Genomic DNA, 121,896 nt, shown 5'->3' on the forward strand with positions numbered 1-121,896 from the left:
AAAAGGGGTATGAATACTTTCACAAGACACTCTGTATATATGTATAATACATGTATAATTACAATGTAGTACTGCTGTTGAATAACCCATAATACAGAACAAATGAGCAAGAGCTCTAATCCTTGGTCCAGCAGATGACTGCAGACTTAAGCATTTGAATACTAATGTTCCCTTGGTACACTACAACTTTCTCTCAGTCACGGCTCAGTTCCGCTGCTCTCTCTGGATGGAGTTTTCCCTCACCAGCTCTGTTTGCTCTGGTTTGTCAGATCTCCTTAAGTCCTCTGGCCCTAGTTCTTATACCATAACACAGCACAAAGTCTTCTGGTCATAGGTTGTCAAGGAGAATAACAACATCAGCCCTGCTTTTGGTATCTGCAGTAAATGCTGTTTTCTCATGAGTTAAAACACAGAGCACAGACTGTAAATAGTTCACAGAGGTGTGCATCAATATCCACGGTGGCTGATATTGATTTAACATTTCTGGTGTAAATGTGAGGGAAAGGCTTTGACACTTCAACACCCCGGTCTCCATCTCAAGCACAGATGGCATCTCCATCTCCAACAGCTGTTTGCTAACCTCACATGTCACACTCTTTATGTGATTTTGTCTGGAGATTTTGCTGGTTCTCATTCGCACTGCTGCATTAAGTATTAAGTATGTCTCTGGAAAGCACGGCTGCCCATGGAGCTGCAGTTTAGGGGAGAAGGTTTGACTAATGCACCCATCTCGTGCTCTCATGCGCTCATTAAATGGTTGACAAGATGAATCACATCATTCTCAGTGCAGCACTCTAAATGAAAAGCAGGTTTAATTTCATGAAGCCAGAGGAGAATGGCTCTAAAAGTGACTCTTACTGCATAAGATATGAAACATGATGCTTAATTTTAAACGGTTAGAATGTCTTCCTGGGAAACAGCTTAAGCTCATGTTCTTCTGTTCTGCTCTTTGTATAAGGTTTGCAGTAGGAATATTCCAGGTCAAATCAACTAATGCTCTGGCAAAAACATGGTGGGATTGCACTTTTTTATCTACTTTTATTCTGTTTTAACACAAAATGTGCATTTGATTTTTGTTTTATATGCATATAAAATCAATTTGACTAATAATTTGGTTTGAAAAAAAGTTTACAAGTAGATACTGTATGTCAAGCATTTACCTTTCATTTGAAGTGGTGTTTTTTTTTAGATGTATAACCCTAGTTTGTTCATTTTAAAGCTGTATGTACAGATAGTCACATCATGTCTCTTCCTGGTATCCATGTACAAACATGCAAAAGATAGACTTTGTATTATCAACATAAAATCTGTACATTTTGCATCTTAAAAGGTGGAATATACTATACCACCTTCAAAATCTGAACACTACACAAAAAAAAAAAAAAACTAAAAGAAAAAAGAAAAATATAATAACCCTAATGTTCCTTTTAACCCCGATCTCTGTGAAGCTCATGATCATACTGTCCAAAGCTGAAACTAAGTTTTTTTAAGCTTGCTTATATGTTTTAAATACTTTGCGCACGATTCATGAAACCTTACTGTGACATTTCTCCCCTACCAGAGGTGTCCTCAGCTTAGACGCACATGCAGCCTCTGAAATCACACTTAAGACTTTCTGAGTCTTCAATCTCCAGTAGCAAAGCCACAAGATTCAATCCGAGAGATGCATGAGAAGCCATGTGACGTCAGCCAGTCATGTTAGAACAGTGGGAGTGTGAAATTGTGTGAAGGTCACCTGTTTAGACACCTATTTTCAATATTCCATTTCTATTCATGGCTACCAACTGCTATGCAAGGATATGGTCACTAAGAAGAACTCTCATAGAAATAACACTTCTATGAAACAGAGTTTCTTCAAGAGCATGTGAGCTTTAAAAAAGTATTGAATGCAGCAAATTGGAACTGATTGGAACTTTCACGGCTGGGATATAGAGCAAACAACCTTTAAAATGACTGTAGATAACCTTTAAAAGTGTGAAACATACAAACACCACCCACAAACACATTGCTGCCTGCAAGTCATCTAGGGACCACAAGAAGTCCTTGCTTTCTGACTCTCCCCCCACCCCTTCTCCCCACAGCCTTGCATTTATTTGGAAACAATTAATCATTCCTGGCTTCTCAAGTCACTGGTTAAACAGCAAACATAACCTTATTACTACTTAGTGGAGCAGAGGCACCACCAAGTGGGTAAATATGTTATGTACATCACAGACTCACAGGACATTTTAAAACATGACTTTCTATTGATATATAAAGAAATGATAATAGTTAGAGCTGTAGGACCATGTATATAAGCTTTGAAGTCATTTGTATGCTAGTCTTCTGCAACAGACAGAGCCAAGACATTACATTCCAGCTTGTGACATTACATGTGTTAGCTGTTGTGAAATGAGATATATCCCATTCAAACTTTCTGTTTAATAAGACATGTCAGCATTCAGTAGGTAAGAAAATGTTTATCAACCCATTCCTGTGGGGTCTTTAAAAATATATGTGTTAGCTCTGAAAAATGAAGGCTGTAGCTATATTAAACACTGTTGCTGCTTTTTACTTCTACACTCTCAGGATTTTGGATTTTGTGGCCTGCAGCTCACTGTCAGGAAGCTCAGAGTGCAGTATTGCCTCTGTTCAGCCATCAAATGCCCCCTGGTGAAGGACAGTTGGTTAGATTCCACATTGGGCAAAGCAGCAAATAAGACATGTGATTGACAAAAATCACAAGAAGTCCACACATTGTCGTTATGTTTTCTGCACAGTTTAAAAGAGCCATGAGAATATTAACATTTTAACAATTTCAAGTGATGATCTACACTGAAGAAAAAGCAGGTTACCTACAACTGGTAACAACTAAATTAACAGGTTTTATTCAAGTCAATAAGAAAAGGTGTAACACTCACTCTTGAAGAAAATTGTTTAACCAATAAAGTTGCATTTCTTCATGTATGAGTGTTGTACCTTTTCTAATTGACATGGCTGAGTCCATGGTTGCACCTCCTCTTTTTTTCTTGTCTTTATACAGCAATTTATGCCAATAAAAGATGTATGGGTTAAAGTAAAATAGCTAAAGTTGCGCTATTTATTTATTTATTCAATGAAAGTGACCTGACATTCAGCCAAGTATGGTGACCCATACTCAGAATTCATGCTCTGCATTTAACCCATACACACACAGCAGTGAACACACACCCGAAGCAGTGGGCAGCTATTTATGCCATTTATATTGAGGGTGGAGAGAGCGCTGTACATTCACTCCCCACATCTACAATCACCTGCCAGCCCAAGACTCAAACTCGCAACCTCTGGATGCCGGTGCACATCAATGATGCACATCAGGTGGTGGGCAGCTCCCCGTCATCATGCAGCGAGCTGTCCTGGACATGCCACGAGGCAATCCAACCCCTCTTTCACTACAAGGATGCGTGACGCAATCGTCCAGAAGTGTCAGAATGGGAGCTGAACACAGTCTCGAGAGGGTATACGCATCAGTTTGCACGCAGACCACCCCGTTTCAGCGGCATGATGATGATAGATGTGCAAGCCTGAGATGCACCGGTTTTGCAAGCAGTGATTTATTCTCTCCTGGCAAAACAGGCAATAGAAGCAGTTTCCTAATCAATAATACCTTTATGAACAGTCATCTCAATGGCAAAAAGTGACCCGAGAGACCTGAATTTACCCTATTCACACATCTTTACTAATCATTTATTATTAATTGTTGTTGCAGTAGCCAAATTAAAGTTGAAACTATTCATCATTTATAAATGATTACTAATAATTTAGGATCTTTATGGTCATTGGACTTTTAGCTCATGTAACAAGATTTGAGTAAAGGGTGACTGCTTAAGTTTAGCTAAATGCTTGCTAAAGATATAACAGATTGCAATTTTGATGATTTTTTTTATATATATGCCTCAACACTCACATTAGTCTATTACTCTTCAGTATATAATTGAACAGGATATTCCTTGAATCATAAAAAAAAAAAAAAAAAAAAAAAAAAAAAAAAAAAAACAGGAGAAAACATATCTTCTTATTAAAAAAAAAGAAAATACTTTTTCATTTATCAAAACAAAATAATATAAACAAATTAAACTTTTCCCTTATAATCAAATTGACCCCTGTAAACTGTTGAACCCTTAACCAACATTTTAATCATTTTATAGGTGCTTGATCATATATTGAAAGTTTATTGACATTTGTAAGCATTTTAACTTGCATGAAATGATTTGTTTGAACATTATGTTTAATAATTTTATTAGCAAAGTTTAACAAGCACATTATTTCATGTTTCTAACTCTTTGAATTTATATTAACTAATGATCCATTAAGCATTATTTAATGTTTGTTAATTATTTATTAATGAAAGTTATTGTAAAGTGTTACTGGTTCATCTCAGTGGACTTAAGAGACGCCTATTTTCATATCCAAATAGCCCCTCGTCACAGGTGCTTTCTGAGTTTTACATTCGCACTTATCAGTCCAAAGTTCTTCCGTTCGGGTTGGCATTGGCTCCAAGAACTTTTACAAATTGTATAAATGCAGCGCTTTCCCCTCTCAGGCAAAGTGGAATTCACATTCTGAATAATCTGGCTCATTATAGCCCAGTCACGGGATACACTGGAAAACCACAGATGCCAGCTTTTAGGATATCTGAAGCATCTAGGACTGACGATCAATGTGCAGAAAAGCAAACTTTGCCCCCACGGCGAAGCTTGCTCTTCTGCACATTGATCATCAGTCCTAGATGCTTCAGATATTGCTTGGGAATGGATTTGGACTCACGATCAATAAGAGCATGTCTCTCTCAAGAGCGAATACAGTCTTTGGTCAGTGCTCTCACCTCGTTCAAACCAGGGATAGTGATGATTCTGAAATGCTTTCAGAGACTGTTAGAGCAGTCAAGTCAGTAAAACTACATGATTTCTCTGCCTGTGGGATTGCATAGTCAAATGTAGTTTATAATTATAAATGAATGAGGCATTTATATAGTGCTTTATTATGTACTGTACACCCAAAGCACTTTACAATCATGTCAGGGGTATCTCCTCACCAACCACCAGTGTGCAGCAACTGGATGAGTAAAATCAAACAACATAAATCAGCCAAATTAAATGTCTTAAAGGGACCCTGAGGAATTCAGTGAAGTGTTTGTATATTAATATGTGCTTATGAGACTATTCTGAAGCCCTGACAGATGCAAGTAGCCTGCCTCAGTTAGAGTTCAATTGCTTGGTCATATAATGCGGACTCTCTGTGTATGACTGTGACTGGTCTTTGCTCATGGAGATGAAGGAATGGAGAAGTGAGGAAATTGGATGGCTAGTTAGAGCTTTATTGTGGCTTTTGGGAAATGAGAAACCCATTGTTTGTGGCTCACTGTGTTGGTCATAAGATGCCCCTCAGTGATAGTTATTCGAAAAACATTTAATTAAATCTTCCTGATATGTTGTTGTTATACTGCTGTCAGCTCAGCTTATTCAATTTTTGGACAGAAAGGAATTCTGTTAGTCAGAAAGGATGCATTACACTACATTACAAGGGACACTAAATACTTTCAGATTGCAACAAAAAAATATATTTCAAATAAATACTGTTCTTTTGAACTTTCTACATTCATCAAAGAAACCTGAAAAACAGTGACACTGAAGAGTACTTGCCTTGGAATACATTTCATTTTAAAATATTTCACAACTTTAAGGTTTTTATATTTTTATAAAGTAAATGCAGTTTTGTTGAGCATATGAGACTTCTTTTTGAAACAAACAAATAAATAATCTTACTAACTTTTGAACAGATGTGTATATCTTGAAAGGGTGCTACAGTTGCCTGATTTTGAGTGGTTGTAAGACGTTTGTGAGAGTATGAGTGGCCTGATCAACCTGATTAACATCCAGTTGATTTGGATGTGCCCCTCCCTCTGCACCAATCAGACAGATGCAGTAATCACGGCCTTTACCTGTTGGTGTGGAGGAAGATAAAAGCAATAGCACAGCAGAGAGAATGTTACTGAAGTATCTGCTGACAGACTGCTTCACACAGCTCTTCTCATCTCTTCTTGAATTATCTCTTATATGCTGGCTTTTTATTTATTTTATTTTCTAGTTTTAGTGTTATTTGACTCCTTAAAGATGCTAATGGTGTATGAAACGTACCCTCTCTGAAAAAAGGTCTTATACACCTTCCAAATAATGTCGTTGTTTTTATTTTTATTTGTATTATTTTTAACTGGAGAACAAAACAGACCGTGATTACAAAAAGTATATTTTCTATGTATTATAAAACACTGTGAAATAAACTTATGACAAAAGCTAATACTGACTATTTGGTTGTCCTGTAGCCTACATTCTGTGATTTTGTTTCCTACTTGCTGATTTTTTTTTTTTTTTTATTTCAAATAATAAACAGTTGACCTGGTCATAGTGCTCAAGGTCAAAGGCTCTTTCAACAACTGAAAATTAATAAAACAGAATTGTTAATCATTTTTTTTCAGGTTCTGTTGGCTAGGGGTGTGCGATATCACACTTTTTGACCACACATTAACATCAAAATGTTGACTCAGTGGTAGAGTTACACTCATGGGACACTGCTCTTAATCGCAATCACAAAAGTACATTATAACATTTAATTTGTGTGCTTTTCTGACGGTAAGTGGGATTTCACCAAGTACAACATGTTCAACATCCTTGTTGATCCTGGAACAATATTCCAATCAACCAATCAGAACTGAGATATAACTTTTCAGGAAATATCTGTATTAGGCTTAAAATCAGGGTTAGGTGCCTCTACACCCTTGTTAATCAGCTATCATCTCCCACTAAATTTTAGGTATAAATTATGGGTAGGGTTAGGATTGGGGTAGGAATTGGGTTAAAGTTAGTCTCACCTAGCCAGACCTTCAGGCTGAAGGTCTGGAATTCATGGCAGCTTTCATTGGCCAAGGCCAGCTCATGAGGCCGTTTGACTGACATGTCCAACAACCAATCACAGTTTGTTTTGTTCATCATCATGTTTCAAGGCTTGGAAATGTCTCCACAATAACAGACCAGGGACGGTGTAAAACTCTCGGACACATTTTAAAGATTCTATGCCACAAACTTTAAATATTTCTCATACTTCTGAAAATTCAGCATTTAGCTTATCCTGATAAGCGCTGTTCATCATAGATGTAACTGTAAACACAACAGCTTTCTACTTTCGTGAGGGGGTTTGGCGCCACAATATCTTTGTATCCAATTGGAACATTACAGAACGCAATACACACGTCTCACGGAAATCCTGTAGAATTCAACCAATCTGATAACGACTTCGACACTCCTGAACTGTTTCCACTTTTGTGTCCCATATGCATCAGACAATTAGATAACGGTCCGTGGGCGTGACGTCTGAGGCTGAGACTAGGTTAAAGTAAGCCTAACAATTACAGGTTAGGTTACTACTTTTCAAAGTGTACAATTTTACATTTAAATAGGTATTTGCTTTTGTGTACTTATATTGGACTTGTTTCTGATTCCCTGTGGGTTTAATTATTAACTATCAAGGTTCATGTATTTAATAAAGCAGGTAACATGTCATGTGTTTACAAATGAGAGCTGCAGACACAGGGTGATTAATGAGATAGTGTGCTGCTAATTAGGACAGTGATTTAGTAATTAATGAGTGAGTTTTACAGCTGGAGGGAGCAGGAGGACAGTGGCTAGCTTACAGTGTCACCTCTGTGTGGGGAGCAGGAGAGCAGCAGTAGCAGCTGGACCATCATAAAAGGTCACTTGACTCAGAGAAGCATACTGTACTGCCACACAAACAAACACATCAATGTAGACAAATACTTGCTACCATATTAGTAGTAAATAGTATTAGTTAAATCCATATAATATTGTTAGTTAAATCCAAAGGAAAGACTTTAGGGTCAGGGTTAGGGTTAGGAAAAAATTCATCCATGCGCATTTAACACATTTTGTTAATGTTCAACAATGTCAAAAGTTCTAATTCTGAATTAATCTTCAAGCAGATTTGAAATAATGTTTGAATACATATATATTTCCACTGAACTTAGCATCAGTGAATTTATTTATTTTTATTTTTTGCACTGTATTCAAAATGTTTGAAATTAAATGAGCATGACACTTCTAATTTAACATTGGCATGTAGGGGAAGAGATCAGCCAGAAATGGCACACATAAATGATACTTTGGGTGAAAATATGTTTTAAATATACAAGGAATTATACAGGCATTAACATCATGATTATATTTATAAAGATAAATAAGGAATGTCTAGTCTGTGACATAAACACTAGAAGTGAGGGGAGTGAATACAGTTTCTTTATTAACTGTCCAGAACTGAAAACATGAAATGAAATTCACATCTTTCAAATGATTTACCTCCAAAGTTCATCGCAATGCAGTACTCAACCTGCTCTTGGTTGTTGGGTTCTCCAGGGCTCCAAGTTTGAAATTAATTTTGGACACATCACTCCAGAACCACGTTCCCTCCTGTGAACAGAAGAGCACTAAGATCACTGTGTTTAGGACCACATGGCATTATGTGCATGTGTAAAATAAAGACTCTGAGGATCTGATGCTACTTGCTAATTTTTTACATTCACTGTTTTCAGTTTAAGCAGTGTTGATTTAATGTTAGACAGTAAAGTCTTACATATTTATATTGGACAACAGCACAAAGAACAAAATTAGTTTTTAAATCATCAACATAATAATCTACTGAAACCGCATCATAGCGTCCTATCCAATATGATCTTGGACTTAAGATCATGAGCTTTATCATGAGTGTACACTTGTAACAGAGACAAGGTCCCCACTATGGTTCAAGCAAATCAACTGAGGGCAAAATGACATGAGGAGACACAGCTATTTAGATAATTTAGTAAAACAACACTGTTTTTCAGCCAATGGAAATGATTAAAAAAGAAGCAGTTATTAAGCTCTGAGAACAACTAAACTGAGTGACATGGGCATTTATAGCTGTGGTTCTTATGTTAAAGATCAGATAATAAATCACTTGTTGAAGGTCAGTGAAAATGCAGTGTGGTGGTATTTAGGGATGTTCGGTAATGTTCATTATTATCATAATGTATCTGACCTGAAGCATTCAGAGTAAAGAGCAAACAGAGAGACACACAGACTGTCCAGAATCCCATTGCTTCTCACTGAAATCAGCCAGGAATACTGCACATCTGAAACAACAAAGAAACACATTAAACATATCTACACACACACACACGCACGCACGCACACACACATATATATATATATATATATATATATATATATATTTAGGTTGATGATATTGTAAATGTTTTAATTGATGTATTATTTTGGTAAAACTAACAAAGAGTGTGTTGTATTTGTCTGTTTCTCACTGCAGATTTTATATTGCAGAGGAATTAATGTCTACTTAAAAAAATAAATAAAAGTGCTATCAATATGATTATGAACAGTAATTTCCATGAAATATTATTGTACAACAGTTCAACCAATTTGTCAAAAAAAAATATTAATGTTTAATATGATATTAAAGACCCACACAGTAATCCTCAAAAGGTTCGGAACTAAAGCTACTTTCTCTGATGAGACTGGACAACAGACACAGGAAAAGGTTGAACTCAAGAATACTAACAAATGAGGTGAATTAAAGATGCAAAACTAAATAACTAACGAAAGAGGAACAGGAAAAGAACCAATGGATTCCTTCCATACTCTCTTCCTCCACTAAAACTCCCCTGGGCATGTGAGATGTTTCTTGCTCACACACCTTCTCAGACGTATCATTAGACTCAGGCTCCGGGGCGATGGCAGGCTCAGTCCTATCCTCCTGCGCTGGCTCTTCTATTGCAGTGGGCTCAGGCTATTGCTCTGTGCAGCGAGGAGATGGCTGGCTGTGATCTGGACCGGGGATAGATGCTCTCCAGACACCTGATGATGGCCTCCCTCCAGTCAAGTGGTGTCTGGGAGGTCAACGGGATGGTGATAGATCAGTCCGATGCAGGACAAAGATTTCAGGGTCTCGTTGTCATAAGGGCAGTTGACAGTGAAACGGTAAAGTTCTCCATATATGAAATAAGGTTGTGGCTAATCAGAGCCACTGTAGTCCATTTTTGGTCTGGTCTTCTGGAATATGTACAAATTAATATTATAATTATTTCTACTGCAGTTAGTACCAGTTCAATTTTAACCTTTAACCTTGTTTATGTTCTAAAGAGCATCTTTTACTTCAGTGACAGCAAGATAATCTGATCGTCTAAATAAAAGAGTTTGCATGAATAATGTAAATAATAATAATATAAAAACTAATTTGATTATTGACTAGAAATAAATCTCAAATGTCTCTCTTTTAAAACTGTATTTCCACATGCAACAGTGTAATGCAAATGAAAGGTATGTAATTACATTAAAAAGGTCATTCACAATATATACTGTAAATAAATACATTCATTAAACAAAACATTCATTTAACAGCTTGTTGAATGTAGATGATTCAGTTTTTTTAACAATGCTCAAATTTGGATTGAAGCTGTGTTATGACAAAAACATTTTATGTGACCAAAAAAAAAAAAAAAAAAAAAAAATCAATAGATAAATAAAATAAGGTAAATACAACTTAAGCTTTGTCTAAACATCTCCACCCTTTACAGAAAATCTCTTTGGACTTTTGATGAGAACTGGCCCTACCGAACAGAGAACATGCCATACTCGAGTGTTTGTATTGTGAAGTTCGGTATAAAGTGGGATACAGCAGGTATAATCATTTTAATTGAGATAATTAAACTAAATTAAGCCAAACATGCTATGGTCTTAACCATACAACAAACCGTACTGTATATCAGCAGATTAGCTGATCATATTTCATCATATTTCCAGAGAAGCTAGAATTTGGACATTAAAACTCTTTTGAAGGAGCAGTAGGTGAAAGAGAATTTACTTGCCCGGCCAGACAGGTAGCCTGATTAAAACATCATCAGTAACAAAATACAACTAGTGAAGCACCGAAACTTAGGGCGGAATGATTCTGATATTATTAAATTATGTGTAAACGGTGCCTGATAACGGATTGACAGTATGGTCAAGCTGAGGCTGATTGCCCCACAGTTTTATCTTGTCTTATTCACACTTAGGCTAAAGCAATAATGGAAAGGGGTTTTGACTGTAATTATTCATTGGCCTCCAACGAAATCAGGAGAGGTGAAGAACGCATGTGCAAAGGAAACACATATTCACGTTGAGGTGCCCTTGAGCTCATCAAACTATTAGTAAATTGCTCAAATTTTCACTTCTGTTAAATAGAATGTCAAGCAATGTGACAGGACATGATAACAGACTCCACTGGAGCACCTAAGAGGGGTATATTAGAAAAGACATTATATTTCCTTTATTATTATATCTTGTCACTATACCCTTTATAATATTATAAAGCATCAAATGGAATAGAAGTGGAGCTCAGGCATTCATTCTTTCACCCATTTTCAGGAAAAGGTGATTCATCGTCAACACGACAAAGCCAGCATCACGTCTTGGATTAATTCATGTGCACGGCTGAATGTTATTTCAAAGGCAAAGGAAACCTGTTGCAGAATTTAAATTACAATTGAACCTAATAATACCTAAAACCTTCAGGATTTTCATTCAATTCAAATTTACAGCAGATGTGGCATGAAACAAAATTTTATGGACTTTGCTTCATATCCACTTAGGTGCAATCTGTACATGCAATAGCAAATCAGATATGAAAAGTAATGGAAAGATGGAAGAGATCCAATATTTAATGCGAGACATAAGGGTTGCCATATTTCTTGACACACACAAAATACAAGTTTTATCTACAAAACTATCCTCTATAGCCATGATATAAAAAATAAAAAAGGTAATTGCGATCCTGAAATTCTGAGCTTTCATCCCACAATTCAGACAATGTTTTTCTCATAATTGAGACATTTTTTTCCTCTGAATTGCGAGATTCAGACTATGCCAGAATTGTGAGACATAAACTTCCAACTTTAAGAACTAAAAAGTCAATTTTTTTTTTGTCCAAGGCAGAATAACTGGACAACATACATACTGATATAAAATAGTGATTGAGAAAAACGTAAACCTTAACTATACAATAAAATGTACACGTATACATTTCAAGATTCATAACTGCATATTTATGCATTATTGCTTGCTCTTTGCCCATACCTCACCCCAAACCAGTTGTGAAGATCTGAACTCACCTGGACTAACCAAAGAATGGCTTTGACTTCTTGGGAGGAAGGTCCGATTTTCGCCTTGAGCCAGAACATCTAAAATGTGATTCTGTGATTAGGTTTTGCAGTGCATCATGGTCAGTAAATGTGGAATCACTGCGCACATGACCTAGTTTATCCTCTTTAGCTCATCAAAGCCTCTGAAGAAACACTGAAAAAGCAAACAGTGTTGAACAGCACATAGATACAGATCTCTTTTATTAACCCCAACATACACTTGTCAGTTAGAAAAGTATGAGATACACATTTCAAGTTACTTTCATGTCTTATCTTGTGCAAACACTAGATGGTGCCAGAGGGCATTAAAAACAATGTTTGAAAAAAAAAATAAAACAAAACAAAAAGCAATAATAATAATAATAATAATGTGCATTTAAAAACTATAAGTTGATTCTTTTTTCTTTTCTCGAATTTATTGATTCCCAGCTTCATATAAACTGGATGTTGAGGCATAAACATCATACATTTCTACAATTCAACAAAAATATAACCAATATTTACAATTATTGTATTAAAAATACAAAACAAAAATAAAGAAAAATAATAAGAACAAATACATACTCCACCAATTGTCTTTGTAAAAGACGTACAGGTAAAAGTAGTCGAAAAAAGAGAGAATCTTCACCAGCTAAATGTACACGTCTCACTTGACATCACATATCGAACAGAGTAGCAGAACAGCTACCTACTACTATTTACCTTGTTGTATTTATGCTTGTACAGTTTGTGCAACTTATTTTGCAAAACAAGCGACTCATCCTGGCTTGCCAAAATGTGAATATTTACTAAAAAAAAAAAAAAAAAAAAAAATGGGTAGAAGCAGATGGGCGATATAGTTATTGTAACAAATGTGTTATTAACAACTGTATCCGCAACCATTACAAAAAAACTGTGGGAGCCAAAAACAAACAAACATACAAGCAACTAGAGAAAAAAACTGAACAAAACATTGAAGTAGTGATGTTACAGAGCACAGTGGAAAACACTGCAAACTTATTTTTTCTTCTTTAGTCTGTTTCTAACTACTGATCAATGTGATCAGTTTAACTCAGTGTTTAAAATGAAAGAACAAGAGTGACGTGCTCCCATCGGTTCAGTTCTGCTCTGACTGACGGACTTCGGGTGGGTTTGTGTGTTCCCGGCCCACCGGAGTCTCAAAAGCAGGTTTCAGTTGAGTTCCTGTGAGTGATTGTGGAAGCTGTTTTGCAGCAGTGGTAGTTAGGTCAAGACCCACCCCCGGGAGAAACATGCATGACTTGAGCCCTCGTAAAGAAAAACTAAACATAAAAGCAACAATTTTTTTTTTTTTTACACACCTTCTTAATGGTTTCACTTAATGAGAGGAAGGAAGTAGCACCCTACAAGACGGCCTCGTTTGCCTGAGTAGCCTGCAGTTCTCACCTTAACCAACAGGGGGCAGATGATGTTGAGCAACAGCCACAGCAAACGCTTCATTAGCTTTCTGAAGCTGTAGAGGTACTGAACTGATAAAACCCACCTGCGTCATATCGAAGATGAGTGATTTTTGCTTGTTATAGCTGAGCTGATTCACTTTCAATGGACTTTGGCTCCTCGATTACCAAAACATTTTTTTTTTCAGGCTTTTGTTTTTGTATTGTTTGTTATGGGCATTTGCCCAAACCAGTCATACTTTCTTATAGCTCACAAACCCACTAAAAAGCCAAAAACCAATAAAATCAATCACTAAGGCTTCACTTAGCATCATTTCCTCTCATAAAACACCTTCCTTATTAAATCGGTGTGCTACGCAAGTCAGGAATCAATGAACTCCATTTGTAGTCATCCAGTAGAAGAGATGTCCTTCAAGTCGTGCTCCTGCAAATATAATACTGTTATATTGAACCACACAGATATGAGAGTTGTCGTCAGGACTGATGTCCAAAAGAAGGGTGGTAAATTGTACTCGAGCCTTCTTCGCCATCCAAACTGCATGTCCAGAATCGTGTGACTGAAATGTAGATTGTGTGCATCAGTTTACACCTTAAAAACAGTTAAAAAGTGCTGAAGGGAACTATTAAACGCGTCCATGTGACCTTTAAGTAGAAGGTAAGAGGGAATTGTCTGAAGATAACTGTTAACAGTAGTTTGTTTTTTGTGTGTGAATGTCAAAGCGTTGTGTTTTCAGTTCAGTTCAGTTCATTTTTTCCATTCTCCAAAGTGCCAAATAAATTATTTTTTTGCTCGCCTCCTTTCTTCACAGTATTTTTAGCATGCAGGGCATTAAACCCCCCATGATGCATTAAGGCAGGACAGGGAGATGAATCCATCGAGGAGGGAGAGAGGCAGTGCCGGTAAGATGTAGACTGGATGGTCTGTCTGTCTGTCTGACCTGTGAATGCCCGATATGGGCCATCAGTCAATGCAGCAGTGCAGCCCGAGTCGCCCCCTTTCAAACAGCGGACACCTGTTCATCCTCTGGAGGAAGAAGAGAGAATCACTGTGAGCATCATGGACACAATCACTTAAACACAAGCTCTGTTCCAAACCCGAGCGACATGTGAAAGTGAACTGTTATTGATGGCACATAATGTCATTTCTAATTACTGATTGTGTCAGCAAAAACTGTCTTTGGCGTCACAAACTCCACATGTCTTACACTGCATTTGCAGTAAACAGATGCAAGTGCAGTTTTGTGCATATTACATTTTTGGTAGTAATAGCACAAGCACCAAAACTGGAATAAAACTTGTATTGTCTTCTCCTGAACTGCTACCTAGCAAACAGTTGCCACTTGTATTGTAATCACACGAATACTCATGTTGATAGTGCAAGCACACCGCTGATTGGAACCAAATAGCGCAATGCAACAAAAAATAAATTACAGGTAGACTGGAACTGGTGTTCAAATTACACTAACCAACACAGTGTGAAAACAGCACCTGGACTGAAATAGTTGCTGACCTGAAAAGCCTCACAGGCAGCAACATGTTTACGTCATGAGACTCTACTAACCATAACTGTTAAACTAACAATTTGGCACTAAGCATGAAAAAAAAAAATACATGGCATAAAAAAGAAAATTTTTAATACGATGGAAATAGTTTTCAGTAGTGAATAAAATAAATAACTACCGTATTTTCCGGACTATAAGTCACACTTTTTTTCATAGTTTGGCTGGTACTGCGACTTATAGTCAGGTGCGACTTATTTATCAAAATTAATTTGACATGAACCAAGAGAAATGAACTAAGAGACATGAACCAAGAGAAAACATTACCGTCTACAGACGCCAGAGGGCGCTCAATGCTGCTCAGTGCTCCTGTAGTCTACACTACACACATAGAGCGCCCTCTCTCGGCTGTAGGCGGTAATGTTTTCTCTTGGTTCTTGGTTCTAAATAAATGCGACTTATAGTCCAGTGCGACTTATATATGTTTTTTCCTCATCATGACCTATTTTTGGACTGATGCGACTTTTACTCAGGTGCGACTTATAGGCCGAAAAATACGGTATATAAAATGTTATATGACATACATAGTTTAACAAAATAATTATATACAGGTGCTGGTCATAATTAAAAGAAATAAACATTTGAAATATATCAGTCTGTGTGTAATGAATTTCACTTTTTGAATGGAATTAGTGAAATAAATCAACTTTTTGATGATATTCTAATTATATGACCAGCACCTGTATATATATATCTGGGATTAACATGCCTAAAAAAGATTACATGTAAATGTTTGGTAGCATAGCTGTGCAATTTTGGATGTATAAAAAATGTCGTCAAGGGTAGGAAATGCACAGGGATTTGGAACAAAGTCATAGACATACCACTTAATATAAGGAAATAAAATATGCTCTGGCCGTACCTTACCAAAGACAAACATAAGACATGAAAGGCCACTACTGTGAAAATTAATAAAATGACAATTCCCCAATTCAGGATCTTTGTGCTGATAAGTACTAATGCTATTTCATGTGCTGCCCTGACAACACAAACATGACTTCAGGCTCTATCATGTGTTCAAGCATTTATGATGGCAGATCTAGTGATTTTCCTGTGAGCACTGATGGGTGAGAGCCAATACACACGGCAGAGCAGGGAGCAATGACTGGGATGTTACCAGGCGGGGGGCAGGCTGTCTCTGTGGCGACACATGCACTGTGTGAGATGCGTTGGTGGTTGGTGATGGTGGGCAGGTGAAGGAGCTGTCCTCCTGGCATGCAGAGCCGTGACTGGTGTATGGGAGTGTGAGCGTGTGAGTGTGGAAGTAACTGGAGTTTGGGATGTTTTACCTTCCCGTCGGGGTGGTGTATGTAACTCATGGCCTGGGGGGAACTGCTGTGTGTGGACCTCTCCTCCTTTGATCTCTGAGTTTGGGAGACAAGCACTCACCCTCCACTTCCACCCTCTCTGTCTCCTCGTCTTCTCGGCCCCGGGGATCCGGCGAGTGGATAGGTTTTCCCGCAGCTGGGGGCTGCTGGGAGTCGGGGGATTGTGAGACAAGACGGGAGCGCTGCAAGGCGGTGGTGTAGTCCGGCGGTCTCCTGCCCGCGTGAGCTGTGCCCTCGGTTACGTCCGTGATGGTCAGTGCGGTGTAGCCCGGCGGAGTAGGTGGAGGGTCCCGGTAACGGCCGTCCTTCCGTGCTGAGGGAGGAGACGGACACCACAGTTCCGTTTAATATCCGTAATGCTTCTCACACACGTGGACGGACACATGCAGACATGCACTAGATCAGGAAGGACCACTTTTGAAGGTAGTTTGTTGTCCTGTTCCACCTTGTAGTGTTCAACATGACCATTAAGTGATTTAAATGAGGGTGTCTCTATCCTTAAGGTTCATGTATTTGTCAAGCTGGAGCAGGGTTTCATTTTCAGATGTTAGTTTAATCACTGGGAATGTTTTTTTGCATGCAAAAATCATGACTTCAGCAGTTGAAAAATGTAAACACTCAACAAACAGGTTAGGACACATAATTTGATGTAGTTACTCTTAAAATAGTTACCCAAAAATGAAAATCTTTCCCCAACCAGATCTTTCAAGTAAAATAAAACTCAACCACGAATACTCACCAAGTTTGGCATCAAAGTATGATGTGCAAACTTCCATGAGGCATCATATACTTAATTTTCTGTGAATAACAGCTTTTTGCTTCCTGAAAGGACTTCATAAAGCTTAGCTCACAGGCTTTTTGGACTAATTTTATGATAAGTAACCATGGTTGCTATTAAATGTTAATGAATGGGGAAAGAAAGCTGTGTGATGCTTCTCATTGTAGTGTTAAATTAAAGTAAAAACATAATGCTCTGGATCAACATGAAGGTAAATAGTAAATATCAATAGAATATTCATTTTTGGGTGAACTATCTCTTTAAACCCGGGTCATGTGGCGACTCTTACTGATCACAGCTTTGGTGTTGCCTGCAGTGATGGGTGAGGGCCGTCGACTGTGCTGTCTGGACTCTTCTGAACCAGTGGAGGTGATGCTGCTGGTCTCTGGGTCTGTGGTCACATCCCTCCCTCCTCTTCGCTTGATAGTGCCCGTATCGCCCTCAGAGTCCTCGCCCCAACATGCTGCAGAGGATGAAGAGGAGCAGGCAGACGCCCAGCTTCCTCTGCTTCCCCAAAGCCCCGCACCCTCTGCAAGTGCTTCCCAGCTACGCCCCTGCTGCATGGTCTGAATGTTGTCATGAGAGCCACTGGAACATGAAGTCCAGCTGCCACGACCAGAATCAGCAGCATCGAGAGACACCCGGTCGCCCTGGTCCTGGGTAAGCTCCTCTGAGCTGGGGGAAGACAGCACAGTGGCACCCGCATACAGACCCCGACAGTCCTGCATTGATGAGCAAGACCTGAATAAAGAGAGGGTAGAAAGGTCCAGAAGGATTTAATTGTAACACTACATTGCCAGGACTAGGCCATGAAGGTCAACCAGTTGTCAAATAAAATACTTTTCCATTAGGGAGTTTGACAACTTAATATAGAATTGCTCTGAATTGTTCTGGTATTTCCAGTTTTGCTACATTTAACACTGTGCATGATTCAAAATAAATAGTTTCATATTTCTCAAGAATCCTGAATTCATTTTAATGTGCTCCGTGTATCTGCTTTTAAACACAAGAACATGTCTTATTTAAATACTGCTTGAGAAACATCCAAACGGGATCAGGTTAGCTCAAAATCAGCCAAATTAACCCAGACTGATTAATTGACTAGTTATTCAGGCAACATTCCAACTAGTTGAAAGAGTAATGGTAAGTGCTTACCCCAAGCTGTACTGGTCAGGATCAGCAGTAGCCCTGCGTTCTAGACGGTGGACACTGCCATGGCTTTCCCCAGCTACTCCTCCATATCGATGTCTGCGTTCATCTTGCCCCATGTCCAGGGAGGAGGTGCTCACCAGACTGGAGCGTGAGGAGATCTCACTGTGGCCAGAGTCTGACAGGTAGTCACCTGCTCTTCCATACCCTGGCAAACGAGTACACAGAACAACATGATCAGAAAACAGTTTGGCCTTAATATAGAGCCCTGTGGTACCCCATTCTATAACAGTCTCTTTTCACATAATTAGGTTTTGTTCCAGAACATAGTAAGCTAAATTCCTGCCATCCAAATATTTTAGAGTTACTTTTGAAAGGTATATTGGTGTGTGTCTTAAAATGCAGTATACAAGATTATGGAACAGAGCTATTGAATATTTGTCACTTATTGTATCAGTTCAAATTGCATTGCTGCATTTTGTAGTTGGAAACAATTGCACAATAGTTATTCATTTAACCAACTCATGGAAAATAAGCCTTCCTGTTTACATCATGATTAAATTAATGATACAATGATAGTGCAAGAAAGAAGAGTGTCAGAGAAGGTTAAACTCCTAAAAACTATGTTAATGGAAGAGCAAAGCATTACTTTAGAATCAAAACCCGCTTTCATAGATTAAATCATCAAAACTAGGCAGTTACTTCAGTAGCAAAGCCCTATAGTAAACACAGACATGTCTGGTTCACTATCCTTGTGGGGACTTTTATAATGTACAAACAATATTTTCTATCGACCTACAACTGCAAATCTGTATGATTTATAAGCTTCACACACACACACACACAGCTAGAGCAGTAGCCTGCCTCTGCCAGCTACAACAGGAGCAAATACACTGTCTTGACTTGGTGAGGGAGTTCACTTAAATGTCAGCGATTATGATATTTCTAAATGTATAAAACTATCAGTGGAACCTCCAGCTGACACTCTACTGTACAACACAATATACAAATAATGATATTTGATTACTAAAAAAAGTCTACAACACAAATGTCACTGATTATGTAAATTATCTAACCGAAAAAACAAAACATCTCATTGGCTGTGTCTCAAATTCAAGGAAAAAAAAACAACATCCCAAAAGGTCAAAGGTTTGGGTTCAGTAAATTTTTCTTTTCTTTTTTGTAACACGTTAAAATGTATTAAATATTAAAATATTCAAAAAGAAAACAGTAATAATGTTTCACAATATTTTCAGTGTATTTTTAATCAGATAAATGTAGCCTTGTTGAACATAAGAGACTTTTCAAACAGCTTTTTAAAAATCTTTTTGAGCCCAAGCTTTCAAATGGTATGATCATCAATTCTAATGAATGATGTTTTAGTAGGCAGTCCACAACATTTTGAGACACAGCAATAATGATGCTTGTGTGAACTCTCTCAGGTTAAATCTACATCCAGGACCTGTTACCTTTAGGTGACTTTCTACAGAAGGAGGAAAACCCCTTCATACTGTGGCTTCTTATAGATGCAATGGCTGAATACAGGGTAAAACAGGTAAACATTGAGAGACAGAAATGTTATGTGATGCAAATTCGAAAGGAGAGATGGAAAGTGGTTCATTTGTAACTTAACAGTAATGAAATCGGAGACAAGCAGCTTTCCAAGATGTTTTGTAAAAAAACTTAATCCTTGGCAGGATATGTCATATTCTATGTGTTATCTTTTTACCACTAGATGGCAGTCTCAAGATATTAAATCAGCCATGAAAACATGTTGGCACTGGGGGCGCCAGCGGGGCACATGCTGTCTGGCAATACATCTCACTGCATGCCCACCATAAGGCTCTGATTCCACAGTTCCTCAAGTCAATGGAGGAAAGTAAGTCAAGTGTGCGAAGACAAATTAACATAAAATTTGCAAAAAAAGCCATTGTGTGCCTGTCTGTATACTTACCTTTCTTAGGTGAGCTGTGAGGGGATGTGGGAGGAGAGGACATCTGTGAAGAGTTGTTGGAAACACTGTCCTCTGTCAGTTTCCTGTGTCTCTCTCCTGCCTCTTCTGAAAGGGACAGTATCTTTTTCAGAGACTGTGGTGAGCTTGTGCCTGTGCAAACACAATAAGATTCTTATGAGCACCAGTAATACACAATGTAGAAGCTGATCATGTTTAAGCTACATAAATGCGGAGTCTCACCAAATGGCGGCAAGTCTTTGACTGGCACTTTCTTGCGTGATGGGTAGAGGGCTACGGCAGGCACTTGAAGCGCCTGGGTGGCTTTCTGAAGCTGCTGGCGCTGGTGAATGGCGGCCCGTGCAACTATAGGAGAAGTGTCCGGTCTCTTCCTGTCCCCGGAACTCTTCGGCACTGTAATGATATTGTGAGGTAATTGCGTGCGTCGTTTTTCATCACATGCCACTGTTGTTTCCTGTGGATTCACCTATTTGTAATAGTGTGTGTGGTTGCACCCTACTCACATGTGTTGACTGAAGGCTCACACTGAATTGAGAGTGTCTGCAGGCTCTCCTCATTCGTCTCCAGGATGAGGTTGGACAGGTATTGTTTGACTTTGCGTGCCATCTGTGCGTCCTCGTACAGCTTCTTGGCATTGAGGAAGGAACTCCGTCTGACCCGCTTCTTGTGTCCGCCTGTCTGGGTTACATCCAGGACTGCCGCATTGGCACTGCCCTGGCTGAGTGACCTAAATGCACACACATATTACAGTTAAAGATGCAGGCTGACTTTAACAGTGGTAGTATGCTGATGAAGATGCAGTCTCTCTTTGACATGCGGTAAGTTGCATTCCTTGAAGCTTCAATCCAAACATTCCATGCATTTCACATTTCAGCCAATCAGGCAGTTAAAAAGTACAATAACTGATCATTAAAAAAGAAAAAAAAAGGATTGCATACATATATATATATATATATATATATATATATATATATATATATATATATATATATATATATATATATATATATATATATTTTTTTTTTTTTTTTTTTTTTTTTTTACATTTCTGGGCAAAAACCTTGGACAATTTTTTGTCAACCATTTAATTTGTTTAAAGGTGAAGTGTTTAGATTCTGCATCATTAGCATCATTAAAGTTTTGTATGTTAGGCTGGAATAGAACACAATTTTCAACTTAAAAAAGATCTTATAAATGGCTGTTTGAATTCACACACATATCACTTATCACATTTCATAAAATAATAAAGTTAAAACTATAGAAAATAATCAAAAAGACAAAAAAAAAAAAAAAAAAAACACTGCAAAAACTTTGTTGAAGACGTGCGGCTATGGTAAGTAGTTTAGCATGGAAGTGGCACATTAAATCACTTTTGCTAAAAATGGATCATGGGATATCAAATTAATAAATGTGCAGGAACCAAACAACTGTAAATAAATTCATGCATACTAGTGGAGTCACATTTGTGAAACATTCAAGATCTATGGTAATTATACAACAGAAATATTAAAATGTATTTAGAATGAGGTGAGTTTCTATAATGACCCTGAGTAGCAAAAGTGATGGTGGTCAAATGCTTGGATGGGATCCATCATAGCAGAAGCATTCTCAAATGAACCAGAAAAAGAAAAAAATTGAATGGTGAGGAGTCAGCCCAAAATAAAGGAGGGGCACACATGAGGTTAAAGGTGAGAGTTCACCTTACTCACCCTAAACTTCTCCATTTCTTCTTCCTGTAAGGGAGAGGCATGAATAGTGAAGTGTGGGGCAGAGAGGGTGGACAAAGAGAGAAATGTGGGAGAGAGAAAGCCCATGAGAGAAAAAGAGGGAGACACACTTAGATGAGGAGAAACAGACCAAGGGTACCAAGGTGAGGTGCACCAAAGACCAAAAGAGAGACACTAACTTCTCTGACAATAATGCAGACAGAATAACATAAAGAGTGGTTTAACTCATACGTAAATATCACTTTAACATGTCGAAAAAGCCTGTGTGTGAAAGCGTGAGGTGAGAGCTGTACACATCGCAGCGAGTGGGCACTAAAAGCAACTCAGTGATGTGAAGAGTACAGCCTGAAAGAAGGACAAAGAAGTCATTGTAGCACTCAAAACTGAAAGGCACTCACCTGGTTCTGAACATCAGAGCAGGGTCCATGTTTACCGCTGCCATTCTGCCTACGTGTCTGATCTCTTTAGCAATCATCCGCAGCTTCTCAAAGTTCACCAAACCATCTACCTTCGAGTCATTTCCTAGAGTGGACAATAAAGAAAAGGCTCATATCGTGCATTTTTATAGTTATTTTTTTCCCTTTAGGGTCAACTTAAAATGGTGAAGTTTGTGTTAAAGAAGTCATATTTTCATAATTGACTCTCAAAATGTAAAGTTTTTACAACTGTGCCTTTAAGACACAAACCTTTGAGAAAGGTATCAAGCCATTCTATCCAAAAGATATCGAGGAAAATGTACTTCAATAAAAAAGAAACATGTATTATATACTGTATGTCATCACCTACTCCGGCGAGGACTATCTTACCTTCATGCAGGAAGGTGAGATCCTTCTTGATTACAGGGAAAAGAGGGATGATGGGTGGCTGCAGATTCTGGCTGTTTAGAAGATTTCGGTACTTTGCCATATTCCTGGAGGGATCAAATAAATCTTGAAGATCACTAAACAGCTTCTCATATTTACTAGGCAACTTCTCCCATGTGCCTCTGAGTCTGGACACTGGTGCCAAGTTCAGACCGCTGGAAAAGACACAAAATGTCATTGTTACTTGGGAAAATATACATCATAAGTCTTCAGTTTAATACTTAATTTAAAAAAGTCTCTTAAAATAAAGACCACTTCTACCTGATGATGGCAAACATGGAGTTGAAGTTCTTGCACTCGCGGCAATGCAGTGCGATCTTAATGAAGTGCTTGATGATCTTCATGCGTTTGAGCTGGTTGGTCTCACGCACCACCTCCGTGGCCACCCAGAAGGTCTCCCGATTGATGGCCTCCTCAAAGAGCTTGAGGCTGGGGGGCCCGGTTAGACGAGTTTTCAGCTTAAAGAGGTCATCGATGTACTCGGTGGGCTCGATGGCACAGAACAGCTCAAAGGCACGCATGGACAGCTGGGTCGCCACTTCCACCGTGCTAAGCTGCAACAGGCTGATCTGACTCTCTCTTAGTAGTTCCTGGGCATCTTCATCCGAGCACAATGTCTCTGTCTCCATGTTGCTTTTCAGGTAGTACCTAAAGGTTTATCGGAGAATAAGCCAATGAGAGGAGAGGTCACCAGATGTTCTAAGTGGTTGGACACCAAAATACTTCAGAAAATTGATCAAAATGGCAAAAAGGGCTCAAAGGCAACACCTTCCACTGAGCTGGATCCTGTCGGCCAGTTTGGAGAGTTGTTCAGGGAGTCGCCGCTGCTTGATGACACCCTCAGGAGTGACTGACACCTCACACAATGAATATGCTTCAGGGGCAGCAGTCAAGGCAAACTCTCGGATGGCCTGAGCTACGACCTCTTTTGCTGTGGTGTCCTTCCCAATCATGAGGTATCGACTTTGCTGGTCTGCCTTGAACACTCTCAGTACCTGGTCTGACATGTCTGAAGAACAGAGGAATGGCTTAAGCCCACACACTTAACCCATTCATTGACCAACATCAAGGTGGAAAACCACTTATAATGTGTTACCCATGATAATTTTGAACTTGTGTCACTTTCACACTTTGGTATGTTTGAATAAGTCAGAATCTAAACTGGAGTTTCGGACAGTCAAGAAGTGATCACATCTTGAATCTAAAAACCAATAATCAGTAACTTTTTTTTTAATTATTATTATTATTAAGTTATACAATTTTAAACAAGCAAGCAAATCAACTTACAAACTTACAATCAATCTCACACCGAAACAAAACCTCTATTGTGAAAGTGACGTGAATCAGTGAACAACAACCAATCAATTTAACTAAAGAACTTTGATGAAGCCCACCAAATGCACAGTTTACAGATTGAGACCTGATTGACTACCACCAAAATTTGTTGTAGATAGATCAAAGTCAAGACGAAGCAAAGAAGTGCCCTGAAGAACATTTTGATTAAGGAAATGAAAGTAGTTGAGAAACTTCTAAGAAAACAAAATCAAATACTTACTTATAGGAACTGCTTCTGAAAGAGGACATTCAGGACAGCATGAGCATCTTATTAAATATGCATGCACTGAGATTAAACTTGGGTGAAAGGTTCTGCCATAAAGGTAAGTGCACAGAAAGACATTGCAAGAATATGTTTAAACTATCCTTGCAAAGATCTCTACTATCTTTATTTACTGACACTTAGTCTGTTCTCTCTTAAGAAGAATGTCAAACCTAGTAGAACAAATTCCTGAATATAATGATTACTGGCTAAACCCTATCCCTAAGGTAATGGTGGAGTTGATAAGAACGCTGTTCACCCCTTAAGACCAAGTCTCAACCTAACCCTAACACGAGAGTGGTTGACTAGATTGTTGTTCCAGAACCAACATGGATGCAGATGCAGTAAAATGTCTTTCTTTGCTAAACCACATTAAGTGTCTTACCAGGCTGGTTGTTGAAGTCAAGTATGCGATGGTGTGATTGCAATAGGTCAGGGTTGCTCGATGAAAGGTTTCCACTGACAGGAAGAGCAGGAGGGATCTGCTTTGACTGCTTTAGCCCAACAATACTGTCATCCTGGGACTGTCCCACACCAACCTCACTGTGAACAAACCTGAAGAGTTATACACTGCAGTGGACCAAATCACCAAGATAGCTTTCATGTATGAACCACAGCTTACTTGTAAGGTTTGGGTGGAAGAATACTGGTTAGTGTCTTGTCGAAGATCTTCTTCAGCTTGTTTCTGCCACCCACGGTGTTGGCCTTGGCTTTCTTACTAGCTTTCTCAAGACCCATGACCTGCTCCACATCCACAGCCAGGTCAGGGATGGAGTAGCGGCTGGCTTTCTTAATGTCCCCGATTTTGGGGATGTGAGGTGCCCCGTTTTTCCTGTCTGGCTCCTCCTCCAGTTCTTGCTCCTGGTCCTGGTCAGGCCTGGCCAGTAGCTCCTTAAACACTAAAAGCAGGGAACACAGCACAGAGAAGATGAGTATTAATAATCCCATCTGACATTATCAAGGAACAAACAGCCTTCCAAAATCAACTACAGCTACATTTACCCCTACTGCAAGACGGAAAGAGAGCTGACTGGCAATTTTCAAATGAAGCATTGGATCTAAATAACAGTCTGTGCAGCTGTAGTAATTTCAGCCAGTGTAGCTTACCTAAGAGATTGGTTTTCACAGTAATGGACAGGTGTGTGTTGTTTTTGAGAATCTCGTTGGCTTTGGATAACGGCACATTTTCAAAGTTTTGCCCATTGACCTCTAGTATCTGGGGAAAAAAAAAGATGAAAATACAAAATCTCCCTCAATATTGCAGCTGAGCCAGTTGATAAATATACATGAAGCACAATGTTTTATTTCAGTATTATATACTTTCAGCACACAGTGAGCAGTTCGTGGTATTACATGTCAAATTCTCTTAGTGAGGTGAGGTATGAGGAGTCAGTATGAGTGTGAGGCTCATTTTCAGCGTGAAAGGACTTTTCCCTTACTGCAACATGAACTCCTTTGGCGTTCATTCATTCATTGACAAAATCACACCAGTGACACAAACAAATACAGATCCATGTTCACATTAGCACCCAAGCAATATGGTTTTTATTGGCTAATATGCTATTAGTTTCAACTATTAGTTTATTGTTAATTCATAGTATATAAAGTCTAGTTAACACATTTATATACTCTATACAAATAGAGAGTTCTTCATTTATTGTTTAATTAGTTCATAGGTAAAGACTTATATAATGCTTTCTTAACAACTTTTTAACCGGAAATAATTCTCACTTTAGATTAGGTCACAGAAAACTGGAAAATGTCATAAATTAATGCTTTAAACCAACCTTTACTTTACATTTTTACAAGCTTTACATTAATTGCATTAGTATTTAAGGGACAGTTCACCTCCAGTTGCTGTTCCCCACTGCCTTGCATAGTGTTTTTTCCCCCATACTATGGAAGTCAATGGGGACCAGCAACTGAAGGTGAACTACTATATTTAAATGGTTCCTAAAATTCCACAAACTGTATATTCTATCCCCATCATAGAAAACTATATAATTTTTGTGATGGGTAGGTTTAAGGGTGGGGTTAGTTTAAGGGGACAGAATATACAGTTTGTACAGTATAAAACCATTACACTTATTGAGAATCCCCATAAATGAGTGTATTTTATGTATTTGTAAAAATTTTACAAACAGCAAATAGTGGATTCAAAAAATTGCTATAAATTAAAAATTATTATTATTATTTTTTAATGATGATTTGGTGAGTTCCCTTGCTACCGATAACAGAAAATAAATAAATAAATGGAAACTTCTTCACAATATTTACTCTATTAAACTTAACAACAAATAGCTTATCCATTGTCAAAGCTGTTGACTGATACAAAGGAGAACTACCACATCTGTTAATCGGCTAAGCAGACACGGTTATTGTCAATAATCTCAAAATGGCCAAAAAAGTATCAGCTGATTAGCATTCTGAACAATCCCAATCCTCTTGTGGTTCAGAGGGCAAACAGATAGCAACTCATTAAACAGCTTTATGAGCCAAATACCGCAGTGAGTGAAGGGCTAAAGGAAACAGTGTGACACTATTCATCCACAATCACATTTTCCGCTTGTGTGAAGGAGGGAAGCCGTGTGGCAGACATATTTAGACTACAGAACGAGTTAACAGGCTGAGATGTGTGTGCTTTTACGTTTGAACGATAGAAGGAATGAAAACAAAAGATGAGGTTTTTGCTCTTTTTCTTTATGATTTAGGGCAGTATGCTGTCAGTGCTGTGTCTAACCGCTTTCATCGCTTGACAAAAGTAATTGAAAACGCTATCACACAATGTTTCCCACTTCCAGTCACATAACTACTAATACAGCTGCTAATGCCACAACAATGCAAGTTGCGTCAATTTAACAAGTACAACTATTTCTGTAGCCTGCTTCAGATCCTGCGTGCTGCTGGTGTGACATTACCTGGTCTCCTCGTTTAAGGCCGGCCTCTGCAGCTTTGCTGTCTTGCTCCACGCTGTCAATGAAAATGCGAAAGCCCTTCTCTGAACCCCCCAGCAGGGTGAAAGACAGGTGTGCTTCCCTCGAGGGTTTGGTCAGGGTCACCACCCGTAGCTTAGCTTTGGCAGCACATGCTATGTTTAACAGTCTTAGGTGCCCACACATTTTCTGGTTTAAAGAGAGGCAACTGCATGAGAATTTTGCAGTCGACTTAGCCACAAAGCTGAAGAACACTAAGAAATCTTAGTTTTTTTTGCACACAACTGACCTCTCTCTCCAGATTGTACTCGAACTCCTCAAGAAAATGTGTCATTGCAGAGTCACCCTCAAAGTCGTTGAAATGATTGTTTACCCACAGCAAGACTACCCGTGTAACCTGATGAAATATGTAATAAATAATCATTTATCTCATCAACCACCAACTGATTTACGTGATTGCATAAGCGTGTCTATGTACCTTGTCCCTGAGGCTGGAGTCATGAAACCACTCCAGCAGTTTCTTGCCTACCACCATGGGGCTTGGCAGGAAGGTGCGGTAGGTAAGCAGGAAGTCCTCGATGTAGGTGGGGTCCACCACCGAGTGCTCTTCTACAAGGTGCATGGTAAGACGCTCTGGTGTGCCCTATAAAAAACAAAAAGTGCTCTTTAAAGGATGCATATTAAATCCAACTTTGGCTTGTGACTCTGATTTGGGGTCAGCCAGAAGAACTGGTGGTCAGTTTCATTGTTGTTGGTCATATTTCCCTCCGCTCTAACTGTCAAGACACTGGACTCATAAGATGTATTTGATATTCAGTCCATATATGGCTCCACTGTGCTAAGCATATTTCCTCATTTAGGAATCAATAAATGGCTATGTTCAATGCATCTGTTTAAATCAGAGCAAATGCCATGTCAATCAAGCGTGTGAGTCAATGTATCCTAACAGTTTTTGCAGTGTGGCACATCTCATCGGATTCAGTTCAGACTGCAAACTCACAACTCAAATAAAATATTACTTATTTTGGCTGAAGTGCCATAAAATAGAGGTGTAGGAAACACTAGTTTAAGTATTAAATCCTTATGTGAGCTTTCATTGACCCCCATGACAGGTAACGTTTGTTTGGAAAGTTTTCTTTTTGTCACTTTATTGTAGCTACATTTCGGAACATTTCTTTAACTCTGGTTGTGACAAACAAACTCGTTTATAGATGGGTTCTCACCTTGATGACAATGTGTCCTTTTCTGGTGCCTGTGCGGTCAAGCTCTCGGTGTTCCTTCACCATCACAATCTCACCCTCCTCTTCCACCTTCTGCATGTTTTTCTCCACTTGGTTAAGGATGCAGCAGTATTCTTGCTGTGCTATGCAAACAAACTGACAGAGAGAGAAAACGAGAGCAAAAGTGAGCTAGCAGACACAAGCCGAGAGGCAAAAGTAGAATCACTTTTTAGATGAAGCAGGTTTTCAAATGATTTCCCAATGATAATTACAGCAGTGCACTGAAACAGAGACAAGATTTCATTATTGCTAAATTTTCACTAATCACCCGATCATTCTCATGCTTAATGAATGGGCAGGACCATTTCACTTCTGCATTAAATGAGTCTTTACAAACAGCTAAAATAGATTTGACAGGGATTATTATTATTATTTTGTTTTTAATCAATAAAGTTCTTCCTTAAAACCTGCTGGATATCCAAAAATCTAAATGATGTAAATAAAGAGAATAAAGCCTTACATAATGTGCATTGTGATATTATTTGTATTACAATTAAATAAATACCTTTAATGCAAAAATATTTATATTGCTATTAAAAAAGTGATTTACAACTTGCATAAAATTTATTGCATCAGTACATTTAATGTTCTGTAGAAAAGCCATGGCTTCCTGTTTATATTAACAGAAATAAAAAATAGGAGGGGAAACAACGGCCAAATTCCAAATTAGTCACCATTCACAATGAGAAAAACCAAAGAAATTTGTGATGTTCAGCAAAAGATAGAAAGTGGCTTTAAGAAAAAAGCAGTTAAAATTCCCATTTCCACCATCAGGGCAAGTTCTTAAGTTCTTATCAACAGAAAATGTTTTGAATCTGCCTGGAAGAGGACATGTGTCTATGTGTACAATAAAATACACTGCCACAATGCAAAAATAGGCTTCATTGTCTTCACACAATGAAACCATGCAATGAAATGCAATGTTTTTTGGCAAAAAAAAAAAAAAAGAACTGGATTACTGAATGGATTGTTGACTCACCTGGCAGTCATCCACCTTGGTCTTCATCACCCCTTTCATGTATTCTTTCTCCATGGTGGGGGACACACCAAAGCTGTTGCCCATGCACAGGATTTCCGTCCGGCCATCTGGGTGCGTCACCTCCACTGAGCCATTCAGAATCACAGACCATGAGTCCAGCTACAACAAAGTTACAATGAAGAGATAACAGTAAGACAGAGGACATATGGTTTATTTTCACTGTTTGAAAATCACAGCCTTTTTTATCACATGTCATCACACTAAACTGTACAAGCCTCAAGCCCTGTCCTGCTTTCAATTATATGGATGCATTAAGGGGGAAAAATGGCTCTTTTTGGCATGGCAATACTGAGATAAGGAGATAAGTGATTCCCGCTGAACCGCGGGCATCTTGTAATCTCAAGATGCTGAAAGCTGGCATCCATTCAGGTTTAACAGTGCAGAAGCTGAATGGCTGATTGGCTGTGACGAAAGGCAGGAGAAGGATGGATGTATGAGTAAGCAAAGCCACAGAATCAAGATCAACATGAGACTGAAGTGAGAGCTGGTGAAAGGCTGAAGGTGAATGACTTAACTTCAAAAAAGAGAGATGATTGGGGTTAAAGAGAACTAAAATGGGATTAGTGTAAAAAGCTAGGCTAATAGCTATTGATATAGAAAAAGTGCAGTATGTGTACTATATACAGTATACTAGGTATACTACACATATAGATTAAATGTGAAACTGAGACTTCAATAAGGCTACTGGTACTGGTTTATGTCACGGTAAGTCTGACCGACCTCTTCGCCATCATTAAGGACGACTGTGCCGGCCCGTTCCACCACAGCGAACACCATGACAGCACAAAGCTCCCTCCTGACAGACATGGTCATATTGGCAAAGGCCGGTAGCTGGTGCATGAACTCCAACAGTTGCTCTGAAGAAACAGGGAGAGAAACAAGAAGTGAAAGTCACATTTAAAACTAAGTGAGATAACACAAGAGTCTTTGAAAGTCTTTCATTGGTATTTTTGTTCTCTCTATCAGATGCAGTTTGTTCTTCCCACATGGAGAGCGGAAAAACATTCTTTCCATGGCTTATAAAAATAACAGCAACCAAGCATCGAATGCATTATTAATACGAAGCTATTTCTGAGAACCGGCTAATCCTGCTATGCAATATACAGGACATATTATACATGACAAAATCCATTTCCACAGTAACAAAGACCTAAACAGAAAGTAGTTTCTTCAATTATGGACAACCGCCAGTGGGTTTTATTAAAATAAACAGATTTTGATGCTTTTTGTTATGTGGAAGTAAGAAAAAAAAAAAAAAAACTGTCCTATTTATTTACTTTCCTATCCATTTATCATTTGTTTTTGCTACCTTCCAAATGTACATGTTTTATGCATAGTGTCACGGGAGGAGCACAAGACAGACACAGTGGGCGTGGCGTCAGGCCTCAGAGAGGCTTTTATTAACAGAAATCATAAAACAAAGGGAATAAAAGTGGCCAAAGGGGGAAAGTGTCCAAAATAACAGGGAATCTGGTGTCCTCGTCGTGCTGCGGGATTTGTGTAGGTCGGGCAGTGTTCATCGAGGAAGGGTCCAGGTAAGGGGCGGAGTCCGGCGGCCGCACGCGCTCCCCTCCTTGGTCCGGGGCGCGAGGGGCGGCGGCTTCATCTAGCGGCCACATCTCTCTCGTCGGCCGCGGCGCTGGTAGGGGATGGACGGCCCGGCATCCTGGCCCGTCGGCCGTGTAAACGGGTGCGGTTCTCCTCCGGATCGCGGGTCCGGCAGCTCACGTCTTGGTGGCGCGGGAGTCCCTCAACGCACCCTTCCTGGACCCACGAGGACACCAGCGTGCATGCACGGGGAAGAGACCGGTCTCCTGAGGAGAGGCGCGTTGGGCTTTTAAACAGCGGCGGTAATGAGGCTCCACTTCCTTCAGGTGTGCCCCATCACACGCCGCCAGCCCTGACTCGTCCAGCGCCCCTCCTCTCACACACCCACTCCAGTCGGGAGCCTGGTGAAGGGCGGCGATTTAGGACGGGGTGCCGGTGACAATCAGGGAGGAGGCAGCTGACTCGTCACATTCCCCCTCCCAAGCGACATCCCCGTCCCCAGGGCGCCACCCACACGGGAGTGCTACCATCCTCAACCAGGCTCCAAACGGTCGGAGTGGGCGGGGCTTCCTCTCCGGGCGGTCCTCCCTCTCGCAGCGCACCAGAACAGGGACAGAGAAACCGGGTTTTAGTGACAGCCTCAACCAACCACAGGGTAAAATGACAATGGAAAAGTCACTTACCCCTTGTGTGGTTGGGAGGCTGTCCCCAGTTTTCCTCCGTCCCAGTCTGGGTTCTCACGAACGTTTGCAAGCGAGAGGGAGTGACGTCACCAGACGTTTCCCAACTGCGCTGTCTAGGCTCCGCCTTGCCCGCATTCTCCACCAGTGTCACGGGAGGAGCACAAGACAGACACAGTGGGCGTGGCGTCAGGCCTCGGAGAGGCTTTTATTAACAGAAATCATAAAACAAAGGGAATAAAAGTGGCCAAAGGGGGAAAGTGTCCAAAATAACAGGGAATCTGGTGTCCTCGTCGTGCTGCGGGATTTGTGTAGGTCGGGCAGTGTTCATCGAGGAAGGGTCCAGGTAAGGGGCGGAGTCCGGCGGCCGCACGCGCTCCCCTCCTTGGTCCGGGGCGCGAGGGGCGGCGGCTTCATCTAGCGGCCACATCTCTCTCGTCGGCCGCGGCGCTGGTAGGGGATGGACGGCCCGGCATCCTGGCCCGTCGGCCGTGTAAACGGGTGCGGTTCTCCTCCGGATCGCGGGTCCGGCAGCTCACGTCTTGGTGGCGCGGGAGTCCCTCAACGCACCCTTCCTGGACCCACGAGGACACCAGCGTGCATGCACGGGGAAGAGACCGGTCTCCTGAGGAGAGGCGCGTTGGGCTTTTAAACAGCGGCGGTAATGAGGCTCCACTTCCTTCAGGTGTGCCCCATCACACGCCGCCAGCCCTGACTCGTCCAGCGCCCCTCCTCTCACACACCCACTCCAGTCGGGAGCCTGGTGAAGGGCGGCGATTTAGGACGGGGTGCCGGTGACAATCAGGGAGGAGGCAGCTGACTCGTCACAATAGATTTTATTTTTTTACTATGCCAGATGTTCAATTTAAAACTTGTGGTTTCAAAATGTTTTGCCTTTTCTCACTTTAGCTCTTTTTTGACAATTACAGCTGTCCCTTGGTTGTTGTCCTTTAGATAAAATTCAAAACATGTAATGTGGAAAGAAAACTTTAAAATAATAATAAAGTATTTAGAATGCTGTGATATTAACCTTTCAAAGCCATTTTCACCACAGGATGTTATTTAATACAACACATCATTTGGGATGACACTGCGACAGAAATACTGACAGAAAAATTGACAATTCTACTGTGCTATATATGATTCTGGACCACAAAACCAGTCTTAAGTCGCTGGGGTATATTTTTTTCAATAGCCAAAAAAACATTGTATGGGTCAAAATTATCTATTTTTCGTTTATGCCAAAAATCATTAGGAAATTAAGTAATGATCATGTTCCATGAAAATATTTTGTATATTTCCTACTGTAAATACATCAAAACTTAATTTTTGATCAGTAATATGCTTTGCTAAGAATTCATCTGGACAACTTTAAATCTTAGTGTTTAGATTTTTTTTACACCCTCAAATTCCAGAGTTTAAAATAGTTTTATCTCAGCCAAATATTGTCCTATCCTAACAAACGTACATCAATGGAAAGCTTTTTTATTCAGATTTCAGATGTTGTATAAACTCAATTTCGATGTTTTGTGGTCCAGGGTCACATATGTATATATACTGTTGGACAACGGCAGCAGAAAGTGTTTTCACACCATTTTTATTCAAACCCACAGGACCAAAAGAGCTCATATAGAAACACTCATTTCCATATTTGCCTCTTTTTGACTGCTTAGCCTACAAGTGTGCATGCCATTCCGTTGCATAGAACATGGTACATTTAACATCTTGTGTCCATTTATTGCGATATAATCATTATTTTACAATCAATTTGAATTACTAGAACTGGCCATCAAGATAAAAGTTTTTCTATAGCAAGTTAATAGTTTTTTCTTCCCATATCAGTCAGGCCAACCAAATCAAGTATTTGGCTTTAGCTAGTGTGACAGGGCAGCCAGGGCTGCCCAAAGGCTGGAGTGGTTCGGTTGACATTGAGGAGAGTGAAGAAAACAGATTCTGGATTTTGTTCCCTGCCCATGGCCTGTCTGGGTACTCGATGACCTGTGCTTGCCATGGCACCACTGAAGCATATCTGTGGATGTGGCTAAGCCAATCAAATTTTAATGTGCTCCGAGAGGCTCGGCTGAGAGGGTGACCTAGAAAAAAACAACACGTCTCCCCACCTCACTCTCTCCTTTTGGAGTCTCCCCGACCTTTTGTTGCCTTCTTTTCCTGGCAAATTATTTCATTGCTTTCTAGAATCCCCTCTTTCTTCCTCAAGCAAATTCTGGGGTTTGAATCCTTGAATTCTAGCATGATGGTTTAAGCGAATCACTCACCTATGTCATCATCCGTTCGGTCCATGGGGTCTTTCTCCAGGCAGTCTCGGACGATGTCTCGACTCATGAGGGGATCAGAGGCACGTTCGATGTCTTCCTCATCGTCATCCTCCTCGGAGTCAACGGCCGTCTCGGGCAGGCCACTGAGGTCCATGTCGCCAGGCTCACTCTCTGTGGCCTGTGTTTCAGAAACCTTTCTTCAGTCAATCATAGTAAGATATTTTGGACATTTTTTGCTTAAATTTTACATCACTGTTGGGTTTCTTCTAAATTAATATCATGAATCCTGGAGCTGATCACAGACCTAACATCTAACATATTTCAGAAGCAAAGTTTAAGCACAGACTCAAAAAAAGACAAATTGATCAAGACTAGGATTCAAAGCTAAAAAAACAACAATATATTCAGAATTAAAAAGAAAAAGGAAGCAGAGCACATGACTGCATCTAATCCTATATCACAACAATTCAAAGCAAGCAACAAACAAACCAAACAAACAAGCACAGGCAACAACAAAAACATATTCCGGGTAAAAAGTTAGATGGGAAAACACAACCCAGGACCCACCCAGCACTGCGGCATGGTCCAACCTGACTAAAATAAACAAAAGACAGACCCATCAGTTTGTGAACACTACAATCTCCTGTCGCAACCAACCCTGATTCGCTCTCACCTGGCTGAAGAGACCCATCGATACTCTATTCCTCCCTGAAACTGCCCACAGAGTCGCCTTGACCAAATGCTTGCAGAAGCCGGGTCCCAGCATCATCTTTAGAGCTCTGGCTTCCAGCCACTTTTAATTTTTTAAAGCCCCTCGATCTGGGCTCACACAAACGCATGTCATTTTGACTTAAATGACCAGTATTACTCATCAAATATTCTGACGGTGCTGAAAGCAGCCACTCAGAGGGCGCACTGGGTGGAGAGATGTGAGGCTGGGCTCTTTTCTTTAGGGTGGGGACAGGGGAGTGGGGGAGGATGGTGGTGGCAGCTGGCAAAATGCACTAATATAAAAACAAGAGAGCCATCTTTCACATAAGCATCCCTCTTAAAGAGGTCTAAACTACTTGTGGGAATAGATCACCTAAAACAGACTCACCCTCGTCATTCTAAACCAGTCTGACTTTCTTTTTCTCTCAGAACACAAATGGAGAAATTATGGAGAGTATATTCGTTGCAATGACAGTGAATGGGGGTTGAAGCTTTTTGGATTTTTAATCAAAAACAGCATAGAAATATCATAATAGTTTCAAAATGTCCCCACTTTTTGGTCTGCTATCATATGATCTAAGTGTATATTTTCATTGAAACTCTTGGCATCTTTTCATAAAAGAAGTCACAAAGTCTAATTATTTACAAACTATTTTGTCTTAAACATCTCTTTATGATTCGACTGACAAAACTAGTTTAAATAATTAAATACTGAACTGGTTCAACAGGTTGAATTCAATGACACAATGATCTGGTCAACGGTTAACCGCTCTCTAAAGGTGATTATCAACTTAAACTCAAGAAAATAACCAGCACAGCGATTTCCTTTTCTTTTCAATTTAAGAAAAGTCATAAAGGTTTGGAACGACCAGTAAATGAAGACAGATTCTATTGTGGATGAACTTTTCCTTTAAGGTCCTCAATCCTGCTGAAACCTCCATGAGCTCTCAGATGCTCGATAACCCTGTGACACACATTTGTCCCAGAGATCAGACTGGAGTTAAAACACGAACACAGATCTATGAGCAACATTTACCAACTACAAGGACAGACAGTCTCAAATGCTGCATGCATCAAATTGCAGGAAACACCAGTTTTCCCAGCTTTCAACTATGAATTAAATATGCATTCCCAAAGCAGTAAGTCACTGGTCCATGACGACGAAATCTATGTGCTTAAATAACAGCAATCTTGTTGAGGAAAGGTATCAATGAATGTTGATTAATGCGGTTTTAAGATCTTAAAATCAATACACTAAGCAGTCACCCATTAGCTGAACCTTTAGGGATTTACAATAAATCACGTTTTCGTCCAGACACCATTATGTTGATGACTCATTATGTTGATGGCTTCAGATCATTACGTCTCTTGCAGATTTAGGCTTGAAGAAACCAAACATATCACACTCAAGTCACATCTTGATAAACCACCTACACCACATTGGAATTGTTCAAAAAGTTTCATTGCTGTACTTCAACAAGAATCAAACAGCACCAACGATGCAGGCGTCAGGCTGGCTTCCCTTATGAAATCCATTTAAGAGCTAATCACTGTAGACAAACATAGTTACATTAATGTAACATTAATACACTGTAGCTGATGAAGGGACTGATTTATCTTTCAAACAGCCATGTCTGATGTAATCTATAGCACTGTTTGGGCAGCTAAGATGAGCGTGAAGGGAACATAATTTTTTTAGCAGGACTATTCTTGGATCAATGCTTTCAAGCCTCCCCGAAGAACCTGCATCATTATTTATTCAAATGTAAAAAAAAAAAAAAAGTATATATATGTGATATGACTTTAAATACAGTTTATTGATGACAAATATGAGGCAGGGCAACAACTCACTGTGTGATGGAGCCTATGAAACATAGTTAGAATGTCAGCAGCATTTAATTTCTTAATGCACATTTGGAATGAATTGGGTGGACCATTTGGCATAGAGCTGAAGATCTTTGCCCGGTTCGGGCTTAATTTCTATCATCTTACGTGGGCTCGGGCTTGCTCTCCAGTTTGCCAGGTAAACGAGCGTTCATGTGATGTGTTTCGATTAGCACGAGAAAGATGCGAAAATTAATGCTGAGCAGGTGTAACAGAGGCTTGCCTCTGGTGATTACGTTTTGGTTGCACCAGCAACTAAAGCAAACTCTGAGGTGTGGAAAAGTTTTGACCTTGTTTATAATGAGAATAATGAATGAATAAAGACGCACCATCAGTGAGCGCAGGAACGCGCAGAAGTGTCATCATTTTCCTCCACAAAAACATGTAGACCTAGCCTAATCTCTGTGAGTAAAGGTTTTTCAAATGATAACTAAATATTCATTGAGTCTTAAATGCATAATGTTGACAGAGTATTTACGCTAATGTTGGCATTATTCTTTTATTAAATAAAGCAAATCCGGCGGAGCCTTTATCTTAATTTCGTTATTGCCAAATACCCATCTTAATTTAAAATGTATCTTAATTTATTTATTTTTAAATGACTCGTTTTTATTGGTGTGTTGGTCTATTTATAGGTTAAATGAGCCTATGTCTAGAATGCTGAGATGTTACGATGTCACAGAGGACTTATTTTATTTCTTAATTCCAACTTCCAAGTGGTCTAGTCTACGTTAGTTATGAGTAAATTATGTTAAAACATGAATAAATGACTCATTGTTGACAAAAGGCAAAAGAGCTGTGTGCGTGCGCACATTTGAATAATTTCGGGCTGTAAATGGGTTCTGGCTTTAAAAAAGCTGTCAATCAAAATGTACTTCTCGGGCTCGGGTCCTGTCGGGCATAACTTTTAAGGCCCGAATACCGCTATAATTCGGCATGCTGAACCACTGGCCATAGGCATGTTGGATTTGAAGGGGCGCTATGTGTATGACATCAAAGTACCATGAGATCGATTCAAAAGCATGCAGAGGCGCCTCTAATCACTCATGCGGTACTTTGATGTCAAACAAACCAATCAATCTGATGGTGACGATCCACTTCAAGTCGAACAAGTCTAATGATTCAATGGACCATTCACAAAGAAACATTTATTTCACTCCTGAATGAATCGGCATTATAGGTTTACTATACTATACTATACGATACTATAAAAGATACTAATGTTCAATCAATTATAAACTGTGTTAACAACAGTAATTAGAATGAACAATTCTTACATTAAGTAAGATAATTACATACAGCAGTTAATTAGCTTAACTGTAGGCAGACACATGAATAAAATATTGTGCAGCTTCAACAGCTTCGAACACATGCAATCAGAATTTAGATTTTAAACTATCCATTTCATATGAACAACATTCCCCTCAGCCTGCTGTTGTTTTTATGTTTTACGACACATGGATGGCGAGGATAGGTGAGGAGAATTGTAGTAAAGTGAGGTGTAAAGCAGGGAGATCACAAACTCTTTTCACAAAGACACCTTCCAGCTGTTAATGAGCCTTTAACAGACGGTCATCAGCCCAGGATCACGGACACTGCATGAACTGAATTATGTCCCATACACCTTTGCACACGGCCTGCTGCAAAACGTCTTTAAATCCACAAACATGTCACACAAGGAAAACAGCCAGGCAAATACCAAGTCAAACAGTATTAATATGATTTATAGAGGCAAACATACACATTTTGTAGACGGGCACAGATTTATAAAGTACATGGGGTCCCTTCTGCTTTAATCTATTAAGGCTCATTGGCTCAGGTTTAGTTATAGTGGCAAATCTTTAGTGATAGAAGCTTGTACACTGATGAAATATGTACCTTCAATGCATTGTACGAAGATTTGGATAAAAACATCTCCAAAATGAATACAATGTAAATGAAAGAAATGAATAAATATGGTTGAAATTTGCATGCACATTAAAAATGGCTCTCCCAAAAATCTAAATTAGATGTTGTTCCATATATATATATTTGTTCAAAATAAATACATACTTTTATTCAACAAGGGCACATTAATCAAAAGTGACAGTAAAGACATGTATAATATTTATTTTATTTCAAATAAATGCTTCTGAACTTTCTATTCAAAGAATCCTGGAAAGCTGATTTTAGAACAGCTAATAATAAGAAATGTTTCTTGAGCACCAAAACCAGCCAATCAGAATGATTTCTGAAGTATCACGTGACACTGAAGACTTGAGTAATGGTGCTGAAAATTCAGCTTTGCCATCATTGGAAAAAATTACATTTTACCATATGAGAACATATTAATAGCAATTATTTTAAATTTCTATTAAATGTTAAATTTTTACTATGATTTTTTTGTCAGTTCAGATCATAAAGTATATGTCACATTGTGATGGCACTGCCACAAAGCTGCTACTCCTACGTTACCCAAAGGCTAGGTGTTGTTACCTGGTAAATGTCCGACAGGCTGCTGCTCCCAGAATCACTGGTGATGCTACATCCTGAGTGGCTGGAGGAAACGTGTGTCACCTGGGGGTGAATCCCGTCTGCCAGGTGTAATCTGCTGAAGTCTGCCGGCAGCTGCATATGGAGACAAACAAACATTTGACCATAACGATCTGCAATGCAGCAAATAACAGTGACAGCCAACCAGTAGCATATCTTTTAATTATTAAAAATTTTAATCACATGTACGGCCTCAAATCCAACAAATATAGACTAAAAGTAAAGAAGCTCTGATTTGGAAACCATTGAACTTCTAAATGTCACAGATTGCAGTTTAAGTTCGTCTTTTCTGCGGTCCACTACGCTATCATTTATTCATCACACCTGATGTTTCTGATACTCTCAAGGATTTTCTGGCAAAAACAAGCCTCATAGATGTTCGGTGTTTTATTAGAGCTAAAACAGGACCATACAATATCTTAAACAGGGGCAATTTTCCTCTCCACGCCATTCACAGTTGACAAAATGTCAGTCAGGTCAGTCACATTTAATGCAGGGTTTCCCTATTTTCATTCAACAGAATAGCACAGCTCATTTGCTAATGCTAATGGGTGTCGACAAGCTGTTTCTCACACAAGCCATTATATAACCTCAAAAGACTTGGAATATATAAGCCATACAAACAAATAAAGACTCAAATCTTCTCTATATATATTTTTTTTCACAAGCCTGCTATTAAGCCTGCTTTTACATTGATTCCCAGAAGCTAAATCTGGACTTAAGCTATTGAGAAATTTAATTTCTAATTATATTTCTAATGCAAGAGAGCCTTGGCACTGTAGTACTATCTTGGCTTACAGCAAGAACAAGGCTGGTTTATATCTACACACACAAAAAAGAATCATTAGGAAAACAAATAGCTCATAATTAATGAAAGAAAGACACTGTATAATCGAAGGCTACACAATATTGCATGTGGCATGTTTATTTCCTCTGGTTCAGTGTGAGCAAGCAGCTCTTTAATGACGACGCTCTGTACATATTTGAAGGGGTGCGGCTGCAAGAGCAAAGCGTGTGTGTGTGAGGGGCTTGTGCAAGAGGAAAGGCACTGACAACAGCACAGAGATAAGGAGCTAAGAACCAATTTCAGCTAATATTAGAGTGCACACAGCCCACACGCACACACACATGGCCACATTGCGATAAAGCTCATTCAATCGGCTTCCAATTGTGTCTGCGTGTGTGCTCGTGGCTGTATGTGTGTTCACGGGTGAAATTGCTTTTTTTGGGGGGCTATTGGATGTCTTCAGCCAGCTGTGGCTGAGTATAGCTTTCATACAAAAATGCATCTGACCTAATTTCCACTCCCATAATCATAAACATGCCGGAAATACAGCCAATTCTCTCAGGAGAAGGAGAGCTTGAACAGAGAGAAAACAACCTTATAGATGGAATAGGAGCAGATAAGGAAAACTATATGTTTGCAAGACACTATCTGCCCCAATACTGGTGCAGTAACAGGGATGCCTGCTGTTTGGTGTGCTGTGAGGCTAAAGGTGTGTTAACACACTAATGTGTTGATGAATATTCCTCCTCACATACACAAATTCATTACATTAATCTATCGCCATGGCAGCTCATCCATATTAATTAGGGCTTTTTACACCTGAAAGCAGAGAGAAAACATAAGAGGAAGGAAGAATAGAATAGAATAGAATAGAATAGAATAGAATAGAACAGAATGTAGTAGTAAAAAGAATATGGGACAAATGTAAAAAGAACTAAAAAAAGACAGAACGAAAGGAGAAAACAAATGAACAAATAACAGAGTGAAAGACTTAAAGCCAGAATAAATGAAAATAAAAATTAGACAAGTAAATACAGAACTGCATGACAGACCGAGAGATAGAATGAATAACAGAACAAACAAACAACAGAAATGACACTAAACACTAAAACTAAAAACACTTAACACTAAAAAAGACCATGTAAAAAAGAAAGTACAGAATGATTAAAATAAAGAGAACAGAGCAAGAAAAGATGAATAATGGAACAAACTAACAAAAGTGAAAAAAAGAATGAAGAAAAACAAAAGAACAAACAAAGAGATCAAATAAATGAATGAAAAACAAAAACAAATGCAATAGTACAAAAAACTAATTAAAGAGAATCCAAGAAAATGCAAACAAAACAAAAAGGAAAGACAGAACAAAAGGGAGAACAAATGAAAGACAGAACCGAAGTTAGAAAAAAAGAAAATCCTACTTAATTGTGGTTCTGGAAGCACCAGAACAGACTCAGAGTGATGTGGTTCAGTATACACTATCAGGTCAGCAGGTGCATTCAGCACTGGGATAGCAGCAAAGCGCCTCACTCATCCCTTCGCTTGTGTTCCTCAAGGCTATTCCCTGGAAAGTCCTGGATGGCCACAGAACTGTCAGCTATGATACACACATCAGCTCTCCTCTCGCTTCCACTGCAGGAAAGGAGCCATCAAAACCTCCACCACGCCAGTAAATTCACTTCTCACAAGTGTAGATGTGCTTTCCTTCCTGCTGTCATAGAAACAAGCAGTGGGGATGTTCATTTGATGTTCATTTGAACTGGTTGACTGCTAACTGACGATTAAGAAATTTGGCCGATTAATACAATCAGTTAAATGGTTTAAAAAGTCATTTATTTTCAGTAATTTATCAAAATATTTAAAAAGGTTTGCTGCATTGTTAAAATAGGCTATAAAGAGAGAGAAAAAAACATATGTTTGAATGACTGTATTTTATTATGATAATGAACAGGATGCATTGTCAATGTAGCAAAGCTTAACTTTGTGCGCGTATGTGGCGCCAGCATAATCACTTGAGTTGTTTTTCTTCTAACAGTGGAAGCAACTACACCTTTTAGTCAAAGATAATTGAAATTGTAAATGGTTTGCCTTTATTTGTGTACATTCACAATAAAAACAAATCTTTGTGCGTAAAATAAGCCTAAAGAAAAATAGGATTCTGCATTCTACCATCTGTTTCCTTTCGCGTAGCAAAAAAAAAAATTTCATTATTTATTATTCAAGTAAAAAAAAAAAATTATTGTATAGGCCTATTTATTCGCTATATATAGCCTAGCTTGATTATGTTTTTCTCCACTCGCAGATGCGCTGCAGGTGCATGTTGTGATATGAAGATCATGTGAATCCTTATGTTCTGTTGTTTGTTGCATTTTGTGCATGTAAAATTAATCCCCGGGAAACAAATATTAGTATTGTTAATGTCACAAACCACTTTTCTTTTTTAATTTAATTCAATTCTAATTTAAAATAATCTTGTCGGTTAACGGTAAATAATCTGGTAACAAGCGTCGGTTGTCAGTTAGGAAAAATAACCGAAATAAACATCCCTGACGAGGGAACAATGAAGCAGTTACCAGCTTACACTGAGGGGAGAAGCAACTGAGCGATGCCATCTTCAAGGGGTCTTTTTGTTTGTAAATGAGGGTGATTTGCACGTGATGCTTCTTACAGGAGTTTCAACTGCATAGTGTATTTTAACATCATCTTCATTACGATGACAAGACCTTTCTACAGAAATACATGTACATTGTTTAAGAACAGACAAATGTATTTTTGTTTGAAGTGGAAAGTCACTGATATTTTTAAATGGTCTTTAGGTGCTTTGAAGGAGAAGGATGGTGATAAGACTTAAGGCTGGTTCACACGGCAGGATAATTGGGCCGATTTTAGCCCCGATTCAGCCCTTCCGACAATCTTAGGATGCTCCGATTATCGTAAAATAATCTGATCAAATATTCCTGCCATGTGTGGTGTGTTAAGACTAATCTCCTCTGCTCGGAAGAATGTCGGGACCGCTCCGATCTCAAATCGGGGATATCCAACATGTTGGATTTATTTTGCCCGATTTCTTCTCGTGTGTGGTGTCCCCCGAGGACAAACAATCACGCAGCCTGTGGACTGTGGCGTGTAGCCAATCAGAACGCGAGGTGACGAGGCAGTGATAGTACCGGGAAACAAAATCAAAACAGCCGGCGTATATAATATAACAAATACAAATAAAGTCGATGGGCATAACTACATCCACAACTGCAGTCCACCAGAGTACATGGAAACTAATATATGAACGTTTATTTCAACGGTTATTAATCTGTGTAGTACGTAACAACATTTCTATGAGATAAAACAACAACTTATCTCCATATCATGATATAGCAAGATGCATGATATAGTCCATGCTCGCGTCGTCTCCACCTCTTTGACCATCGCCTTTTCTTATTTTTCTTATGTTTTTTTTCCCGTTAAAAACAAAGCACAAACTATGGCCACTGCATCCTCTTCGTCCGCCATGATTGTTTACTCTAAAGTCACGTTTGATCTCGAGGGATTTTGCGAGATTTCCCGTCTGACCTGGGAATGCTCGGGAGTCAAATCGGTTCGTGTGTGATGTGTTGATATTGCCGTGTGGCTGCACACCACACACGGAGCGACCAAAACTGTTAGACCCGTGATTTTTTATCGCCGTGTGTGGGGTCTCTCAGGTTTGGAAAATCTGCCGACAATTTTAAAATCGTCCCGTGTGAACCAGGCCTTAACCTAACTCTCTATGCTGCAAAAAAATCTGTGGAATGAACTTAAACATGGAAAAATGTTAAACTGCGCTAAGAGTATAATTAAATTAGCCAAAACAGTTAGCAGGGGAAAAGAGGAACTTTGTGCAACAACAACAGCTGTTCCAATTCTGCAGAAATCTCCTGATTTGGCCCTGTGGGTCGGCTTATGACTGAAGAAGAGAATACAAGATTACAAAGTGTTTCAAGTCCTAAATATTACACAAATTGTCCATGATGTTTAATTTATCTTCCTAACACTTTGTATGATCTTCTTATAAAATACTTCAGTTTCATAAATCTCATGGCCACAGGCAACACACAAATATTATCTCCTTCCAAAGATTCAACCCGCTAATATACACAGTTCATTTTATGAGGCGCTTCACTGGCAAGAAACGGAACTGAAGACTAATGAAGTTTATTCTCTAAGGTGGGGTGGTTAAAGCAGTATTAAAAAAATTATATTTGACCCATATATTTATAAATATGAGTTTGCGGGCTGAATGGAATGTAATGAGGCTGTGTACTGCAAAATAATGGCAAGACAACACATCTTTTCATTCAGTTATCCTCACATCAAATGAACCGGTTCATCTAATGAATCATTCAAAATGACTCACAAACTCGGAAGGTACTGGTTTTGCTGATGAATCTTATGAATCCTTCACTGCACAAACTTATGACTCAACATCACTTACTGAACTGTAGGTTATCAGTACTTTAAGTTTCATTAATATCCATGACTGTCAAAAAAAAGTGATTGACATATTTTTAAAGTAGTTTTTTATTATTTATATATCACGCCGCCCCATTCAAAAACAACAAAATCACCATGCATTAATTTGGAGGGCTGATTCTACATAAACAGGGATATAAAAAAAAATATATAAAAAATAGTCCAGCCAAGGATTAATGATAGCATAAGCTCCTCAGGGCAAAATTAAATTAAAACTCAAATGTAAATAAATTACCAAAACTGATCCATTTATCAGCAACAGCCCAGCCCGTTTTGACTCTACATACATCTTTGGTATGCAAAGACATCATTTGGACAAAATGTTGGTAGCGTCAGCAGTCGATATACATGTGTCAATAGCAATATCCTGCCTGCCTCCCATGCCCACCCAGGGGTCCGCTTCTGTCCTTTAAGTGCCCTTTTCATGTCACTGCTGCACATAATAAAGACTAAACTCTCCTACCACACAATTTAGGTTAGGCCTCTGTCAATTAAACCCAAGAGGCTTTTAGTCAAACAGCGCACAGGTCACAGAGAGCACGCTAAACTCGCAGGGGTCCCAAATATCACTCTTGTGATGCCTCTGGGGGAGTTTGTGAATAAATGAATGGGTTTAAGGCAACATTGACCTTTCACACTTATCTGTACGAATGCAAGTCCAAAAAAAGATACCGCAGTCTTAATGACCTACATAACCAGACAAGAGTGCAACAAAAATAGCTTTTTGAAAGTAGGAAATCTTATTTTTTCTCACAATTGCACGCATACTTGTTTCTAACAAAACCCTACCTGCTGTAAAGCATTTAAAGTATGGATGTGTGAACCTGTAGCTTATATTCGTGTGATGAGCTCATGTCTGTCAAAGCAAAAGGTGTGACATTATAAAAAAAAAAAAAAAAAAAAAAGAGCTGATGCTGGAGGACTCAAGCTGCAAACCTATCCCATAATCCTCAGCATCGCTCTAGAGTCCTCTCACTTTCCTGAGCTGAGAGGATCAAAAGATTAAAGCGCTTCGGCTGGGCGTCAGATTAAACAGAACCAATATTCTCACAAATACACGCCAATATATTTACTACGCTAATGTAGGGAATAAAGCTACGGAAAACGACAACTTCCTGATATTCAATGAAGTGTGTCTGCAATTAAACTCTCCAAATTCTGATCTCTTTAAAGATGCAAATAAATTATGATAAAAACATAAAAAAACATTAAGACCTTTACAAAAAGAGGAACAAAGGCTAAATTATATATGAAGGACTTTTGTACTTCAGTTGCAGCACAAACTATATGACTTTGAATAATTATTGCAGCTCAACAGGTAGAGTATGATACGAGCAATACAACTTACCATCCCAAAAATAAATTCCATTTTACTATATACTCAAATGGAATTTTATATATATATTTATTTATTTTTACTGTTCTACAATATTACAGTTTTGCTGTATATATTCATCACATAAATGCAGCCTTGGTGAGCATAAATGACTTAATCATTAAAAAATTCTTACTGACCTCAAACTTTTATTGTTTTTACTTAGGAACCAAAAAAGTTTTTTGACTTCATTTGAAGCTACTATTCTAAACAGCAGCCACACCTATACAACTATATGAAACAAAGAGGTATAAAGCATAATATGAAGAATGCATGAAAATAACAAAAATCTTGCACTGGACTGAATTAAAGAAAGTATGAAGAGGAGGAGATAATGAAATCAAAATGTTGGAATACCTGCATTACATTTAAAAAAACAAAAATTCTAGATAGAAAATAGCTGCCCAGTGGAGTTACCAAGATGGCCACTGAGTGAACTAGCATGCATTAAGGGGAAAATAATATTATAAAAAACATAAATTCGGTTCTGACATCTGATCAATACATTTTTCTAGTTATGCTAATACTTTCACACTGACACCTGTTCACAGTATCACTGCAAATTGCACAGTGAATTGTTGAATTTGTTGCATAGCAACACACAGTTATGTCAGGGTCTATGAAGATGTTCGTAGACCAGCACATGTTTTCAGGGCTTGCACAAGGCCAGATGAACACTAGCACATTATGGTTGACAGAAGATCAATTCATTTACAGCTAAAAGTGCTCATCATTCCACTCAGCAGTCCAGTGCTGATCGCTTTCCGATGCCACCCATGTGCAAACACCACCGAACGTGATCACTCACTCGCGCACACACACACACACACACACACACACATGTATGTGAACAAGCATTGAGGCATTCAACGATGTATTCAGCCACAAACGGCTTCATGAAACGCAACATATTGAGCTGACAGCATCGCTCAGCGTTGTCATAACTCCTCCCACACTCAAACACTCACACACAGTCATCATAAAGCCATTTAAATCTAAAACTGATTGCAAAAAGCTGTGACAAGTACGGCACGATCTTGGCCATTTCATCATTTGGTACACACACGTCTGAGCGTGTGCGGGGTGACGGGGGGGCGGTGTGCACATGGACGCCTTCACACACTGACACACATTACACTAGCAGCGGATGAATGAGGTCGTGGCACTTGACAGCCTCTCATAAAACAATATTCCAAGTGATACAATATAAATATACATAAAACAACATAGTCGAGCGATACAACACAGCGCTACACTAGACTTGCATGAAATGTCAATTAAAACATATCTGCATACATGCAATTAACCCTTTAAAATAACAATGAATTCCAAGAAACGCTGTTCGAGACACAGAAATATGCCTTTTGAAACCGTATAGAACTCATTTATCTTTCTGCAATGAATATAACATTAGCCATTCAATGCATCTAACGCTGTTCCCATCCATCCTAGATCATGTTCGGCACATCAGGCTAATCTGATGAGCGAATGCTGGTAGTATTTTGAGGAGAGAGAGCTAGCAATGTAAGGTCGATACTTACGGGGCTTTTATCAGCCTGGCTGGAGACTCCATGGCCGCCACTACTAACTAATGGCTTCATAATGGAGGTGCAGAGCCAGGGCGAAATTTAAGCATCCTGCTAGTTCCCACTAATCTTTCCCTCTCTCCCCCCTCCAGTGAGTCTTCCCCTGTCTCTCCTGCAGGGGAGAAGAGGAGAATCTTTCCCGGGGAAGGAGGGGGAGAGAGTATGTTCACCAGAGATGATGCACTTAATTTGAACAACACTGTTCCCAGTACAAAAAAAAAAAAAAAATATATATATATATATATATATATATATATATATATATATATATATATATATATATATATATATATATCTCAACGGTTTTCCTTGTCAAGAACACAGCATCTGTCCATCCACTGGGTCCGCAAAAAGGGGATGAATTAAAATAAAAGGAAAAAGCGCAGTGCAAAAGGAAGAGAAATCCCAGCAGCAATGAGCAAAAACCCAATCTTCCGTCTCAGGTAATTAGGAAAGACTCTCCCACCAGTGATGACCAATGCCGATCAACGCCGTTAGAAAAAATGAGGGGAAAAAAGGCAAAAATGGCTGACAGCACTTTCACTCCCTCCCCATCCTCTTCCTCTGTCTCTTTCGTCTCCACGCAAACGGTTTTATGCACCATTAGCTGAGGCTGTGACCAGAGAACCAACCTCACGCATCCTGACTGTCTTTGTTAAACACTCCCGGTTCATTTGTGTCCAAAGCAGGGGGTGTGTGAGTGTGTAAGAGAGAGCGAGATTGTGTGTGTGTGTGTGTGTGTGTGGTGAAGGAGTGGATGCCGAGTTGCCATATCCTTCATACCAGAGATGGGACCAAGTCCCCATGTCTGCTTCATACTGATATTATATTATATTATTACATGATTTCTTGTTTGACAATTAATCAAGTTATAGCAAGAGTGAAATGTGTAACCTTATGTGTGCTGTATTTCTTTTCCTCAAGATTAATGTCCACATATTATGTGTGTGTATCCAACCGTAATGATAAGACACTTGCCAGTGCTAGAAAGCCTTGAATTTTAGATAAGTTCTCAGTGTATGTGTGTTAGTATCTGTCTGTACAGGGAGAAGCTCAGACAGTCCCAGGACAAACAATCAACTGCCAGTGTCCAGCGTATCAGATCTACGTCTTTGGAGAGTTTTATCTAGGTTTTGGAACCAATCAGAATTTTGTTGACTCATGTATTGACGCAATTAGTATCCTCTGTCAGGGTATAACTGTGCTTGATTTTGTATTGTACTGGGGGCGGCCTGCGAACTCCTTCGAGAGTGTTGAAGCTGACTTCTGCTGATGAAATTGCAAACTATTTTCTTCAAGTAAAATTATTATTATTAATTGAACTCATCTCTGAGTCCTGGTCTTCATTGCGACATATCTGGTCCTTGGGTTTTAACTGTAAATTCCCCAACAGTTAATGGTGGAGAATGCGGGCAATAGTTCTTTGGTGACATCCCTGATCAATCATCAAACCAAGGTAGGAAAGATTTTAGATTTAATATTATTGGTTAGGGACTGTCTGTAAGTGGAGGGGGTCGAGAGAAGGAGGAACGATAGACTCACTCAGACGTGAGGGGGTAGACACCAGCTCCAGGGTGGAGTAAGGTAAATTGGTGTCACAATATACCTGTAAATAAGTAACCTTGTGAGTATAAGGGGTACAAGTACACATCGGTAGGTCTTGATATAAGATATTTAGAGATGTGTACAGTTACAGAGGGAACAGGTGCACACCTATAGGTCTTAGAGAGAGACGTAAAAATTTTCTAGGTGTGCACAGTCCAGGGGGGGACAAAAACGCATTCTTAACAGGCATGTGAACCCGTAAAGGGCAGTGCTGGGTCAAGCACCGAGGGACAAGGGACACATAGAGCCGTAAATAGGCAGTGCTGGGTCAAGCACAGAAAGCCGAAAAGCACGAGAGGCCATAAAGGGCAGTGCATTTACGGCCAGGGAAGCCAAAGTAGGGGTATGGGAAATCCCGAGAAGAATGTAAGACGCTAGACGGGGGTTCTAGTCGTATCTCGCTCTTCCAACTCTCGATCACCCACCATTACAGACGGGGGCGCCCCGAGCTTAGAAATAGGCCAGGTCAGTGGTTAGGGAACAGAGTATCCAAAATTAGTGTTTAAAAATAAATAGTGATAATTCATATGTGCACCTATAAAAAATATAGGGATATATGCAAAGGGAAAGTATTGATTGATCTGGGATGCCTCAGGAACAACCCCAAAAGAACTAAAATGTAGTTTTCATGACCCTGATTGGATTGGACCAGTATATGGAAATTCTGGAATATACTTTGCAGTTTCATCACGCAGAAGTCAAGTGCTGTTGGTAAGATCGCCGCCTCAATATGTTTTTGGTTTATGATAGAAATATGACTGACAAATTAGGTAACCTGGTAAGCCCTGATAGAAATAATGAAACAGAAGAGAGCAAATGCTGTAAACAGTTTGGCTCTGAAGCTCTGACTTTAAAAATATTCTCTGAATTCATTGAAAGAATGGTCAGTCTGAGCTTTGATTCTGATTGGAAAGTTAAAACTAAAAAATGTATTGGCTTTAAACAAAGACAGAACCAGAGAAATAAACATTTATAAATGTATGTGCCGATTTGTTAAAAATAATCCCCGAAATAACTGAGTGCTATATAATTGTTGAAAGTCCTGACAAGGAATACTGAACAGAATTCTGGGTTAGTGAAAAAAAAAAACAACTGAAGGCACACAAATTGGCAGTGGCATTTTGGAAAAACTTAGAAGCTTATGTTTTGCTTTAAAAAAGATAAAATTACTTTGACTACAATGAAGCCGTTGTTTTATCTCATGCTGGCCCCCACCATGACTCTGGCTTAAGCTTTAAAAGTACCAGAGACATGTTCTGAGTAAAAAAAAAAAAAAATGTAATTCCTATATTTACTAATGTTTGGCCAAAAGAGTAATTTTATTGTTGGATTGCAAAATTGTAGTCACGCAGCATCATAAAAAAAAGAAAAAAAGAAGAGAAAAGAAAATTATTTTTTGTTTATGAGATGATAAAGTTGTAAACAAGTAACATAAACGGGGGTTTCAAAGTAACTTTGAAGACAGCATGCTAGCAAGACCCAAAGTAATATACCTGGGTCAGATAACCTCCGACAGATTTAAAACCAATGTTGAAATTCAGAAGCCATGGCCAGAATTAAGTGAATGGATAAATACAAGTTGATGTAAAAGTAATGACAATGACTGCAAAGAACTTTGAGAAACATTTGAGTTGCGAAAATAAAGTAAAAATACAAATATAAAGATGTTTATTTTTAAAATGCATATAATTTCTGACAAGTTTTAAACTGGGCTAGAGTAAAATGATAGTACGATGAAATTATGTTAAAAATGAATGAAAATGCATTGTTACGAGTCCTGAATCCCTCAGAGTTCTCTCTCTCTCATTCAAAGTAAGCTAAAATGCCGTTATCTGAGCTTGTGTTTAAGTGATAAGATATTTATAGTACAGCACAGTGTTTCAGTCAAATCATAGGCACTGAGATGCTAAAGGACATGATAAAAAGAGTTCAGATTTAATGCATTAAGAGGGCAATTGGTAGTTAAATGTTCAACTGCCCAATGCATGTAAGAAATAAGAGATTATAAAAATAATGAATAACAATTTAGGAGCAATTGTTGAAGAGACATGAGGTCTTTAAAATCATAATACAGACCCTGAGCTATAGATGTAATAATTTTGAATAGTTAAACAGTTGTATTGCTATTTGTTCTATGACCAGTAACTTATCTGTCTTATTTTTAGTCTCCACCACCATACAGGGCCTGATGGCTGCAGCTACAGAAGCAACAGAAAATTACAATGAATGGACGGGTGTGAAAAATAAATTGACTGAGTGATCTCAGCATGATAGTTTGGAGGTATCCAATTGATTTTAGGGATTAAATATTAGTCTGATTAATTCTTTTCCAATGTTTTAACACTAGTAGGTGCTGTCAATGGCTCTCATGGTTCTTGAGTGCACCTTTCCTAAGCTGCAGGAAATACTGGATTCTGGAAGAAGACTGTCGAGGATGTTGCAACGGGAAAGAGCGGTTACCAGTGTGCATGAGGTGATTTCTCAATGACGGGTAAGATCCTCTTCTGGCCAATAGGGGACAACCTAAGGCAGGGGGTCACCGCCACTGGGCACCTGCCCTGAAGGGAGGTGTTATATGTGAGATGGTAGTGGAGTTGAGCAGATGCTTGATAGGCCTAGAGCATCATTAAGAGGGGAACTGTATGAAGTACAGCAATCTGCCTCAAAATGTGAGCTCCTCCAGACCTGATCACCAGCAACCGCATTCCTTGACTGATTGTTGTGACAAGCGTCCACAACTTGATGCAACTATGCCAGTGGATCACACCCTGAGGACAAGGAGCTTATTTATAAAAAGTTAATGGCAATGGGCTTTCAAGAACCATCTGAGACCATGTGATGACAGCCATTATTTTGAGACAAAAATTTCTTATGAGGCTAAAATGATATTGAACTAATATGTCTATATCATAGTCTTTACTCATGCAGGTCATTAGGCTTGGCATAAGATGATAACAAGATATGGTGGTGGCTAAAAATGAAGACTGCTTCTGCTTAATCAAGAGATGGTTTAGATAACAAAGGTTAAGGGAATTAAGCATGTAAGGTAAAAATAATTTTAAAGAAATGTTCCTAGCATTATGTATTTTAAACAGTTTAAACTGAGATTTTAGATCTAGAAACTTTGACATTTTTAACTTATTTGAATAATTTAGGGTTATATGTTGTAATGAATTTTATATTATAGTCTAAGTTAAAGTTTGGCAAAAATTGTCAAAATAAATAAATAAATAATATTTTGCACAGTAAGAGAGAGAGAGAGAGAGTGCTTGAGTGGAGGCAGGGATAGTGCTCTTCTTCTATTATTGGCCTGCTTAGAAAGAGTAACCAAAACAGAGCAATAATTTTAAGACCAAAACAACCCAGCTGATTTTTCTCAAAATAAAAATCATTAATGAACAGGCAAACTTTGAGATTAGATAAGAGATTAGGTACAAACTTGGTAAAATGCACAGACAATGTTTGAGTTTAAATCCTTCCGATTTAATACCAAAAGGAAAACCTTAAATATGAGCTGTTAAAATATAAATGTGTTAAGTATGTGCATGCATGAGGATGGCTATATATATATTATTGGGGGACAATTCTGTTCCTGTTTTGTTTCAATTGAGTCACTAACCTCTGGAATGAGTGTTTTATCATTACAGATGTGTTAAGTGAAATTACTTTACAGAAGTCGATAATTCTGAGTGAAACTAATGAAAAGACAATGCCGAACATGGGACAAGCTTTAAGAGGATTGGTTATCCAGCTCTGTCTGCTACTGGTAATAATGACTTATTTGGTCTTTTATAATACTGATTTAAATCACTCTCTGGATTAATATGTTAAAGAGTGTTTATATGATTGGATTTGTGAAATTTAAGTTTGCCGTCCAAAATGGGTTTAAAATCCATGCCTAAATTTAAATGAGGGTCTAAATTTTAACAAGTTAACACTTTGTTGTTTGAATGGTGAAGGTAAATATTTTAGACTTGACGGCAGAAAAACAGTGACAGATTGGCCAAGTCACTAACCAAATTATCCAGAGAGCACCCTCACATAAAGAAGCCTGGTGGGAAAACAAAGGAGTGAATCCTGCTTGTGTAATATAGTGCAAAAGCTTTATGTAGTGGTTTATGTAGAACAGAGATAAGTTGAACAAAAACGTGTGGATAGCCCCTTAATGGAGCAAATCCATAACAAGAGGTTTGAATTAATTGAAATAGCACAGCAAAAAAAAAAAAAAATTATAATAATAAATTTTGTTTAAACAACACAATTGTAATAGGCTCTATGGAGCTGCTTATGAACACTTGTCAAGTCAAATTAATATTGTGAACACTGACAGGTCTTTTTGATAATGTATACTGTTTCAATACAGATTTACAGAAACTGAGGATGTCTCTTTAATAAATATTTGGCTGTTTAGAACTAAGTAATAGTATTGTTCATTTAGTAATAATATTGGGAAATCTGTCTGCTCTTTTTCAGTTTATAATAATTTTGAGTAAATTAATATCACTGCCAAATGACAAACATGAACGAGGGTTTTTTAAGACATTGATCAAGTAGCTGATGTGTAAGCATTTCTAACTGACAAAACAGTGAGAACTAAATTGACTTAATACGAGGTATTGAGGATTTGCTTCTGAATGTGTCATTAATATAGTCTGAGTACAGTAATATGGTATGATAATTGACAAGACTTACATTTAAAAAAAAAAAAAAAGGGTAATAATAAGGCAATGAGTATGGTTAACAGTAATGTCCTGGTATAAAATACATGCATGACAATAAGTGGATAGGTTAGTTGTATTTTTGAAGTTAGACACTTCGATACTTAAAATGTAATTTTGATCAAATGTTGTTAACAATGACAAGTTTGAATTAATGGTTAATGTATGTTTAAACAGCATGTGAACTATGATGACTGCAAATGGATTCGTGGTGAAAGTAAAACTTAATAAAAGGGCTATTAAGTAATAAACTAGGAACTGCTCTAGGTTTTCGAGGAAATAATGATTATGATTATTTTTATTTTTAAAGATGGCTCAATATTGATCTTACTTATTTTTGGTTTGTTTATTTTTGTGTTTTTAACACCAAGTTTGGAATGAAAGGGTAAAATGGATATTCAATCTCTATAATTGTACCATTGATCGGGAAAATGATAGATTTTCATAAAATAAGGGTATCTTTACTGGGATTTAGGTTATAAGCAATGTCTGTATTTGGTATCTGTGAGGTGACTGAGGGTCTGACATATGTCAGGAATGCAATAACAGTGGTTATTCATTTAGCCCGGCTTGTAATGAGTTTATTTTACTATATGACCAAATTAACTAAAATTCATCATAGTTGTATAAGACATGTTAAAAGAAAACAAATAAGACAAATATCCTTCTTAAGGGTTAAATTTTTTTTTTTGAATTGGTTATAGTGTATGCGTTTTTCTTTAATGATTTGTTAAATCTGGTTAATGAATATGCAAATTTAGTCTTAAGGCTGTTGGATAAATGTTTGGTTTTAGAGGGTAAGTGTGAAGTAGCTGTAGTAGGAAGAGAGGTATTTACAAAGATATGTTGATGAAAGTGAGGACACTTTTCCAGGTAGAGGGACACACAGAATGATTCACTGGAAAAGACATTATGTGAAGAAAGACTAGTGCAAGTGCCGATATTGTGGGATTAAGTAAGTAGATTAATGTATATGGGAAATAAGAATGTATATGGGAAGTATTTTGTACAAAATAATGTGTTTATTACTAGAAATGTCAGCCAGTACCAGAGATTTTAAGTATGCACATGTTTAAGTTGACCAACAGCCTGCATTCTTAGCATGCATCACAACGACACCTGACCTCATTTATTAGACCAGATGTGGGGTATTAGACCCCACATTGATCTAAAACGGGGGACTGAAGGAGTGGATGCCGAGTTGCCATATCCTTCATACCAGAGATGGGACCAAGTCCCCATGTCTGCTTCATACTGATATTATATTATATTATTACATGATTTCTTGTTTGACAATTAATCAAGTTATAGCAAGAGTGAAATGTGTAACCTTATGTGTGCTGTATTTCTTTTCCTCAAGATTAATGTCCACATATTATGTGTGTGTATCCAACCGTAATGATAAGACACTTGCCAGTGCTAGAAAGCCTTGAATTTTAGATAAGTTCTCAGTGTATGTGTGTTAGTATCTGTCTGTACAGGGAGAAGCTCAGACAGTCCCAGGACAAACAATCAACTGCCAGTGTCCAGCGTATCAGATCTACGTCTTTGGAGAGTTTTATCTAGGTTTTGGAACCAATCAGAATTTTGTTGACTCATGTATTGACGCAATTAGTATCCTCTGTCAGGGTATAACTGTGCTTGATTTTGTATTGTACTGGGGGCGGCCTGCGAACTCCTTCGAGAGTGTTGAAGCTGACTTCTGCTGATGAAATTGCAAACTATTTTCTTCAAGTAAAATTATTATTATTAATTGAACTCATCTCTGAGTCCTGGTCTTCATTGCGACATATCTGGTCCTTGGGTTTTAACTGTAAATTCCCCAACAGTGGAGGGGGGGGAAGAGAGGGGGCTTTGAATAGGAACCTCCTCCCTCCTTCAGTGATGTTGAAAGAGCGCCGCTGGTGCCTGCTATACTACATACATACACACCACCACACATACGGGTAGTAGACACACAACAACATCTTCTCCAGGGTTAACATTAATATGGATAAGAAAAATATAGGTTCTGTAACTGCTTACCATTTCAAAAATAAAATCGTGGCTTTTAGACTGTCTATGATGCCAACAATTATACTTTAATTCTAAAAGCTGGCAAAAATATCTTTCAGCCGACTTTTTTCTTTAGCCCTTTCACACTGCACGTTGAACCTGGAAAATTGCCGGAATATTGTCGGAATCACCTTCTGTGCGAGAGCAAACATGTCCCGGGATTGATCATTTTGAAGGCAGATCAACGTTCGCGACAAAAATATGTGCAAACTGTAATGAAGCAGAGATCAGTTAGCTCCTAACTATCTGCGCTGAAGCTGAGATTGTTTGCCAGTTTAAAGGAACTTTAACGTGTCTAGCGTTTTCGACTCGTACATTATAAGTCACGTCCTGATGTCACATGTCATTACGGGACCTTACGGGTTGTGTGCAAATGCACGCACATATTTAAGGAAATCACTGGCAGTGTGAAATAGGGCTGTCACTTTTGAGAAAAATCTAATTTGAACGGATATCGGATATCATGCTACGTATTTTTATATGTCATGTTCGAATGCATATTCGAATATTGAATAAAAATTCACTGCCCTAGTGCGAAAGGGGCAAAATCTAGCGACCCAGGAACAATTGCCGGGACACATTACCCGTGTATTTTCCGGAATCGCAGTGTGAAAGGGGCTTTAGTGGAACAAACCAAATGTAGTGATGATATCATCTTGAACTACATTTTTTATTTTTTTTTGTTCAATCGCATACTCTCTTTGGTACTAAAAAAATTACAGTCCTTTTGACATGTCTGGCCCGAACCTCTGTTTTGACTAGGGAATATGTATATATTTAATGTTTTTTTGTTTTGTTTTGTTTTTAATGTTCCTACTGTATGAGAACATTCTGTGTGGTTTCTCAGAGAGCGGCTCGGATGAGAGAGGCGGGTTCTACAGAGCTCATTTGCATTTAATGGAAAATGCAACAGAATGGCTTGCTCTGAAAAGAGCAGTTTTTGACAGGGTAAAAAGGGTTCTGTTTTAAACTACCATTAAGAAATTATATATATATATAAAAAAAAAACTATGTTACAGACTTTTCATCAAGACCAACTTTTGGAAAATGGTCATCCGATGACCCCTTTATTTGTGGCCAGTGGGATGAAGGTCCAAACTGCAGTTTCAATGCAGCTTCAAAGGGCTCTACGCAATCCCAGCCAAGTAATAATTAATAAACACAGTAATCCAACTTCAAAATCATCTGACATCGCTGTTTTACCTTTGTTTGTAAATGTCATTTGACCTTCTTTGCATGTTCGCATTGTAAACACTGGGTTGGTACTTCCGCCTATGTCACACGTGACCTTACCAACATGACTATGTAATGTGTGAAGTCAAGCTAGTGGAAGACTGGCATTTGTGGTTAAAATGAAAATGACAGATCATTTCTCTAGGTTTACGAATTACGACTGAAGAAAGAAAAACATGAACATCTTGGACAGCATGGGGGTGAGTAAATTATAAGGATATTTTTTTTATTCTGAAAGTGAACTAATCCTTTAATACAAGCATCTCTGTAATCTTTTCATATGATTATAACATAGTTATAAAATTTTGTTTGTGTGTGTGTGTGTATTTGCAAGTTACACTTTATATTTATGTATTAAATTGATTTATTGATATTGATTTCCCTTGGAATATGACTTCGGTGTTGCTAGTACCATGCAAAGACATACCTTTAAAATTAGCTTAAGATGGAACGTAGCATGTTGAGCAGGGCATGTCAACTTATCAAAAGTATTTAGTGTGAATAACCTATCTACATACATGCACATACTCACACAGACTCTGCAAGTGTCCAAGACAGTGCTAATGAGAAAATGAGAATAAAAGAGTATGCAACGGGTGAGGTGCAGGGATGGAAATAAGAGAGAATGAGAGAGAGAGTTGAATGGTGGTGGGGGTTCAGAGAGGAAGAGAGGGATGGAAAGACAAGAGAAATGAAGGATGAGCACAGTTAGCCCAGCGAGATTTATGTCATTATCACGCTCCCCTCCGCTCACCACCAGGGCTGCAGGCAGTTGGCATGGCAACTGTGAAGAAGAGCCATTTCCTGGTCGGTTTGGGTGGGAGAGTGTGAGAGAAGGCTGGAGAGGAAGAGAAATAGACAGAGAGGCAGAGATATGGAAGACGGGAGCAGACGACAGAAGCGTAGAGCACATGGCTCTCTGACATCCTCTGTATTATTATGACAATGGTGCCAATTCACTCCCCACCCCCACCAAACACACACACACACTCCGGTTACCCCCTCTGGGCGACTGACAGCCCCGCCCACACACAACCCCTTAGCTTTGTGATGACTGAAGTGAGCTCACCCTCCACACACACAAACACACACACACACACACTTCCCTAAAGGTCCATCTCTCTCTCTGTCAGTCAAAATAAAGACGTACAGTAAATGTTATAATTCAACCAATCAATCATCTGTCCATCCAGTATAAAGTGCTCATTGTTTCACGGATAGGTGAACCATGATATCTAGCTGTGCCCTGGCCTGAAACTATATGATAATGAGAATTTGAATAACAAAGAAAAATGTGAACATTGCTTCAAGGACAATTGGCCAACAGACAGCCAATCAGATGACTTATGCATATGCAAATATTCATATATTATGCTAAAGACATACATACATATATACATACATATATACACACAATAGTTAAAAGAATATTAACAATAACCTTAATAGTAAAAATAAAGGTAAAAAAAAACTTAAACATTGAAAGGAATAGTTGAAGGAATAATTGCTCAAGAAAATATATTTTCATTAAAATGCGTGTTGTAAATGGTTGCATTAAAGGCTTTATACCAATTTAATACAATGAAATGTTAATTATTCTTAAACATAAGCATTTCACAACCATATCAAATAGAAACGACCAGCTTGCATGTTTGTGCTCACAGAAGTGATGTGGGTGTGAAGATACAGATAGGCATTTGCGAGTGAAATTTTGGACGGCTTCCAGCTATGCAAAGGGACCAAAACAACCCCCTGATGACATCATCCCCGGTGATGTAATGCCTGACAAAAACAAGCTCACGTGCTCCACGCCCCGTCGTTAGAGTAACCACCAATCATCATAGGGAAACTGAGCGTCATTACGTCACTGTGGTAACAGGGTCACATCAAGGGACACCTCAACATCACCCAGAGTGTATTTCAGGAACAAAAGATACTCATTATGAAAAGGCTGAGACTGGGTCAAGCAGCCTCCGCTTCATGTGAAACAACAAAGAGCATCCATGTCCATGAAGACAGAATACATTTGTTTGAAGTGAGCAAATAGGTTTTAGATTAAGGTACACAGTAACCTGTTTAGATCAATGGATATGGGTTTTAAAACAGGCAAATTCATATAAATAACTAGATAACTACAGCAATATTTCAATGATACTATGATGTATGCTTTTATGAGAAATAAGAAAAAAATCGATGCAAATTTGTTTCAAAAATATAATAATAATAAATAAAAAAACAATAAACATATCCACTAAGAACATTAAGAAAGCAGTCAGTAATCTTTGGAGATAACACAATAAAGCTGATTCTGATCATTTTAAAATGACCAATTATCTGTGGATTAACAGACTTTCACTAGTCATGTCATCCAAGTTCCATCAAATGACAGCTGTTATGGTTTCTATTCGATGCACAAATCGAAAGTGCAATACATTAAAACATGCAATAACATGATACACCATACGGTGTATGGTGTATTAAACTTTATGGATCGAAGTTTTGATCAATGAATCAATCTATCAAAAAAAAAAAAAAAAAAAGGAAAACCCAGGGGTTTTGAGAACTGATGATGTTGGCAAAATATGCCAAGCTTCCTACAAGACTCTGAGAGGCTTTTCAGAATACAAATTGAGATATTAGTTCCTTTTGAAAAGCTATCCCTCTACTGCTGAAAACAGCACAACTGTCAAAGATCCCTCCTCAACCTATACACACAAGGGAGTCGGGATGCAGAGGAAATGAGAGGAAGTGGGAGCGAGCGGGGGCAGACAGATAGGATTAACATTGACTGAAGCTCTTCTGGATCATTCTTTTCACGCCAAACCTTTTCAAAATTTAAATACAGCAGGGCTAGACTTGACTCATTCTTCAGAAAGATAGACTACAGCTACAGTCTGACAATGAAGTAAGCTCCTTGCAACTCTGGCAAGCAAATGCAAACACTCATTTTTGTTGAGACCGCTAATATAATATAAAGGTATAATATATGTTAATAAATAATGCTGGGTGGTCTATACCAGGTAAAAAGGATCATTCATAATGTGGTATATAAAGTATATTTATTTGGGTAAAGTGGACTGGACTTCTTTAGATTATTTATATCCGAGCATGCTGAAGAAACATAAATAATAATTTCTATTTTGTAAATTATTTCAATTTACTCTATCATCCAATATAAATCACAAAAATATAAACCATTTCATGGACAAAATAATTATATACATCTATCCATTTATTCTCCAAATCACTTATCTTCTGTAGGGTCACGAGCAAATAATTACATTGATATAAATTTTATTTTCATGTTATATAATTATTTATACTGTGATATAAGGCCCAGTCCAACTTACAACTCAATTAACCCATTTCATTACATTACATGTCTATAATGATGCTTAGTGCATGGAGTAATCTTCTAAATGACTTGCACATTAATTAACATGCAGTGTTAGGGCTTCTTAAGATTGTAGACCGTGAACACCACATGCATAACAATAAGGACCACTGCCTTGATACTACAAGAAGGAGGGCAACTTCAAACGACCTGTATGTTTAATGTTATTAAAGAGAAAAAAAATGTTGCATTAACAATGGGTTAAAGGGTGACACTGGGCAGGACGAAGTATTGTAGTTTCAAACAGCAATATGACAAAATGCACATAATTTTAAATAGATGAATTAATGTTCATTTTCACAATTAACAATGTTTCAATTCAGCATTTAAACAATAGCTGTTAAATATATATATATATATATATATATATATATATATATATATATATATATATAATATATAATTTTTATTCTAAAGATATGAGCAGCGTTTTAAACTGTGGTAAAATGCAGAAAGTTGCTAGTTTGGCCGTCATAAACAGCTAACAGTTATTCAAATTAACTATTATTTGGCAAAATATTAGTTTCCAGCAGTTAACATGTTTTTTTGAAGTCATTGCATCTCAATTATGGTTGTGTAGCTTATTGAACAATGGCAAAAGTGTGTTCTTTTTTCTTACCATGTGGCTAAACAGAGCTGATATGTCTTGGATGGATATGTTTAGCACAGGACTAATTAAAGATCAGTGCTATAGACAACATAGGTGTTCAATCCTGTGGAGGAAAACGGAAGTGCCTTGGCTTGCCCATAAGTGTTCTTTAATTCTCATACCGCCTATCAGGGTTCAAAGTGTACATGTTTCACCAGTGCACGTCCAATCCTGCATGCTTCCTGTCAAAACACAGATGCAGGAAAGGGATTTCCTACTAGAACAAGAGAGCTGGAGTGACTTTCTAAAGGAAATAAAGGCAGGAGGAAGAGTTGCTGCTCTAAAAACAATGGTAGAGTGAGACGTGGCATTCTGGAAATTGCGGAGGGCATAGGGGGTCAACGTAACAGTACCCAAAGAAGGAAGTGTGTTTTTCTCTTCTTCCAGACGTAGAGCAGCTGCATTCTGTAATATGTGATTACTACAACATTCACATACCAAAACTATGGCTAAGAAATTAATTATTCATATTTTCTGCATATGTAATGATTTTAAATAAAATGCTGAGAGGGAGAAATCTCATCTAAATAATTAGTTACTTTCTGCAAACATGCATCATCATTAAAAAACATGTGACCATTTTTTGTCAGTAAGGTATGGGAATCAAAAAATAATGAAGGATTCTGGTTCAGATTCGACTATGAATGACTCTGTTAGTCAGGTAGAGAAAGTATTCTACATAAGTAAGAAAAAGTAAACAAAAAGTGATTAAAGACATGATGTGCAGCTCAGTTATTGGGTGAAAAACCACTTTAACTGATTCAGTGAGTCTGGTTTGAGTTTGAGACTGATTAATGAGGAAGCAATTCACGTGTTGATAAATCAGAGCATACTGGTTGTGTTGCATGTTTGGTATTGTTGCATGCAATAAGCGAGGCATAATGCCATAGAAAAACATAAAAAAGAGTTAAGACCTCATTACCCGATTATTAACAGTTAACTGACAAGATTGTTTTAAATTAGAATTGAATTAAATTAGAAAGCATAAGTGTCTGTGACCCATTAAAAATACTCACATTTGTTTTCCTGGGATTAATCTTACACTTGCAAAAAGCAGCAACAAAACAGAACATGAGGATTTACCTGCTTCACATCATGCACCTATATATATATATATATATATATATATATATATATATATATATATATATATATATATATATATAGCCTAGCTGATTTGCTATTGTGAATGTACACAAATAAAGGCAAACAGTTTACAATTCCGATTATCTTTATGACTAAAAGGTGAAGTTGCTTCCACTGTTAGAAGGAAAAAAACTCAAGTGATTGCGCCGCCACTTTATGCGTGCACACAGTTAAGCTTTGCAACATTGACAATGCATCCTGTAATAAAATACAGTCAGTCACGATGTGAGGTAGGCTACATAATAAATAATTTGGCATTCAAAAACATCACAAATATGGAAACATTTGATTATGTGTTGAGTGAGAGACCCAATGTTGGTTTCAGTTTTGTTTTATCCTAAATTAATACGTTTTGGCTTGTCGTTTATATTGCTATAGCTTCGTAAAGGCATATTTTAATTCTTGTTCTAATTCTTGTTCTAAATACTGTTAATTGAAAGGATTTGATGTGGAGTGCGGGGAACTAAAATAGACTAGCTATGTTTACAGTTTTTATTATTCTGTTCGTAAACATTTCGTTTTGGAATGAAGGCCTATTTCTGAATTAAATAATAAAATAAAATGCAACTAATGTTTTTTTCTTTTTTTTATGCCATTTTTTTAATACGTATGTATCATATTTTAACCATGTAGCAAGCCTTTTAAAATATTTTAATAAATTACTGAACATAAATAAATTACTTTTTAACTGATTGTATTAGGGGCCGTTCACATATCGTGCCTAAAAATGCGTGGAAAACGCTAGGCGCCGGTTTCTCCTTCTTTCCAAAGTGCTCGGGCAGTTGCGCCCCTGAGGCGTCTGCCTTTGCTAAGGCAGCTTCCGTCACTTCCATTATGAGCGTGCCTACCGCGTGTCTACATTGGAAATAACGAATTTGAGCGTGCAAAAGACGCGATATGTGAACAGCCCCTTAATCGGTCAAAATTCTTAACGGTCGGTTAATGGTTAACCAGTTAAAATGAACATCTATAACAATATAATTTGTTTGTCCCATACATGAATAAGAATATGAATCAGTTCTTGAGCCATAACAGAGCAAAGCTGAAGCCATTTGCTTTCGAGAAAGAATATTCCAGGTATAAAAGTTAAAGCATAAACCTAAAAGGTCACCGGATGGGACTTTACAGCACACTGGTTTACTTGTCAACCTCTATTGCCATGTACACATGCTAATCTACAACAAAACTGCTGAAAACTGAATATGAGCACAAGAGAGGAAAGAGGGATGAAAAGACATCAAGATCAAAGGACGAAGAGGGCTGCAAGGTTTCTGCAAGGTACACTGCTCCTGGCTGACAGCCGTCCATCTGGACCCGATGCCCCACCGTTATCATATGAAACGTCCGTGTGGCTTCAACCATCAGCTCTATCATAATTCTCATAACAACTATGACGGATTGGGTATCATAACTGTCATTTATGCTAATGGACAGTTTAGCAGGACAGAAATCCATCTAAGAAATCATTTTCATTCTACAGTGCTATGCTGTAAATATGAAGAAGACAGAGAATGTTTAGTGATATTTCTTCACAATACATTTGTGACAGTATAAAACCCCAAGGGCCCTACAAGCCTGTATACTATATTCCAAGTCTTCTGAAGCCCTACGATAGCTTTGCATGTCTGGGTGTGTTTATAGTGGTATAAATCTTTTTAAGTGCCGGCCTTTTGTGTCTCAGTGTTGCCGTATACTGCAGAAGCAGCCATCACTGAGGACAGCTCTAAAAATAGAGCCGACTCTTCACAAGAACACCTGACAAGACTCCCTCTCTCACTCTTTTCCTATCTCTAACACACGATCACACTTTCCGTCTCTCAATCGCTTTGCTTCACTCCTCACTGAATCTAATTACGGCAAAACAAGTATCAGCTCAGCCGCAGCAAAGTCTACCCATCAGCAGTCCTCATCAGGCCTAGGGCGTCAAATAAAACGCTCAAACAGACACATATAAAAACATTAGCACACAAATATCTTACATGCACCCTTGTTTGTGTGAAATGGGCTGAGCCTTTGTAGTGCAGCACAATTCAGCATAGATACAAAATCATAAATTGCTTTTTGTTGTTCTCAGCTAGTGCAACTCTGACAGGGTCATAGGGAAAATAAATTGAACAAACAAGACAAATAAAAAAATACGACTGACTGAACTATTGAATTGTGCACAGTAAAGTAAATAGGAGAAAATGCTCTGAATCAAATGGTTCAAACTAATCTTGGGTTACTGATGTCATTCAAATGCGTTTAAATCAACTTTTTGGTTTTTCTGTGAAAATACGACTGTCGTATGGCTAATTAACTAAAATGGTAAAATATAAAATCATTTGAATTGGTCCAGTAGCATCCACCTAGCAACAACCCTGAACACCCTAGCAAATGCATAGCAACCCACTAAAAACAATTAATAGCATTGCAAAAAAAAGTAATTCTCCACCAACAAGAGCCACTCACACATTCTTTTTCAAATCTAGTTTGTCCGACTAGTTATGAGTTAATAATCTCAGTGTGTAACCTGAAGGCTTGGAGTACAGCATCAACCACTTTACTGCACTGTTGGACCAAACATTCATTTGGAAACGTAAATGCACACACAACACACATCCACACAAATAAGCCATATTGCTGTGGTCACAGGGTCATAAACTCTTATCACACACACATATATATAGCCTACACGCATACATAATGTAATCGCAGCTAAGCAGGAAATGACATACACAAAAAAATCAGAAACAGTGAATAAGTACGATACCTGAGCCTTAACGCATTCCTGTGGAGGAGCCAGAATGAGGAGAGAAGGAGAGAAGAGGAGAGTTATTATCAGTCTGGGTAACTGAAGAGCAGAGCAGGCTCAGAGAAACCCTGTTAAGCACTTTGCAAGTCATACTACGGGAAGAAGAGAGGGACACATCCTTTATAAAAGCTCAAATTCTATCAAAAAACAAAGGAGGGTAGTGCACACACACACATAGGCACAGACACACAGTTGAGAAACATGAGGTGGATGCTGAAATAAAAAAAAATCACAAAGCTGAGATAAGGGAACTTGGACACTTCAGGTGAACAGAAAAGTGGCCAGTTACGCAACCAAAGGGAGGTCATTTAGTTATTAAAATGAAACGCAGTAATCATTAAACGAAGAGATGCAAAGGAAGGAAAACGCTGGCATTCATTGACTTGACGAGGGTCCCATGATAATTAAAGACCAGCTGCACCACAATACCGGAGAGGAAGGGAAAAAGACAGATTTATAGAGGCAAAATGGTACCCAGTGTAACCCAATAAGAAGGAAGTCACTGTTCACTGGTCTTAAAGTCACTATTGACAGAAAAATGTATATATAACTATATATATAATTTAAAGATTAAAGAGCAGTTCTCTTTCCTATTGAAAGAGGAAATTTGGGCAGGACATACTGAAAGGCTTTTTAATCTTTAGTTTTAGTACTCAACGTTTAGTACTTGCTACACTAGATGAGAACAGAAAAAGACTATCGATTCTAAATGATTAACATACAGATGATCTCAACGCAATGAACTAAATCTACAATTTTGACTTCATGGGGTGTTTTACAGGACAATTGTAAGTGTGATATGAGTGGAAATTCAACAAATCCCCTCAGTGTTTTTGATAACTTGTGATTTTCAGCCAAAAATATACATAATGGCCTCATTACTGATGGGTTTTCCCTGCAAAACAGAGCAAAATATGCCACAAATAGTACTAACAATTCAGCAAAAATTTAAGGCCAAAAATGAAAATTACCCAACCCCATTGCCTCTTTTGCATCCAATCATTGTCTATTATCATCTCACCAAATAATATAAAAAAGGTAAATTCAAAAATAAAATAAAATAACAATTTAATTATTTCATGCAGCAATAATAAAAAAAAAAAAAAAAAAAAAATCAAAATCCATGTAAGGACTATATAACTGTGAAAAACATTCTGTTTCAGTGTGGGACAGACTGCAATATCCAAAAATTGTATCCAAATATTTAAACTGTGTAATAATGCTTTCACACTTGGTTCGATTGCCTGGTCTGAACGCGTGACGTCAGTTGGACACGGGTTCACACCAAATTTTCTAGTTTGAAAGCACCCTAAATGAGTGCAGGAGGAGGGTTGCGTGTCCACTAACATCACTGAGATGAATGAACTGTACCTCATTATTAGTCTCCAATAGTTAGTTTTCAATCATCGTACATCTACATTGTGCCTCCAAATACAGTATGACAAATCTGAATCACATCTAAAACAGAGATGCTTACAGACTCAGTCGAGTTTAGTTGTGTGAGGCAGGCTGTGCAGAGGAGTACAATTATTTCACTCTGGTCCCAGAAATTGAATCAAATTAATGCCAGTCAGCAAGTCTCTATAAGGTTATGTGAGATACTCAGGCTGATTCATGATGTAATGTCCGTGAAGTGAATTTTCACCTTTGGCTATGTCTGAGTATGGAAATCCCACCGTGGAAGCGCTCTCAAAAACTCACGGATTAGCTGGAATGCCCGTCAGCTTAACATCCAATGCGCTGCGGTCCCTCTTGGACACGCTACTGTGAGCAAAAAAACGGTCCAAATCGCTTCCCTCAGACCATAACAACAAGAAAGGAGCTGTTTGGGAAAACTGTGCAGCTGAGAAGATACAATAGTGGGAATGATTTTGGTGTCCCGTTCTAATGTATCTCGAGGGAAAAAACCATTTAGCTCAATGATGCTTGACGTATGTCGTTACACTAAACAAAACAAGAATCTCTAAACAAGCTGAGGGAACACTGGCTTCTCTCCCGGGGGAATCAGAGGAATGCTGGGAATGAACTGCTGTAGTTATAGGGAAGAAAAATCAGGAATGTGTCTACGTGAGGGTCCAGCTTTGAACTTCCATGAAACATCGGTGTCAAAAATTCACAAGATTAACACCCAAGACATTATGAAAGCAGAGTCTCGCTGTCAAATCTGCTGGAGATTTAGTGGAATAAAATACACTGTAAATAACCCTGTTTTTCGTTCTCTCATGGGGTAGAAAGCCACCCTTTGAATTACCACAAAATCAAAACGATTGGCAAATATAAAAATAAAAATATAATATTAAATAAAATGCATGTGTTAGTAATGTCATCAAAAATAATAAAATAAAATAAAACAAAATAAAGCCATTTTCAAAATGTGGTTAATACTTAATTTAATGCTGGTTAATGTAATAACGTATAAGCAAAAATTAAAAAAATATAAAATAAATGTAGGCATTAGTAATATTATCAAAATAAGATTAAATAATAAAATGACAAAATAAATAAAAAATCTAATTCCTTCTTTAAATTTGGGTTAATGTAATAACATAACAGCATATTGATGACAGATTTGAAAAATAAGCATTACTATTGGGATTTAAGAGTTTAAATCTGACTTTTGACCTACAGCCAAGGATGTGACCAAACATCCAAGATTATGGGGAACAAATGTAATAATTTTACAAATTATAGAGTGAAAAGCCAATTATGGTTGATAACTAAATGTAAATATTAGGTATCTGAATCTTTTATCTAATCTGACTAAATGTAAATATACAAATGCATAAATTCTTTCTCTACTCAGCTGGGGCTCAGTGAGGCTGTATATCACACATACAGATGGTAGCAGTGCTGTGGATTCTCACTTCAGCCTGGCCAGAGCACAGTGGGTAATGAGTGCATAAAACACCAGCACATCTTAAGCCAAAACGACATACTGACAGCAAACACATAGGCAGAACACCAGCTAACACCTACAGAGAGACCATAACAGCCAACACAGCACAACAAGGAAAATGAGCAACTATGATGGAAACAAGTAAAGCTTCTTTCACATACAGCCACAAAAATAGCATTTAAGAGACTGAACGAACCGTTCAGAAGTAAGGGATGAGAATGTGGTTCATTTGATGCCAAACTTGGCTTTTTGTGTCCATTAGTGTAAAAGCAGCAGTAATGAGCTGAAGAGAGCTTCTGAAAATTGCACTGACTATTTTTACATTTTATAATGAGCCTGCACCCATTTTAAACCTAAACTTGGTTTATTCAATCACAGACTAACTTTTTAGGTAATGTATTAAGTTTGCTTTTGTTCTAAGCAGCAGTTTTTCTTTTTTGTCTTTTTCATTTTGTCCAACCGGCCTTACATACAGAGAAAAATATAAGTAAGCAACAGTCTGATGCTGTCGATAGAGCTCAAGTTGTTTTTAATCCAGAATACTCCTTTAAGGCAGAAGATAAAAACAAATAATTGAACACAACCCCATGAGGATGGGACTGCACTAAATGAACAGATTCGGTAGCACTTTATTTTACAGTCCTGTTCCTCATGTACATACTATATACTTATTATAGTAATTACAATAACTATGTAATAACTAGATACTAACCCTGAACCTACCCCTAAACCTAACCCTACCCCATGTAGTTACCTTGTGTTACCAGAACTTTCTTAGATAAATACACTGTAAATACACTATAAGTACATGTTAGTGCACGTACTGTAAAATAAAGTGCAACCATAGATTCTTACAGTAACCGTGGAACAAATGCAAATACAGTAGCAGAGCAAAGTTCATAGGAAGGAAGGAAGGATACAGAAATCTTGTTCCTTCCACATTGGTAATACGATGAAAGAGAAGTGGTTAATGTTACCAGATGACAGTATATACCATGCAATGCTAGAAATGCATCAAGTGGTACAGATTTTCATCATTATAATTTAATGTTACTTACACATGAAAGTGACAAAAAAAAGAGATGAACTTACACATATTTGCTATTTTACAGCTTTAAACTTGACTCATTCAGTCAGAAATAAGACTCTAACTAGTATGTACAACAACATTAAATAATGTGAAGCTTATTTTTATTTATTTTTTGGTTTGCATATAAAAAAATAAAAATGTTATCCCAATAAAGCTTTAATAAATGTAATTCATTGGATTGTCCACGTAAAAAAAGCAGAACTGTATGATTATTATTATTAAATATCTATTGCAAAGCTGAATTATCAGTGTCACATGATCCTTTAGAAATTATTGGTGCTCGAGACACATTTTTTTGTTATCAATGTTGAAAACAGTAATACGGTTTAAGATTTGTTGTGAAAAATATGTTTTTTTATTTATTTTATTTTTAGGATTCTTTGATAAATAGAAAGTTTAAAACAACAGCATTTATCTTTTGTAAAATATTTTGTAAAATTATAAATGTTATGCATCCTTGCTGAATAAAATAGTTTAATTCATTGGATTATCCAACAGATAAGCATAACTGTATTATTATTTAATATATAAACCATTCTTTCCAGTACAAATAACTATACTATGATACAACAATCTAAATTCAGTGATACTGTAATGTCAGATTTTGATAATAAAATCAATCCCTATGCATAAAAAATTAAAATAAAAATTACAAAAGGAGCATTTGCAATGACACCTTTACCAGCCTTTAAACAAACAGGAAAGCAAAGCCGAACAGGTGAGGAACAGGACGGCAGACAGTCATACAGGAGGAGGGGCAAAAGACAAGCAGTGCAGGTAAAGTTTAAGTTAAAGCATATGACTGACCGTATGGTATCCCCGCGCAACGGGCGGCTTGCCGGCAGGATAGGGGTCTACGGTGTCGATGATGGTCTGCCGCTCGCCCTTCTGGTTGATCTTGCGAAACCTTCGGCGGGACTGTCGGTGTGATGCCTGCCGCTGGAAATACTCCTCATTCTCATCCATATAGTCCACCTGCAAACGGAGGAGCGATTTGAGTGAGACTCTCTCTCTCTCTCTCCTCACCCCCCACCCCCTCCCACCAATCTTTACTGGTGCTGTGTAAAAATAGAAGTGGGTGTGTGAGCCTGTCTGTGTGTGTGGGCTGAGCCTCAAACGCCTACGTCAAAGAGAGGCACACAGCAGACAGAAAGGAAAGATAGAAAAGGGGAGATGTAGTTTCAGAGGAGCTGCTTGCAAGGGTTCTTCCGCGCTCAATTTTGCACCTTATGTGGATTCTACATAGAAATTAAAAAGTTCAAAGGGCAGACAAGAGCAAAAACCAAACCATCCATATTCCGGATCAATGTTTATTCTCCATCTTTGCTGGATATCCTGTCAGTGTGGCACCATAAAATGTCATTAAAGTGGTGCAAGCGGTCCATGACGGGTCTTTGAATGGCTGTGAAGGAGGGTGGCATCATCATACACAAGACGTGTATAAGTTGCATATAAAAAGGGCCGGCGACTGTGACATTACGCCATAAAGAGTGACATGATTATCCCTCTGCCTTATTTTTGCTGCAGCCTCACATTTCACACCCACTCTGCCTTTGGGATTACACATCAAATCTCTCGCTACCGTACCAACCGCTGCTATGGCAACTGCCGGCGAGCGAGAAGCAGTGGGAATATATTGGGCGGTGTGAGCGAGTGAGAGTGCAGTATCTATATCCTGCCTCAGCCCGTGATTACATCGGCCAGTAATAACAGATGAGTTACCCAACAAGAGCACGATCAACTGTCGAGGACAGTTGCCATCGCCCAAGCAAGAGATTACGATTATGCATTTGACAGATGCTTTTAAACAGCTTAGGGGGCATTTAAACTATAGGTTTTATCAGTACATGCATTCCCTGGGACTAGAACGCATGCTTTTGGTGTTGCAGACATCATGCTCTATGCATTGAGCTACATTTATATTATCCATAAAACCATTCTAAAGGTTAGGGTCGGAAAGATTGTGTTTAAAATTTTACAAAGATTCTGGTTTGCCACTCGAGAAACATTTATTATTATTATTTTTGTGGAAACAAACCATGATACCTTTTCCCCTGATTCTTTGATGAGCACAAAGTTTAAAAGAATGGCATTTATTTGAAACAGAAATTAATTTTTGCGGAATACAACAAAAAAAAAGTATTAATTTCCTTTTTTTTCTTTTTTTGATTACGTAGTGTATTCAATATGCATAAACGTATATAGCAGCCCACTGAGTCACATGTACGCACAATTTCAATGCCACCCCAAGAGCTTAGCCAAATCTGAGGCTGCAAATGTAGATAGGGAGGGTCTTTCTGTACTTGTGAACATACATCATAAACTGAATATGGAATATACTAGGACACCCAGTAGTGCTTGGGTTACTGAATATAATCATTTTAGGTTTTTTGGCAAGGCGAGAGCATTGAATTTAGGCCATGTTGAACATTTAGCGCAGTGGGCTGAGACATTTAAGAGGCACAAATCCACAATGAAATTTGCTTTTGGGGAAATGTAAACAAGATGTCCAATTCAAACTGAGAAAGAGAAAGACGTGGAGGAGTGCAGAAACATTTACATGACATTTATCATTAGAGCAGTGGTTCCCAAATGTCTGGCTCACATGATCTTAAACAAAACTAGACAGCACACAACTAAATTGTTCTCTTAAATGTAAACTTCTAAATAAATAATTATAATATAGCCGTTACTAAAACGTCTACAGTAAAAGTTGTAGCTTATATTCAGACTGTCACTTTATTTTCCCCATCAGTCACAAAAAATTTGATGATGAAACCATCACATTTTCTTTGGAAAAGGGTTTTTAGTCTGTGCATTCAGTTTCTGTAAGAGCTGAAATTGTTATCTGCTTATGTAATGCAATGCCTATGTAAATCTGACCTGGTGTGCACCCCTGTGGGTAAAGCGTAGCAAACTGTGGGAACCACTGGGGAAGAGGAATGAAACTACAGCACAAAACAGCAATTATATCGTGTGATTAGTAAGAGGATGAAGTTAAGATGATTATCTGGTTCATGATTACTCACCACAATCATCTCGGATGGCTCCAGAACGATACACTCGCATCCACGACGTAAACTCCCAGCAGACCTCTTCCCAAAACTACAGGAGAAGAACAGGAGTGAAAGAAATGTTACAAACCGCTCAACCAATTCTGGAATCCTGAGTTTCTCAGGGAATGAATGCGTGCTCAGAATCCGAGCCGGAGCAGCACATTTCCACACACTCGTGGTAGTGTTCCTGGCCTAGGCATTAAGACTCCACTGGGAAAGAAACTACATCCAGACTGGAAAAGTCCACCGGATGACATCACGGTCTGATGAAAGAAGTAGAGTGCAAAGTGACGGAGTGTGAAAATTAAAAATATTGAAATAGAAATGGAAATGTAAGGTGGGGCTCCAAGCAAAAGAAGGCAAATACTCACTTTAAGGTAAACAAAACTAAAATAAATAGGAAAACTAAACTAATTTTGTTTGGTACTGTTTGCACACTTTTAATCTGGTCTGTTGAGTCACCATTAATGCTGCTTGTAAGACACTATTTGCAGCTGAATGAGCTGTCAGGTGACAATTTAACTAGGTGAGAGGTTAGAAAAACTGTTATACAAACTTCAGAAAACTGTGACTGACAAAGCAAGGCTGATTTTACTATGTAAATACTCTACTATATGAAACATTATACCTTACAACGACAATTTGCATACTTCTTTAAATTTTCACATTGGTAAAATCACACTTACTGTTATATAGCTGTTTGTACACTGTACAGGTACTGTGCTGTAAAAGCACAGCAGGCAAATATAGCAACTAGCTAATATAGTTGGACTAAAAGGTGCAATTCCCTCCATATACAAAACCTCAAGACTTAGTGCTTTCATTCATTGTTCATGATATAGTTGATGGCACGGTGGGTACAGCCTGAAACCACACTGAAAATCAGGGATTCCAAGTCTAATTTAAACCGCAAAATGCAATAGGAACAGAAAAATGGAATACATTTTCACCACACTTAAGCACAACCAAATGAAAAGAGAGGGGGGAAAAGACTCTCTAGGTTATTAAATCCCAGAGTTTAAACAGAAATTATTATTCTCTGTAGAAGCCAGAAAAAATAAATAAATAAAACAAACTGTAAAAATTATATTAACAATAGACATACATATATAAACGTCAGCCACCTTGCCACATTCCTTGGGAATTAAACTCCCGGTGAGACGTGATGCCCACCCTGTCGGCCCCTACATTCCATATTACACAGAATTCCGGGTGTCTGGAATGTGATTCTGTGACGAACGTGGCAGGCACTCACACACAGCAAAGAACATCGGGGTCTTCAGTAAATAAGCTTATTTTTCATATATTATCTCTATATATTCTCTCTCATCTCTCTATATTAAGCAGAGCAAAGATTAAAGAGCTGTTATGCAAGTGCTGTCGGTGGGAAAGTCAGAGGGAAGAAAGGGGTGCATTTGGAAGGCTTTGGGACATGCTGAAATACAGTAGAATAGATAATGCATTAACAGGATTCTACTGTAGTGCTTCAGTGAGTGTTAAACAGCTCTGCTGCCTCTCAGGTCTGTGCTCACAGACACATGGCAACATAAAGCAGAGTACACAACATTTCAGGGGCACCAAACAACCCTAAACTGTGACTGGATACAATGCACGGATCGGGATGCCTGAGGCTTGTTTAGCAAAGCTTGACACTTCAGCTATGATTCCTTTAATAAGTCTTTCAGCATTAGTAAAAACTAAATAAATTAGAAAAAATACAATAACAACATTAAATAAAATATAAATATTTAAATAGTTATTTGTTGGAAATTGTGTTTATAGGAAATATTTACAGTCATTACTTAAAGTGATCTAATCATTAGTTAAAATACTAAATAATACACAATTAGAAAGAAAAAACAATACTAATACTGTACCCGAGGATGAAAGAGTTGTTATGTTCAATGAAATCCAGACAGAGACAGATACTTGAAAGTCAAGCATTCAGTTCCATACTTCTACTCCAAACGTGTTTTTTATGTCCTTTCCTAATATTCATACACACTCTCTTCTACAACACTATACACAAACATGAATTCAGGAACGCCTCATGATAATCCAACTTCACGTACGCTGCACTGGGAGCTCTCTGTTCTGACAGCTCCGTCTACCGCCTTCATCTTACGAGAGTATGCGTTGGGAATGTGCGTTCTTGAGAGTCAGTGCTGATCAACTGAAGCCAACATTCCTGCCTGCCTCTTACTTCCTGTGAAGCCAAGAATGAGGGGTTGACCCCTTCCCACAAACAACATGACCTCCCAAAAACTAAACTCAAGACCTGTGGCGATCTGACTGAGAAGCACCCAGAAAAACTATAAAGGGCAACTTGAGAAATATTCTTACAGTCAATCAAACTAAAACTAAAACTATACATAATCAAAAACTTAAAAACAATCATAATCATTATTAAAACAAACCAAATGTGAGGAAAATTTAAATTGAGTTTATAAGCATGCTCAGCTTTTCCATGGTTATTTTTATTTTGATAAGAACTATAAATAATACAAAAAGTTAAAAACAATCAACATTAATAATAATAATTGTACTTACAGTAATAATAAAATATAAGTAATATTAAATTAAAATTCACAAATAAGCCACTAACTACAAACAAAATATGGTTTGCAGTTAGCTGATTGACATGCAAAGTTGAGAAATTGTGGCTAAACAGCAAATGAGGCATGTTGATACATGCAGGGAGTGACATGCACAGTCTGAGACTGATCAGATGTTACAGATTACATTCTCATGAAGTAAATTCATATAATTTAAGGGAGGAACAGTAAGGCTTTCAAGGCACTTCCAAAGGAAAACCACCCAGGAGTTTGTTTGCTTGTGGTTAAACGGGAAAATATAATTAAAAAACATAAACAAAACAACCTTACTGCAGCTGAAAGTAAAACATTTTAGTAAATTTTTTATTTTTATTAAATAAAAAGAACTTTTAAAAAGCTGAACATGCTTCTTAATTTAAAGTATCCTCACATTTGGATTGTTTTCATCATGATCGTGATTGTTTTTAACTTTTTGGATTATGAATAGTTATTTTTTGTTTGATTAAATGGAAGATAATGAGTATGAATCAAAGTTTCCTTTCCTATTTCCCAAGTGAAAAAAACCCTAACCTTGGGAAAAACACACAATTTGAAGTGCATGTAGTGAAAAAACCTTGACGCATGAGTTTGGTAATAATTTAATACCATGGAACATATCAAAGTATCATCCAAGTTATTGAAAATATGTTCGAAGAACATTTCAAATGTTTTAAAAACATTTTTGGAACGGTTAATTAGCAAACATTATGGAACTGTTACTTTTATATGTCCTAAGAACATTCTGAAAAATTTACCATTTAAAAAACGCCAAATGGCCAACTAAAACATTTCAGTAAAAAGCCTTCCATGAACAACTTAGAAATAATGTTTTTGTACTAATGTTTTGAGAACATTAAAGACCAGATATATTTAAACAAATGTTCCTATAACATTAGCGGAATAATGTTTGTTCATAATTTTTTGAGAATCTTGCCAGAACATTAGCCAAGGTACTGGGAACATTCCCTTTTAGAACACATAGTATTTATAATGTTGTATTTATACCATGGTAAAAACAACAGACTTCCTGAGTTTGTAACAATAGAAACTACTTTTGGGTGTTAAGCCTGCAAAATCATGTTAAAGAGCTTGCACTTGTTGCATTAGTACTGCTGTGAGTACCAGGTGGTACTGTTGCTGCCATTTTCAAATGCCACCTCAAACTCAATGCTGACTTCTGCCAGCACTTTGCACACCATTATGCTTTTAATGATGGTAAACTCAGTGCAATTAAACACTTGCATGCTGCATTTGCAGTGAGTGAGAGTTTCAGGTGCAATTAAACAGAGGCATTACAGAAATCTGCATTTAAACGAGTGATTTTGTTTTGGAAGAAAATAACACACGTCATGCGGTAAAGGAAGCCGATAAGATGTTATTGCAGATCTGGCCTGTGTCAGACAAGAATCAGTACACAGGGTAGCTGTTATGCCTCTTGGGGGGGGGTGGGGGGGGGGGTGATCATTTGTGAGCACTATCAAGACGTTATTTATGAAGTGCTTCGCTGTCCTGTTGGTTTTCATTCACTGGACCCCTGGAGCATTTACAGGAGCAACACATCACAGCTCTCTCCACGAAGCCAAATGAGAAAGCGAGGGAGGGAGAGACCTGCTTCTTACATTGCCATGGTGATAAAATGACATATTCCCACTGCAATCCAATTCTAGTGCATCCCCGTCAAGTGTTTTTGTACGGCTTGCTATGATTTTAAATTCCACCCAGTCAAAATTCTTGTTTCTGTAAAAAGTTTGCTGCTTCATTTCTGACATACCAGGTTTTATGCTACACTTTGTAGCGTGCCAAGCAAAATATTGGGCTTTGATAATGACATTCTTTCTTTGTATATGTGGCATTGGGAAAGAAGTCAAATTACGATACTTTCAAGTTATGATGTTTGCATTAAGTAACTGATTACATGCTAGGGTCAGAAATTAAAGCTGCAGTAGGTTACTTTTGTAAAAATATATTTTTTACATGTTTGTTAAACCTGTCATTATGTCCTGACAGTAGAATATGAGACTGATAATCTGTGAAAAAATCAAGCTCCTCTGGCTCCTCCCAGTGGTCCTATTGCCATTTGCAGAAAGCCATCCGCTCCCGGTAAGAAATCAACCAATCAGAGCTGCGGTCCGTAACTTTGTTTGTGTTCAAAATGTAGAAAAATTTATATAATAAGCGAGTACACCATGAATCCATTTTCCAAACCGTGTTTTTGGCTTGTCCTGAATCACTAGGGTACATCTATAATAAGTGTTTATACTCCGACTATTTTAGATTGCTTCGGGGGTACCGCAGCGGAGTAACCCAGTACCTTTGTGATTCTTCATAGACATAAACAGAGAGAAGTAGTTCCGGCTACGATGTTCTTCTGCAAGACGCAAGCAGTTCTGTTTATTAACCGCTAGAGCGTCAAAAGATCACCCAACATTTTTTACTTCTGGATTTGTCTCATATTTGGTGAAAAACAATGATAATATTTAATGTTTGGAAATTTTACTTACTAAATTGTTCCCAGTCACATTTTTGAAGTGCAGATCTACACATGGGCCATTTAATTGACAAACTAGGATGAAGAACCTGAAGGAAGCTGGCAATTAACATGCACTGAGACATATTCAGAGATGTGATAATAAGTTGTGAGAACTTTTAGAGTTAGAAGAAAGGTACAAGCTTAATCTACACGACAGGCTAAAGAAAGGTTATTCTTGGTGTGTTTTCTAAAGAAGTGTCAATGTTTGATGCATGACAGCATTCAGGTGAGGGACTTACCTGGAGCGTGGCAGGAACATGGACTCTTTGATGAAGACCGATCCAGAAAGCAGAATATACCAACACGTGCCAATATCATCCGGACTGTGTGAGACAGAAAGAGAGAGAAAGAAAAAGAGTAATGTCACTCAGATTCCAACAGGAAGCAAAACATGCTTATTTCTAACATGTGGTCTGGTTTCCTGTATGGGTTAGAGTAAAAGCAGCTGACACAGACACACATAACATCAATGCTTAATGTAAACACTCTGTCATCATTTTTTGTTCTGTGATACACTTCTTGCACAAACAAAAGACGACAAACAACCAAGCACAAAACACACACCATCTCTCTTCCTCTTATAAGTGATGTGACTGCTTGTTATGTGTGTGTGTGTGTAGGAAATAACACACTGACACACAATCCCCCTTAACACCCCTTTTTTCAGGTCACAGAGCAGTCAGGAACATTAGACATCATCTGAGGCACGCTGGGCCGACGCCAGGGATGTCCTTCCAGCTCCCGGCGAGCCCCTCCATGTCTGCCTCTCCAGTGAGTATTAAAAGTGTAAATGTGAAAAGAGGAGCAATCCAATGAGCAGCGGACATCTTGATCACTGAGTCAGAACAGCCGATATGCACAGTGAGATAACATGCCCAAAGCAGTGCTGATAGACACTCCTAACATGAAGCAAGGAACCTACCTATATCACGGTTGACTGCACACTTCATTATTGCACATTTGAATGTTTTGTCTGCACTGAAATTCCTTGTATATCTTCATCTTATCACAAGATTCACTGGAATTCTCAAATCTGATTGGTCAATCATTTAGAGTGCAACAGTCGGGTTCCTGTCAGAAAAATACTATTTAGTTGAACCAAGTTTTAACGATAACTTATAAACATTTAAAAACTAAAGGTTGTTCATCAATGGTACATGCTTGCTAAAAATCCTAGATCCTAAATATAGATGAATTCCCAAAACTACAAAGTTATTGATTTCCTCCTTTTTTCTTTGATGAACAAACATCGCAGCAGCTATTAGGATATTTTGGCTGCTTTAAGAGCATGAACATGGCACAGATCTTTTCTGACCCACTTCAGATCTCAAAGTCTTTGCTAATGAGCTGACGAGTAGAATCGGGTGTGTTAGATGAGGGAGACAGTGCTAGGCTGCTCCAGGACAGTTTTGAAAACCACTGCATTTTAGAGACATGTTCTGTAACTTCTATATATCAAATACTTACATACTGTACAGTACATGCACGGTTTGATGGCAGCTTTAATCACCTTTATGGTAACTTCATGATCCTTTACCTAATGTGGTGTTCTCAGTCAAAAATTACCAGCCTTTCCTCAAGCTCTTGTTACACTATTTTATCACCAAATGTTGGATTTTGTTTGTTTTTTACAACTAAGGTGCATAAATTCAGATCAATAAGTCTTACAATCACTCAGTTAAAAAAAAAAAAAAAAGGAAAATTACAGTATTAACCTTTTTTTTATTATTATTAATATAGTACAACAGGAAATTTATAAGCAAATTTTGCAGGCCACAAGTTTAACTCTTTTTTTTTTTGGCTCTATGGGATCTTATTTATGACTGAAGGGAGTATCACTGATACCAACTGATGTCTCTAGGAAATTGTTTTCTTTTTCCTAATATTTAAAGAGCCAGTAAGATGAAAATTCTAAGCTTCCTATCACTGTTTATAAGTCCTGTACATTAGGTTTAAATCCATACAAGGTTAAAAAACATTGTCATTTTTTCAAAATATCACTTTAAAATTACCTCAATTCTCAGAGATCCCCAAACGGTTCGCGCGAAGCTGTTCAAAAGATTCAGTTTCCTTAAACCCCACCTTTCGGTAGCATACTGTGTTCTGATTGGTCAACTAACATAGTCAGGTTTGATTGGTTGTTCCGCACACACCTCCACGGTAAACTATGCGTTAGCATCTGTTTGGGGTGAATTATGTCTTATTCCTCTCATCGCGAAACAAACAGTAAAATAAAAAACTTGAACAGTCTCGCTGCTTTTTCTTCTGTGTGTGTGTATTCAAGCCGCGCGCTTCAGTTTGAATCTGAATAGAGCGTTCAGCGCGGGGGCGTGGTCACGAAGGGAGACATGAAAAGCAGACAACGCGTTGTTTTCATATGGATTACTTTATCACAGAATATCTGTTTTCAGCAGCACTTGTTTAGTTTTAAAGTATACATGTCAAACTTTCTATAGATATCTCTCTCATGTCTCTTTGTTGAGTATTCACGGAGTTACACTTCATTTTAATGACGTGTTTGTACATGACGATCAGCGCAGAGAAAGGCTGCAGACAGCACACATACTGATAAGACGCTCGGGAGAAAACAGACACATAACTTCATAATCATACTTCGCGTTGTGATTCGGAGATGCTCGTTGTTCTAAATAAAGTTGGTAATGAACCCTCTTTTATGGCCAAACGCTTTGAAAATCCCGCTGTACTCAACAAGATTAGAAAAGCAGTCATCAGTGAAATGTTGTGGACATAAACAAAAGGGATTTGCTGTACTGCTCCGGTATTGTGGGAAAAATGAATTTTAGCCATTGGTTCTTCTGATCTTCATTCTTTGGCAGTGAAAATAAAACAAACTTGCCTTTACAATTAAAAACACACCGTCTCCTCGACATGATGCTCTCACACCAAACAGAGCGTCTGTGTGGGGGTGGGGCAGGTCAGAGTTCCGTTTCTCTCAAGACGGTAGGCGGAGATTATTATGCAAAGTGTTCTAGTGACGTACATAGAGATGGGCAAAAGATTTGAAATCTATAACGACTCGTTTCAGCGATTCAGAGTCGACTCCTTACTTTAGAAGCCAATAACTTTATAAATCGTGTACTTTTTGGTTTAATTACTTTGCACATTGTTTACACTGATGGACAGCTACATCATGCACTGTAATACAGGTAATTTTTGATTTCCCATCTGTGTGGCTCTTTAACCAATGACTATAGCCATTCAACATTAGAATCAGAGATCTATCAATTTTAACATGTACTAGAGTTTAAAAAAATAATGACTTCTAATTTAAGAGAGCTTAAATGTCTTATTTAGGCAGCCTGTGCCCTTCAGCAAGTAGGAAATATGCAGAAATTGAATAAAGAACACAAAATTTTAAAATTAAATATAGATGAATTCCCAAAACTACAAAGTTATTGATTTCCTCCTTTTTTCTTTGATGAACAAACATCACAGCAGCTATTAGGATATTTTGGCTGCTTTAAGAGCATGAACATGGCACAGATCTTTTCTGACCCACTTCAGATCTCAAAGTCTCTGCTAATGAGCTGACGAGTAGAATCGGGTGTGTTAGATGAGGGAGACAGTGCTAGGCTGCTCCAGGACAGTTTTGAAAACCACTGCATTTTAGAGACATGTTCTGTAACTTCTATATATCAAATACTTACATACTGTACAGTACATGCACGGTTTGATGGCAGCTTTAATCACCTTTATGGTAACTTCATGACTAAACTGACTATATAATTATGACATTACATGCTAGTAGTTTAATATGAAATTATTTGTGCATTTGTGCATCCAATTGAAGAGCATGTGCTACGAGCACAGGCTGACAGGACAGGGAAATTTATTTTTAGGCGAAGTTTGAATGTGTCAAACTTAAAAACAAGTCAAATAAATGCAATTATTATCAAAAATCAAAGAGACAGAAGCAGCCGTTGAGATTTGGGTGGCCAACCCTACTGTAGATCCGCTCCTGCATTAATTGTGTTAATTTTATACGCGTTGAACTGAAAAAAAAATTATTGCAAGCATTAACACACTAATTTTGACAGCACTACAATAAACATAAAATGTTTTGATACTCGCCATCTTTAAATAAACAGATTTAATCACAATGCTTCATAAGATTGTAGTTCTTTTCCACACTCAAAATTTTCAGATTTTCAAATTATTCTTTTTTTTTTCTTTTTAATCAAAGTTTGTATTTTTATGAATCACCTCAGCGCTGGTTGGTTTGGTTCATGGCTTGCAAGTCTTTAATAAAGAAGTTCTGAATATCCTTATAGAATAAAAACTTCCGTAACCAAGGCCACTGTTCCTAATCTTCTCCGTCGTCCACGTAACTCTGTATATTGGAACGCTCAGTAACTGAAACCGGCATCTCCCATATCACACTGCAAAATTTGCCTTAACACAACTACTGGCATCTTGCGTGTCTCTTATCGATTGCAGTAAAAATAACATCCATGAACTTTAGCATTATTACTTCTGTAGTACAGTTTCAGCATTTCTTGCTGCTCCGATATGCATTTGCACACTGTAATGGGTTGTTTATTTTCTTTGCGAAAAATTTACAATAACATACAGACACACCCAGTCTGAACTCAATTCAGAATTTCACATTCACATACTTATTTGTTGAGTAGCCACATACATTATCCCTTTTAATCAATGAACATTATTCCATCCATTTAAAAGTCCATGTTTGTTGACAGATTGATTTCTTTATTAAGTACAAAAACACTTCTCCAAACTTCTGGGTCTTTCCCGTTAAATGAAAATCGCACACACAAATACTCGCTACATCGTCTCTATAGGACTAATGAGGCAGCTGCTGACTGCTCTCAAACACAGCACGAGTGCTGCTTGCTTTTTTCGTTCTCCTTCTGCATCGCTCCCTTCATCATTGCCGCTTCCGCTCCCTCTTTTAATCGTTTTTCCCCGAGCGTGCGCAGACAAAAAAGCGAAACACTCAATTATTAATCAGCAGAATGCAGAGAGAGAAGGAGAGAGCAGGAATGATGGAGGTTGAGAGACGGAGAGCGTGAGGACGTTCTGCACCATCAACAGAGCAGCGCTGACTGAACTGGGTCACTGAAACACTTCCAACGCTCATCAAATGCTCATCAAGCACACAGCAACAGCCTCCAGCCCCTCAGGAACGACTGGGGAGCAGAAACGAGAGCAGGAAGTCAGGCAAGGTTTGGAGTAATATGGACTTCATGCATTCATCCCTGGGAGTTATTTATCTGCTAATCTTCAGTCAACCTAAAAGAAAATTCTTAGACAAATAATAGGAAATATAATGCTATTAATATTTGTCATAAAAAAGGGGCATGCCTTGTATTAAAGTGTTCATCCCTTTACACATGGACACCATTGTAGCCACTAGTGATGCATAAAAATAAGCCAGATAACGATCATTTTGTATGGTGCAGACTGAGAGACGCCTGTAGCCTAGTGCATTTCATTAAAGCTGCTAGTTTCACTTTCACTTTAAAATAAATTGTTGTTTACAGTAAATGGCCCTATAATTTTTAGTTTGTTTTATATTTGCAAGCAATAAATCAAAAAAGATTCTTCTAACGTTATACTGTATTTTATTAAAGGTGCACTGTGTAAATTTTAGCTGCATCTAGAGGTTAGGAATTGCAACCAACGGCTCAGTCCCCCACTCCCCCCTCCCTTTAGAGAAGCTACGGTGACCGACACAGGTAAAGATGACAGCAGAGAGCAATGAGATTCCTTTACAAAGATAAATCAAGGAATTATATTTACTTAATTATTCAATAAATCAATGTTATTGTGAATGTTAATGTTCATTATTGTGTCAGTGTTTTATTTGCGATACTATAAGCAAGGTGATATATTGGGATATTTCTTATTTTAGGAATTGGATATATTTTTAGGAAAGCTGTCATTAAGAACACAATTCAATTCAAGTTTATTTGTATAGTGCTTCTTACAATACAAATTGTTGCAAACCAACTTTACAGAAAATTATGTTTCTACGATATTTAGCAGTCGCTTATCAGTGGTGACTGTCAGTTTATGTGCATATGGCAGAAATGTATGGATAAATCAATTAAAGACATAATCAAACAGACGATGAACACTATTAACAGCATTTATATTGTATGATGCATTCAAACTTGTAGCAAAATTTAGTAGTTCTATATGTTGTAAGAACACACCACCATATGCAAACCTTAGCAGTAAGTAAATAAAAATTATCTAACCAGAACACAGTGGGATCTGCATTTGCAATAATCAGTCCCTGTAACATTGAAAGTTACTGACCCAGTTTTTGTGCAGTATGAGTAAAGGGTGGGGGTGTTGGGAATTAAAGTGCCTGCAGGGTCCTTTAGTTAAATGTATAATACGTCTAAAATTTATTTTATAAAAATACCATGACTAAAAATCTATATTTTTTTATAAAAAAGAGTGCATACAGGATTCCTAAAGAATCAATTGTAAAACAATAAAACAAAACAATTGTAAAACAATAAAATAAATACAGATGTCGAAACTTACCACTTGGATTTCACAGGTTTTTCATTTTGTATTTATGTTCGGCGTGGAATCACCAAACCGCGACGCGAGCATCGCAACAACTGCACAAAACGTCCCCAAAATGAGAGAAAGGTGCAGCTGCGGCCGCGCCGCACAGCGACCCTACTGCCTACCTTACCCCTCCTCACACGAGCAAGCCCCTCTGGCCACGGTCCTGCATTGGACATTACCACACAAGCCCAAATTACGGCACCCTTCATTTCTGTACACCGAACCAGGAACAGGGACAATTATTTTATCCTCCATTACTAGCAGCGATATTAATGCTAACATTAGTGGTGTGTTGTTCAGAGATGAAGAGTGCCATCTAGCGGTCGGGTTGTATCCGATGAATCTTGTTTGATTTTTTTTTTTTTTTTTAAATATCAATATTCCATTTTTGAGAATCGATACAGTATCGCCAAACTAAATATTGCGATACTCATGTGGATCGATATTTTCTTACACCCCTAAAATTTCAGAGTCATTTTGTCAGAAACCATGATTATTGTAAACATTTACAACCAACTTAAATATAAAGAAAAGTACACCACCTTAAATGTTTAAATAATATCTGTTAACAATGACAGCCATAAAATATTACTTGCTAAAACTGAAATAATATAGAAAAATTAAATGAGCTAGTGTATTTGAAATGTTAGTAATATTTAAGTGACATTATGAAAGTTTTATTGTAAAAAGTTAACAAAATTATAAAATAACCATAAATGCACATTTAAATCAAACAAAGACACAACTATGGTTTGATCCGTGCTGATGTGCCTGCATTTTTGGTCTGAACTGTTTTGTGTGCTCAAAAGCATCTTAAGACATCTCTGATGGGAGTAGAGAGAGATGTAGAATACATAGAGGGAAACCTTCTCTATAGCAGCTGGTGGCCATGACTGTAGGAGAGAACCCTTCTGCAGAGCTTTTTCTATGTGTGTGTGTGTGTGTGTGTGTGTGTGTGTGCATCAGACCAGGGTACAGAATGATGGATCACAGAGGCAACTAGCAAGCAGTACTCCTGCGTGCACACACTCACATACAGACACACACACACTTTTATGAGAATGTTTTCTAAGAACTCAAAAGTCAACAGCTATTCTTACACACATACAAGGCATTTATAGTATTTTATTTCTATTGAGGCTGATCAGTGCAAAAGATGGTGGGATGACAGCAGCCTTAGTAGAGTGTGACAACACAGATGAACACAAAGTCATCTTACTATAGAGCTCAGAGACTGTTCAGTTCTTCAATAATAAATATTAGTTAAATTGCATTTATTTTTATTTTGTGTTTATATATACACACCACCGGTCAAAAATCTTTTATGCTCACCAAGGCTGCATTTACTTGATAAATACAGTAAATAACAGTAATATTGGGAAAAGTATCACGATTTAATGTAACTTTTCTATTTGAATATATTTTAAAATATAATATGCTGTTTTGCTACTGAAGAAACGTTTCTTATTATTGTGACATTAAAGCTTTTATTTTGCAAAGTCCCATTAAATTGATCATTTAAGACATTTATGATTTTAAACAAATATGGTTCAGAGTATAGTATGTATACCAGAAGTATAATATGCATTCATATAAATATAAATATTATTATTTAATTTTTTATAAATATGATTCGTTTTTTTATTTTTTATTATCCATTTTAACCTGGAAATAAACAAAGTTTTAGTGTTGAAAGAAATTTAGAAAGCAAAATAATAATAATACAAAGAATATGTTTTTGCACTACTTCTAAGGCACAAACCTGTAACAATGTAGATGTGAACTACTTAGTAAAAAAATAATAATATTAAATTCAAATTTCAATCACAATCCAATGATGTTATTGTGATGTATAACAACATGTTCTGTGATAAGCATTGTATTGTCAGATCGAACCCTAATGCTGACATTAAATCAAAAGATAGGACTTGCAAAAACTATGCATTTCTGAAATTTCTTGATTTTTACACATCTGATAAGTAATGAAAAATCTACTATATTGACCACTGGAATATGAATCACAGAAAAATATGTATCAATCATCCACTAAAACAGAATAATTTTCTCTTAATTTATGACTTGGAGGTCTAATTCTTGTTTAAAAGCATTATTAACATAATTATGCGCAAAGTCCCTGAGGTTTCAACTTAACAAAATTAAAAACTGCTCAAACATTATTTACAGAAAGCAAAAATCAATGTGCCTCAGTAACAACATTAAAACATTTATCAATAATATTTTTAGAAACTCCAGTGGTATTTTTGTCCTTCCAACCTGCTCAAAAATAAAGTATATAAAGTGTGTTGTTATAGCATCTCAGAAAGCATGATGTTCAGAGGCTGGTGCTGTTGCGGTGGGAGTGGTTTGTTCCTGAGGGAAATCAGCAGCACACACAAGTCTGAAGATTATTATTAGTGCCGAGCTTTAAAGCAGCGAGCTGTCTAATAAAAAAAAATAAAAAAAACAGTGGAGTGAGTCGCTGAGGAACGGCGTCAAGGCTGATGTAGCAGACTCAGTGGATTGTTAGTACTTATATAGTCTGCCACTGGGAGTTCTGAGTAGTCTTTGATGACTTGCATTATTGGGGAAACCGCTATATTTCTGCTGTTCCAAAAGCACCACCTACTGGCAGAGAAGTAATTTGCATTTAAATCTGCTGTTTATGCTCAGGCCAATGTAAAGATGGTAAAATATTTTTATTAAGCAAACACACATTGACAAGAAGCTAATGTGCCTTCTACAAATCTAAACAATCAAGACAGTAATATATACGAATATATATGTTTTAAATTAAGATAATTATTTATAGCCTACTTTTGTCTTGTCCCTTTTGTTAAATGGTTTAAAGGCTGATATGTAAAGTTTGTAATTTGATCAAACTTTTTTTTTTTTTTATCTGTATCTGAACTATGCAATGTGTTTTACAGTCATTTCATGGTTTAATATGTTGAAATGATGTGTGTTTTATCTGTGCAGGCCTTAGAAAAATACATTTTCCTGCGGCCCAAACTCATTAATGCTGTTAATCCTGAAAATGCAACTGCAATAATGCATATTTTGGTTCTAAACCTTGAATTAAATTCAGTTTATTTAAATTATTAACAAAAAATTTACTGAAAATGGAATTATTAATTTACATTTTTAACAGAAATCTCAAGAAAAGTTTGCTGCCTGTATACAGGTTTTATGTGGCAAAAATAGTTACAAGTCAAGAGGATACAAGTGAGGACTTTTTACAAACACACATGCCATGCTCTTCAGATGAAGGGCGAATCTAAAGTGGGTCAGTGTGTCTTAGATGTTGGAGATCAATAGCTGTGTGTGTGTATCACCCAGAAACCCTGTATTCCTCATAATGCCATTTTCAGCTACTTGAATACTCATTATAACGCAACAAAAGGCTCATGCAGCGCTGAATATAACACTTTTGCTTCAGAGAGTTCATATCTCACCTTTGTAATTTGATAAGCCTTCTCAAAAGCAGGCTATATTTATCATCACTTCTGGAGAGGCACGATGTTTGAAGATTATTTGTGTTTATGCGTCGCACATCCTACAAAGGCTTACAGAAGCATAATGGAAATAAACAAAAAGAAATTGGATGGAAAGCATGGTTGTTACTCACTAATAGAGCACTTCATTGGCTTCGTGTCTTTCGTAGCGGACGCTTTCACACATTATCCTGAAAAAAGAGGACAGGAGAGAGAGCGAGAGAAAGAGAGAGAGAGAGAGAACCATTAATCAGTGACATATCTAAACGTAATGGTTCCAAAAGAATCAATGAACCTCATATTTTTGTCTGCGATTATTAAAAACCCTGCTGTGAAACCAAAATGGATTTCAGGACCATAAGTCTTGTAGGTATTCAGGTTTTGGTTGGCATTGTGTTGGAAAAGAAAAACAATGGAGACCGCCTGTTGTTAAGAACAGCAAGGACAAAACCAAACTGTTTGTGCATGACATATTTCACTGTTGGTTTACCCCAGAAGTGCTGTTTAAGCAAACTCGGATGTAAACCCCACAGAACAAATCGTTCCAAAGGACAAAAACGTTCTTCAAAAGACATTCCTGAAAGTTCAGCTCAGTTGGAGGGTAAAGAGTCAACCAGGTCCATCTGACACATTCCTGAAGATGTGTGCGGACCACTGAAGGGGTGTTGGAGGGTCAGGTAGGGTTTGGAATGTTCTAGAACTCTGTGGTCGAGTAGCAAAGTAGTTTTCTACCCCCCAAATACACACGTCTAAATGTGTATAAATGTAATGACATGAAAACAAAGAGATTTTAGCTGACGATGCAAATACCTAAAGACTAACATAATTAATGTTATTAATAGCATTAATATTTTAACTTGCAAAATAACTAAAAAATAGGCATATAATTGGTCAAATATTAAAACGAGTGGATAACATAACTAAAAAGAGCGGTCCAAAACTGCTATTTTTAAAAAAAGAACAAAATAATTGCTCACAAATTATAAAAACAACAAATATCTTTACTTGGTTTTGTTATACTTGCAAAACAAACTAAAATAAAAAATAATACCATCCACCACCTGCTCGACCTCAAAAACATCTGTGCATTTTTCCATCCATTTATCAAATCCTTCCTTCAGTTTTACCTCAGCTGGTGTTCCCGAAGGTTGGACAGCGCCTCCATTCCATGCAAGTAGGAATATACAATCTCCAGGTCCTGCAGGTAAGAAGAGGAAGAAAGAGAAAAGATCAAAGTCGATTCATCTGCACTATTCAAAAGCACACGCTCTCCCACAATTCCCAGCGCAGGCTGAGAAGCCTTTTATATTGCATTGAAAAGAGTGGTACAGAAAATGGCACTGCTGAAACACATGGAGAAATGCAGTTACAGAAACAAAAATGGACATTATATATATGTACAATGCAAACTACTGAACAGAGAGAGTCTTGCTTGAGCTGTAAGTGGTTCTTCAGATAAACCGGTCACAGTGTGCATGTATCTGAGGCCGAGCACACAGCGGGCCCTGTCCCCTTCCACGCGCACAAGACCACTGACGCCAGAACTGGGCCGCCTTTGTGCTCACAAAGGCATGCTGGGATAGTGATGAGGACAAAAGAGGTTCTGTGCTCGCACACAGAAGCATTTGATTATGAACTGAGAGACCCTGTGTGACAAGGAACACAAATGCAAACACGCCGCTCGCCAAACATTTGCCTTCTGATATAGCACAAGTAAACCTCTGCTTCCTTGTTTTCCTATTAAGACTAAAGGATTGTTTGATAAATAAGAACCAAAATGAAAGAAAGAAAAAAGACACGGCTGTATGGTTGGGTTAGATTGGGCCAGAACAGAATAGATCATATTTCTGGTCATTTGTTAGTAAATATGCTGAGATGCAGATCCAGACCTGATAGGAGTTAAAGTACTAACTCTAAGGTTAAACAACAAAGCATCTTAAATGTCGTCTTGTGGGCTCTATTCTTTTGTAAGAGGGCGGGTGACCCTAAATTGACCCTTATACAAAGGTTACAGAGGGCAAGGTCACATGGACAAACTGTACTGGAATCTAATGGTGACCTCCATCTTTTGTAGCGTCAAAAGAGGCGGAATAGAAAATTACTTAAAGTTTTGTCACCTCCTGCTGTTAAAAGCAGAACACTGCAAGAGGCATTGAGAGAAATTGTGAAGAAATAATATAATACATTATAATTTGTATTATTTAGTAACACTTAAGTGTTAATTTTTCAAAATTGAGATGTATACATCATCTGAAAGCTGAACAAATAAACTTTCTGATGATGTATGGTTTGTTAGGATATGACAATATTTGGCCGAGATACAACTATTTGAACATCTAGAATCTGTAAGAATTTTTTTTATTTTTTTTTTTGGCTATTGCTACAAATATACCCCAGCGACTTATGACTGGTTTTGTGGTCCAAGGTCACATATATATAACAAAAAAATAAATAATGTGAAAAATGAATAATAGAAAAATATTTGGATAGTGCAAAGAAGAGCTTATCAAATTTTGGGGAGTTAGGGTTGTTCTGCTAAGAAACGTAATAGCACATCTCCCTTCAACAAAGCCAAATCATTTGATGCATCATTTATAACTGTAGCACAAACGGTGTGGCACGTTATGCGTTACATTTAATGCTTAACAGTTTGTCCAAAACCATAATCCTAAAATGAGCATCAGTAATGGTGATGCTTGCTTTAACAGACAAAAAAAGAAAAAGAAAAAAAAAGAACAATAAGACTGTGACAGTGACAAAGGACCTCCTGGCTGGCGTGCACTACACACATCCTCCACTAGATGTCAGGCTGCTGTAAGATTTCATTGATTCGTGTCCAGCTCTTTCGCTCTTCTTGTCGCCTCTACTGGCTGGAATGAAGCTCTATCAGAACACTGTGGCTTTCTTTATCCCCCCTCAAATATTACTAAATTCAACATGGAAAGAATGTGCAGAACCCCATTTCTTCAGTCCCAGTGTCCCCATGAGGGGTTTTCACTCATTTATTCTCTCTCTCTGCCAGGAGTTCATAATGAGACCACTACAACTCTGTTCTAAATGAGTAGGAAGAGTTTTGAACTAACAAACATGAAAAGACGATTTTGAAGTCATGTCATTTATTGCTATTTTTCATCAGTTTAACATGATGAAATCCTAAATAATTCTGAAATTAAAACATACAAAATATTTAGCATTTTTATTGTCAACTAAAACTATTTTAAAAACTTTAAGTGAAATGCATAAAAAATAATAATAAAAGCAAAACAAATATTAGATGCACTCTATAAAAAAATATGTAAAAACTAGGTACAATGTACTTTATTAATATGCAATAATTTTTTACCTGTGTTTTACCTACTTTTGCTAATTTTGTGTTTCACTTAACAGATTATTTCCTGGCAGATTATTAATATTATTATTATTAATTAATTTATTTATTTTTAACAGTACATACAATTTTTTATTTAAATTATATATAACATTTATATTACCTATAAATATAAAAAAAGTAATATAAATTACAAATGCACCTAAAACTACTAAAATGTTGACAAATTTAAATGAAATGGGAAAAAGAAAAAAATTATTAATTACATACTATAATATTAAATAAGTAACACTAAAATAACATTGTATGATGATATTTTTTAGAATTAACTATCCAACAAAATGGGAGTGGCATCATAAATAATAAGAAATAATTTAAAAAAAGCATCATTACTATTGCCATAATAAGCAAAAGGTCTTGAAGTTGGGTCTGAATCATTCACACACAGTGGGCACTGTTTACACACAAAGAAAAAGGCTGAACTGAGAATCTGGATGAATTACCACTACAAAAACCACACATTTTTTGTTTCTTTCGACAAAAGGCTGAGCCTCTGGCACAATTTTCCAACAGATGCCAGGTTCAGAGTTAAACGCCAGGTTTTTTGCAAACACTTTGTCCTCTCTTTCATAGTGACTACTTTCTCCCAGAGTGCTTCGTGACAAAGGTACCATTGTGTTGTGTGATTGGTCAAACACAATATGTGAAGCCCAGGGCACTCAGTTAATTAGGTAACTCTCGTGGGAGTCAGTGGGTGCCGTGGAAACAAGCTGAGCGACAAATACAGCTGAGACCAGGTAGAGTAGGAATGATGAAAGCAAACAACAGTAGCTGTCTAGCAGCAGCGGCTTGACTAAAGCCTTCACGAAACACAATGAACAGAGCCATGAGACTGTACCTGTGAAGCCTATCCTAAGTGTTCTGCACACATCACAAAAGAAGCTCAGATATAATACAGCAAATATGAGCAGAAGTCCTTGGCATGACAACAATGACAACAAAGAGACCCTATCTTTTCCAAATTGTAGACATTCTGTCAGTTTTTACAAAAATAACCAGTTCAAAATAATGCTTGATATAATTCTGTATGATAGTTATTGCATGTCTTCAGACGCACACACACACACACACACACACACACACACACACACACACACACATCTTTTTTTTTTTTTTTACTTCAGTATGGAATGGATAGAACATTTTGAGTTTTTTTGCACTGGAAACATATTAGAAATGTTTATATTAACATTATACTATATGGCTTCAGAAGAATAAAATCTAAATATTTTAAATACGTTGAACATATTTTTTTATTATTGCATTGTATTATTTTATCTTAGTTTGTAGAAATAGTAAAATATAGTATATAGTAAGATATGATACTTTATAGCTTCAGAAGAATATCACATTGAAAAGTCTTTGGTTTTGAGTTCCAAGGAAGAAAGTTTGGAACCACATGAATAAATAACGACATGTTAATGACAATTGGCAGCACTGGCAAATAAATCATTTCCATATTTGAATGAACTACTCCTTTAATGGTCCAAGTGAAAACCATGAGATCACCAAAACCAGCTAAAAGCAGCAAATTTTATGAGCAACTCCCTGTAAAATTAGCATGCTTTTATTTTAACATGGTAGTATTTTGCCATGTGCCACCTGATGCCATTGTGCAGTGCCAGCGCACTTATATTCTGTTATAGCATACATGCTGGCTGTCTAAGACCGTGACTGCAAGAATAAGTAACTAAAGTGTTTTGCTGCTTTTGCTACTTCAAATGCCTCTTCTCCGCTTTGTATCTCAACATCTTGAATGCAGCCCATTACGACACATTCTGAATGGGTCAAGAGGCTCTTCACATTCCACTCAAGGCATCACTGTGACCATGGCAACCGGCAGTCCAAGTATCTACATGATCAGCATCAATAATTTCCCTCTATAGCAATAAACAGCACTGGGATCAGCCGTCTGAGCAGGTGGCATCTAAAACCCATCAGTCCGATGAGGACAATCATCCCAACATGAGGCTCAATAGTGCTGTTGGCAGGGGATTGCTGGGTATCTGCATGGTTTAATCAAAATCCAGACACTACATCCAAAAAGAAAGGAGTGACCTGGGAAGACATAATCAACGTCTAAATGCAATGACCTTAATTTATATTGACCATAAAGAGGACGATTTAAATCAAGTAATATTATATAGTGATACATAACAGTGGCATCGTTGACACAGTGAAGGTATCAAATCATTAAGGCATTGTAATTGATTTTAAAATAGCATCAGCTCACATACATTACTAAACATACATTACCAAATAAAAGTTTGGGGTCAGAAAGACATTTAAAAATGAATTCAACTTTTCTTTTTTTCCTTGAGCAGCAAATCAGCATATCAGCAAATCAGCAAATATCAGCGGAAGGATCTTGAGACACTAGAGTAATGACGGCTGTAAATTGAGTCTTGCCATCACAGGAATAAATTACAATTTAATTCAACATATTTAATATAAAGTAGGGGTGTGACGGTTAGTATATAACCGTGAGACCGGCGGTTATAGTTGAACACCGTCATTAGAACTCTATAACCGCCAAAACAGTGTCATTAAAATATTTTTTACAAACATTTTTTATCAAAAATTATTTTCATTTTTTAGATAGGATCATAAGATGCGCAATATATCGGAAGACATGGTTTTTACCACTTAATGAAGTTTTGTAAATCGTCAGAAATGATATTTACCACTTCATTAAATTTTGCTTTGTAGAAAACCTTTCTTAAAAACAAATTTCGTTTCGAACAAATTTTATCTTAATTTTAATAAATGTTTCATCAACCAATTGCATATATTTTAATAAATAAAAAGCAAATATAGCAGACAATGATAACCGTGACATTGAAGCACCAGCGCGCCGCGTTCACTTGCACTGCACTGTGAACTAGAGCGCATCTCATCGTATATGAAACTCAGCGTAGGCCTATGCCTCATACATTAGCATTAAATATCTTTGCTGCATCCTTTCTAGAACAGACAATGGCTTTTAATTTTTTTTTCGGCTCGCATCAGCAAAGCATTGCATCGCCATAGACCGCAAAACAGTCAGTCAGCTAATCAGCGGATGGCGGGCGGGTGCGGCTTGGAAATTTGCTCAAAATACTTTGGCGCGTATGATGAGTTTTGTGACAGATCTCCTAAACGGAGGTCTGAAATCTCTGCCCCTTTACCGATCAGAGCGCGCTCTGACATGGAGTTAACCCACTATCTCCAAGATCAACCAATTGACTCTACGGCAGATCCACTAGCATGGTGGCGAGACAATATGAAACAAATTGAAACACGCTATACGCTCCTCCAACCTGTAATACATTACTGACCCCGTAACCTATGAACGGTAATATTCATAAAAATGCAGAAAACACTCAAATACTGTTCAATTAGTTATTTTTTAATGACACTGGTTCTATTGTATCATCACTTATCAGTACTGAATGTTTTATATTTGTAATTCCCATTCCGCTCGATTTGTCAGCCAACTTGGATTCTAGTGTTTTCTAGTATTGCCTTCTCTGCCTTAGAATTTGGCCAAAAGAAGCTATCTATGCCGCCTACACTTTGAAACAGCCTGCATGTCAGGAGCACACCTACGAGATCTTAAAATCCTATGTAGGCAGCCCACTACATTTTGGGTCAGAGCCAATGTGTTTGGCTGTTTCCCCCATAAATGTAAAAAAATGCCTCAATGTGTACCTGAAAATTATAAATATATATATATATATATTTTTTTTTTTACATTTATGGAGGAAACAATAAATTTGATCAAAACACAGTAGAAACAGTAATATTTAAGAATATTGCCATATACCATTTTCTTTTCACATTTTCTATTGTCAGAATGTATTACTGTGATGGCAAAGCTAAATTTTCAGCCATACTCCAGACTTCAGGGTCACATCCTTCAGAAATCATGTATTCTTTAAAAAAACGGACGGACCCCAAACTATGGAATGGTACTATAACACACAAATATTTGATCATAGATTTCCAAATCAGATTACATCACATCCTATTAATGTTGTGTGTCCATCACAGCATTTTCCATATAACTAGTATAGTTTCCTCCCCATAATGCAAAGTGACAAAGAGGGTGCTATTTTCCAACAAATTATGTTTTTTTGTCAGGCAAAACAATCAGTTGCTATTTTGTTACTCACTCTGCATCCACCCCTTTAAGGAGATCTGCCCTTTTCATGTGCCATGAGCTGTTTAACAATCACCTTAACAATGCACATATACAGCCAAGGAGGACACACGGTGCCTGTCCTGAAGGTCAGCCTTGACCCAGACTGAGCGCTTCAACTAACCTCTTTCTGTCACAGGGCTAGCAAATGGAGGCAGGGGGCCCAGTGGACACAGATCCCATGACAGAGGAAAGGCTGTGTAGCTTGTGGCTGTGGGGAATGATCGAGATTCCTGGGATGATAAACATATGATGAAGCGATGGCCTGTCTTATAGAAGTGAAACAGATATATGAAGATCTCTCAAGACCATAGACACAAGCAACACATACACAGAGAAACGGTACACTGAAAGAAAAAAAAAAAAACTTGCTGCAAAATCTATTTTCACACTGACAAGCTACGCAATATCGCGTTCATTATCGAAGGTGATTCATCTGCAATAATGAACGCGATACTGAGTAGCTTGTCAGTGTTCTACGGTTCTGTCGCGTGACATCCCCACTTTATTATTACTACTATTATTATTATTATTTGTATTATTGGCTTTAATTTTTTATCATTAATAGAACATGCACTATCCACTACATTGAAAACGTCTGGTATAAAAACATTTTTCACTCAGAAATTGCTCATAAAAATCACAAAATGCCCAAAAATCTGTCTACATAGATAAATAAAAGCTCACACAGGTGTGTGTAAATTAACCAGACCAAGAGCAAAAAAATAATTAGCAAGGGAAGCGAACTTGGACAAGCAAAAAAAAAAAAAAAAAGGTCTGCACATTTTAATTAGCCTAAAGTGATTTGTCAACTAGACAGCCAAAGTGAACCGTGAGGTCATGCGTGGCTCTCTAAAGAGGGTGTTACTGCTATTTGTCTCAAGTCTCAAGAAGTATGGCAACATTCCCTGTACTGCATCCAAAAGAGAAACCACTGGTCTGCATTGCAAAAATATACCGCAAAGAATAAGAACAAAGGGAAATGCGGCACGTCTTTATGATCAGACAGCTATGTTAATGTGAGGTCTCGAGTATGCATTGTTAAGCCGGGTCAGCATTATAATTACCACGGGGGCACATGCCAACCTATAGATCACTCAGTGTAGCATTTAAGAGTGTGTCATTGGGTTCCCCGAGCCAACTGTGCTCACACTGCACTGTCCTTGAGACCCTATTGACAGTGCGGCTCTTAAGGGTATTTTTATCCGTAGAACAGCATATAGCACCAGGTGGAGTCTTTACAAACAAAAACAAGGTCACTAGCATTAGCAACTGAATATACAGTCAGCGACAGCCGGCTTGGTCCCAACAGTTATGGTTACAGCTGTCAAGATAAATTTTCAAAATATATCCAACAATGTAAAGACAGAATGATACACTTCATAATGGTGTCAACAAACCTATTTTTGTATGCTTGAGGCAGGCTACATCTAAACCGTTCATTGATCTGGTGACATTTAATATTTCCTCAATGCTGTCCCCAGTGTGCATATCCGATGCTAAACAACAGATTAAACTGCCAATGTAAAAACCTCGCCATGAACCCATGTAGTCAAATGCAGCTCAGAAAGAGGAAAGCTGGAAGCATGTGAATGGGCTTAGCATCATGTCTTTAACTGGCAGCTCTAATCCTATAAGAACAAAAGCAGAGAGTCGCATCAAGCAAATAAAAAAGACAGAAGCACTCCAGACACCACTGCTGCCTTACAGGCAGACTGTCATGAGTGACTTCAGCTTTAAAGTGGCAAAATTTCTCAGTTTGGAGAGGTCTAACAATAAATGTTCACTGGTGTGGAAAAAAAGCTGCGCTGTGAAGAGCTTAATCACTGAGGGTGTATTTATGCTAACTGCTAATGCTAATCAGATGCAGGCTTCAATGACATCATCTTCCGCGGTGTGTCATTCATGAATATTAACAGCCTGCTAGCCATCACATATCAACCAAATATATGTGGCCAGCTCAACGAACATGGGTTTTTCAAATCTTGATGCTAGTATCTACAGTGGTGTGGCAGTTTGACTGTACTATGCCAGTTCAAATACAAAGCAATCTAATGACAAAGCATGAACTGCAACAATGCCCTTATTTTACACATTTGTTCAGTAATTTGCTTATTATATATAGACAAGATTTTGAAAATGACACTAGGAGGCACTATCACTTTTCTTAATAAGTTAAGAGTACACAGTTATTGGTCATGCTTATAATCTCAAAACAGCTAAATATTAGCTGGTATAGCTGTTTATAACTGACCTTTCTGACTCCAATGCCCTTTGTCTGAAGCAACATTTGAAGGCACTTCTATGTAACCTGATATGTCTACTTTTTTTTCTTTTTCTTTTTTTTTTTTGATAATTTAGATATAACTAAATGTAAATTATTTTAAGACTTTTCGGTGCCCACAATGGAAGTTTGCTGAGGCCCCCTATTGGCCCCCAGACCCCTTGTTGATAACCACTAGTTTATAATTGACATTTTCAGATCATTTGCCAAAATTTGCCGCTTCTAAGTAAAAAATTACAAAAAGAAACATTTTCTCACAAAAAAAAAAAAAAAACCTTGGCACACAGAGTTGAAGTTGAGTGGGAGTCAAAAAGATTTTTTTTTTTTTTTTTTTTTTTTTATCATCTTCACATACACTGCATCCAATTTCATATAGAAATACCCTTAAACACACACTGTCCTCGTCTGTCAAAATGTGTAATTCACGGGAATAAACACACCGGCCTTGTCAGTCTATGTGAAAGTAAATCAGCAGGAGGCGAGCTTTTCTGTGTAGCATGTGTGATTAAACTGCAGCAGTCTACAGACATTTATTCTGACAACCAAGCAGCTGGTACACTGACACATCAGATGCTGAAACTGATCTGGGTTTCATCCAACCCCTTAAATGGGGTGTACATATACCGCTAGGATGCGTTTCTTTTGAAAGCATGCACTAATGATTGAAAGGAAATGGGAAAACTGAAATAAATATCTCGCAATGGCCTATAAGAGAGACAAAAACAGGAAGTGATGACAAGGCAGACGGTGCTAGGTCTCAGTTCTGCTCGAACACCTCCTGCTGTCGAGTCAACACCTTTCGAGCTGTGTTTGTTCCCGCGCCGTTAGTGCAGCGCTAGCGACTGGAGAGCTGGTCCTGCCAGAGGCTGCATTATTCATGCTGTAAATACGTGTGAATAATTAACAGTCTGTCCACTTCACTGTCGAGTCAAGAGTCGTTCTGAGACACAGCTGAAGCAGCTACCATGTCTGGATGCTGTGTCTGCTGAAAACACTTTTCTGAGATCCCTTACTATTGTACGTACAGCTGTGATGAACAGAAATGCATGCTCAGTATTCATGTATTATGCTGACAACCTAGCAATATTCATAAGGATGAAGCTGCAAGCAAAAACATATGAAATAATGGTCTCAAATTTTTAAACCTGCCTCTTTAATATGACACATGAACGACAGACGAATCTGCTTTTTTTTAACCAGTGCATATGTGGCTGTTAGAGGGCAGGACTGATTTACGTAACCCATACATGTGAAAGCAACAAAGAAATATGGATTATACATGGATATTTAAAAAAATAATCCAGTTACACTTATTTTGGTTTAACAAGAAGAGAATTTACGCAAATGATAAATTCACTTTCAAATAAATATTTCCTGATAATTTACTTACCCCCATGTCATCCATGATTACATATTTATTTTTTCAGTCGAAAAGAAATTAAGGTTTTTGATTAAACTAATTAAGGTTATATTTTCATTTAAATAAGTTTGTGTTTTTTATTATTAGTTTTTTATATATTTCTAAATAATTTTATTTTTAGTGTTTGATTTATTTCAGTTAATAATTTTGGTACTTAAAGTTGTTTCAGTTAAAGGCAACATTTCATTAAATATTTACATTTATATTTCAGCTTCATTTGAAACATCCAAAACTTGTTTTAATATTTGGGATGATATGCTGATTCTCAACTATATTTTAAACTGTTCTTTTTATCCACATTTGGAGCCATTTTAGTCCATGACATTTCATTCGTATCTTATCACCAATCATATCTTTTGGTTTGTGGCCATAAAGTTTCAAATAAGATGCAATTAGAAGTACCTTTCACTAAACAAAGCATTATTACAGCAAAATTTACTGGATCATCCAAAAATATGCAGTCACAGATGTTAAAACCATTCGATGTTTAATTGTTAAAAAAAGAAAATATTTCTCTGTCAGTAAACTACCGTAACCACATCAATCTTTGACAGAACAGCAAAGAAAGTGTCTCATTAATGGGCCAGACATCTGTGAGCATCACCATCATCACGCAGCAGAACATACGCGTTAAATAATGCAGAACAAGGAGGCGGAAGCCAGCGAGGACGGCGATGAGAAGATGTGCTGTTAAAACGCCTCCTTCCAAAAACAAGACTTTTTGCTCCCAGCATTCTTTTGAACTAGCGTTACATCAATGACTAGCTGCCTTCATTATTATTTCACTGTTTCCAGGAGCTTTCCTGGATCAGATCAAGTGAGAAAGATGAAGAGAAGAATTCAAATGAGGAGATTTTAATAAATGTCATGCAGTGAGACAAAGAACAGAGTTAGCACACAAACCTGATATAGAAAGTGGAAAGTAAAAAAATAAATAAAAACATCACAGTGCAAATACTTTATTTTAAGAATTATTAATAAACAGCCAATATGTAAATAGTATGCATAATAAGCATATTAATAGAATATTGGCTGTTTATTAATACTTATAAAATACATTTTGATGCCTTATTCTGCATGACCATATTCTAGATCCCTTAACCCAAGCCAATACCTAAACTTAACAACTATCTTACTAGATAATAATAAGCAGCAAATTAGGAGTTTATTCAGGGAAAAGAATAAGTCAATAATGACTATAATGTGTTCCCTATTCTACAGTGTTACTATCACGGTCTGACATGTTAGAGAACTTCAGCCTTATCGTGTGTGTGTGTGTGTGTGTGTGTGCGCGCAATCGCTGACTGACGGTTAATAAAATGTCATGAAAATAAAAATTTCCCGTGGTCACATTTATGTCTAATAAAGTGGACGTTTATTTTTCTGCTGCAAAACAAGAACTGAACTGATGCTGGAAAACTTATGGCCAGATCACATTAGAAAGACATTATCTGTGCCCTTTCATCAGTGATAAGGCACTGTAACACAAAGCGAGATCTGTCCCAGTGGCCCGAAACCACACTGATAGATGGTCCTACATAACGGTTCAAACAACGAGGAGCTCTAAAAACCAACACTCAACCACACCACAGCACTCCTCGACTGGGATTAATGCCAAACATCCAGCAGAAGTGCACATGCTCGCTCAGCGTCAAACAACTCAAAGATTTCTATTCCTACCCGTCATATTACATAACGGTGTTCAAAGATTTATCTTGGCAAGATCCGCTCAAGAAGAGAGGAGAGATAAAAGCACATTTTTGAACTTTTTAAAGGGACAGTTCATCTAAAAAAAGAAAACCATCCTAATGTTGTTCTTGCACCAGGTTATATTTTCTGTCTTAATAGTACGTTTACTCCATCCTAAGCTCCAAAAATAACAATAGAATACTATAAAAGTGCAATAAAAGCCACCTACATGACACATGCCTATATTCCAAGACTTCTAATAGTTTTGTTTGAGGAAAAGACCAAATTTTAAGCTGGTTTTCAATAATAATGTTTTATTATTATAAATAATAATAATTTGTGTAATAATTATCTTTACAAAGCTAGTGTATGACTTCAGAAGATCTAGAATATAATGAGATACATAGACTTATTTCATTAAGGTTTATTTTTTTATTATTTATAATAGATTTTATATTATTTCAGTCACCATCAACTTGGACAACAGAAGTTGTGATGTTATGAAGAAATATATAGTGTTATCTCAGTATGTATTAATATTTTGAATATTTTGCTTTTATTTTTATATTTCAGCTTTTATTTTAATTTTAATTTGATTAATTTTTAGTTTTTTTAGTTTTTGGTTTAATATTTTTATTTATTTTTTATTTTTTTGCAGCTTTATTTTCTGTATTTTTCTTTTTTCTTTTACATTTTGAATCTTATTTTTATATTTTATTCAATTAAAGAAAACCATTTGTAATAATTTTAGCTGTGAGTTAACAACACTGAGGAAAAAATAAAGGTGAGAAACCAAAAAAAAAAACTGACTAAAGAATAAGATTCTGCACAAATTAATACACATCCTAATGTGGAAGGGCTCTGTAAGGTCCTTTGTTTCAGACACATCATCGCTGTGCTCTTCTGACACATAACTTCATCAACATATAGCAGATGGGATAATTGGATAAAACGGACTTGAGATACGGAAGGGCACGCTGTTCTTTCTCTCCCCCGACAATTAAATGAACAATCAGCGATGCTGACACAAGCGGAACAACGTAACTCGGCTGAGTTCTGATGATGTAGCACATCCCGGGCAGCGGAGGGGAGCGAGTCTTAGTTAGGAGCCAAGGGCTTCGTACAGTGTTGCGTCAACAGTGTTGTTTCCGAGCCAGTCTTTTCAGCTGAGCTCCTTTCCCCACACCCTTCAACTCTTCAAGAGAAAAATCTCTACCACTACTGGCCCATGTTTAGGCAATGACAATAGTGGATCAACTGAATTCTTTCTCTCTTCTAGTCCACTCGGTTGCTGGGGAACTCGGAGACAAAGAGCTGCTTTTCTGAGCATTCAAAGTATTTGGCTGCATATTTTAGGTCTGTGGGGTCCACAGTGCTCCTCCTCTGAACACAGTGAGCCACAGAATATAAATTGGAGGAGAAATACTTGTAAAAGAAAACTCTGGACTAACTAAAGCGTTGTGCGGCAATGTATCCTGAAAATGCAGAGCAGCACAGATGTAGACTGGAAACAAATTTGCTTATGAGGTATGGCGGCGTTGTGAAAACCAGCCTGTGGTTGTTGTTTTCAATGCGACATTGTTCAGGAAAGAGAAAGGAATATAAACACACATTTGCATGCTTCCACCTCTATTCAACTATATATGTAAGCGCTTTGAGTGCCTAGAAAAGTGATATAAAAATGTAAAGAATTAAAAGGACTAATGATGTAGGTTTCACAAACAAATCATTCTTTAAAATCTATACAACTTATTTTAATATATAACAGTATTTATTATAAGCAACAGCATCATGAAAGTAACATTAAATAACAAAAGTATGTTTATAAATAAACTCAACTAGTAAAATAGTTTAATCTGTCTTTAAAACAAACCAATTCACAAAAGGCATTCTTTTAAAATTATTCTTTTAATACATAAAAATGGTGAAAGACTCGAGACTCAAATAACCAGGTGAACACAACTCAGTATTGACCAATAATTTTGCACGCACACTGACTGCTTATTTTTATGTACTTCTTTATTTCTTTTTAGTATCAACTTCATTGTCATGAACTGGATTAGGAAATGTTGCAACCTTTATATAATGCATGCACTATATAAAGCTGTTTTCGAAGAACTGAGCAAAACAAAGGAATTGTACTACAGTTGGCTATGAACATATTTTGTTGTTGTTGAGTGGTTTCCCTCATTTCCAATTGTTCCCTTAATTAGTCAACAAAGTGCTCACTTTCCTGTTTACACAGTAATCGTGTAATAGCACCCTGGAAGCCTGCAGCGAAGGTGTCTGAAGAACACATCATGCTATTTCAGACTGCATCCTCGGGATGTTGGCCCACAATTGAATTTAAAAAGGGAAACTGATGTCACTGTTTCCCTGGAGCTTTTTTAAGGACCTGTCTAGCTTATGGGAACTATTTAGAATTTAAAAACAACATTGATACATTCAATAATTTCATTAATCACTCAAATTTAAAGAAACAGTTTGGACTTTAATTTACCATCTCATGTTCTTCCAAACTGTTTGACTTTCTCTTGAGTGGAACACGAAAAGAGAAATTCTGAAGGACATTCACAACACATCACAACCAGAGACTGTCAAGCTAAAAATCTTAAAAAAGGGAAAAAACAACACATATTATAAAAGAAAAATAAATCTAGAAGTAGCTCTTGAATCTCAATTGCACTTTTGAGATTTTTACTTGAGAAAACATGCATTTTCATCTGTTTCTTAGCTTTCAAAAGGCTTCAGAAGACATAGTATATTGAACACAAGTATTAGTTTTATGGTGCATTTTATCATTTTTACAGTGCATTTTGGATTTTGACAGCCTCCAGTCAATAAATGGGAAAAAGAAGTATAAACATGCTGCTAATATTCTCCTTTTGTAACTCACACATATCAAAACCTGCCTTGACTTCATTAATAATGTCTGTCTTGGTTACGTAAATGTCATTTTCGCTAAAATAGCCTTTAAACTTTAATGTTTCCTACTGAACAAGTCCAAGTGGAGTACAGTAAGTAACTCCTCAACATGACAGAATAATTACAATGATGCTGATTATTTGTGACAAGCGCTGGTTGATTTCCCCAGGGGTCCACTGTACTGAAACCGAACTGGTGACACAAAGCTGAGGGGGCCCACACAAGGAGGGGTCCGTCCCAATGAAAAGCTGCCCTATTTCGCTCTTACTACAACCACAAGCGGCTCTCATTAGCATTATGCCAAACGAACACTGATGCAGATTTAAAAAGCTATCCATTAGACATCACTGGTGATTATGCTAAAGAACAATATGCTCTTGACACAAAAGCGCAGTGTGAGGTGGACACGTCTACAATTGCGCTCGGACGCCCATGTATCAGGAAGCAGAGATGGCAGTCATGAGCAAAAGCCGATAATCACAGATGTGTAATACGATAGCGTAAGGTGATATAACAGAGCGTATGAATAAAACAAACAGCTTTAAACAACGAGTGAGCCTTTACTACTTAATCACATGCCATAAACACTCATATCCGGGATTTATCAGCTGCTACTGGAGAGCTTTCAGTTCTGAGATATTAGCGGTGGACCTTGTCACTGTGCGGATGATTATGAGCTGCTATTGTAAAGAAAATCTGGATTACGTACACAGCAGAGGTTTGTGACGGGGCCAACAGGAGGGCTTTTCTGCTCGCCTGTTCCTAACCTAGTTCAAAGCTTTCTACTGATCAAATACAAACAGGCCAGTGAAGATGGGCTTAAGCTAATTGGTTTTATTAGACATAGGGGATTAGGACAAAAATAGGCACACAATAATGCTTAGTGTGACAGGGCAAAGCTTACCAAACAAGATCTTAGACCACTAACTTAGTGTCACATTATCTTTAAGCTAGAAAACAAGCAAAAAAAAGGTGCACAGAAGGAACCATGCAAGCAGGATGCTGCTGATACTTAGCACAAAAAGATCCATCTAGCTGTGTAGGCCACCTTTCTGTCCTCATATAGAGTGATTTGTCAGAACGGTGGGAAAACGGATGCAAAAAAGTCACCCTGATCCAGCTACCTTTCAAAATTCTCATTTTAAGCTTCATCAAATTTCCAGAAAAGACATAGTGCAAGCGGCTTCAATCATATCCAATGCATTAGGCTTCCTATTTGAGTTACCTAATGAGTCATTTTTACCTCGTGTTATATAGATTGTTCAAAAGTTAAGGGTCAGATTTTGTAATGCTTTGAAAAAGAATGTGTCTCACCAAGACAGCATTTATTTGATAAGAAATGCAGTGAAATATAGTTTACCATGTTATCTGTTCCTATGATGCAGCCATTACTCTAGTCTTCAGTGTCACGTGACTCTTCACAAATCAGTCTAATACACTGCTTTTCTGCTCATGAAACATTTCTTATTATCATCAATGCTGAAAACAGACGTGCTCCTTAATACTGTTGTTTAATACAAACCCGATTCCAAAAAAGTTGGGACACTGTACAATTTGTGAGTAAAACAGGAATGGAATAATTTACAAATCTCATAAACTTATATTTTATTCACAATAGAATATAGATAACATTTCAAATGTTGCAAGTGAGTCATTTTGTGCCAAATATTGGCTCATTTTGGATTTCATGAGAGCTACACATTCCAAAAAAGTTGGGACAGGTAGCAACAAGAGGCCAGAAAAGGTAAATGTACATATAAGGAACAGCTGGAGGACCAATTTGCAACTTATTAGGCCAGCTGGCAATATGATTGGGTATAAAAAGAGCCTCTCAGAGTGGCAGTGTCTCTCAGAAGTCAAGATGGGCAGAGGATCACCAATTCCCCCAGTGCTGCAGCGAAAAATAGTGGAGCAATATCCAAAAGAGTTTCTCTGAGAAAATTACAAACATTTTAAAGTTATCATCATCTATAGTGCCTAATATCATCCAAAGATTCAGAGAATCTGGAACAATCTCTGTGCGTAGGGGTCACGGCTGGAAAACCATACTGGATGCTCGTGATCTTCGGGCCCTTAGATGGCACTGCATCACACTGCATCACACGCTACTGTAATGGAAATCACAACATGGGCTCAGGAATACTTCCATAAAACATTGTCGGTGAACACAATCCACCGTGTCATTTGTCATTGCTGGCTAAAACTCTATAGGTCAAAAAATAAGCCATATCTAAACATGATACAGAAGTGCAGGCGTTTTCTCTGGGCCAAAGCTCATTTAAAATGGACTGTGGCAAAGTGGAAAACTGTTCTGTGGTCAGACAAATCAAAATTTGAAGTTCTTTTTGGAAAACTGGGACGCCATGTTATCCAGACTAAAGAGGATAAGGACAACCCAAGTTGTTATCAGCGCTCAGTTCAGAAACCTGTATCTCTGATGGTATGAGGTTGCATGAGTGTGTGTGGCATGGGCAGCTTACACATCTGGAAAGGCACCATCAATGCTAAAAGATATATCCAAGTTCTAGAACAACATATGCTACCATCCAGACTTCGACTCTTTCAGAGAAGACCTTGTATTTTCCAAAATGACAATGCCAGACCACATGCTGCATCAATTACAAAATCATGGCTGCATAGAAGAAGGATCAGTATACTGAAATGGCCAGCCTGCAGTCCAGATCTTTCACCCATAGAAAACATTTGGCACATCATAAAGAGGAAGATTCGACAAAGACAACTGAGCAACTAGAAGGCTGTATTAGACAAGAATGGGACAACATACCTATTCCTAAACTTGACCAAATCATCTCCTCAGTCATCAGACGTTTGCAGACTGTTATTAAAAGAAGAGGGGATGCCACACAGTGGTAAACATGGCCTTGTCACAACTTGAGATGTGCTGATGCCATGAAATTTAAAATCAACTTATTTTTTTATTCTCTGATGAACAGGACGTTCAAAAGAACAGCATTTATTTGTCCCTAAACTTTTGATTTGTAGCATAAATGTGAAATAGCTGTTCTTGCACTCATGCCAGAAAATAAAAACGAAAGCATTTGGATTTTACTAGACATTACTACAAAGTTTTGCTATATCCAGGTATGTATTTTGGACATACTGTTCACCCCTTAACAAGCCCCTATAAGCCCCAGCTAAATGCTGTACTACTGTGTAAATGTACCTCGAACTCATCTGTAACAGTTTCTGCCATCAGTGTCCATGAGGCAAACAAAAGTACACATTATCTCAGCTTACAGAAATGAAGAGCAGAGCTGACGAGAAGCTGCTCTAAACCTGGTGAGCTGAGGTGAGGCATCATTTCACCAATCTAAGGTGCACCTGGGAAAATCAGTCTGTCTAGTCTGGATACTAGAAGACTGACATCACATGAAGAACCCACCCATAGGTTCATCCCAGGTGAACAATCACCCAAGGTACAACACAGCTCTTCCATCCCCATGCAAGAGGGTAGAATAAAAGTCAAACCATCAGAGATTTCAGTAAGAATTTGATTATTCTGGATTAGTTAGCACCAGTGGTGTGTCATTGTTAGTTCTTGGCACTTGTAATGACACTGAAAATGTGACTAACCACATTTCACATATACATACATATATACATACACACACACACACACATATATATATATTAGGGCCGGGACTCGATTAAAAAAAATAATCTAATTAATTAGAGGCTTTGTAATTAATTAATTGAAATTAATCGCATTTTAATCGCATATAAATATTTGACCTGAGAATAGTGAGAAGTAATTTTTTTTCACATGGATTTATAGTATACCATTGAATAATGACTGAATACATAAGCTTAAGCAACAAAATATTGTTTATTTTTGTTCAACCAAGTCTAGCAGACCAGTGCAATTTTTGCCATGAAGTGTAGCAATAGCATATTTAGAAACAATTTAGAAATCGTACATTTCAGAAATTCAGGAAGCTTATAGGTGCTGGAACCTTCTGTAAAGTGTTTTTTAAGTAAAACACAATACTGTCAATTACATTCAGAACATTGTAAACACTGACTATTAGAAAACATCTCTCTGTTGCTTCAGAGGCCATAACATACTAAGTCCAGCTCTCAATAACCTTGGCCAAAACAATAAAGAGTTCAACATAAACTGTTGCACCAACAAAATAATACATAGTTCAACATAAAGTGTAAAGTCCACGCTAGCTGCTATATGTTTTGCGTTGAGGTGATACTTGAGGCTCGATGTGCTTCAGTGATATGCGAACGCTAGTTGGTGCTTCAGTATAATCGGTCCGGCGACACTCATCCAGTGAGAAAGGTTCCGCGGTGCAAAAATAAGTTATTAAAAATGCGGAATTTTTTTTTCTGTAATTAATTAATCTTAGTTAACGCGTTATTTATATATATATACATACACACACACACACACACACACAAAATACAGGACAAATCAGATTGGATATCACGTTTGTGGACACTGGCCTACATACTGAAAGAAGGGAGCTTTTGTAAACAAACCTTAGCACACTGCAGATAATCAGGTAATTAATCAGCTAATGTGTTGGTCTACATTCACCGTTGCTAACATGGTATAGGACAGGCAGGATTACTACAGTTAAAGCTACCTTTAAACACTGATCTCAGACCAGTTGTGTAGTTTCTCCACTAATACACATAGCCAGGATTTAATTTCAGAGGAGCTAGTCCCAGATTAGTTGCCATCAGGCCACTTTTACCCAGAGCAGACTAGCTATTTCAATACACGGTGGCATTGTACCATCAGCACCCTTGAAATCTGTCTGCATGTTTTCCTTCTTTCTTTCTATCAGACAGAATGTCTTTGGTAACTGCTGCTATGTGTTTGAGAGATGCACTAAAATTTCTGCAGCCTTGACATTTCTGTCATGCAACTGAAGGTTTGTCTGGGCTTTTTGTTTGTTAGAGTCCTATGGGAGATATAAGCAATAATAGAATAAAAAAACACAGTACACAACCACCAATGCACTGAGCTGTACTGCCATACCTCATTGAAGGATCCCACAAGCAACAACGAACTAAATTAATCTCAAAAACATTACAATTACCTTACTGTTAATAATTAAAAACAGTGTACAAGCACCTGAGATATGTTCACAGTTCAGGAAAGGGAGGGTTCTAACAGAAATACAAATTCTGTCATCATTCACCCTCAAGTTGTTTCAGTCCCTTATAGGTTTCATTCTTCGGTTGAACACACTTACAAAAAAAAAAAAAAAAAAGAGGTCATCCATACTATCAAGTCATTGGCTACAGTCAACTAGTTGGTTACCGATATTCTTCAATCTTTTTCTTCAACAGAAGACAGAACAACATAAGTGTCTTTACATTTTTGGGTAAACTGACCTTTAAGAGTTTTGGAAAACCCTTAGCTTAGCTTAAATATGAGCAGTAACAATAGCAATACTTATACTAAGTAAAGCATGATGTGCATATCACAATTATCATAATGTGGAAAGCTATATCATGAGATATATTCAGAGATCTCTGTGCATTTTGTCTGCAGCTTCAGAGTGAGAGGTTTCATCCATAGAGGAAGATCACAGAAAGAGATCCTAACAAATGGATCAGAGGAGAGAAGATCAAAGAGATCCGCTGTAAGCGTGGATGAGGATGAGTCTCCTCTGACACAAGAAGCCCAATCCTAGGATCAAAAGAACCACCAGAAGGGACATGGGCCGCCAACCACTACTCATGCCCAAGTAGTGTATTTAAATCTCTCCCTACACCCCAAGACACCCATTCATATTCATGAATGACCCCATTTCACTCTTGTTTCGACTTGAGCTTGTATTAAGGATGTTGGAAACAGAATTGAGAGTCAAGAAATGGTTCTTTTTCATATATTTATTAATAATACTGGAAAGGAATTTTCATGGCGTTCAGTTTTCACTGATTGCATACAACAACAAAAAAAGTCAAAATGATTCACAAGCCATTCGTGTGGCACAAGCCATTTGGGTTTGAATCGGTCTAGTGACTCACTAACACTATCGGGTCAGAGCTGTTCTTACTGTAACTTACATCAAGTCCAGCTGGAAATAAAGCAATACAGTTAATGGAATTGATGAGGAACCAGAATCATTGAGTAGAATCTAGTTGGAAAGCAGAATGATATGATCAGAACAAAAGTCACTAAACAAGCAGGTGTGGTTTTTCATAACTCTTATCAATATTCTACAAGCAGTCTATTTCTCTGCAAAATCTCAGAAGCAAGCAATTGGGCCTCTTACCTTTGAACAGTAGAAGAATTTCCATTAGCAGACAACTAGCGCATAACAGGTAAAACACAAATGTGACGAACTGTAGCTTGTGATGAGCCTTTTTTAAAAGTTTGTTATTAAATTAACCACGTGATAACCACTGGAGCATTCAAATATTGCATTCCATGTCACTGGATGAGCTTATTAGACTCTTCTACCAAAACTAAAAAGGACGCACAGAGTCAAATGCTGTTGGTCCAGTAACTGGAGTGGAAGGCTCTAGTGAAAACAATTATTTTGCCTTCCAAATACTTTAGTGATATTCCCACTTCAGCCATTCCTCATATTTTGCTTTTGAAGAAACAAAAGAACCCAGTGGCTGGCCGATTTTAACATAAGCCAAGCAGGGTCTATCTCAGAAGTCAATGACAGAGGAGAAGCAAGACGTGCCACATGATCTGGTATTAACGCGACAGTTGTCATCATTTGTTTATGTTCTCCAGCCAGTCTGTCTATTCTTCCTCTGTAAACGGAGATATCATTGAAACCATTCTTTGTTTGCATACGTTTATGTATGTACAGTATGTGTCCAAGCACTTCTGTCAAGACAATGACTCCCATTCATCACGTGACTTCACTTGGCAAAGAAGACTAAGACAATGATATGTAATAATCAGAAACAGAGAAAAGCAGACAAAACCATGTTTAGGCAGCGAGGATGGCCAGAAACATTTTATAAGATTTAATGGTTTTGTAAATAAAAATATATCACAACTTTCGCATTGCTGTAATGAGATGTTTATTTTAAGGACCAGTTCTAACTATTAACTAGTAGATTGTTAGCATGCATATTACTAGAATATTGGCTGTTTATTAGCACTTATAAAGTACATAATGATGCCTTATTCTGCATGACCATATATTAGATAATTTAACCCAACCCAATACCTAAACTAACAAACTATTAATAAGCACCAAACTAGGAGTTTGTTGAGGGCAAACTCTTAATTAACGCTGAATATGTGTTCCCTTATCTAAAGTGTTACCAATATTTTTTAACAGGCATAATCTAAGCGATCCTTGACAAAGATTCAACCATATGCCTCTGCTCTTAAAAGAATTCAGAAGACACCAGCAGCTCACTGACTCACATGTATATAAACATAGCTTCATTAGTAAAGATTAAAAAGATTTGTTTTTTTAACAAACAAGAAAAAGGATTTCTTAAGCTCTGTCCAGCTCTTACAACCCTCTGATGCACTTCCTCTCACTGTGAAAGGAAGGAAGGAGTCTGCCTGGAAGGAAACCATCAGTCCAGGATGACCAGTTTGTTGGCATCAGAGAAAAAGAAAACAGCCAAATCTCCTGGATTTGTCAAGGATTATATTTAGCTTGTTCGTTTACCTAATACTCACTATGTGGCTTTTAGGAACAATAAGAGATGTGCCCTCTGCAAAAAGTCTCATCAGGCTGTTTATGGTCTCCTTGACCCCTGCATATCATCTGCTTTTGAAAATACCATCCCAAAGGCTGTAGAAGCCAGTATTCCCCCACATCGCCTATACCAACTGGGGAATTGTCCCATTAAGATCTACACCAACCATCAGCAAGTTAATGCAAAGCACTGAGGTTTTTGCCATTAAGCCATAATGAGCTTCAAGCTCCATTAGAATAGCCAGTGACATTCCCTAAAAAAAATCTTTACACTTAAAGGATGTCTTATAGCCCACTTCATAGAACAGCTTCTTTCAGTCAGCATGAACTGACTGAGATTACATCATGCTATATTCTGTGAACATGCAAGTAACTGTTTCAATTGTGAACTTAAGGTGTGGTGCATTTTGGTTTCAGGGGTTTCACATACATGCATGCTGGACGCTCAGGCCGAAGTATTGGGATAGCTGAATAAAGGCCAACTCTGAAGTGACCCGAGATGGTTTAAAGGCTTCATCAATCAATGGGAGCAGACATGGAATATCACGTAATCTCTAGGATATGCAGCTGCACAGAGTTGCATTCACTAATGAATACCATACTGACCCTCAAGTGCCTCGATTGTCTGTAATGCTTAAATCCAGGTACAAGCAACTCAAAGCATGAGCAGATGTGACTGTGAAATAATTATTTTAGTTCATTGGGGAACAATCAGTTTGTTACATCTTGGAGCCCAATCTGATGTAGAAGGCTTAATGAGCAAACATGTTTATTTCTACACAACAGGAACTTTGTGAGATTATAAGATTATCGTGTGATTAATAGCATGCATATGTGAAGCAGACCGGCTGGTTTGCTATTATTCATGTATAAAAGTGAACTCAAGATTTATACACTGACTGAGCTGCTTACAATATTTTCAGCAAAACACACATAATCTTTAGGAGAATCTTCGTAACCCATTAAAGTGGAAAACCGGGGGCTAAATCAAATTAAGCAGAAGGGAAGAAGAATCTTATCGCTTATTTTCTCTCTGACAGCCTCTCACCCTAAAGTGCCCCGACACATTATTTCATTAGTATTGATTGGTGGTGTTTGGTTTGTGAACAAATCTTTAAAGTGAACAAATCATTCATGTTCACTTCCATCCACTGACTAATTTTTCGCTCTCCGAAATTGTGACTGCTTTCAAAAACTGACTATAGAAAGAGTTATAGATATAGATATACAGCATTGCTGTGGGGGCTGTGAATGAGCATTTAACTGTTTTGTTATTTAATGGTTTTGTTTGTGAACAACCTAAATTAACTCACAATATTTCAATAACTGAATGAATGCACATCCAGCAATTATCAATTATTTTGGTAGCACCCCCCAAATATTTTATGCGCATCATACTGTCTGTTCATTCGTGATGTTCATCTATTTTGTTGAAGAAATGTTTTGTTCATTCTGTGCCGCACCGAGAATCGTGATTTATTCAAACACGGTTTCCTTCACGAACAAAAGACGAATAATTTATTTCCACTTTATGATAACAATGACCTCAGATGCACTTAGAATAATGATCTGGTTTGGTGGTTTTCGGTAAAAGAAAATAAAACTAATATCGTAAATTGTAACCTAACATAAAAATAGAGGGCAAATCAAATTAAGAATAGCTTCTTTTATGTCTGACAAAGCAGCCTGTCACTTTAAATGCCCGACGCGTTATCGATTAGTTGTCGTAGCTTCTCACAGCCATCACAGACAATACAAACACTTCAGGGGAACAAAAATAACATAAACTGAACAGCAAATACATCTCGACTTTTGCATATATCGACAGCCCTGCTGAAAAACGAATAATTGTCGGTCACACCGGCTAAGCCACGCAAAAGGGTGGAGACTAATGTTATACGAAACAGACACAATGTCATCGCAACGCCTTTCAAACCACAAGAGCTTAATATTTTGCACTTAACCCCTATAACTAAACATCAGTTCTGCCTCAAATCACACAAAACCACTGCTGTATGTCATTTTAAACTGTTTCCAAAGCAAAGCCGAGCTGACAAGGCGTGTAGCTGTGAAATATGTAAAGTTTACAACCGTTTGCTTCATGTTTATGTAATAGACTTCAAAAACAGTAAAGAGAAAATGCATATGTCTGCATTATAAGCTGATTGGGGGCAATTATATACATATATACATATTAATTCATACCATTGCGTTTCACTTCACTGCTTATCCTAAGCTATTTAAACTAAATAAAAAAAACTGTTGAACTGTCACCACTGTGAAAGAGAAGCACATCATGCACGTGATACTGGTAACAGCAGTAACACAGCATACTGTAACATTTAACAGCCACCAGTGCACATAATGAATGATTTAAAAGACTGTTTTCTGACCTGTTGCGTCCTGTCTGAAGGATTCACCATCACCGCCTGCCGAAAACTGTTATCCACATAGGACGCCATGGTTTTCAAACCCGTCGCGAACAACAGTTAAGTCAAATAATCCAAAGAGAGTCTCTCAAGTGGCTTTTTATAACGTTAGTGGTACAAAAACGTTTTCAGGTCGCAGCAACTGCAGAGGAGAGCCTGTCCCCAGGCCACAACCTAAGCCAGGAGCTCTCTTACTGTCCCTCGTCCCAATCCTACAAAACCAGACAGTCTGCTCTTCCTATTCCAGCCACTGAAGCGTCAAATGTTGGGACTTGTTAATTCGATTCTGTGTTAACGAAAGGTTTTGCAGGCAAGCGGAGCGTCTATGATTTACGCAGACGACTGCATTTTTCAGCATTCCGTTTTTGTCCCTTGTTCGCTATTCCATCTTCTTCAGTTCTCAAATTCAAAACAATGTGCAATCCATGCGTTAGGTGAGTGTCCATTTTAAGCCATTTGCAAAGCAGCGGAGGGTCAAAGGAAGCATTTATAAACAGTGTTTTAGCGTGTAAACGCGACGGATGGTCTGCGTCTGGGCTCGCTGTTGTAAGCCACCACCATGGTGACCGACCGCCTCAAGAGGTTTCATGGGCGAGTCCATTCAGCACAATAACGCGCCCACAGAACAAGTCACCCACAACACATAGTGCTTTGTCTCCATCCACTGGCTGAAGATGGTATTGCAGGATTCCTGTTTTTCTAAAATGCTAAAACCCTATACCCCGATCTCTGAACACAATTATCGCTAGCTTAAACCAATTTGTCGAACAAGGCACTATTTCTGCTAAACCTTAAACACGTTCAGGCAGTTTGCAAATTTAAGGAACTTTTTTTTTGCACATTTTCATTCACTTAAGGACTTACACTGTGATGAATTTGTGCTGCAAACTACTAAACACAAGCGGCAAAGGTTAAACACAAAACAGTTGTCAACAGGTTTAGAGAGTGTTATCAAGGCTGTTCATGTGGCTCAGTGGTAGAGCATTGCGTTAGCAGCGCAAAAGGTTGTGGGTTCAAATAAATCTAAATCTAAATGCATAGCTTGAATGCACTGTAAGTTGGATAAAAGCCTCAGCTAAATGCATAAATGTAAATGGATCTATCAGACCAGAGTTTATCTCTTTCTCTCTATCTCTGTATAGCAAAAAAGACAACATTACTTGTGATGTGGACAGAGTCCTCAGGCCGGACTCAAGCACAAAGACATGATGGTGAGACAGAATGAATCTCTCATTGACCCTGATTTTACAATTGCACAGCTTACAGTATTTGAGTGTAGGCTACTGTAACATGTATCCATATAGCGTTTTATTTGACATTTTTGGCTTTTGCAGTTGGACTGCAGTATTTTTGCAGTATGCTAAATATATTTAATTTTAAGCACAATACTACTACAGTGTGCCTGTATACAATATATTTACCTTACTCAGCTGCAGTTATTATACTTTTTAACAAAATGGCCAAATAGTTTACTCAATACAATATATGTTTTTCTGTAATGTTCTGTGTTCTCCATTTTTCCTCTGTAGTGACTAATGAATGCTCTGTAGTGTTTATTATAGTAACTCACGTGTGTATGATCTGAGAGCCCTGTCTGATTTTCAGTACAGGTGAAATTGTTTTGCAGTGATTGTTTAATTTTGATGGAAGAGTCAGGGGTTTTGTGAATTTAGTTTGAGTATTTGGATTTGTGATAAAGGTTTCGAGAAAATGAGTGATGGTTGCAAGATATGTTTTTTAGCACTTCTTAAAAACTGTAACACATTTCCTGTCATCTGGCAAATCTCTGGACTGTTGGCGACTCTAAAATAAACGAACATTTATTTTGAGACTCAATTAAAGCCATATTTTTATATTAACAAAAGCAATTTAAAGACATTGTTTGAATTTATTTATAAGTTTTTATAATACATTTATTTCATTATTAAGTTTATGGGACCAAAAATTATTTTAGGTTGCCAATGAAACAATATTATAGATCAGTGGCTGCTTTATTTTTCTGTAGGCTATTTATTTATTATAAATTTTACTTAAATTAATAAAAAAAAAAAATTATGTCAAGAAGAAAACTATAAATCAGGTGATTTGTTTTAATTTTATAAGACATGTACTAAATAAAATCTGTGTTGACTGGATTAATAAATAAACTGTTACATCCCGACTAAACACTTGTTCCGTGGAGACCAAACATGGCAACGACGCGTGAGCGACCTCCCGGCCACGGCTTGTTTTTCAGTGCTGAGATCCGCTTATTGATATTTCAAAGATCTGGCAACAGTTTTTAGACCAAGGTAGCCTAAAGAAAGTGAAGATGATGAAGAAGTTTCAACAGGACACTACACCTTCTCAAGCAGAAACTCAGAGTTCATCTGGACAGAGAATACTGTTTACAGGTAACGTATTTCAGGAACGACTCTGAATCTATTTTAGTGGGAAACTATACCCAGACAGCAACAGTGTTGGCCCAGATTCGGCCCACATCTGGCCCGCATGAAATCCATGTGGGCCAGATGTGGGCCAGACCTGGGCCGAAACTGCTTGCTGTCTGGGATATTTAATCATTAGTAAGTTTATGAATGTGAGTAGTGATCCTTTGTTGATACCATGAAGGTCCAGACGGCATTGGAGATTTCCTCCCCAGGTTGGACTCTTTCCCCCACAGCATTGGGGTCGGCCCGTTATCTCCAGATGCCACGAGTGATCTCAGCTACCTCTTCCGGCCTCCACCTCACACAAGCCCGCCGTTACCGAGACACTGCTTCGTCGGAGATGTGGGCTGGGGTCTGCAGTACTCCACCACACTCAACAGACGATCAGCAAACAATATGAGGTTATTATTGTATAGGCTACATATGTGCTTACAATTTATTTAGGCTAAAAAAATTGTAAAAATCCATTCAATCTCTCTCTCTCTCTCTCTCTTTCTCTCTATGGTCAAAAAGGATGAATATGTTCACAAGCATTCTGTTTGTAGCCAAGACGATATGTGTATACAGAAAAAGACTGAGAAATATTGGTGTAAAAAATGAAAAATCAACTAACCCCAATTGTCTTTATTATATTTGCAGACACAAATATAACTAAACACTACCTTTCAATGTTTTGGGATCAGTAAGATGTATCTCATGTTCCAAATATTCGTTGAGCAGCAAATCAGCATATTAGGATGATTTCTAAAGGATCATGTGACACTGTAGACCGCAGTGAAACTGCAGAAAATTCAGCTTTGCCATCACAGGATAATAGAAAACAGTTATGTTTTAACAAATCTGCAAAGATGTGTCTGAATTATGATCCCGCTGGCCTCTTTTGTATCAGCTTGACAGATTTCAATCAGCTGTGCTGGACAAAGTGACTCACAGCCCATGGTGAGATCCAGTAACCAGGGAGGGAAGGGTTAGATTACCTGCAGCTCCCCTATTACTGTAGATGGTGATGGGTTTCACTGGCAGGAAGTGTGTAGAGATGGAGAGGAAGCTTTTCTTCTCTAGTAATCAATAGTTCAATGCTTGCACACAGGCAGAATCAGTCTCAACTGACCTGCGGGACGCTTGCTTGGAACCACAGCACACATGATGCCTACAGCGAGGATGACAACAAACTGTTCCCGCTGAACCAGGTGAGATATAAGCTAATTATACGCACTCAGCCTCACTGCTGGGTTGCCGGTTGTTAAATTAAGAATAAACTGGAATTCAGTGTCTGAATATTGTCTCAACATTTTCTCTCTTTTTTTCTTCTCCATATCTGAAGCAAAGACAGTCAGTGCATACCAAGAAAGCACAACCAGATGATCAGCTCTGAAATATGATGTGAGGCTTAATATGACCTGATTCCTGAATGCTGGTTTGTGTTTATTAAACAATTTATTATACCAATTTAACAACTCTTTGTTAAACCACATTAAATGTGTCTTTATTTGCTGCACTGTTCGTTTCTTGGTTCATTTGCCTCCATGTTATCAATGAAAAAAAAAAACGTATTTTAATACATTAAATCATTATATTTGTGGGTAGTACTAAAAGATTTATCCCCAATTGAATGCAAACATTAGGAAAAAAGTAAAGAAACAAACTTGCTTTCTTTATTCACTTTGCTGTTTACCTCATATCGGTTGTTTAAATTGTCAGGAGCTTGTAAAGTCTCAATAATATAAAGATCAAATCCTCTTAACAAGGGTCACTATATATATCCGGACAGTTAATATGAACTAGAAAGCAATAATCCTGCAGCTAAAAGAGGTTTATATATGACCCTGTGTCTTTATCAGTGGTCAATCCCAGTTAATAATAGTCCACAGCACACTCTGAGACAAACAGATATGACCTTGTTCAGCTCCCATTCTCACTTTTTCATTAAAGTTTGAAACTTTTTGAGAGTCTTCTTTGTGGAAAATCCAGCCTGGGTTTGTACAAATTATTAGCCAAATGCGTCTTGTTTAATGTAAATAGAAGAAAGACCATTGATTGTTCAGTAATTGAATAAAAAATATAATTGAAATAAAATGTTCTATTAAATCAAACAGTGCAGGTTGGGTTCAAATAATTTATAATCAGAGGTATTTATTTGACAGCAGCCATGTTTTAGCTTGGGGTTATACAACAGCAAAATAAATAAAATAAAATAAATCTTGACAAAGTATATATAATCTAATTAAAAATGTAAGTTATAGGATATCCGTGAGACTAAAGTGAAGTTGACATATAACGCAGAGATGAAATATGAAAAAAAAAAAAAAAAAAAAAAAACGTACCTAATTTTTAAAAATGTTTTCAGAAATATCTGATTATAAACAGTAGTAAAAAACAAAATGTGTTCTAGACTCCAGAGCAGTAGAGGGCGCAACACGCTCACTTATGCTTCAGTCCCAATTCCATTTACCCGTCCAGGCGAACTAGCCCTTTTCCCTATCAAAATCAAAGAAAATGTTCAATCCAACTCCTGTAGCCAAGCCTTTCTTTGACGTAGAAAGAGATCAGGATCTTTAGTTTTATTTTGAATGAAGCTGAATGACTCTATGCTTGTGTGTTGGTTCTGCACACATGCCTCTATTTGCTCAGAGGAAAGACAGGAAGAAATAGATGAACTGAACTCAACCATGGAGACAACAGATTAGAAAAGTAGTGTGAATTCTCCTGTGCTGGCATTGCGCAGTGTTAGTCAGTGCTTGCTGTCATATTTATGCGTCACTGTCTCATTCATAAGATATGGGCTAAAATATTAATGTCACATTAATCAAAGTTAAAATCGTTTTCATTAGTTTATTATAGTTGAGTGTACTTTTTTTTGAACATGAGAAAGTAAATTTTTTTCTTAATTTCCCCCCATTTCTCTAACCAGAATATTTCATAAATATCCCAGCATATATAGGTTATATATATATATATATATATATATATATATATATATATATATATATATATATATATATATATATATATACTTTTATTTTTGTCAGCAGTAGAATTATTAAATAACAACAAAAATACAAACTACCTGTACAAAAAGGCAATAAATAAGACAAAAGATTACAGCTCTGCACATTTCTACTCTTATAGTAACTCCTTTGCTAATTAAATTTTAAGTTTTTATTATTGAGTATGTAAAGCAAACTCAGTATGGTCAGATTGGCAAGATTTGATTACATGCATGTAAAATGTTCATAAAGGGTCATAGGTCATTGTACAAATACAACATCAGTAAAAATATATAATATCTACAGCATATAACCAGGATCATTGAAGTAATCTGATCATTCATTTCTGCTGTTTTTATCTCTTTTCAGTCAGCCGTATTGTGTTTGAGCTTTTTGCTGATGTGGTCCCTAAAACGGCAGAGAATTTCCATGCTCTTTGTGCCAGTATATTAAATACTATATAATCTACTGAATATGCATTCCATATGCATTATAATTTATAAAAGTAAAATGAAGCAGCTTTGTTTTTATTTATTAATTTCTTTAGACCCAAATATTAAGACATTTAAAACTACAACAAGTTGCACCTGACATACAACAGGAAGTCCACTTTTTATAAAACAACCATATTCAGTGATCAATAATATATACATCTAGTGGTCCCAAATATATTTATGCATTTCTTTTTTTACCCCTCAGTTATCAAGAAATTTATGGTCATGGGTGGAGATTTTTCGAATCAGGACGGAACGGGAGGAGAGAGCATCTACAGGGACAAGTCTGAAGATGAAAACTTTTACCTTATGGTACTACAGAGCTGTTTTGCTGTAAAGGATAGTTCGCCCTAAAATAAGAAGAGTCATCGTTTACGCCCCCCTCATGTTGTTTCATGTATTTCGGAAATCTTGATAAGTTTCTAGTCAGACCAACCTCCCCAACAGATGCCAAATCTTGTTTGATGTACATATTTACCGACAGAATTGTAATTTTTCTCTTAATTTTTCTTTTAATTAATCAAAGCCGTCTATCTGTGTAATTGCTCAGAAATTGCTAGGAGATTAAATAAAGCAAACACTGCACTTGATCTATCTCCCTGAGGCGTTCACTAATTTCCTGGTGTCTGCTCTGAGGAACAAATAAGAAATAGATAAACCTTCTGTTTTTCTTGTCAGATGAAGTGGTGCTTTATTAATCTGGTTGTCTTTTGCCCCCACTAGCATGACAGAGAAGGGCTGCTCAGCATGGCGAATCCCGGCACCGACACGAATGGCTCACAGTTCTTTATAACCACGTTTCCCACACCACACCTGGACAGCAAACATGTTGTCTTTGGCCAGGTGCTGAAGGGAATGCGGGTGGTGAAGATGCTGGAGGAGATAGAAACAAAGGACGACAATCCAGTCAAGGTGACAACTTCTACTCCATGGCATTGCAACATCTGCATTCATGCTTCGAAATATATAGCGACAGAGATGTTAACCAGTCCTGAAGGACAGCTGTTTCAATGATCTTTCTTTTACAGGCATTTAGTCACCCTAATCAAGATTTAATAGTCATGAAATGTAGTCTGTCACATGTTCTGCACAGGTGAACCAGCGTGATTTAGAGTGATAAGTGTTTTGAAAGAAGACATTATGTGTGACCATTTCTCTCTGCAATTGGGAAATAGAAGGAGTATTTTCCTTATTCCACTGAGCAACTGAATATTTAGATTGATTGTAATGATTGTCATATCTGTCTCTCTCTCAGCCCTGCATCATTGCTGAATGTGGAGAACATAAAGAAGGGGATGACTGGAGCATTGCACTGAATGACGGCTCGGGAGACACATACCCAGACTTCCCCGAGGACTCTGACATGGACTTTAAAGATGTCATTATATTTCTGTATTTTCACTTGCATATATCCTAGATATCACCTGTTCCATAAAATGCAAAAAAAAAAAAAAAAAATTGGACGTTTTCTTTTTAGGCAAATAAAGTCTTGTCTGTAGCAGAGGACGTGAAAAACATCAGGAATAACTTCTTCAAGGCTCAGAACAGAGAGTCGGCCGTCAAGAAATATTCAAAAGCTCTCAAGTAAACACTTGTCAAGTCTGCCATTAAGCCCCATTTTTACATTACGCTTGCACCGTGACATTAAAGAGACAGCTTTTCACACTTGATTTCAATTTGTCAGACCTTTTTAAACATGCTGTTAGAGCTGAGTTTTCTTCGTAAGTACCCGTTTGATATGCAAGATTTCTAACTGTGTAATCCAAAGTGAGGGTTGCTGTACCACACTGTGACTACGGCACGTCCGTGTGCATCATTGTAACGCAGCAGTGTCACTGAAGGCTATTTTGGTCCACAGGTATCTAGAGATTTGTGGCAACACCTTAGATGATGATAGCGCCCAAAAGAAGCTGGAGCTCACAGCCCTGAGCTGCATTCTCAACACGGCCGCCTGCAAACTCAAACTGAAACTCTGGCATGACTCTATCGAGAGCTGTGATGAGGTAACATTCGACCTTTTGACATTGAGCTGACTGAACCGTGTCCACTTGCATCGGTGTTAGAGGATATAGGAAGCAAAGGGCCTTGAGTTGTTTTATAGTGACATATCTTAGATATTCAACACTCTTGAAATAACCTGGTCACAGTTGCTACAATTTTTGGATCACCAGATGCACTCTCTATCTATTTAGGGAACAGCTAAAATGGATTCAGATTTCTTGAAACGACCTGAAGTGCATTTTCTTCTGGTTTGTTGGGTGATTGTGATGTAATTTATTATAGCATGTTGTTCAGGAGAGCTCAGGTTCAGGTTCAGCATTCTGCACGACTTTTTTCTTTCCATGTAGGTAGTATCGGATTGGAGCTTTCAGGCTTCAAAAAAGGATGGATTACGAATAATCATA

General features: G+C 37.7%; 3 protein-coding genes and 1 long non-coding RNA gene across 13 annotated transcripts; 3 read left to right on the top strand and 1 right to left on the bottom strand.

The window, feature by feature from the left end:
* Nucleotides 1-12,443: 12,443 nt before the first annotated feature.
* LOC128027564 (rap guanine nucleotide exchange factor 2) lies at nt 12,444-114,177 on the bottom strand. Of its 10 annotated transcripts, XM_052615288.1 has the most exons (31): nt 113,546-114,177; nt 88,730-88,800; nt 87,737-87,793; nt 77,781-77,864; nt 72,391-72,466; nt 70,169-70,336; nt 65,334-65,351; nt 39,474-39,605; nt 34,404-34,581; nt 30,620-30,756; nt 29,840-29,998; nt 28,804-28,956; nt 28,059-28,223; nt 27,870-27,977; nt 27,566-27,769; nt 25,755-25,863; nt 25,270-25,546; nt 25,033-25,190; nt 24,606-24,620; nt 23,819-24,059; nt 23,312-23,698; nt 22,994-23,205; nt 22,586-22,709; nt 22,170-22,193; nt 20,964-21,187; nt 20,683-20,853; nt 20,443-20,592; nt 18,495-18,696; nt 17,629-18,080; nt 16,623-16,874; nt 12,444-14,698 (listed from the first exon to the last, which is right to left on the bottom strand). In XM_052615288.1, the coding sequence occupies exons 1-31, from the start codon at nt 113,612-113,614 to the stop codon at nt 14,673-14,675; spliced, it is 4,803 nt and encodes a 1,600-aa protein (XP_052471248.1). In that variant the 5' UTR covers nt 113,615-114,177; the 3' UTR covers nt 12,444-14,672. The 10 variants fall into 10 exon arrangements, with proteins under 10 accessions (XP_052471248.1, XP_052471246.1, XP_052471245.1 ...); XM_052615286.1 differs by lacking the exon at nt 65,334-65,351 and having other exon boundaries at nt 16,523-16,874; nt 113,546-114,176; XM_052615285.1 differs by lacking the exon at nt 24,606-24,620 and having other exon boundaries at nt 16,523-16,874; nt 113,546-114,176.
* Nucleotides 49,196-55,866, top strand: LOC128027566 (uncharacterized). The gene is made up of 2 exons (XR_008186759.1): nt 49,196-51,620; nt 51,734-55,866. It is a non-coding gene; the product is annotated as an uncharacterized LOC128027566 (long non-coding RNA).
* A 1,614-nt stretch (nt 114,178-115,791) lies between the features above and the next one.
* LOC128027060 (uncharacterized protein C4orf45) lies at nt 115,792-117,537 on the top strand. Its single transcript, XM_052614380.1, has 4 exons — nt 115,792-115,974; nt 116,192-116,411; nt 117,101-117,200; nt 117,335-117,537. Exons 1-4 carry the CDS (start codon nt 115,893-115,895, stop codon nt 117,383-117,385), a joined length of 453 nt encoding a protein of 150 aa, XP_052470340.1. The 5' UTR covers nt 115,792-115,892; the 3' UTR covers nt 117,386-117,537.
* Nucleotides 117,538-118,544: 1,007 nt separating this feature from the next.
* LOC128027141 (peptidyl-prolyl cis-trans isomerase D-like) lies at nt 118,545-121,419 on the top strand. Its single transcript, XM_052614443.1, has 4 exons — nt 118,545-118,701; nt 119,697-119,803; nt 120,215-120,403; nt 120,747-121,419. The coding sequence occupies exons 2-4, from the start codon at nt 119,711-119,713 to the stop codon at nt 120,906-120,908; spliced, it is 444 nt and encodes a 147-aa protein (XP_052470403.1). The 5' UTR covers nt 118,545-118,701; nt 119,697-119,710; the 3' UTR covers nt 120,909-121,419.
* Nucleotides 121,420-121,896: the final 477 nt, after the last annotated feature.

Source organism: Carassius gibelio, chromosome A14, assembly GCF_023724105.1.
Source record: "Carassius gibelio isolate Cgi1373 ecotype wild population from Czech Republic chromosome A14, carGib1.2-hapl.c, whole genome shotgun sequence".
Classification (NCBI taxonomy): domain Eukaryota; kingdom Metazoa; phylum Chordata; class Actinopteri; order Cypriniformes; family Cyprinidae; genus Carassius; species Carassius gibelio.

Excerpts from the sequence above, each read along its gene's own strand:
- LOC128027060 (XM_052614380.1), top strand. The coding sequence starts at position 115,893 with ATGATGAAGAAGTTTCAACAGGACACTACACCTTCTCAAGCAGAAACT. Across the intron at positions 115,975-116,191 it reads ACAGAGAATACTGTTTACAG|GTCCAGACGGCATTGGAGAT; the intron begins GTAACGTATTTC and ends GATACCATGAAG. Across the intron at positions 116,412-117,100 it reads CGATCAGCAAACAATATGAG|GCAGAATCAGTCTCAACTGA; the intron begins GTTATTATTGTA and ends GCTTGCACACAG.
- LOC128027141 (XM_052614443.1), top strand. The coding sequence starts at position 119,711 with ATGGTCATGGGTGGAGATTTTTCGAATCAGGACGGAACGGGAGGAGAG. Across the intron at positions 119,804-120,214 it reads ATGAAAACTTTTACCTTATG|CATGACAGAGAAGGGCTGCT; the intron begins GTACTACAGAGC and ends TGCCCCCACTAG. Across the intron at positions 120,404-120,746 it reads AGGACGACAATCCAGTCAAG|CCCTGCATCATTGCTGAATG; the intron begins GTGACAACTTCT and ends TCTCTCTCTCAG.
- LOC128027564 (XM_052615285.1), bottom strand. The coding sequence starts at position 113,614 with ATGGCGTCCTATGTGGATAACAGTTTTCGGCAGGCGGTGATGGTGAAT. Across the intron at positions 77,865-87,736 it reads GCCAATGAAGTGCTCTATTA|TCCGGATGATATTGGCACGT; the intron begins GTGAGTAACAAC and ends TGTCTCACACAG. Across the intron at positions 22,194-22,585 it reads GCTCTGATGTTCAGAACCAG|GAAGAAGAAATGGAGAAGTT; the intron begins GTGAGTGCCTTT and ends TCTCCCTTACAG.